Consider the following 124,470-nt stretch of genomic DNA (forward strand, 5'->3'; position numbering starts at 1 on the left):
AAGGTGCAGTTAATATGAAGTATCATCGAACTGTTAAACTTCTTAAATTTGGTCAATCGACCCATCAACACCATGCCCCTCTCCCCCTGACAATTGGTATGCTTGTTGATATGTTTAAAAAATTGTTTAAACTATGTAGCCTATGCATTAGTGCTGGCTGGCTGGTGTGTGTGTGTGTGTGTGTGCCTATATATAGATAGGTGAGGTGGTTACTACAAAAGAGTTAAGGGAACCAAAATGGCCGCAGCAGCTCTGATGTGACGTACTCTACATACTTACATACAGACATTACATACAGCTCTGTTTCATGGAATTAAACAAATAACTAGTGCATTTGAAATTAAAGGTTATTAAGGAAACTTGTTTTATTTGACTTATATTTTAATTTACAGTTCTTCACACAACTTCCAGTGCTTAGCAGTTTATGGAATAAATGGAAAAGTGGTAGAAACCTGTAGTGCGCAGAAACTTTTGACTGTTAGTGTACTTTTCAGAAATGATCTTAGACCAAATGAAGGATGGTTTCTCAGCAACTTTTATAAACTTTGAGTTCATGGGCAGCATGATGGCTCAGTGCGTCACATGGTAGTCCTACACCTCCAGGCTTGTGTCCAAAGACACAAGGTTTGGTAAACTGGGGTCTCTAAATAAGTGTGATTTTATGTGTGCTTGTGCGAATGAAACTGATGGATTAGTCTCTAATCCAGAGGATCTTGTTTTAAATTAGTCTTGCAGGTGTATGTGGTCTTTCTTTGAAACTACGTAATCAATCATGGCATTATAAGTCATAAGTGCATTGGTTTGCAATGTAAATTCATGCAAAAATTGCTCTTCCTTCATATTATTGGCATAGTCACAGGTGATTGTGTGATTTCCATACAGTAGCTTTTACAAGACTGCAGTAGTGTAATCCTTTATTGAAATGGGTGTTGACTGAGTTGAACTACACTATTATTAAAATCATGTATCTGGAGTACTTTGAATATTTTTTTTAGCAAAAGCTAAATAATGATAATACTTAGTGCTATTGAAACTATTGCTATTCATTGATTTTCAATAAAAATGGAACTAAAATTGCCCTTTCCTAATATCTTTCAAGCACTTTTCATAGCTGCTTGGTAGAGTTGGGCTTACTAGGGTTCCCTTAGAATTCCAGTTAAAGAGATTCTGAAGATCAAAAATGACCACAAATTGAATGGATTGCAAGCTGAAATCTAATTTTCATAAATGAATCATGCAAAAATAAACTTTTTAGTCATAGGGTGCAGTGTTATTGTGGTTTTGTTTGTTAAGTCTGTATTTTTGTGTTGTTTTCATTTTTTATTCAAGTTTAACTTTAGTTAGTTTTCATTGTGGTTGTATTAGTTTTATTTCAAAGATATACACAGACAAGCTAAAACATTAATACCACCTCTGCATGAAGCAAATAATGCATAAAGACAGAACATGTAAGGGTCAGCATGTAAAGCACTCAGTATCCATACTGTAGTTGATGAGTTCAAGACTGAATGACTTTGATAAGGGCCAGATTGTTATTGCCAGATAACTGGGTCAGAGCATCTCCAAACCTGCAAGGCTTTTGGGTCATTGTCAGTCGTAATGAGCCAAGTGTGGTCTGAACCACGATTCACAGGTGTTGAGTGGCTAAGGTTTTTTAATGTAAAATGTAAACATAGGCTTTCCTTTCTTCTACAAACCAACAGAAAGGCTACTGTGACACAGATTGCAGGTGGTCACGGGATATGCACTCTTTTTACGATATGCAGTGGCAATCAAAACTGACAATTTTTTTAAAGTTATTCTAACATCAATAGATGTATGTTAATTATATTTCAATCAATTTTATTTTGTACAGTGCATTTTCACATTACATTGTCTCAAAACGCTTTACATTATCCCTGCCAGTGGCGGAACAACTGTACACTGGACCGTGGGACAAAAATGAACCATGCCCCCCCCCCCCCCCCCCCCCATTTAAATTCACACCTACACTGTGTGCAGAATTATTAGGCAAGTGTGTAATTTTCTTGTAACTTCTCATCTGACCAATACTTTCAGTCCAGATGAATCTCTAATTAAGAATCAACTGTTTAAAAACAGCAAGATGTTCAGTATTTGGTCGGAGTACTTTCTGTTCAGATAAAAACAGGAAAACGTACAAAATTTCCTGTGCAGAATTATTAAGCAAATTATTATTAAAATGGGCCAAAGAGGACCTTACAGAGAGTAGGAAAAAAAATAGTAAAGTGCCAGTCAGAAGGATGCAAAACGATCTGACCTGCCAGAAATATGATTAATGTACAATCAAGTGTTTTGTTGCCAACAGCCACAGAAGACTGAAGAAATATGTAGAGAGAAGATGAAACAAATAAACTGCCGAAGTTCTGTGTCAAATTAAAGGGGAGACTTCCAGAAACTCTTGAGCATCAAATGCCATCATTTTTCCAAACTACAATCAGAACAGAATCTCTGGAAGTACTAGGTTCAGTGTGCTACGTGACATTCCTAAGGCCATAAACACTGAAACATAATCTCCACCCAATAAGGCATGCAAGGTACAACCCCAAATCAGAAAAAGTTGGGACGGTATGTAAAATGAAAATCAAACTGAAAACAGCACTTTGTTAAGTTATCTTTGACCTGTATTACACTGAAAACAATACAACAGCACATTATTTAATGTGTTACTCGTGAATTTTATTGTTTTTCTCAAAATAAACACGTATTTCAATTTTGGTTCTTGCAACACATTTCAAAAAAAGTTGGGACAGTAAAGCATTTACCACTTTGTAATGTTGCCATTCCTTTTCACAACACTTAAAAGACATTTAGGGACTGAAGACACCAAGTGATGAAGTGATTCAGGTGTAATTTTGTCCCATTCTTCCTGCAAACAAGTCTTAAGGTGGACAACAGTACCGGGTCTTCGTTGTCGCATTTTACATTCTCTATTGGAGACAGGTCGGGACCGCAGCCAGGACTTTGTAATGTGTGCAGAATGTGGTTTTGCATTGTCTCGTTGAAATATGTATGGGTGTCCCTGGAAAAGATGTCTTCTTCAAGGCAACATTTTGTTATCAAAATCTCTATGTGCTTTTCAGCATTAATGGTGCCATCACAGTTCTCCAAGGGCACTGACACAACCCCATACCATGACAGACCCTGGCTTTTGGACTTGTTGCTGGTAACAGTCTGGATGATCCTTTTCTTCTTTGGTCCAGAGCACACGGCATCCATTTCTCCCAAAAAATGCCTGAAATACTGATTCATCTGACCACAGAACACGTTTCCACTGTGTGATGGACCAACCCAGATGCCTCCGAGCCCAGAGAAGTTGATGGTGCTTCTGGACACTGTTAACATAGGGCTTCCTTTTGACACAGTACAGTTTTAACTGGCATTTGTGGATGTAACTACGTATTGTGGTACTTGACAAAGGTTTGCCAAAGTAGTCCTGAGCCCATGTGGTCATATAGCTTATAGATGAATGACGATTCTTGATGCAGTGCCGCCTGAGGGATCGGAGATCACGGTTGTTCAGCTTAGGCGTGCGCCCTTGTCCTTTACGCACTGAAATTCATCCAGATTCCTTGAATATTTTAATGATGTTATGCGCTGTTGAAGGTGAAATATCCAAATCTCTTCCTATCTTTCTTTGAGGAACATTGTTTTAAAACATTTCAATAACTTTTTCACGTATTTGTTGGCAAACTGGCGATCTTTGGCCCATCTTTGCTCCTAAAGGACTAGACCTTTCTTGGATGTTGCTTTTGTACCAACTCATACTTACAATCACCATAACTACACAAAAATAATCTTAAGGTTAAAACTACATGTGCATATGATGACAGAACTATGTATTTAAAGTGCAAGGGACATAAATATAAATATATATATATATATATATATATATAAGCAGCAAAGGTGGGTGGAAATGTAGTTACAGATTGTTTTAATAGCAGGTTGCTGACAGGAAGAGTTTACATGAGTTGTGTATATTTATGAAGTAGTGGTGGCATGTCCTGATTAAGAAGTCTTATGGCGTGAGGATAGAAGCTCCTCCTGAGTCTCTCTGTTTTTGCCGTAATGCTCCTAAAGCACCTACCTGATGTCAGCAGCTTAAACAGACAGTTGCTGAGATGAGATGAGTCTCTGATGATCCTGGTTGCTCTGCTCCAGCATCTCCTGGTATAAATGTCCCATAGAGACAGTAGAGAAGAGCGCTCTGCTGCCCGAATCACTCTCTGTAGTTCCTTAATGTCCTGCATACAGCTGTTTCCGTACCAGGATGTTTTGTTCTGGCTCAGGACATTTTCCACAGCGCCGGAGTAAAAACTCCTAAGAATCGCTGAAGAAACCCAGAACTTCTTCAGCTCTCTTAGGTGGTAAAGATGCTGCCTCGGCCTTGCTGGACTTGGCTTGGGTATGTTGTGTCCATGTCATGTCCTCAGTGATGCGTACGCCTAATTATTTGAAGCTGCTCACTCTCGCCACTGCAGTCCCGTTGATGTAGAGGGGGGAGTAGGCGTGCTCCTTACTCCTCCTGAAGTCCACCACCAGCTCCTAGGTCTTGCTGACGTTGAGTTGGAGGCAGTTCTCCTGGCACCATGATGTCAGGTTATCCACCTCCTCCTTGTAGGCTGTCTCATCATCATTGGAGATGAGACCCAGCACTACTGTGTCATCAGCAAACTTGATGATGGAGTTGGAGCCACACAGTCTCTAGTGTAGAGCGTGTAGAGAAGAGGGCTGAGCACGCATCCTTCAGGAGTCCCTGTGTTGAGTGTGATGGTGTTGGAGACACAGCTACCTACTCTAACCGCATGTGGTCTGTCTGTGAGGGAGTTGAAGACAGAGGCAGTTGTTCAGTCCTAGCTCCCTCAGCTTGGTGTACAGTCTGTGGGGAACTACTGTGCTAAATGCATAACTGTAGTCGATGAACAACAGTCTCACCTAGTTCTTGTTTCTTGTCCACGTGGCTGAGGGTGGTGTGCAGAACATGGGAGATGGCGTCCTCTGTAAATCTGTTGGGGTGGTAGGCGAACTAGATTGGGTCTGTAGAGCTCGGGATGTAGGATATCATGAAGTCTTTAATGAGTCTCTTGAAAACTTTCATGACCACTGACGTTAGTGCTACTGGCCGGTAGTCATTCAGGCATGAGGGCTTACTGTTCTTAGGTAATGCGGCTATTTAGAATGCAAATAGCGATCTTCAAGGTGAGGGCGGTACTACATGCCCCCGATGCAGGTTAAACAAAGAAAGGTGACATGGTTTACTTTCTTGGCGATTTAACCTAATTTTAAAAACTTTAATACTTCCGACAATGGACATGGTGAAAAGAAGACAGATTATGGATTTAGTCAGCATTTTTTTCATGATTGTACATAAAGATTTAAGCGAGATCATTCTGAAATAGTGTTTTCTGCCATTTTTCCACCAGATCTGTGTTCTTAGTTCTCAAGTAGTGTTTATTGCATCCTTTAATTTGTTCCCAGTTTTTGTTTCCCCTGTTTGCTTTTTGATCCCTTGTGGTCCTTTTGTTTTAGTGCTTTTCCTGCTGTGTTCTTTTTTGTTAATAAATCCCTTTGCCTTTGAGCTGCAAAGATTCCATGTACAATACAGGTATCCTTAATCATGTACAATTTTATTTTTCTATTCAAAACACCGGGGCGGCATGGTGGTGCAGTGGTTAGCACTGTTGCCTCACACCTCTGGGACCCGGGTTCGAATCTCCGCCTGGGTCACATATGTGTGGAGTTTGCATGTTCTCCCCATGTCGTCGTGGGGTTTCCTCCGGGTACTCCGGTTTCCCCCCACAGTCTAAAAACATGCTGAGTCTAATTGGACTTGCTAAATTGCCCGTAGGAATGCATGTGAGAGTGCATGGTGTGTGAGTGTGCCCTGCGATGGGCTGGCCCCCCATCCTGGGTTGTTCCCAGCCTCATGCCCATTGCTTCTGGGATAGGCTCCGGACCTCCCGCGACCTAGTAGGATAAGCGGTTTGGAAAATGGATGGATGGATATTCAAAATGCCACTTTTAATATTTTATTAACATTATTCACCATCTACAACTGCTTAATTTTTAGAGTACCTATAGTACTGGCTGTTGAACTTCAAGGACCCCAAAAGCCAGGTGGCAAGACGTTTGCAAAAGCTGCAGTTGTTAAAGTTCAGCACTGTGAGAGACAGCTGCACAGCAACAAGGATGCCCATTCCTATTACCCCTGAGAGGGGAACTGCATGCGCTGCCTGCACCTGGAGGCAAGGTAGCCCTTGGAACGAGTAGAGGAAATTAAGCAACATTCTGAACGTTGGTATTTTTTATGACAAACTAAATGAAATGAAAAGTAACACATTACTTAATACTGTGCATTGAATACCATCCACCATAACTGCTTAATCCCAACCGGGGTCGCGGGGAGGACCCGAGCCTATCAAATGCCAGGAACAATGGGCAGAGGCAGGAACCAACCGGGGGCAGGACCCAACACACAGCAGTGCACAGACGCACAGTACTATGGGGCCAACTTAGAGCCAATTAACCTAGCGCACACACTTTTCGACCATGGGAGGAAACCAGAGCCCCTGGCGGAAACCCAAGGAGAGCCTGCGAACTCCACCCTGACCCAAGGACCGAACCCAGTACCTTCATGCTGCGCTAACCACTGCACCACCACGCCACCCATGCATTGAATATTTTGAATACATTAAATAAAATTTCAGTTTTTGTGTATTTTCATATTGTCATGACCACCAAGGGAGTGAAAAGGTGAAACACCCCAAAAGGCAGCTTAGGATCAGGGTAAGGACTGAAGGGCACTTTATTAGACATGAAAAGGAGTCAGCAAGGTCCCTACACTGGCCTTGCTGGAGGTGGTGCAACAACAAGTAACAATGATAGAACTAGGGAGCTCAAGGCTGGGGAGCACATATACACAGAATTAATAAAGTGTTAACACAAGACAGGTGTGGGCGGTTACCACATTAGGGGTGGGGGTAACGAGCAGGACACAACTGGGGAGAATTAAGAGAACTGTGGAGGACCCGCAGCGACCTCTGATGGTGAAACCGTGGGGGGTAAACTGGACACGTCATATGGGATTATCAAGTCTACTTAATGGTTTACTTTAAATTTACCTTTGTTACAATTTCAAAATATGTTTTTAAGACATTGTTAGAGTAGGTGTTTTAATAATAAATTATAATAAGTGTATTAATAATTAACATCACTACAATGCTATATTACTGTTTTCTTCCAAAGTAAATTATAAACAGTTACAAATTAGTGAGCAATAGTCCCTTATTTTAAAGTATGCAATTTAAAAAGATACATAGAACAGAAGCTAATTTCTTCAAATTACCTTTTCTGTTTAACACTGCATTTTTCCAGAGAGATGCTACAGTACTGTATATATATATATCTGGTTTCCTCCTACGGTACTATATATAACAATGACTTTGTTAGTTCAGACATTGAAGTTGAACCTTCTCTTGCATGTGGCCTCTGTTGTTCCAGTCGTCCTGATTTGGTCCCTCATGAGCCAGTTTATTTCCAGTCTTTGTTCTGTTGACTCAGGAAAAAAAACCATGCAGCAATGACATCAGCCCCAGCTTCCAGACTTCCTTATACCCCGAGGATCAGATTCCCTGTGCTCCCTGTTATCCAAAGACCAGCAAGGTCTCAAGAGCCAGGTGATCTGCTAGAGCCACTGTGCCTGCATGCCGAAGACTTTTTTGCCCTGCTGGACCAACATCTGGAGTGGAGGTGCAACCCCGTGGTACAGGGGTTGCCCAAGGCTAGTGAGAGAGTATAGGAATGCTGCTATTCTAGTGGGGAAACTCTGCGTTTTGGGTACTAACGTCTACAGCTACTATTCTGCCTATCCTAAACTTAATATTGAAATGTCTTGTGCTCATAGCTTCCGGGATAGGCTCCGGACCCCCCGCGACCCAGTAGGATAAGCAGTTTGGAAAATGGATGTGTGGATGGATGTCACAGTGGGCCTACGTTCATAGTGGGGTATAGCAGGGTTCAATTTTAGGACCACTATTACTTGGGTTAGGTGGATGCACGAGACCTTGGGAAAGTCCATGATTTTGAGTGGCGCCACTGTATATTGTATGACGGGGCACAAGATGGCAGGGATGCTGTCAGACAGCAGGGAAGCTGTCACCAGCGGGGGGGCCAGACACGACAGTGAAGGCATCAGGGGCAGGGTGGTGTGTGCACTATGTGGTGTGGTGCGGCATTGTATGGTGGAGACAGATTCTGGTAAATTGGGCAAGATGGGTGGATTTTACCTTGCTACCAAGGTGAACTAACAGAGCAAGAGAATTGTGTTTGTTGTACGTTTGAGCTCGGTTTGTTGGTGTTTTGTGACCAATCAGGACTTAGAAGTCCTTATTGGGAATTGGGAGTTATGGTTTATCAACTGGTTGCTCTGTGTGCTCTGGGTGACTTGATACCAAGTGCCATAGTGTGATGGGAGCACTTTGCTGGAATTGCTGGAATAAACGAGATTTCCTTTACTCACCAAACTGAGAGGTCCAGACTTTTATTCTAAGTGACTCTCTGTGTTATAAGAGAGGTTGATTTAAAAATTTTCTACCACAGTTGCTTCTGGATCCGGTTCATGCATAGTGTACATGTACACCTGTGTGCGTCGCCAGCGTTTTGGACAGGAAGCCCAAATTACGGTAGGCTCCCCATCTTTGATAATGCATGCGTGAGAATGCATCTACGCTAAAAGTATTGTCTAGTTACTGATGATTCACCTTTTGATCCCTGTGGAACTAATAAGAACATAAGAACTTTACAAACAAGAGGAGGCCATTCGGCCCATCAAACTCGCTTTGGGAGAACTTAACTAATAGCTCAGAGTTGTTAAAATCTTATCTAGCTCTGATTTAAAGGAACCCAAGGATTCAGCTTGCACTACGTTATCAGGAAGACTATTCCATACTCTGACTACGCGCTGTGTAAAGAAGTGCTTCCTTAAATCCAGTTTGAAATGTTCTCCCGCTAATTTCCACCTATGGCCACAAGTTCGTGTATTTGAACTAATGCTGAAGTAACTATTTGGTTGAACAGCATCCAAACCTGTTAGAATCTTATATACCTGGATCATGTCCCCCCTCAGTCTCCTTTGCTTGAAACTGAACAGATTTAGCTCAAGTAACCTTTCCTCGAATGACATTCCTCTAAGACCAGGAATCATTTCTGTGGCCCTACGCTGCACATTTTCTAAGGCCACAATGTCCTTTTTAAGATATGGTGACCAAACCTGCACACAATATTCTAGGTGAGGTCTCACCAAGGAATTGTATAATCTTAGCATTACCTCCCTTGACTTATACTCCACACACCTGGAGATATACCCCAACATCCTATTGGCCTTTTTTATTGCTTCCCCACACTGGCGAGAATGGGACATGGAAGCATCAACATACACATGAAGGTCTTTTTCATGATCAGCTACCTTTATTTCAGTGGGACCCATAAAATACCTGTACTTTATATTTCTGCTCCCTACATGGAGTACCTTACATTTGTCTACGTTAAATTTCATCTGCCAGGTATCGGCCCAGTCACTAATTAAATCAAGATCCCGCTATAGCTGCTGAGCCGCTAATTCAGTATCTGCTACACCACCCACCTTGGTGTCATCTGCAAATTTCACCAGTTTACTGTATATATTGGTATCTATATCATTTATGTAAATTAGAAACAATAGTGGTCCTAAAATCGAAGCCTGCGGTACCCCACTATGGACGCAGGCCCACTGTGACATTGTGCCTCTTATAACTACTCGCTGTTTCCTATCTGTTAACCAGTTATCAATCCAGGTCGCTACGGTACCTAAAATACCTGTCGCTTTGAGTTTAAGTAGGAGCCTCTTGTGGGGGACAACATCAAAAGCCTTTTGGAAATCTAAGTAGATGACATCATAGGTCTTCTTATCATCAACTTCCTGAGTAGCTTCCTCAAAAAACTCCAACAGATTCGTTAAACAGGATCTACCTCTCCTAAATCCATGCTGGCTATCCCGCAAAATGTTATTGGAGTCCAGGTAATCTACCATTTTCTCTTTGATTATAGCCTCCATAACTTTACCAGTTATACAGGTTAGACTGATTGGCCTATAGTTTGACAAATTACTTCTATCCCCTTTTTTGAAAATGGGCGTTATGTTGGCATGCTTCCAATCAGAAGGTACCACACCGTCAGATAAGGATTTTTGAAACAGTAAAGTTAACGGTCGGCAAATAATATCCCTCATCTCTTTTAATACTATAGGTAAGATGCCATCAGGGCCCTGTGATTTATTTATTTTGAGCTTAGCTAGGCTTTGCAAAACATCAGCTTCAGTTATATATATATTAGTTATAGATGATGCTGGATCAGTAATAAGAACTGGTAAGTTACTAATGTCCTCAACAGTGAATACCCGTGCAAAACTATCATTGAACTCATTTACTATATCAATGTCGTTTACTATTGTAAGACCCTTACTATCCTGCAGATTAGTAATTTCAGGTTTTAGAGCTCTTTTAGAGTTAAAATACTGGAAGAAACTTTTAACGTCATCCTTAGCTTCCAATGCAATCATCCTTTCGACATTTCTTTTAGCTCGTCTAATATCATTTTTTAACTCATCCTGTAGACTTAGATATTCCTGCTTTATTCTGTCATCATCAGTTATTTTCCATTGCTGGAACAAAGCCCTTTTCCTCCTTACTTTATACTTTATTTCCCTAGTAAACCACCTAGGTTGCAATTTCCTAGATTTATTCTTGCTGGAAACAGGTATGAAGTCCTCTTGCACTTGCAATAATGTGCTTTTAAAAAATTCTCAGGCCTCTTCAACAGTTTTGTTATTTAACTCCATCCAGTTCACAGTTTCTAGTTTTAGTCTCATACACTTAAAGTCAGCCTTCCTAACATTATATATTTTTGATTTGGACTTAGCTCTTCGAACACTAAACTTAACCTCAAATTTGATCATGTTATGATCGCTACTGTCAAGTGGTTCTAAAACGTCTAATTTACCAATCCTGTCCTGGTTATGAGAGAGAACAAGATCAAGAATGGCATCTCCCCTGGTAGGGGTGTTAACAAACTGAGTAAAAAAACAATCCTGTACTAATTCCACCATCTCCAGTTCATTTTCAGAAGAGCCAGTGACAATGTCCCACTGCATCCCTGGTAGATTAAAATCTCCCATAATTACCACATCATTTTTATTGCTCATAATCCTAATATCACTGTATAATAATCTGCTTTCCTCAGCAGCTACATTAGATGTTCTGTAACAAACACCGACAATTAGGCTATTTGAGTTTTTAGCATCTAATTTTACCCATATTGCTTCCGTAGTTTTATTTATATCAGTAAGTTCCCTTGCCGGCAAGTTTTCCTTTACATATACTGCAACACCACCTCCCTTTTTACCTATACGATCTTTACGGAACAACGTGTAACCATCCATATTATATTCTTGTCCATCCTTTTCTCTCAACCACGTTTCAGTTATTCCTATAATATCATAAGAGTCCGATGAGATAATAGCCTCTAAATCATGAATTTTATTCCTAATACTCCTAGCGTTTAAATACAGACAACAAAGGGTAGGCCTATTACGGTACCCACTTATAATATGATAATTTGGGGCTTTCCGTTTCCCCCCAATTACATACTTAACTAACCTCCCTGTCCCCCCAGTCCCTAGTTTAAACATTCCTCAACTACTCTGCACATTCGCCTCCCCAATACACTGGTCCCCCTCTGGTTCAGGTGCAACCCATCCGGCTTGAACAGGTCCCACCTGTTCCAGAAGGTCCTCCAATGCCCCATAAACCTAAACCCCTCTTTCCTACACCATCCTTTTAGCCACGCATTTAATCTCCTTATCTCAGCTAACTTAGCCTGACTTGCACGGGCAGTATTTCAGAGAATACCACCGTGGACGTTCTGCTTCTAAGCTTATTGGCGACTTATATAAATTTATCCTGCAGAACAGCCCTTCTACCCTTGCCTATGTCGTTGGTGCCAACATGCACCACGACAACTGGATCCACCCCAGCTGGGGTCAAAAGCTTGTCCACACAATCTGGAAGGTCTCCTACCTGGGCACCAGGCAGGCAAGACACCGTACGGGACCCTCTATCACGCGTGCACACATAACTGTCTACTCCCCTAATAATGGAATCCCCCACTACCACAACCTCCCTCTTCCTGGGGGGAGGGGGCTCCTCAGTGCCCAAGGGCCCACCTGCCTCCCCAGTCCGTTCCGGCTCTAAAGCTGGAAGAACCTGAAACCTGTTCGACACAGTCACCTTAGGTGATGCCGCCTCTGCAACGTGTGTACGCCCAGGGGCGGACTGGCCATCGGGAGCACCGGGACGGCTGCAGCTGTGCAGACGATCAGCCTGGCATGTGATAGGCTGGTGTGCAACTACGAATTAATTGACGGATCTCTCAATCTACGAATCAGGCAATGGCGGAGGGAAAATTACACTCCCACATGACCCAACGTCAGCGACGCACTGCCTAATATCTGGCTATATCCAGAGACAGGGTAAATCTGACTAAATCGTTCAAAAAATGTAGCGTAAACGCAGAGGAGGAGCAGAGAGGGAGCGTATAAAAAGGAAAAAAGCCCTGACCGCAGACGCCGCAAGCTGCTGCAAAATCCCAGCCATGTTCGCCAGTAAGGGAACAGGTTGGTCAAGATTACATTTACATTATATTTATAATAATTTGGCAGACGAACACTTTCATCCACATCACTTAGATAATCACAATAGATCAAATTAAACCAACAAACGAGCAACAATATGTAAGTGCTGCTGTGCTGTGTCAAGTTTCGTTTCGTCTACATGTAGCATATTTTTTATATAATAAATAAAAATGAATAAAAAGTAGACAGAATAGTGTTAGTGGGTCAAATTGTTTTTAATAATAAATAAATCAAGTAGATGGTATGGAAAAGAATACAGTATTAGTTATTTTGATTTTTCATTTCTAGTCTACAATATATAGCCTACAATGTTTGTTTATTTATTTATTTTGAAAAGGTGACGAAGGAAGCGTCAGTAGCACTAGTGCTGCAAATGCTCCTGCTGTTGAGCTAGAGGTGGTGGACAGTTCGGCGTTTGAGTCAGAGCAGGAACCTTCAGGTAAACTTTAAGATAAGCAAAACTAAACATGCAGGCAGCAGGATATACTTTTTAAACAACATGTGCTTTTTATGATTTATAAGATCAGTAGTAGGACTGTGATTTTGGGGACATACAACTGATGGCTGCACAATTATAAATACAGATTATTGAACCCGCTTATTTCATATTGCAGAGCAACTAGATGTGCAGAGTGAGAGAGAGAATGATTCAGGGAAAGGTGAAGGAGACAGTGAAAGCCTTGATATCTCTTTTGATTATTTTGCCCGTCCACAGTCTAAGGATTTAGATTTTTTTTAAGTATCACCCAATTCAAACATCTGAAAGAGCCATTCCTGATGTATTACATTCAAAAGATGGCACAAACAGAAAATGGCTGACATACAATGAAAGTAATCACTCCCTATTCTGCTCAGTATGTCTTGCATTTGCAAAACCTTTAGGCAGTGACAGTGCATTTGTCAAAGGAGGTATGCAGGCCTGGAAACATACCCATCAGAGAGTACAGGAACATGAGAGAAGCAGTATCCGTAGAGAAAGTGCTGAAACCTTTCTTCTTAGAGTCAACAAAGCAGATATCCATACCCTTCTGACTGATAAGCAAATGACCGTCCATCGAGACCAGGTTAGAAAGAGAAGGCAGGTCTTGGAACATGTGATTGATGTAGTGAAAGTTATTGGTAAATGTGACTGCAGCAGCAGAGGTGGCCTGGGAGTGGAGTCAAATTCCCGGCCTGAATTATTGTCCCAGTCCGCCACTGTGTACGCCCTTTCCTGCGTCTATGACCTACGGTCACCCAGCTCTCTCGACCTCTCTGCTCTTCATTCTCCCTCCTCCCCGCTAGTGGCGTACACACCTTCTCCCTAAAAGGCGTATTAACTTGCTCCTCTAACTCACTGTTGTATTGGATGAGAGCCAGTTGCTCCTCAAGGCCGCGAACCTTGACCATGAGCGAGTCCACTAGCTCACATCGCTCGCAGATGAAGTCCGACTGGACACTAACGTCCAGAAGGGCAAACATGTTGCAAACGCAACACTGAGCTGGCCCCATAATTAACTAACTCACTATGACCCCGTACTCCCAGCCCAGTAAATTTATATAGTGTATTTAACTTTAAAGATTAATTAGCATAACGTTAAATGCAATAAAGTGCCGAGTACACTAAAATAAGTTACTTGTGTTGAACCGGAACTTAATTATTATTTTTATTTAACATTTTAAATCTGATAAATTTACTACTACTTACCAAAAGAACTTCTGCCTGAACCAAGTATGAACTAAAAACAAAGCGAAATCGAAGTTGCTCTTGGGAGGTCGAAAAACCACAAAAACCCCCTCACAGCAGGCTACTGCCGGAGCGGGGAAAAAAGTGGGAAACGTGTTTCTCAGTTAGTCACAACAATATGTTTTCAGTATATATTCATTTGTTGGTGCTGTTCTTTTTTGTAGGTTCTCAGAAATATTGAGAGAGCACAGTGCAGGCAGCAAAAGACCTTTGGGGACCGAAAGCATAAATATGTACATGTATGTTCAGTTCAGACTGGTGATGATGTCCTTCTTTCACATGACCCCAAAAAATGCTGGACTGAAGGCACACTAAAAAGTCATCACCAAGGACCTTATACTGTTGCCAATATAACTTGTAAAGGTGTGGCCACTGTGGTGAAGGGCAGTTCAACAGTCCAGAAGATCAATGTTGCAAGACTAAGGCTAAGATCAAAATGTAAGGGTTTTAAATATGCTTTGAGGATATAAATTGCTGATTGAATGCAGCGTCCAAAAATAATGCATCTATGATCGAAATTCACTCTATGTCTTATGAGACACATCAACTGGGAGGATGGCATGGAATGATCATTGCTATTCTACCCTTAAATGGCAAAAGGATCATCCATATACAGCCTCAGGTCCCAAATGGGAAAAAGAGATGGACCCTCTTCAAGATGAGTTAATAAGTCAAGTCAAGTCAAGTCACGTTTATTTATTAAGCACTTTAAAAACAACAATAACAGCTGACCGAAGTGCTGGACAAACAAGGAAAATATGACCTGATAGACAAACAGAAAGGACAACATACAGGACAGAAGAAAAAATGGTTTCTAAATAAAACATTCACGCTGAATTGAATGCTAAGGAATAAAAATGAGTTTTAAGACGAGATTTAAAAACAGCCAACGAAGGAACCAGGCGTATGTGCAGTGGCCAGGCGTATGTGCAGTGGCAGCGCGTTCCACATATTAGGTGCAATCACTGCAAAGGCCCGATCTCCTCTGCTTTTAGTCTAGAGGGAGGAATGACTAGGCGGAGTTGGTCAGCTGACCTAAGAGCCCTGAACGGTGTATGAACTTTCAATAGACCCAGTAAGCATTGTTTCCATCCAGTGATGCATGACATGCAGCGGACACTGGGTGTATTTTATACTCTCCCCCTTCAGAGCAATAAAAATTATGAGTCACATTGATTGTCATTTTTGTATTGACTTCACCACAGGAATTGCTTCTTATTTTTAGATCAAGTACGTGTTGGACAAAAAACGGCCATCAGGAGAGCTGATCGTGAAGAATGGCCAGACTTGCTACACGAGAAGATTTTTGGAGCCTGGGTTTAAGTCAGCGTCTGGAGTCAGATGTGAGTGTGTTTAAATACATTTGGTCTATTTATTGCATTACAAAGAGAATCCTGTGATGGTGTTACACAAAACGTATTTAACTGTAATCAATTGCTTTTTGCAATCACTTCCAGACTGGAAATGCCTATCTCAGGATAGTGAAAGAGGCCGCACAGAGTCATGTAATTGATTATCCTTTTTCTAATTATGGTATCTGCTAGAGTAGATATCCTTTCTCATGTATGTGTATCATCATGTGGGTATTTCTAATATTCATACCATTAGGGAAAAGACGTTCACATTGTTGGACCTATACAACGTTCCCACATGGAATGAGGAAAGCGTGGACCCAGTGCATTATTTGCCTGTGAGTACTTTGTATGAGGATATAGGCACTACACACATACTGCATTAGGAAGAGATGTGCTGGTGGTGTATCTGTATACTCCAATGTATATAATTTTTCCCAATATTACCAGGAAAACTTGGGCTCAAAAGATGCCATTCTGCTTCCTGCTTGGAGTAGACAACAGGATGAACCAGACCACTATCTCGTCTGTGTTGAGTGTCATTTTTAAACAGTTCTATATTTTTATGTAAATTTTAAAATGAAGGAGATTGCATGCTCTGTGTTCATGTACGTATTTAAATATAGCTTGCAGGTTATATTGGTAACAAAGAGGGAGACTTTTTCTTGGTTCTCTTCGCCCTACGGGCTTTGGAGATGAGGTGCACAGAATCACATTTAGGTCTCAATTAAGGAAAATTATTTATTGGCCTTGTTCCATGGCTGAGCTTGTTCTCTGGCTACAGGTTCCATGAGTAGCCTTGTTCTCTGGCTACAGGTTCCACGAGTAGCCTTGTTCTCTGGCTACAGGTTCCACGAGTAGCCTTGTTCTCTGGCTACAGGTTCCATGAGTAGCCTTGTTCCCTGGCTACAGGTTCCACGAGTAGCCTTGTTCTCTGGCTACAGGTTCCGTGAGTAGCCATATTCTCTGGCTACAGGTTCCACGAGTAGCCTTGTTCTCTGGCTACAGGTTCCGTGAGTAGCCTTGTTCCCTGGCTACAGGTTCCACGAGCAGCCTTGTCTTCTGGCTACAGGTTACGTGAGTAGCCTTGTTCCCTGGCTACAATACTGATCATGCAGATGAAATGGTGATTTTGTACTTTGTACTTTGTTTGGATTGCCTGGAGAATTGCAAGCCTCATTGATCCTGGACCCTGGACTAAAAAAACAGGAAGAGACCTTGAAGTAAGTGTGAACTGATGGACCATAGCATAGTAGCTGAGCAACGGCATTACTTTATCACACTTGGCATTGCTAATAAATATGTATACATGTATGTTCCTAATTCTTTTGCTTGAAAATGTGATGCATTTTTATTTCTCAACAGATTCAACTGACAACAGACTTCAGGGAGTTCCTGTGGTGTCTTTATGTTGATGGTAAACATGTTTTATTCCTCAGAACGTTTACATGTTTAAAGTCACAGTGTGTTTCAGTTTTCCCTGTACTTCACAGTACGCCCTTTGCCTCTGCACCTCAGCCCCATTTGCATTTACAGAGGTAAGTCTTTGGTCCTGTTCTGAAGATATACTGTCAAGGATCTGTTACATTGCCTAACATGTTGTATTATGTGGTTTAGAGTGATGTGCCGTTAATTCACCAGTGGTGGTGCCTGCAACTGATGGAGAGGTTCCACATAGAAGGGAATGAATTACACTATAAATATGTCAGTATCTTGGCCATGTTACGTCGCTGTAGCCTAAGTGACGTAATGATATTATTCAAAGGCATGGACAGAGGTTTGCTCATTGGACAGAGGATGGTTTGCTTGTACTCCAGGACACCCTTAAGCCTCTCTTTAGGGTATCCAGATCCACACCAGCTGCTACACAAGCTGACACTGAGGGGGTTGAAGAGAATAGTAATGTGGTGAGTAATTTTGGTGTTTATGTATTTATTTATAGTTTCATTCAATTTTTTCCTGAAATAGTTATTCTGAAATGTTTGTGTTGTTCTGGCTGCCTGTATGAATAATTCACATTCTGACTCATTCTAACTGTGGTCTTTACTTCTGACCTTGTACAGGAGCCACACATCATGAGGGACCTCCGTATGGCTTTGTGCTGGATGCACAGTAATGGTGACCTGTTCTGTGGGGAAGTGAGAGAGCCTACTGTGCTCCAGTTGAGCACTGAAGATCAGGAGAAGGCCCTCTGCAAGCTCCTGGAGGGAGAATTTAATGAGGCAAAGGACGTCTTTACTTCTGTTTTCAACATCGGGAGGACATGGAGACATTCCTCAGCGGTTGCAGAGATGAACAAGGCCTTAAAGTTAACACCATTTTTTAAAATCCCTAAACTAAACTAAATTTTCTGTTCTTATTGTTATTATTTTTATGTTTTCTTTTTTATGTGCAAAAGTACTTGCGGGGCATATTTAGAAATGTATGCACCTGTTGTTCGGGGAACAGAGCACAATACGCATGAGAGGACTAAGTGTCTGTTCCCCCAAAGCTTTGAGGTAAATAAAGTTTGCCAGACTCTTAAACAATCGACTGAGTGAAATTTATATGACAAATATACCAACTCCACACATGGAGCCAGGGTGGAGACTTAAACCCGAGTCCCAGAGGTGTGAGGCAGCGGTACTAACCACTGCAAGATAAATATATTTAATACCTTTGTAATAATCTCATCATACAGTAGTTGCCAAATTTCATATTCATAAGTGTAGGTTTCTGGAAATTACTCCAAATTGTATTGCTTTTGAAAATTAGTTAAAAATATTCTTGAAAAAAAATTAATAGTGGTAATGCCCAGAGATTGTGTGCGAAATAAAAAGTTTTTTTCCCCAAACGAATAACCTCCTTGTCTTTGGATGTTTATACACATATATATATATTTTTTTATTTATGATTGCCGCTTGGTTGCTATAAAACTGTATTATGTGTATAATGTTAAATTACTATCTTTAATAAGTATTAATAAAAAATAACATTCATTCAGTTACTTTTATTGAATACAAACCACAAAATGCAACCGGAGGCACAAGAGGAAGAAAAGTGAGAGGGGAAAAGGCCAAGGAGCACCGCAGACCCAAGCTAACAGTCTACGATAAAGGATTCACTAAGACACAATAATTTAATAGACGTTGTATTTTTTGAAAACTGAATACTTTTCAAATTCTAATAGGTCATTTTTGAAAACTGGATAAGGGGTCCACATTAAACAGATGTACATTCATGAATGTAAAATTTAGCAAAAATAAATAAGAATACTATAATTTATTATAAAATAAATGTCCTCTTCTGCATTCTTGTAATCATAAACCACTACGTGAATGTATTTCAGGGAGTAATAAAACTAATTATAGAACGTCCGCAAAGGACAAGAACATCTGATCAGACACGTCCAAATCAAATGCACAGTTGTTTCAGAAAGCTTGTGTCAAAGTCCTTTTTATATCTAGTAGAAAGGAAATTTTTGCCCAGGTAGTATTTATGCAACAATTTAATACTTCACTCTGCTTATTACTCAAAAGTAGAAAATGACTAACAACAATACCAGTCCATTATGAAACCACATGAGGTACAGATACATTATCTTGTAGAAAAAGATTATTTTGTTTTTGTGACTTACTGAAAAACACGTTTCCTACATTAGTTCCACAGGGACTAAAAGGTAAAACAACAGTAACTAGACAATACTTTTAGTGTAGATGCATTCTCACGCATGCATTATCAAAGATGGGGAGGCTACCGTAAATAGGGCTTCCAGTCCAAAATGCTGACGACGCACGCAGGCGCACATGTACACTATGCATGAACCGGATCCGTTAGGGACAGGGTGCACACACACGCTACAATGGGGAACACAAGATTTAACCATAAGTACTACAACGACGATACAAGGCCTATTTACACTGATGGGGCTATATACACACGCTCGCGAAACATGGCAGAATACGCAGATCTCACCGGCACTACAATACTTAGTCGTATATGCATAATCGTAATCGTACAAGACCACAAAAATGTCATAAATGATGAATAATATTATTATTAGGATAATTATTTATTACTAGAATTAGCAACGATTAAAATGTAAATGTAAATGCAAAACAAATCTCACTGACAAATGACCTTAAAAGTAGGAGACAGGATGGGAGGCTTCGTCTGTGCTCGGTAAATTAACGTACCATTAAGTTGTGAGGTCATACCAAGGATAATGTATTGTACGGTGTGCACGAGGCTGAAGTTGGCTCCTTATTCGCAGCTCCTTCTTCAGATTTTCCGGTCTACCTTAAATACTACGCGACTGGGTACGTAGGGGGATCATTTTAATGAAACCTCTTTGAACCAGGCAAATATTAACTTCTCAGTACATGTCAGGTATCCCACTATATAGAAAAGGTGACATTGTCCTGGCTCAGGCTGATTTAATGCTTTAAAAATCAGATGGAAGCAAGGCATGTCATACTATAGTGCACAAAGGTATGAATGAGCTGCCTCGTGCCCATTGCTTCTGGGATAGGCTCCGACCCCTCCGCGACCCAGTAGGATAAGCGGTTTGGAAAATGGATGGATGGATGGATGGTATGAACGAGAAGTCAGGTTTCTCTGCCCAATTTAATACCTTAAACCTCTCTGGTCCAGGCAAATATGAACTTCTCAGTACACATCAGGTACACAACTATATATAAAAAGTGACATTGTCCTGGCCCAGACTGATTTAATGCTTTAAAAATCAGATAGAAACAAGGTCATACTTGAGCAAGGTACCGTCTCCAAACACTGCTCCCCAGGCACTGCCCATATCAGCTGTCCACTGCTCCTTCCCGGATAGGTCTAATACAGAGGTCACATTTCATTGTGGTGCACAGTGTACTGTGTTTTGGTGTGTTCACAATGACAAATAATTATTCACTTTCACTATAAAACCTGGAAACATGGCTTCTTATTCACAGCATTTTGTGCACAATAGTATGACAATGATTCCATCTGATTTATTGTCTATAAATGGATACCTGCCGTGTAATGAGAAGTTGATATTTGCCTGGACCAGAGAGATTTAAGGTATTAATATGGGCATGGAAACCTGGCTTCTCATTCCCGCCATTGTGCGCTATAGTATGACATGCCTTGTTTCCATCTGATTTTTGTGACAATGTCACCTTTTCTATATAGTTGGATACCTGACATGTACTAAGAAGTTCATATTTGCCTGATTGGGCATATTTCCGGGCCTGATTGGGAGTGGAAAGATGTTTGCATTTGTTTCCTTTTCTGATAAAATGCACACATACTGTTACTGAAACTGCCCAAATTTGTACTTTCCTCAAAGTTGTAACAAGTTAGTAGAATCGTGTTCAATTAATACGAATCGAAAGCCAAATGAAGTTCTGAAGGTAAGCCTCACTAAATTAGCCCCCCTACAGGCGCAATCATGTCATTGCATTCAGATGCGCAGCATTTAAGGTGGACCAGAATATCCGAATAAGTAGCTGCGAACAAGGAGCCAACTTCAGCCTCATACAGTGCGCTACATGCGCATAAAAAATACACGCATATAAAGGCCTGATGCTAGTAGCGTAAATTGCTTTTCATTATAGCATAAGCAGTAAACCTTGGAATTATTTTACACAGAAAATTCCAAAAGGATCTGGCTGCAGAACATGCACTCTCAGCCATCTGCACGCTCAACCACTGATGTCAGGTGCATGCTCAGCCACAACAGGAAGTGCAACCAGGGAATCGTTTAGTTAGTGCTAAAAAAAGTGTAAAAATTATACGTTTTCCATTTACAATCTTGCCAGTTATGAACGATATATAATATTCTTAATCATGTTAACATGTGGGGGGCGGCATGGTGGTGCAGTGGTTAGCACTGTTGCCTCACACTCTGGGACCCGGGTTGGAGTCTCCGCCTGGGTTAAATGTGTACAGAGTTGGCATGTTTTCCCCATGTCGTCATGGGGTTTCCTCTGGGTACTCCGGTTTCCCCCCACAGTCCAAAAACATGCTGAGGCATGAGTAATCGGGGTTACTAAAACTAAAACATGCTGAGGCTAATTGGAGTAAATTGCCCGTAGGTGTGCATGTGTGAGTGTATGATGTGTGAGTGTGCCCTGTGATGGGCTGGCCCCCCATCCTGGGTTGTTCCCTGCCTTGTGCCCATTGCTTCTGGGATGGGCTCCGGTCCCCCCACAACCCCTGTTGGGATTAAGCAGTTATGGTAATGGATGGATTTTGTTTGATGTTATAAACATTATGTGTGTAATCAATCTGCTGATGCTTCTGGACACATAACCAGTAATGTTCCTGGAATCATTGGGTGTTTTGGGTCTTTCAACATCATACACCCTCATCCAGGTGACCCAGCCGGGGCTGATCAGACCCTAGCTTGTGTCCAGATGGCTATCTAGCTACCACGACTCCATGGTTCTCCTCTCTTGAGCCACAGTCATCTAGAGGCCCTCTCTGCCGCTTCGGTGGTACTGCAGATGGCTCTCCTCTTATACTCTCCAACGATGCCTAGACTGCTCAAGGAACGGGCAGCAAAACCTCTGCAGTCCCCTCCACTGGGAGGCACCTCACACTCCATCCAGCCAGCTGACAGTCGCTTACTAGTCCTGCATACTTGGAGAGCTTCCTCTCAAAGGCTTCTTCAAAGCAATCTTCCCATGGGACTGTCAGCTCCATCAGTATGGCTTGATTGGTAGCCTCAGACAAAAGGACAATGTGTGGATGAAGGGTGGTGACAGCAATATGTCTGGGGAACTTCAGCTGCCGTTCAAGGTCCACCAACAGCTGCCAGTCTCTAGCAGAGGTCAAGATGCCTACTGGTGCTCTTTTGGCAGGGGCTGCCTGCTCCCCATACCTGACAAAGGTGATGGTTTTCTTCGAGGAATGAAACTGCTTTGCTGACACAAGTCCTGTGCTAATAGTTTCAGTGATGGTCTTATGGACTTGGTAATGCCTCCACCAGTATCGACCTTCTCCAAGTGCTGTGGTGCAGCAGCTGAAGATGTGCTCTAGGGTGCATCTCTTGGAACACAATGGGCAAGCTGGTGATTCTGCTATGTCCCATGTGTGCAGGTTCGATGGGCTTGGAAGCACATCATACACCTCCTGGATGAGGAATTTAATGCGGTGCGGCTCGGCTTTCCAGATCTCAGTCCAGGTCGGCTTTCCAGATCTCAGTCCAAGTCACTTTCCTCTCAATTGCATTTTCCCAGCAAGTCCAAGCCCCCTGCAGCCTCATTCCCATTGCCTTGCAGGATCTTATCTCCTCCACAGCTGCACTCACCTCCTCTTGGACAAGTCATCGCCTCTACTTCCCTCTGATGTTCATTTGGGGAGTTGGGAAGGAACCCAACCTGGCTCGGCCTCGTGTGACCACTCCCTCAAAGTTCCCATGACGCAGCCTTGCCTCAGCATACTGGCCCGCCTCCTCCGCCCTCCACTTCCTGCCCGTCCTCACTTGGATTCCTGCTTTGGCCACCATTGGGTCACTAGAGTCCTTGTACTGCACCACTTCCCTAGCTCTGGTTACCTTGAATTCCTCTTCCTTCTTCTTGAGGGGAAGCTGCAGTTTGTTGTTGCGCCTATAGAGAATGATGCTGCTCAGGCTCTTTGGTAACCCAAGCCATCTCCGGAGGTGGTTGCTGACCTTCCTCTCTAGGGTCTCAACTGTAGAGATTGGGACAGCATATATAAGAAGGGGGCACAGGATACTTGGTAGGATGCCATGCTGGCAGATCCAGGCTTTGAACTTTCCAGGAAGACCGGACTTGTCCACGGATTTCAGACAGCCATCCAACTCAGTGCAAGTTGACTGAATAGATGCTGAGTCTCTCAGAGAGCTGTCAAAAACCTTGCCAAACTCTTGACTGGCTTCTCTCTGATTGTTGGAATGGCTGTGCCTGCGATGCAAAACCGGAACTTTCCCTCCACCTTTACTTTCCTTAGCACCATGGATCTTGATTTAGCAGGAAACACATCCAGGCCTGTGCCATCGGCTTCTCGAGTCCCTTCAGAATCCACCAGCAGCCTGGGACTGATTCTGTTGTGAATGTGAAGTCATCCATGAATGCGCTGATGGGTGGCTGCCGTTGTCCGGAATTCATTCGGGGCCTCTGCACTCTGGCTCAGCTGACTTAGTGAGCATGTTCCTGGCCAGGGAGAATAGTGTCACAGAGACAGTGCACCATGTAATGATTCCAATCTCCACTTCGTGCCAATTATATGTAATTGCTCCATGAGAGACCCTCATACTGAAATTGTTGTAGTAATCAGCAATAAGGTCTCTACATCTGCTGGGCACATGATGTTTTACCAGAGTGAGCTGGACAACCTTGTGTGGAGTGGAGCTGAATGCATTTTCCAGGTCAAGCCATAACACTGACAGGTTGGCTTTGTACTGTCTGGCCTCCCGAATTAGCTGTGTCACCACACCAATATGCTCTGCACAGCCCGGCATTCCTAAAATGCCGCCCTTCTGGACTGATGTGTCAATATACAGAAGGTGCTTTTTGTCAGGTATAGGTGCACAACCTCCTGGAAATGTAGCTGAAGAAGATCTTGGCTTCAACATACAGCAAGGAGATGATGCAGAACTGGTCTAGCTGGTTTTCCTCCTTCGAGATCCGCAGCTCTTTAGCTTCTCGCCATTGCTCTGGGATCTTCCCCTTTCTCCAGAAGACTTGCATGATTTTCCATAGATGCAGTAGGATGTTCGAACAGTTCTTGTACACTTTGTATGAAATGCCACTTGGAGCAGAACTCGCGCTTGCTTTGTGAACGACCTCTCTGATTTCCTTTAGCTGCAGCTCCGACATGTCAAACTGCTCTTTTGGTTCAAGGGGATCGATGAGGATGCTGCATTCTCCCAGATCCTGCTTTCCACTGGAGTCGCTGTACATCTGCCTGAGGTGTTGGTCAATTTCTTCCTGTGAGAAGGCAAGTTTTCCACTGCGCTTCTGCCCCAGCAGATCTTTCGTGAACTGGAAGGGGTTAGCGATAAAGGTGCGAAAGGGCGTTTATGCGCCCTCTCATGTTGCCGCCTCCAATGCCACTTTGCCAGGCGGAGAACCCTGATCTTCTTCTGTAGAATGTACATTTACTGGGCTAGGCTAATGTGTTCCTCTTCTCCTGCCACCTTGTGCTGGGCCTTCAGTGCTTTCATCTCCTTCCTGATGTTGTGGATCTTTGCAGCTCTATGGTTCTTTGCATAAGAAGTTCCAGAGCCTTTCTTCTCCTCCTTACTAAACCGTTCAGCTGTGATGCTGACAATGATCGTGGTCATGGCTTGAAGTTTCCAGTCAGCCTCTCCCTTCACCATCGCTTCCAGAATTTGGTTGCTTCCACAGTGAAGTCATGTTAGCTGCAGACCGTTTAATCCGCCTCCGGTCCGACTTGATGCTTGGGGGAGTAGTCATCAGCACATGGAGGTTCCGTGCACTGTGGGGTGACTCTGAGCCAGGCTCCTGCGTCTCTCCAAGTTGAACAACAACAACAACAACAAACTTATTTTTGTATAGAGCATTATCACAACATTACACTGTCTTAAAGCGCTTTACAGCATCCACACCCAAAGCCCCCAGTGAGCAAGCCAAAGGCGACAGTGGCAAGGAAAAACTCCCAAGAAGGAAGAAACCTTGGGAGGGACCAGACTCAAAGGGGGAGCCCATCCTCCAGGGGCCGGCAGGGATAGTCAAATAAGAGTCAAGTCACATTGTCCCAATCATAAGATTTGGGAAATAACTGGAAAGCAGGGAAGATGACAAGCCAATGCCGAGTCTTCTTCCAATCGCCAGGCAACTAAAGGTAAGGCAGTGGTGTCAGACATGAAAGATGACACATGCAGAAGGGCGAGCTGCATGCAGGGACATCACTGGTGGTGGTGACATCACATGTAGTAGGGTATGCTGGACATCTTGATAGATTGAGGTCTCCAGGCATCACCCCCCAGGAGGAGTAGGGGAAATAAAATGTACAATTAGTCAAAGTAGAGGAGGCTATCGGCAGTGCTAAAAGCTAGATGAGTGCAATATAAAGTCCAATGTACAAGCTCCGGCAGATATGGCTATGGCAGCATCAGTAGGAGGGAGTGGCAAGTGGGAATGCAGGCATGGAGAGTCCCTGAAATGTCAGCACTCCAGAACACCTGTGCGTTGTGATGCTCCTTCTCCCAACGAACACTTCATCTTTGCTTGGTGGATTTTCAAGCCATATATGTTCTTGCGGACTTTACCACATGTACACTGCTTGCTCATAGTTGTTTGTCCGATGCCTGGGTCTGTTGCCATAGTATCTGTCAGACTGGGGTGCTCATCCTCCCCCCCTCTCAGGCACCCCTGGGAGTATCTTTCCATTGAGTACATCGTAGCTTGGTTGGGCGTCCTCCTCTTGGTGGACACAGATTGGGTTGCCAGTCCGTTCTGCCCTGGTTGCCATCTCTCCATGTACTCACTCTCTCTCCAGTAGTCACCACACTATTTGTGTTGGCATCCAGTCTTTCCTGGCTGTCACTGATCTCTCAGCGTGCTCGGTGTGTAAATACATCTGCTGATGCTTCTGGACACATCATCAGTGATGTTCCTGGAATCATTTGGTGTAAACTGACTGGCACATTTGGTGTTCTGATCTATTCCTCTGCAGTGAGCCATTTTCACACCCCAGAGAAACAAGTGATGTTCTGCTTAACCACAGTGAATTATCAATGAATTTGATAGCCTAGTTTTTCTGCTAGCAAATGTGAACTTTCAAAACTAGTGACAGACCTTAGGTATAACATTTTGGGTTTGTTTTTTATTTGAAACTAATTTGGTGCAAAAATCAATGGGAGTAAACGTGATTCTTGTGTTGAGAATGATTTATTTTATTATCTTGTGAATAACAGAGGCACTGTTTATAAGATATATGTATAAAATGTATGTATTTATTGTTGTCTGTTTCCAGTTCTCTTTATGTCACACACAATATAATCTGAAGCTCTTGGCTTTCAATAGGACTCAGAAGCTCCTTTAGATAAACAAAGAACAGTTTGGATGTCTGCAGTCATAGTGTCTGTCGGTGGTTGTGACTTATTTGAATTCTACTTTAGCCAAAGGTCTTTTCCTGAGGCTTAGTAATCTCGTACTGTCAAAGCAGAAAGTCACACTGTATATGTTAGCAGCTACTGCTGAAACAGCAGTTTATGTGCATGGAAGTATATTACAGTGTATGTTTTACATTTCCTTCCATTATTTTTGCTTCTGGTTTGCTTTTATTATGAATACACACAAGATGATGGAATAGAGAAATTGATAACACAGATGACAAGGACCTGTGGTCTGTACTATGAAGCGGGGTTACTGGCTTATCGGGGTAACTTGTCGGGTTTAAATGGACTTCATATTCGTTCACTTACATTTTGCTCAGACTACCTTAAATCCGAGAAGTTACCCTGATAAGCCGGTAACCCCACTTCGTAGTACAGGCCCCAGGTCAAATATTCTCCTGTGTTTTGGTGGGATATTGATGTTCATCAGAACTGAACCTTTGAATTCTTAGTAATTACAGGCTGCAGGGTGGGAAATTTAGGTAAATGACAGGGAGGCATGAAATCCTTCTGGGAGAATATCAATCCTCCAAATTACAGGGAAAAAACTTGGGGCTTGGTGGCAGGACTAACACTCCAGTCACTCGCACTGGTCCATTCGGACTAGTGTGGTGCTGAGGTGTCACCCACCACATGGCTGCACTCAGGTTCCCATCCCTGAGGTGGTTTGTCATGTGGTGGGTGGGGCAATGCACTGTAATCATTACATGCTTCTTACCCCTCTCTTTGAGGTCACTTACTGCATCTTCAGCTCAAATGGCATGCAGTACCATGTGACACAAGATTAAGCAGGGAATTACAGATTGTCGGGTAACACTTTACTTGAGGGGGCACAAATAATGTAGTAGCAGTCTCTTACTTAATGTATTAATTAATCAGAAATTAAGTGTTAGCTATGTACTTATCCCATGTTCGTTCATCATTAATCAATCATAACAGTTCATGTATTTCATGCAGTTACTATATTTGCTCATGATTTGTACTTGAGTAGTAACTGAAATACTACGTTCCTTGTGCTCCCTGAAGTAAAGTGTTACTGATTATTGTATGTGAAGTGTCTTCTATTTAGAATTTAGAAGTCAATTTGACAGATGGATAAAAATACAAATGAAAAGCAAAAACTTGGGTGGGTGGTACTCTGGTACAGATGCCTCAAATGGAGTGATATTGCAAGATAGTAATACATACCACACCACCGTGTAATCCTTTCATAAATGAGGGACAAGTGGAACTATGTGACATGAAAACTTTAAAAATGATTAATTTACTTAAATACGAAAATTACCCGATTTCCCAGTAGTATCTGTGCTTCAGGATCTTGAGGGTAAGTAGACACCTTTCTCACTTCTCCATGCCTACATCTCTCATCTATTTTTAACCTAGTAGCTGGTGTCCAAGTAACTCACTTTAAAGAATTAAGATGCCATTTTTATACATTTTTTTGCACATAAAAATTACTGAATAAGCTACAGGCAGATATACATAGATAAGTCCTTCACATCATAAAGCCTGTCCATTTTCACATTCAGAGTAGGATTTTCTGTCTATATACTACATTGCTTGAATGAGAAGAAGTGTTCCTTCTTTCGATAAGCCAGAACTTTCTCTGCCTGACACTCAGAAACTGGTACTGTACATATTCGCACGTCTGCAGCAGCTGCCCTGTTCGGTGCCTGAGTGTCAGGTGGCCCTTGTGCCATCTTGATTTCACAGTGTTATTGTTACTGAACTAAAAGGCTTCAGTCATTCATCTAAAACTCTATGTGCATAAGAATTGAATTCAACTAATGAATGTGTGTTGCAAGCAATCAGACTTACTTCAATGTTCTTCTTACTCCGATTTGGGCAACTACACAAAGAAAAAGTAATTATGGAAGTAGGTGGAAGTGTGGAGGCTCAGAACAAAATTCCCTTCTGAATTACTGAATGAGCGGCCATGCAGTAGATGTTACCATATGTTCACCACAAAAGAGCAGTAAGGTCTTGAATATGAGTATGATTCTCAGAATCAAATGAGGCATTTTCCACTGCTGAGCCTATTTCCCTGTGCCTGATGTGTAGCCCATTAGCTGGAAGGGCAGTGCTAATAAGCACAAGCACATGGAAAATAAATGCCTTGTGTTTCCCTAGATTGATGAAGGTAGCCCAACATTTAGCGGAGAGTGACAAACACCTTGGAAAGCCTAATAATGACTATATAATCAATGAATGTAACAAAGACACTTGTATTCCCTGAAATAAAAAATACACAATATATACTATTAAGGTGAATTAAACATTTTTTTAAATTTTATTTTTGTTAATAGGTTAAACTTTCCGCACACCTAAGAGTAAGATGGTTATTTTGGTCATTTTATTTCTCACAGCTTCAGACAGTAGATTATCAGCGTACAGGTGTGCTCTGATAGAAGTTTCTGGAATCTAATAAAGTCTGCTGTCAAGTTTAGCTTAGCTTAGCTAAATAGCTGTGACTGAGAGAGGTAGAAGGAGATGATGAATGGATCGGAGAAGAGCAAAAGAAAGAAGAACAATGACAATCATGACTTGTTGCAGGTAAATCTTGGCAAATAAGGCGAATGAAGAATCTAGAAACCTCTACTTTTCACTAATACTTCAGTGCCTCTAAATAAGTACATTTCTTTGTGTCTCCAGTATTCTGATAGAATCCTCTATCCAATTATTAGGGATTCAACCAGACAGGGTCACAAGTATGCTATACTATCTAGATATGTCTCTGGACCTGTCTTCACACACCCTTGGACATAGAAGGACCTAGAAGATGCCAGCTGATCCAAGTGGAATGTGGAGTGTAGATAAGATTTCTATACCAGAGTTTATTTAATGGACATAAGTGTTGAGGTCCTAATGCTTGTGTTCATATATGTGTACACTGGGGCTGACTGAACAATTCCCAGTACTACAATGGAGTTCCTGGTTCCTGTACCTCAGGAACCTGAACCACCACTCCCACAGTCCCGTGTTCCCTTCAGATGGGAAACAGCAGCATTGACAGAGAAGGCAGCGGGAAGATGGAGGGATGGCAAAATAGGACATATTTTAAAATTGTCAAGAAAGACACAAGGAATGATCGCAAAGGGGGGGGGGGGTGTAACTGGCTACTACAACCTACTTCACCCTACAAACAAACACATGCAAATTTCAAAGTCAAGGACAAAGCGCCCATATCCAAGTTCCAACTAGCCATGATTTCCCCCCAGTTTTCCTATCAATCTACACAAACACTTCCTATAACAATAGCTTGTTCTCCACAAAGACCCTTAACTCAACCCAAATCTCCACTGTTACTTAACACTGTTGTTAAGGCAGGGCAGTAAAAACCAGCTTCACATCTGAGCTTCACATCTGTCTGCTACACCATCTTTACTCAAGCTAGCATATGCAAGTAACAGGAGGGAAAGTCCATTTACTGTATATTTAATACAAACACTCAACACAACCACAGACCTTGGCTGGCATTTATGTCTGGATGAGAATATGTTTGTGCCTCTGTGTGTGTATTATGGTTGAGGGGGGTCCTGTTGATGAGCATGAGTGATATTAGACTGGGAATGAGAGGAGGAGATGGGGATGGAACGGGGGGGGGGGGGGGGGGGCAAGTCACAGCAGCCTAGTGTTACATTGCGAAGGTTGAGCGCAGACATCAATAGACGATTAGGGCATGTCCTTCCTCTCGGCCATGGATTCTTTAATGATCTGAAACACAAAAGACATGAGAGTGCTGATGGACCCAGTTTGTGGGTGAGAGCTGTGAGCATGTGCATGTACATATCTGCGCATGTGTGTCTGTGTATTGAGCATATGCATATCTGCGCATGTGTGTCTGTGTATTGAGCATGTGCATATCTGTGCATGTGTGTCTGTGTATCGAGCATGTGCATATCTGCGCATGTGTGTCTGTATATTGAGCATGTGCATATCTGTGCATATGTGTCTGAATTTTGAGCATGTGCATATATGTGCATGTGTGTCTGTATATTGAGCATGTGCATATCTGCGCATGTGTGTCTGTGTATCGAGCATATGCATATCTGCGCATATGTGTCTGTATATTCAGCATGTGCATATCTGCGCATGTGTGTCTGTATATTGAGCATGTGCATATCTGCGCATGTGTGTCTGTATATTGAGCATGTGCATATATGTGCATGTGTGTCTATGTATTGACCACAGCAACAGGACATTGTGTGCCCAGAGGTGTTGCTTTTGGATAGCAAGAAAGGCATTTTCCTGGGCCCCTGAGATGGGAAGGCGCCCCAAAGGGTGGCCGATTACACAGTATACTGCAGTGAAAATAAAGTCTGTGAATTTCTACGTATGTTGTAAAAATAACAATACTATACATAATAATAAGAAGAATTATAATACAATATTAATAAAAGTGATTACACACGGTACTGTACTGTATCTCAAACTGACAAACTGCTGAAGCTGTGCAATATTTTCATGAACGTCAAAGTAGTATGCGCGTTCATTATTACAAACCATTGTATTTAACACAATTTTAAAATATAATAACCTTTATGACAGATTGTTCGTAAGTACGAGTTGTCCGTAAATTATTAAGCCAGGGACTGACAGTACAAAATTGCTGATTATTTATTTGGACTAATATAATGCTACTAATTTTTACCATGGGGCCTTCTAAATTATCCTCTGTGTGAACCTCAAAATGTTTAATTTAACTTTAAAGCATTTTATAAGTGAATAAGTTACATTTTCCTGTTTTGTTTCCTGGTGAATCTCAGCAGGTTCTTGTTCATATAATCAATGCATGTAAGGACAGTGGGGAAAAGTTCAGTCAGTTGTAATGCCCTTTGGGCTACAAATACAAAAAACTAAAAAGAACACTAAAGAGGCAATAAACTAAGATGGGTTTTGTAAAATACAGTCTCCAGAGCAGCACATGTGGCTGCACCGTAAATACTGCACTTTGTGTTCGTTGCTTGCGCAGAGGTTCGTGTGGAGGTGGAGCCGGCTGCACTGTGGACATTACCTCCCCATCTCTTGTTTCGACAGTCCTCACTAGGATGCTCCTCTTCACGTGGGCCTCAGGGGAGAGTTTGGTGTCCAGGCTGGACTCTGGAAGAGAGGTTTTAAGAGAGATTTAACATGTGAAGGACTGTTTACACATCTGCCATTAAATACTTATGTACACACAGATGGGTAAAATTATATTTAATAGTTTTTATTATTAATAGTAATTGCTAGTTAGTAAACCTATTGAACCTGAGGCAATTATGTACTATTAGTTGTAGATTTTGATTTTGGCAACGGAAAGACAATTTGACAGTATATAAGACAGTTTAACTTCTAGCGACAATGCTTTTCTGTTTACACAGGGACATGTTTGAAGATTGAGTGCAGTAAGTGATTTGCTGGTTTTCCTCCTTACAATAGGGTGCTTGTTTTGAGAAATAAACAACTTCCCTTTATAGCACCATTTTTCAAAACCATTATAAATGGAGGTACTAGGCCAGCATTACAGGAACAGTTTAACAGAGAGATATTTTAAAAATATATGTTTTAAAAACAAAATTGGAGGTGTGGTATATTTTTATGTTGTAAAATTAAACATTTGCAAATTGGGAAAAGACAAGAATATTTGAAAAATAATGCATTCATTCACTTAGCATTAACTTTTTGTTACATGGGCTCACGTACTATAATTTGGCAAATATGACATGGTGTGTTTTCTGTAAATATGACAGATCATGCAAAAAAGTGAAGGACCACAAATATTACCAGTTTGAGTAGAGCTTTCCTTCAGCATGTAAAAAAGCGTGAAATAGCATTATTTGGCTAACCTGTGGGAATAACATTGTTCTGAAATATGTCTAAAACAGCTTTTAATTGCTATGACCTCTTTCGCTGTATACACAGTTACAGGATTTGGACAAATTAACAGAAATACCACATAACAGAGTCTTTTAACATTGAAGTGGTTAAATCATAATTACAAATGCAGCTATTGAGTCTTCTTATGTTAACTGCCAATTAGCAGTATGTGTCAGCTATAAATGTGGTTTTACAATCAGCACTTTAATGTGAATTTTTCAAGGAAGTCAAGGCAACTAAACCGGGTTCCAAAGAGTCTGTGCCAGAGCTGCAGGTGCATCAGTCATAAAAATGGCAAAATTATTTAGTGGAGTCAGGGGGAATAGTCATGGCGGCATGGCCATACAGAGAACTGCACTGGAACAGTGGAACAGTGGTAACAGCTCACTGGCATGTATAGATGGACACTTAAGATCGTTGCTAAACACAGACACTCAAAAATGACCAAAGAATTGAATCGTCACCTCTGTGACCTCATCTCAAAAAAACCATACATTGCAAGCATCACAGAGTTGGGATTTATGGCAGGGTTGCCATTCCGAAACTGCTTGTACCCAAGGCCAGCACATAAAATAGCATAACCTGTACCCCTGAGCAATGTAAAAAAAAAAGTAATATAATCTGATGAGTCATGCTTCTTACATCTGGATGGGTTTACACCACAAGATGCACGCGACCTGCTGTGTTTCTTAGTACGGGCAGCATCCTCATGGGAGTCATTCAATCTGATGCTTGCACTGCATGGTCGTGCAACGGTCAAGAAATATGAGGCCGTTTTACAGGGCCAGGTGCACCCTAAACAAATACTGCTCCCTCATGATGCACGTAACTTCTCAAAAAAGAAATTCATAGTTTGGAAAGTTGAAGGTTCCCATTGTGAGTCTGATCCTTCTGTGCAGAGTGGGCCGTGTGCTTCTGCGGCCATCGATGTCTTACCTCTGATTTGAAGGTTGGAGAAGCTTTGTATTGGGACAGTGATCCTGGAAAGGAGACACAACCTGGACTGAGTTAAGGAATCTCCCCATGTCATTCACTCTAACACTAAGCGTGTTCTGTTGCATCATTCTTCATAAACTGAGTGCTACAACTGGCCTGCCCTTTTTCCTTGTTTGAATAACTTTCTAAAAAAGCCTTTGCTTCTCTGCTTTATCTTACATCGTCCCTAGTCTCTGTTATCATCTGGTGTGATTTTCGTCTGTTCGTCCTGGTCTCTGTCTCTTTTGTTATATAAGCACCTTCGATCTTTTCAAACCAGTTTGCTTTCTATCCATCTCACTTATGTCTCTCAAGATTCACCCTCTCATCAGTCCTACATTCTCCCATCTGTTCATTTTTCTCCTCCCCCTTTCAACTAGCACTGCTGCTGCACTTAACTGTTGTTGCTGTTGCGCATGAGTGAAAACTCCTTTACGTGATCAGATTCTTCCTTTCCATTCACTCTGAACTCCTCCTCTCTTCCCTCTAATTTTTCCCCTCTCACCGGTTCTCTTCTCCCTCCAGGAGCTTGCGGTAGGTGGCAATTTCGATGTCCAGAGCCAGCTTGACGTTGAGAAGGTCTTGGTACTCCTGCAGGTGGCGGGCCATCTCCTCCTTCAGTGTCTGGATCTCATCTTCCAGGCGACTCACGTTCTCATGGTAATTGGCTGTCTCCACGGCAAAGCGGTCTTCCATGTCACGCAGCTGCCGCTCCAGAGAATCATTCTACAGGGCTCAGAGAGACTCCATCTTACACTCTCAGTTATAGTTTGCAACTTTTGTACCCTGAAGAGTACAGATTCCAGGGCCATTGGCTTTGTGCCACTTTGAGCTTGAACAGATCTAATATACACTGCTCAAAAAAATTGAAGGAACACTTTTTAATCAGAGTACAGCATCAAGTCTATTAAACATCTGGGATATTGATCTGGTCAGTTAAGTAGCGGAGGGGGTTGTTAATCAGTTTCAGCTGCTTTGGTGTTAATGAAATTAACAACAGGTGCACTAGAGATGCAACAATGAGACGACCCCCAAAACAGGAATGGTTTAATAGGTGGAGGCCTCTGCCATTTTTCCCTCCTCATCTTTTCTGGCGGTTTTTTTCACTAGCTTTGCATTTGCTGACGGTCAGTGTCACTACTGGTAGCATGAGGCGACACCTGGACCCTACAGAAAATGCACAGTCAGTCCAATTCCTTCAGGATGGCACATGAATACGTTCGATTGCCAGAAGGTTCACAGCACAAGCTCAATGGCATGGAGGAGATTCCATGAGACAGGTAGTAACACTAGGAGAGCTGGATAGCTGGAGCTGGTCCTTAAGCCATCAGCAGGACCAGTATGTGCTCCTTTTTGCAAGGAGGAACAGGATCAGCACTGCCAGAGCCCTACAAAATGACCTCCAGCAGGCCACTGATGTGAATGTCTCTGACCATACAATCAGAAACAGACTTCATGAGGGTGGCCTGAGGCCCCGACGTTCTCTAGTGGGCCCTGTGCTTACTGCCTGGCACCTTGGAGCTCAATTGGCATTTTCCATAGAATACCAGAATTGGCAAGTCCGCCACTGGTGCCCTGTGCTTTTCACAGATGAGAGTAGGTTCATCTTGATCATATGTGACAGACATGAAAGGTTCTGGAGAAGCTGTGGAGAAAGTTATGCTGTCTGTAACATTGTTCAGCATGACCAATTTGGTGGTGGGTCAGTGATGGAGGGATGCCCAGACCTCTACAGGCTAGACAATGGCACCTTGACTGTCATTAGATATTGGGATGAAATCCTTGGGCCCACTGTCAGACCCTACGTTGGTGCAATAGGTCCTGGGTTCCTCCTGGTGCATGACAATGCCCAGTCTCATGTGGTGAGAGTATGCAGGCAGTTCCTGGAGGATGAAGGAATTGATACTATTGACTGGCCCCCACGCTCGCCTGACCTAAATCCAGTGGAACACCTCTGGGACATTATGTTACGGTCCATCCAACGGCGCCAGGTTGCACCTCAGACTATCTAGGAGGTCAGTGATGCCCTGGTCCAAATCTGAGAGGAGATGCAGGACACCATCCCTTGTCTCATTAGGACCATGCCCCGATGTCGTCAAGCATGCATACAAGCACGTGGGGTCCAAACAAACTACTGAGTACAATTTTGAGTTGCTGCAATGAAATTTTGGAAAAATGGACTAGCCTGCCACATAATTTTTTTCACTATGATTTTGGAGTGTCTTTGCCCTCTGTAGGTTTGTAATTTTCATTTCCATCAAACAATGTGGCTTCCTTTCATTCGTACTGTAACACATTACCCAGTCTACATCAGTATAGATATCCAGAATGATTGTTTCCCATTGATATCTGATGTGTTTTCAAAGTGTTCCTTTAATTTTTTGAGCAGCGTATATTTACATTAATGGGGAAAGCAAGCATATAACAATAATAATGTATGCTAAAATTAACAATTGTTGAAATTACCAAATAATTTAAGAAACAATATAATGTTCTTCTCTATACTGCAGTGTCATTTAAAGGCTTATTCACTGAACTAGAACAAGAATATGTCCTACATGGAGCTGCTTGGCGGACACTCACAGTTCCACGAAGGGCTTCCAGGTCACAGGTCAGAGCCTGGATCTGCCGGCGGTATTCATTGGCCTCCTGCTTGGCCAGTCTCAGTGCTTCTCCATTACGGTTGGCTGCATCAGTCAAATCGGCAAACTGAACAAGTTGAAAGCAAACTGTTAAACTGGGCTCTGCTAAGTGCTAAAAAACAGACCAAGCTGGTGCTGAGGATATGCTGAAAACTGGTGAACAAAACAGATTTAATTGTCACACATATAATTTTTCTGCCCACAGAGTTGTGGTTTACTGTAATTTCCCAGTTGTACCATTAGGGCAGCACTGACGTTTTACACAGAGTACTTCACGCTAATCCATCCAGCTTCTGACCAGTCTTTCTATGACCGGATCATTGAAAGGTTGGAACCTGTTCCAGGAAACAAGGGTAGACCCTGAACAGCAGGCCACACAGGCACTGACAAACTATGGGCAGTTTAGAGATGTTAATTCACCTAACCATGCATTCTGGATGGCAGGAGGAAACTCAACATGCAAAGATGGGCTGCGAAGCCCAAGCACTATAGGTGTGAAATGACGACTCTACCCACTGGAGCCACCTTCATAAGAACCAGGTTCCTCTGAATGAAGACCCCACCCTGAAGGAGACTTATGGAAAGAGAGAGCAAAGAGGGAACATCGGTGGGGAACCTAATGCAGACCTTGGAGCGGTACAGCTCCTCCGTCTCCTGCATGTTGGAGGCTGCCATGGCTTCATACTGGAGCCGGATGTCCTTCAGAGCGGCAGTCAGGTCAGGCTTGGACATGTCGATGTCCACATGAACCTGCTGGGCCATCAGCTGCTCCTGCAGCTCACGCAGCTCCTAGGGGAAGCCCAGCACAGCACATATGAAAGGCAAGGTGGACTGCAGTGGACTGTAGGGACCGTGCTCCCGTACTGTGTGCTGTCAGACAGGAAATGCCAGAGTGGAAACAACCACTTTGCAAAAAATTACTTCTTTTGCTGAGAAATGTCACAACAAAGCAAACCATGTAGCTACTTCTAATTTGTTAGCAGTTTCTGATAAATATTTATATGGGAGTTGAATATTATTATCTCCTGTATAAGCTGACTCTGTAGTGGTTTAAAAATAATGTTTCTGTTTCCAAAGTAGGTACTCCACAGAGGTATGGCAATGCATTTTACAACAAGAGCAAGAGGGGATAGAAATGTTTAACACTATTCCTCAAAACAACATGAAAGGCTCAAAACGTTATAAACCCAAACTAATTCTCAACAGGTAAAAGAGATACTCATGATTAGGGATGTAACGGTACACAAAAATCACAGTTCTGTATGTACCTTGGTTTTGAAGTCACAGTTCGGTGTGTTTTTTAGTACAGTGGGGGTAAACATAAGTGTACTCTATTCACATTAGCAGCTTTCAGCTTCGTATTAGAACAGTGCAACATATTGTCTCAAAAAATACAAAGTATAACAAAATAAATATCCATTATGGTGCAGCAGTTGAAGATCTTCAAGTACTAGTTTGTCTGTGTTCTCAATAACTATGCATGCATGCGTAGCAGCATGGCTTCATCCGCCCCTTTCCGAATGTGATTTGGGGGAAACACACAAACACACAAAGATAGAAAGGTTCTCCACTTACTGCGTTCGTTCAGTACATATGTGTACCAAACCGAAATACCCTTACCAAAATTATTGGTACGAATACGAGTACTGAACCCCGACACCCGAAAAATATTTAAACATTTTAATTTAATATCTAAATATTAAATTACAAAAACTTTATTAATGTAAAAACAAATTTTCCCAAGTTCAAACTCTATTTCAGAATCAGAATCTTTCTTATTACTTGGTAAGTATCTATTCTGACTCTGAGTCATAGTCACATGTTTCTGACAACAATGATGGATTTTTTGCCTTCTACAAGTTCCCAGATACCGGTGTAGGAGCTGCAATTGTGTTGCCGTGTTGTGATCGCTGTGAGCTTAGTGTGCCCGGTTGAGCGGGGGCGGCAAGGGTCCCTCACCTCCTCGTGAATCTTCTTCAGAAAGTTTATCTCATCCTGCAAGGCATCGATCTTCCTCTCCAGCTGAACGCGGTTCAAGGCCGCCTCGTCCACATCCTTCAGAAAGGCCCCGAGCATGTGAGAGAGGGGGAGGGATAAAAACATAAGAACCTTACAAACGTGAAGAGGCCATTCAGCCCATGGAGCTCATTTGGGAAAAACTTAACTAATAGCTCAGAGTTGTTAAAATCTTATCTAGCTCTGATTTAAAGGAATCCAAGGTTTTGTCTTGCACTACACTAACAATAAGACTATTCCATTCTATATACATCTAAATAAGTCAACTCAAATTCTATTTAAAATATTCTCCTGCTAATTTCCATCTATGGCCACGAGTTCTAGTATTTAAACTAATACTGAAGTAGCCATTTGGCTGAACAGCATCCAGACCTGTTAGACTCTTATATACTTGGATCATGTCCCCCCTTAGTCTCCTTTGCTCAAGGCTGAACAGATTCAGCTCAGCTAACCTCTCCTCATAAAACATTCCTCTAAGACCAGGAATCATTCTTGTAGCCTAATGTTGCACCTTTTCCAAGGCAGCAATGTCCTTTTTAAGGTATGTTGACCAAACCTGCACACAATATTCTAGGTGGGGTCTTACCAAGGAATTATATAATCATAGCATCACCTCCCTTGACTTAAACTCCACACACCTAGATATGTAACCCAACATCCTATTGGCCTTTTTTATTGCTTCCCGACACTGGCGAAAGTGGAACATGGAAGCATCAACATACACAATGGGGTCTTTCTCACAATCAGCTATCTTTATTTCAGTGGAAATCATAAAAATTTCTGCTCCCTGCATGGATTACCATACATTTATCTACATTAAATTTCATCTGCCAGGTATCAGCCCAGTTGCTAGCCTCTCCGCTGCTAGATCAGTATTTGCTACACCACCCACCTTGGTGTCATCTGCAAATTTAACCAGTTTACTGTATGCATTGGTGTCAATATCATTAATGTAAATTAGGAACAATAGTGGTCCTAAAATTGAACCCTGCGGTACCCCACTATGAACGCAGGCTCACTGTGACATTGTGCCTCTAATAACTACTCGCTGCTTCCTATCTGTTATCCACTTTTCGATCCAAGCTGCTACAGTTCCTAAAATCCCTGCAGCTTTGAGCTTAAGCAAGAGCCGTTTGTGGGGGTGAAGCATCAGCCAGTCAAACAGTGCAGTTTTAGAGCGAAGGAAGTGGGGGGCAGTGGGCATGCTCACATGTCTGAAGGCATTGATGTTGTTTTCTGCCTCTGCCCGCTGGTTCATTTCATCCTGCAACCTGATAGGAGGAAAAGAAAAAAGCTCAGTTTAGATGTGACATTACCTTATTAGTGGGTCATACTTAGAGCGGATATTATATTTCTCTCAGACCTAATAAATAATTATCCAGAATATGTGTAATTGCTCTGGAAATCACCCCAGTTGTACATGTAGTTAAAATTTCATTACTGGTCTACACTCCTTATTAACAATACACACACACAAACACACACACACATAGATTAGATATCTAAATCTTTATGGGGACCGTCCACTCATTTCTACGTGCATAACCCTAATCCCAACAATGACAACCTTAATACTTACTCATCCCTAACCTTAGCTATAAGTAACCAAACTAAATACAAGAATTTTGACATCTTTACTTTTTTGATTGCATTCACAGATTTTTATAAAATTGAATTTCCCCTTGTGGTGAAAATCACAGGTGGTTTTTATCAGCCAGACACACATCAATGTCTGAGAGATGCCTCTAAGGCCCTGTAGCTGTTGGCTGTGTAGGGGCTCCAGTGTCTGTCTCCATCCTTACATTACCCAGAATCCCAACAAATACATGGTCATTGTCTGTTCTCTTACAAGGGACCCATCTGTAGGCTCAAATGGGGGAGGTTAAATACACATAGAATATACACGAGACTAGCCTGGGGTGTATGGTCAATACTTAGTTCAAAAGATGCTTGATTTTCATATTGAAAATGTATATTTATAAACTGCCACTAAAGGGAAAGTACACATATGTGGATCTTTAGAGGAGAGGTGATGGAAGGTGACAATCAGTCCCATTGCTTATAAAATCCCCCTGCTTCCTCTTGTTGGGAGAAGGGGCAATTTTTTTATTCAGTCCCATGAACCCAGATTCTTAAGCCCAAAGTAAGTTAATCCATTTTCTGCCATGCGTTACAGGTCTCCTTTCTTCTTCCAGGCTCCATGGTACAAGAATTTTTGCTGTCTCTTTTGGAGAGAATCTTTCAACAACTTAAAAAAAAACTCTGTAGGGATGACAGTGCAGTGTACAGGGTCGATGGGTGGATGTGTTTCACTATTCATCAGTATCCTCTTACAAACTAAAATCATATGCTGTATGCAGCATTGGGTATTTCAGGGTCAGAGAGTACAAATCCAGACCAAATATTTGTTTCTACTAACCAGCTGAGTTCTCTGTGAATGTGACTCTTTATGCTCGACTGGTTGGTAGAAACAAAATCTATAGTTTATAGTTTATAGCTATGGAGAGCATAGCACCACACACAGGGCTGGTACTAGAGCCACACTAGGCTGTAGGATTCTGTAGGAACCTTTGCATGGTAAATCCTCTTGGAACAAATCAAAGAACAGGATACAGGACACACATTTTGTGGTATTATCACATTACATTATCATACAAAAGACCAGGCTGAGACATTGGATGTGAAGGATGTCCGGAAAGGCTGCTGTGACCACCCAGTGCGATGTAATCCCCCACATTGGGGGTCATACTGGATGCAAACTCCACTCTGAATAGCAACGCCAGCATCTGGGTTTGAGAGCTCTTCTAATGTCTGCCTTTGTTTCCCTTCCATTAGGCTAATGTATTTACTCACTTTACCTCATACTGCCCAAAAGTTTGAAGACTTTTCTGGTGGCTGGAGCATTTAGGAGAATTTTTCTCAGTACTGGGGAAATCAGCCAGAAGGGATCAGCCAGCAGGGATCAGCCAAAAAGGATCAGCCAGCAGGCCAGAGTTATAGAGAGTGCTGCTTTCCATTTCAGCAGAGCTCTTAATTAGCTTATTTGCTTTAAGTGAGAACTTAAGCAGATTACCTCAAGAAATATGACAGTCCTTTTTGATTTTTAAAAATTCTCTTGCATAGTTGCTGGAACATCAAAATGAACAGCATCAACCTTAAATAAGGCAAATGACTAATCTTTCACCTACAGTTTAAATTATATTAATGGATTCAAAAGGCACATTTGAAGAGCACATATAGATTTGTTATAGATACTCTGCAATTTCACATAAATTTAGCACTAAAAGTTTGCACAAATAAAATTTAGATAACATGACGTTCTCTGAATGATTCATAGAGAAGCTAAGCAATCTAAGAGCGCCTGAGGAGAACGTTAAGTCAGTATAAAATCAGTAAACTCCCCTGAAACTGGGAGTTTGATTCCTCTATTTTTGGAGCCAAAATGAAGTCTACTCTGAGCGTGTACTGTCATCTCTGAGGAAAGCTAGTAGGTGTAAAATAAATAAAAACTGAATGTGATTAAGTGGGTGTGTATTCAGAACTCTTGACTTTAAAAAGCATATAAAAACTCACATATAATGATCATCAGTAAATTTAACTACAGGCCTGTTGGGGAGACATAATCAACATTCTTATCCCCTTTGACAACAGAGTGTGCCCGTGTGAAAATGCAGACCATAATATGAAAAAAGGAGACGGCGTATCCCACAACTGCCAGCATACAAAGACCAGGCCACCCCATTGTGTGGTGAAAAGAACGCACAGCATCTGTCTGAATAACTTAGCATTCAGAGCAGAAGGGGAGGGGGCTTCCCGTAATAAATAAGGAGGGCAGGAATCTGGGGTCATTTGCGCTCATAGTACCTCAGTTTTTCGCTGAACAGTTCAAACAAGCAAGTTGCTTATTTCGCCAAACTTGCTGAATAAGTGGTTCTGGAAAACACCAAACTCAGATAATGACTCAATGACTCTGAATACGGTGCCATATTTATGATACAAAAGATAACTGGCAACAATTAATACAGGACTGGCATCTGTTCTATATGCATTCTAAACGTTTTCATTCATTCTTTCATATTCTAACCACTTACCCAGGTCAGGGTCACCAAGAGAGGCCTGGAGTCTATCCCAGGCACCGCAGGGCACAAGGCAGTGTTATACCCTGAGCAGGATGCCAGTCACCGCAGGGCACACACACAATGGGCAATTTTATGGGCAGCAATTAGTCTAACTACCTATCTTAAGGCTGTGAGAGGGAAACCCACAGAACACGAGAAGCCGCAAACTCCACAGATACACATAGAGAGTAGAGGTGTGAGGAAACAGTGCCACTCACCCTAAAATTTGTTTTGACTTTTATTCATATCTTTACTGTTTATTCATATCAACTCATTTTGCAATGAATGAAACATCAACATGAACCTCAACTCAGCCAGACAGTATGCAGCTCTGCTGGAGAACAAGATACTCTAACTGCAGCCTAATATGTCATTTTTTGTGGGGTCCCTTGTGATCCCATATAATGTGTGTGATAACATCCCATTCAGGCGTTACTTTAGCTATGAGCGTGAAAGTACAGAAGAGGGCAAACCGCACTTCAAAGGACTATTTTTATCAGCTTAAAATGGCACATGGGACTGGCCACTACCTTGTACATGTACCACTCCTTTGTAAAACGTACAATATTTACAGTATATGTTTACATTACTCTGTGTTTATGTATTCATTGTTATAATTCTCCTCTTATGCTTTGTCTTATGGAGTTAGGGTTTATCTGTACTCTGCCTTTACCACCTTAATTTGTATTCCTAACCTGTGTGCACATTCATTGGTGCTCAGAAGGATGTGCAGAGTATGATTTTCACTATATAGCATAACGGACTGTTTACTGTGCATAAGACAATAAATTCTTGGATCTTTTAGGGTGATACATTCGCCGGTGGAACTGACTTTCCTGTAGTTGATATATGTAAATCTACATCCTGCCCGCCACACACACGTGCAGTTCTCACTCCCTCCTTACTTCTGCTTGAGCGCAGCCAGATCTGCCGCCAGGTTGTCCCTCTCGATCTCCAGGCGCGCCTTGCCTGCATTCAGGCCGTCCACCTGCTTGCGCAGCTCCCGCAACTCCTCCTGGTAGATGTCCCCAAGGCGGCTTGGCTCCTTGCCCCGCAGCTGGTTCAGCTCGGCCACCAGCACCTTGTTCTGCTGCTCCAGGAAGCGCACTTTCTCGATGTAGCTGGCGAAGCGGTCATTCAGGCCCATCAACTCCACCTTCTCGTTGGTGCGCGTCTCGCGGTACTGCGCCTTCAGCAGCGAGTCCGCTGAGAAATCCAGCCGGTCGGAGGTGCCGGCACCCAGCAGCAGGGTCCCCCCCGAAAGACGAACTGACCGGGGGCTGCTAAGCTGGGAGTACCGGCTGGACGACAGGCTGGTGCGGCCCCCAGCGCTGCCCTGACCCCCAAAGCGCTTCCTGTAGGACGACGCCACTCTCTGACTCTCCATCGCTAGTAAGTAAGTCCGGACAGTTTCTAAGGGCTTTTATAGGGACAGACCCCCCCTCCCCAGAATTGGGCCTGGTCATGGGGGGAGTGGTGGATTAGAGTGTGTGGATAGGGGGTGCCGAGGGTGGGGATGGGGGGTCGCATCCTCTGAGCCAGAGATTTCTTTGTGCTCTTCCAATCAGCGCCAAACGTTTCCCAGCCCTGTCTGCCACACATGAATAGAATTTAGTCTGATGGCGATTCAACGGTCGCTCACGCAAGCGCAGGAGAAGAAAGGAGCAGAAAAAAAACACAGCAAGAGGGAACTGTGGCCAGAGCGCTCTCTGTTATAATCGAGAGGTGAGTCACATGGAGGTCAATGCCTTCATGCTTTGCAGACTGAAATGTTACTGCAAGTTGTGGGATTACCATGAAATCACACATTAGGACTCTGTGGGTGACGGGGCTAACATGTAGCAATGCTAATCAGACTGCGTACATGCATCTATTAAGACGGGTGTAGAATGTATCATTTTCAGAATGTTACCTTAAGCAACTTCATGAACTAAAGTAAAAATGTGACTAAACACCAAAATTAAATATTGAACTCTTACTACAAGCACAAATATAAGCACATGACCATATGGAGGGTGGCATGGTGGTTAGCACTTTCGCCTCACACCTCTGGGATGGGGCTTCTCTGCCATGGCTTCATGTGTAGAGTTCTCACCATGTCATCATGGGGTTTCCTCGAGGGGCTCTGCTTTCCCCCCACAGTCCAAAAACACACTGAGGTTAATTGGAGTTGCCAAATTGCCTGTAGATGTGCATGTGTGAGTGTGCTCTGCAATGGGTTTGGTGCTCCATTCTGGGTGGTTCCTGCCTTGTGCCTATAGGCTTCCACAACCCTGAGTATGACAAGCAGTTTCAGAACATGGATGGATGGATGAATATATAGTTCAAATAGTTACGATTATAAGCAAAAAAAATACCAAAACAAAAACTTTTTAACTGTCCTTGTTAATTGTTTGATAGATGGCTGGCTAATAGCAAGTCAAGGATTTTTTTCATTTCATGGCTGAGCACATTGTAAACATCGTAATCAGCGTACAACTGCTTGCAGTTTTGCACACACCAAACTGCTAACAACTGCCTTAAGTAACTTACGGTCTGACTTCAAAAGTTCTTGGCAACACTGTCCAACACTGTGATGGGGCAGGGCCTAGCAGCTGATTTACAGGAAAGCCGGCCATTTACATGCCGCTGCTGACGTCCAAATAGCTGCCAGACACACTCATTGGGGCTGGAGACCTGAGTTCATGCCAAGACTTTTTAAGCCTGTCATTGGCACAAAGGAAAAAGAAAATAAAGCAAAGTGTGAAGACTAATGAATAAGGGGGAAGAGCCTTTACATGGAGAGAACACTGGCAGAAATATTTTTATCATCTGAGATCTTTCATTTGATCATTTTGAAAGCAGTAATGAGCCATGGTCCCTGTTACATCACATGCCACTGATGTTTTTAAATCTCTTTGTTTCCAAGGTAATATTCATTCAAAGTGTTTGAACTGAGATCTGGGACCCCCATAAGAGAGAAAATACACACCTGGGGAGGAGGTCTTGGATCTCAATTCAAACACTGATTAAAAATGATTGTACCACCCCCCCAATAATCTTGAGAAGAAGCTATTATCTTGGTGAATATAGTTAGAGGCCTCGTCTTCCATTTGTTACACTTTCACCACCGCACCCCCCCCCCCCCCCAGTGACCACTGACACAATTCCAACTAATTAATTATGCCTCAGCATCATAAATGAATTGATTAAATTACTTAACTAAAGTTAAATATTATATGATCTCACAAATTCCCTCAAACCTGAAACTACATGGCAACAAGCACGGGCTGCTCGGAAAGGCGTGGGAGGTATGTTTTTGTGTGTATGGTGATGTGTTGATGCCTTTGAGACTCACATGAACTAAACAACCTCTTAAAAGACTAACAGAGAACAGTTTCAATAGCTTTTCACCAGTTTCCATGGTAAGCCAAGACAAAGGACTTCAAAAGAGTCAGAGGCAATTCAGTTGACTTACTTTTTGAAGATGTCTGGTGAGTCTTTTATCTCAGATGCAACTGACTTTTCTCACCAAAATGTACAAAATGTCCCGGTTTCACCAGGTGTCATTTCTGAACTGAAACTTACGTAATAAAGTATTAAAAGTAGTGAGAGTATGGAAGTCAATACGGAAAATATCCATATATTTTCTGACCAATTATCCTAGTCAGGATCACAGGGAGGGCTGGAGCAGATCCCAGCCAGCACGGGGCACAGTGCTGGGGTACACCCTGGGTGGGATGCCAGTTACAAAAAATATGTGCAATAAAAAAGGGACAGATCGCAGGCACTCTGGGGTCACTGCAGGGGCAGATAAACTTATCTGGGGGCCCTAGGCTGACATCAGCATAGACATTAAGGTGTTGCCGATTTAACTAAGGGATCTCAAAATTTAAGTGGGAAAGCTTACTGTTGGGGTGGAAGATGCTGGAAGTAAAGTTTGCTGAGTGGGCCTGATATTTTCAAACAGGGGGGCCCCTTGGCTTATTAGCCTAGAATAGCCTATATACTGATCCACCCCTGGGGTCACTGCAACAGCTGAGCTGTGGATAAGAATCAATATAAACTAAAAAAACTGAACCTGAATCCTATCCCAGGAAACATAAAGAAGGGAAAGAACTTGACAGGAATCCCAGTCGGTTAGAGGGCACACGGTCACACACTATGGACAATTTAAAACATGCAAATTTTGTAAACACAGAGCTGAAAAGTAGAAATCAAGCCTATTATGCTGGAGGTATGAGGGTACAGTGCCTAGTAATTGCACAGCAAATAGATATTCTCAAATAAATCCATTCAGAATACATTCCTATATTACATTAACATTCATTATTACAACATCAGTTGTTGAGTCCAGCCCTGGAAAAAGTTGAGACTGTATTGAGATTGTGGCAGATAGTATGAGTCAATCTCTCAGTGGATTCCTGAGTGCAGCTGAAAGGGAGAGAGAGGCAGCCATTTGTCTAGCATGTACGAGGGTATCAGTCAACAAAACAAAATACAAGCCTGCTCCCCAGATCTAAGTCCACCACTGAAAGTTCAGGTGTTTCCAAATCGATGTCTGTTGTACCTAGGAATTTGTCAAAACCATATGTCTGTTTCAGGTTATATGAAGGTAACTAAATCTTGGATGCACACTCCATAATTAGGTAGAGATTTATATCGGTTGATTTTTTAACTAATCCAGGTGATGCTAAAACGCATGGCTCACACTATTCAATGCTCTTCGTTCAGGGCCCATTCTCTGGTCTAGACAGCACAATATATCCTCTCCTAATTGTCCATCCATTGCTTCCCATGTCCACCCATAAAGGAAAAATATCTACACTACTGTCTGACCAATGAGGGGCCTTCGTGCATGTAGCCAGAACCTCCCCACTCAAAATGCGCCTGAGTTTGAACCTGGCTTTGTGCTTTAAATGGGATGGGTAATGGTGGTGGGGGGAGGTCATCCCTCATTGTTGTTTATGGAAGTGAAATCAGTTGCTATCCACAGTCATCGATGTTTTAAAGCCTGGGGATTAACGGTGTGGTCTCATCATTATTGGTGCACAAATTTAGCCGCCCTTTTGAATATTTGCGTCCCCGGTACAAGTTGCCTCAGATTCGGTCTCTGAGGCAATCCCTCCTGGCAGGGAAGCATCTAGAAGTGGGAGAGTTTGATTGAGGTGGAGCCGGACGATCAGGCCTGGAATCTTTCCATTGCAGTAGTGCAGGAGAATGTATGCCTTTGCTGGGTTTTGGTTGGGAGCCAAAGTGCCTCTCCGTGCCCTTTAAGTTTCTGCAGGGTCGAGTGAAGCCACTGATTCATGGCTCCGACATGAACGGCTCACACAGGAGCAGATAAACATGGAGGGGAATTGAAATTCCACTTGGGCTGCTTGTTGGCTCCAGCCAGTCGGCTGACATAGCTGCTGAAGGTGAAGGAGAGGTTAGGTCCTCAGTGCAAACCCTCCACAGTGAATGGCTGCCTGACGGCCCACTTCTCCACAGTATCTCGAAACAGAGTCTTCTGTGGAATCCTGAAACATTTTAGAGAAGAGTACTATTGTGCCTGCAATGAGAAGTTTTCCCGGAAAAAAATGGACATGCAGGTACATCCGCACCCACCGTGAAAATCCCAAAATCAGCGTATCCCTGGATTCTAATAAAAACCACATTGTGGTGCCAGGTACCAAGGTCTTACAGGCAGCTGGCATGTCCAGTAAACCATGCCCATTATGGATGGGCTGTGTGTCTGCTGATTTTGTCTGTGCACCAGGAGAGTACCACTCAAAGGATTAACTGAAACAGACTGACTGGATTGTACAATGAAGTCTGGTGCAAAACAATGGGAGCCTGCAGGCTCGCGGGAGTCCAGGGATATGCTGGTCAGCACTAAAGGCTGGGCGCTGGCAGGTCAGGCTCTGCACAAAAGCCAAGCCACTAAGAGATCTTTACAGAGAACTCGTTAGTCACGCTAACAGGCAAAGAAAACTCCTGTATGGGTTGCAAAGAACATCATGTGGGGAGAAATCCCGATGACATTGAGTGACAAAGGCAAACAGAGAGACACCTCTGTAGCTCACTGATGCAACAGAAAAAGTAGAAAGAATTCACTGTTCAAAGCGCATAATAGCCATCTGAGGAAGACAAGAGTCCGGTGAAAGAGAGCAATGGCGACCCGGGGACAAACACGGCCCATCTTCCCAGAAACAAGACAGCTGAGCTGCTTGGGTGATGATTTATCTTAATGGGGGTTTAAGTACGGAGATGGAGGTGATGTCACAATCAGCAGAGACCAGGCAGATCTTGATCTCAGATAGAAATATATAACCAAATAGGGTTTTGACATTTATCCCGACCTGTGCAGAGACATTCATGTATGTGTAGGATTGTGCCTTCATCACTGCAATGTGAGTAAATTAACAAACAACAAGAACTGGAACGAACTCTAAGGACATTGTCTTATTTTTGTTCTCAGAGTCCAACCCAAAGCAACTATGGGAATGAAAGTGTGAAAATGGGCCAGTGGGAGAGGCTTCCACATGGAGAATTTGCATATACCTCGGTACCGTGTCGTAGGTCATATAGCACAATCATGATCTCCATTAGCAGATGAATGGCATCTACAAAGCTTCAGTCTTACTACAGCCGAGGCAGCATGGAGCCCATGATTTAAGCGGTTCTGGGCTGTTTCTCGGTCTTCTCACCACATCCTCTTCTGTGCCTTCCATGCAGAATGACCCCTTACAGTGTGTGTGTAAATTTAGTAGTTTTGGTGCTAGGCTACCACAACGTTGATCTCAAAGTTGCATCCAAGTTCTAGGCTCACCTCTAAGTACTTGCCAGCTCCAGTGCTTTATGGGTCACTGAACTTCAACTTCATCCACGTCAGCATATAAGAAGTGTTTTATATCTGGAGGGTCCATGACTGTCCAGGCCAGACGCTATATTCAATGTTTTCAGCAGGTGGCAGCAGAGCACTCCTTAACCTTTGTCTTACGTGTTACATCCCCATCCCTGTCTTCTAGACACACTGAAGTTTGAACAAAATCTACCACCTCTTTCATTTTATTAGATTATATGAGCAAAGCTAAGTGCATAATGTAAACTGGTACTCAATGACTTATGAGTGAGCTTGATAAGAAGTTTGAGGAAGCCAAATTAAATATTAGGTGGGACATATCAGCCTCGCCTACTCCTGTCCCCAAGTCCCTGCACCCCCGCTGCTACTGTCATTTAGGGAAAAACAGAGAAATAGCCTTGTCCTGAAATCTCATTGTCTATATGACTGTGTATTTATATCCATCATCTGAGGATTTATGAGGATTTCCTTGGTTTGAATACTGAACATATAATGATAATAGCCTACTGTATGTGTAATGTGGTTTATAGTAAGGGAAGCAGGTGACAGACTGATTATAGTAAGAGGTGGCCAGATCTTCACGTGGTTTCTGCACCATCTTAACCTGTCACAGAGCTCTATACTGACTCATCGGGGATCCTGCTGGGTCTGGGAAGAAGCAGACATAAGATAGAGCATTGAAATTCAAAAGCCAGCACTGATGCAAAGATATTGGACATATAATCACCAAATGATGTAAGTGGCCTGTTACGTTTAGTTGGGGTAAGTATTCCATACTACATCACACTCTAGAAAATGTTTTTTATGACTCACTGACTTGAGGGGAAATAATGTTTTATTTGTGGTTTTTGTTTCAGAATTTAGTTAAGGTTTGTGAGGGTTCTGAGCTAAGAACTAACTGTCAACCACACACAAGAGTACATTTCCCCGACTCACAATGCCATAAATCCATCACAGTGTAACACAAAATTCCCATCAGTCAGGTAAGGCCGCTAACTTGATGCATTATTTATAGCTTGTTTTGTGAACGGAAACATTACGGTTTCCACAGCACCTGAAATCAAAACATCAGTAACAAACATGGGTCTTAAGGCTAAAAGCAATCTTCCGACTTGACCTGAGCAACCTAACAGGAGATGCAGGCCTTCCTCCTGGCAATACTGCTGTTCAGCATGTAGTCATGAAAGACAGGAGGCCAATGGCCTTTGCTGGACTTACAAGGTATCAGACGGGCAGGTCTCGTAGAGAGAATTTACTCACCTCCTATATTCTTGTTAAAATGTTCATAGTGCTTTCCTGTGAAAAGCCAGCCACCTCAACAATTTAGTTTGGCTTGCCGTCAGTTTTTCATTTCAGAAAGGCATTAGCATACAAAAAAGACCAGAGATTAAAAATGAGACACCATGGCATAAATACAGTAAAAAAGTTTCACTTGAAATGATACAAAACAAACAAAAAATTACATTCATTCCCTAAACAGTGCATTTTAGAAATTAAACCTAAACAGAACAAACCAGTGGTTTAAGAAGAGGCACCGCTGAGCAGCCCAGCTCCCAAAACCTAGACTATGGCACAAGCGTAACGCTCAAGTGGCTCTCAAGCTGTCATTACGGCACTTCCTTAAAAACACAAGTTAAATAAACTATTTCAGCTGCTGAAAGGCTTCCCTTTCACGGCGTCCTGTTTGTTTAAAGCTGCATTTGGCCATTGACTGAGGGAGACTATTTCAGCCACAAACTTCGTCAGTGGAGCTCCGCAGAGATTGGTGGGAGGTTAAACGAGGGAGGAAAAATCCACACTCCCCCCCCCACCCCCTGTATGTGGTATTCAGTGAACGAGAGGCCAGAATACTGCTGTGCAGAGGAGGAAAACCGAGTCTAGCTTCCTGCTGGATACCCGCGAGGTGCCATTTGTGAAATGTTAGACAGAGGCCCGTCTGTCATTTCTGGGTGATGGAGATCCACTGGACTTGAGCAACTGAGCCCTGAGCACTGAGCTCTTGTGGACATCACACTATGGCTGCTGTTACTACCTCCGGAAAAGTTTTATGAGTAAATCATATTCTGTGGCCACCTGCAACTTGTGAGAGATCACAGTGCCCCCCAGTGTTCAGGGGCAAAGTTGTGCACTGCGCAGTCACTTTCTTGCAGCAGGTCTGCAGTCAGTGGGGCCGTGAGAGCCCCCTCAGTACAGCAGCTGAGCGAAAGGGTGCCGGAGCAGCTCCTCGGTGCTGGGCCGAAGCCGGGCATCCACGAAGATGCGACGCAGGAAGTCACGCGTGAGCTCCGAGGTGTGGGCCGGCAGTGCCGGCACTGTGGGCTGAGTGGCAATCTTGAAGATGGCCGCCATAGCCTCAAACTCGGCCCAGGGCGGCTTCTCCGTCAGCATCTCCACCACGGTACAGCCCAGACTCCTGGGGGGCACAGATACAAAGGGATGGACAGGATTAGCAGGAGAGAGTGGTTAAATTCTAACATTATACGACTAAGGGACTCTGATAGCCCAGCTGACCTTGAACCAAAGGAACCCAATTCAGCCCCAATAGTCAGGACGAGAAAGTTTTCAGTATCAGGCTACTGTACATACACTACAAAACTATGATCCTCTCAAGACTTGTTACTGAGTTCCTGGAATTAGCACCTCCAAGTGTGACTGGAATGTGGACCCCAGAGAGTATGGGTGGGTCTGACATTCTCAACATAGTCATGACCCCATGGGGGGCAGCGTGCTGGACTCTCGCTGTGCTCCCCGCTCATGCATGACTGCAGGGCTAAGCACACCTCCAACTCCATCCTCAGACACCTCAGGGACAGAGATGCACAGCATATCAGTTAACCTATCAATATCAGCTGACACTTGTTAAAAAAATAGACACATTGGGCTGATTGGGCAATATTGACGGCCAATACTACTTATAAAATGGACAAGATTTCACTGGATGATCTGACTTTTTCCATAGTTGGCAACCAGGGACATCATCCGCTCATTTACCACTTATGTGAAAGGGGACCCTGATGATGCCAAGAAGGGGGGGGAGTAGCGGAATCAATAATGTGGCCCGAAAATACAGGAAGCTATGTCCTGCATTGGTTCAGAACAGGACACAGAATTTAGTTCTATAATATGAGATGCTCCAGGAAAATATTCGCTCCCCCCACTTGCCAAGTGGCTCCGAGGTTAGCCAATGTGTTATCAAACAAATATACGTCGGTTATCAGAATCGATCAAAATTTGTGTATCAGTGCGCCACCACTGAAGAAGTTGCAGATATCACCAGTCGCTCGTCCGGCCACATGCCCCAGCCAGCACTAGGACATATTTGCCGCTACACACTGCCTCAGAAAGGCACACAGCCTCATCGAGGGTCCCAGTCAGCCTCTACAGCTACGTCTTTCCCTCCTGTCTTCAGGCAGATGACACAGAATCATCAACTCTTGAACCACATTCACTACTTGCACAAGGCTACTCCTGAGCTGCCAAATAAGCATTACAGAGTAAACAGCCGGTGATTTACAGAGCCTACTTTTACAAGGTGTTATTCATTACCTCTATAATATAATATTCCTGTTGTCATTATTGTATGGTTGAGCTATGTACTGTCATTCTTTCTATTCTATGTGCCATTAACTGATAGCCTGCAGGGGGCAGCATAGAGGGTTTCTGCTCATTGGCAGTGGGAGCACATGCGTGTGGGAATAGAGTGCAGCTCAGGGGTTTAGAATGCTGTATCTGATTGGGAGATTGTTGGTTCGAATCCCATGGTCCATAAAGTGACTTCACTGTTGGACGCTTGATCTCCAGTTGGTGCAGGGACTGTCTGACTCTGCGTTCTGAAAAATGTATGTCTGCTAAACAAGTAAAATAAAAGTGCTTAGCCCACTTGCATGGCATCCGGCCAGCAGAAGCCCATGGCTGCCGCTCATCCAAAAAGAAGGAGCTCTCAGGCCTCTACAGAAGAGACTCAATTCAATTTTACTTGTATAGAGTATTTTCACAACATTACATTGTCTCAAAGCATGTTACATTGTTCCTGCCAAATTGTTCCTGCCCCAGAGCATAAGTCAGAGGCGAAGGGGGCAAAGTAAAAACTCCCTGGTAGGAAGAAACCTTGGGAGGAAACAGCCTGAAAGGTGACACAAAGCTGGGAGCACGGTGCTCTTCACACCTGTGGGTGACACCTCCTAGACTCGAACGACCATCTATGCAACAGGACTAACATGGCACTTCAGGCTGTCAGTGGAGCAGGGCAGCAAAACTTTGCCAATTTTATTTTAACACCCAGGCAAAAGCTAGAAACATTTTGCGCCGTGTGCTCCCGACACTGGTGGTGTGTTTATGCTGGCAGCGACATCACTGAGAAAGGCCCTTCTCCAGCCATTTCCCCTTGGCTGCCGCTGGGGAAAGAAAGCATCCTGGAAAAAATGGCGGGCTGCAGGGGCTTGATGGCTCTAAGCCAATCACATCCCTCTCCTGATGAGGCACCGTCCAATCAGATCACAGAAAAAAGCCACGGACAGCACATGTATCTTAAAAGTAAAAAATAAAAAAAGAAGGCTCCGCTCCATGCTGATGAGCATTCGCTGGCTGCTTTATTAGGCACCCCAATGTGGTAACAGGTAGGACTGCCTTTCTGTCTCCGGAGCTGCTTCAAGGGTGTTTAGAGATACTTATCTGCACACCAGTGTTCCTTCATGCTGTTAGCTGTGATGGGTCTGGCCATTCTCCTTTGACCCCTCTTGTCAACAAAGTGGGTTCGGCAACAGAACTCCTGCTGATCGGACGTATTTTGTTTATTGCACAATTGTCTGCAAATTGTAGACACCGCAACGCATGAAAAGCCCTCAAAGGTAGCTGTTACTGAGATGCTGGAACTGTCTGGCACCAACAGCAGCAGCATGTTTAAAACTGTTCAGGTCAGGCATCCTGGCTGTTATTATGCTTAGTCACAAAGTCACTGGGTAAAGTGGCCTGACAGTATAAGTATATTTAGCCCTTGAGCAAATAAGTGTTTTGATCAGCATCGGCGACTTTTTCTCACTACCGTAGAGAAATGTACAGAAATGCAAGCTGAAATTCGTACTAATAGTGAAAAAATTCTTATACCAGGGCACCACTGGATTCTCGAATCTGATTGATCAGAAGAGTGTTGATTAATTTTACTGCCTAGCCAGGTAAATCATAGCAGTAATCTTTAGTTGTAAATAATGTTACTTAAAATTCGATAAGTAGAACTTTAAAATGAACAGAAACTAAATGCAAACGTTAAGTCAGTGGCGGAAGAAAGTGGCTTGTCAACATACATGTACACATACATGTTATATGTGTACAACTGTGTACATGACAAACCTCTTGACTCTTGACTGAAAAGAATGCTGTCAGGTACAAACGTGCAAGCCAAACGCGTGGTAACTATGATATCAGCGGGTTAATGCACTCCAATCCGTGCATTACACACTTTCAGAGTATGCGGACTCTGCAGCATGTCAGGCAGTTTTTCACCTCTGTGTATTTAAAATGTACAATGCACAGCTTCTCATGCATTACCCCTTACATACTGAACAAACTATACAGTAAATACAGCCTTCAGCATAGCCTGTCTCACTGCATGAGGGGACAGACAGCTTGGGGACCGACTAAATGCATGACAGGAAGACCATCAGAAACACAGTGAGATCCATGCCCATGTGTGATTATGCTGAAACATCAACATCCCCATTCGGATAATGCAACAACCTAATTACCACACGTCAGCCTTGCGTCCATAACCCTCCCCGCTGATCACTTCAGGGCTCATCCAGTAGGGGGTGCCAGTGACAGAGCGAATGCCCGTCCCCGACATGCAGATGGTCTGGAGTCTCTTGCTGGCACCGAAGTCTCCCAGTTTCACGTTGCCGGCAGAGTCTCGCAGGATGTTGGCACCTGGGGTAATGGTACCGAATAATATTCCATTAAGTAATTCTGCCCCCTCCCCCAAAAAAGAAAGACTGCTGGTTTTGTCTCTGTTCTATAGGTCTCCAGGTCACGTTCAGGTGGATACCTTTGATGTCACGATGCACGATCATATTGCTGTGAAGGTAGGACATGCCGTCGAGGATCTGCTTGGTGTACTTCCGGGTCACGTTCTCCGTTAGGGCCCCATAAGCCTTCAGTTGGTCCTTAACTGAGCCCTACGGACACACTGCATACTGAGTACACACACTGCCCATCATTTGGGTCTGTTACAGTGGTAATGAAGGAGATGGCTTCTTTTGAGCACCAAAACGGTGTCTCATCCCAGACAGACACAAGTGAAGAATGCAGGAGCTCACCCCGGGCATGTACTCCATGAAGATGGTGAGGGTCTTCTCGCCGTGGTCCCGCAGGCAGCCGTAATACTGCACGATGCGCTCGTGGTGCAGGCTCTTTAGGAGCTGTATCTCACACTCCAGGGTGCTCACCTCCTACAGGGGCAGAAGTTGTTAACGTACCATCTGCCGCATTTGGAGGAATGCCGCCAGGCCAGCTGGACAGCCACGAATCGAAACGAACATCCAGGGAAATGCTGGTTAGCATCCAAAACTTTGGCTTCTGTTGGACTTAGGACCAGAAAATGCAAAAGAAAATTTACAATAAATATACAGTATAATCCATTTATTCATTGTCCATAAACCTCACAGTTGGATGTTCGGAACTACAGCAGGAACCCCACGTCAAATGGGTAAGAAGCCCACGCAGCAGGTAATACATCTCTATGCTCAGTAGAGTGATTTCACCATTAGGCCCAATGTCTGTTACCAACAACCACAGCATGTTTAAAACCATTAAAATGGTTATAATGCTTAGCCACAAAGCCACAGAGTCTATAAGTGTTTGTGTATTTTTCAGAATCATGCGCCCAGGGGAGGGCTGCAGCAGCAGCACTCACCACTGCAGAGGGCTGACCCTGCGTTCTCAGTTTAATGTTGCTTTAGATACAAGCATCTACCAAACAAGCAAATGTAGAAATGCTATACTGGAGTGGATAGCAATGACGGAGCGAATACCTTAATGCACTCTTCATTCTGAAGGTGCTTCAAGCCAAATATTCCTTTCAGAGATTTAAACAGTTATACAACCAAGAATGAAACAACACAGACGAAGTGTGAATGTGTCTGAAAGTCAGTACTGAAGCCGATCGAGCGAGACCGGTGCAGCCATGTCTGACTCTGGAGACGGACACCTCCTGGGTGTCGGCATGCAGTGAGTCTTATCTGGGTGTTGGGCCTCGCGTCTGCTGATGATGCCAGAGTTCCCAACTTTGGTTTGCTGGCTGTAGTGAGAATTTCAATTTCAAGACAAGTCTGCAAACATATTTACATGTATGTAAGAGTTTTATTACCTTATAAACAGTCTGTAGGGTTTGTAAACTACCACAACGCTTTTGATGTAGTCAATTTTAGGTTTATAATGGAATAATATATGTTCGCTGTAAGATTTCTTGCATGAGTGTGAGAGTCTGAAAGTGTGAGTGTCACGGAAGATGCATGCGAGGCGGCCACCCTGCTGAGCAGCGTGCGAGCTGAGATGCTGCTGCAGAGAGCAGACCTGAGGAGGCGCTTGCTGCTGATTCAGGGTAGATGCACACACATCCTGTGGAGAGCTAATTACTAAACGAGAGCTCAGCTTGGCGTGTTCATGGACGTGAGCCGAATCCCAACCACCGGTGCAGATATCAACACGGAGCATGCAGCGAGATTAAACAGATGACAGATCAAAGCGTGATGAATTGTTCGTTTTGTTTTTCCTATCTATTCAGGCACGTGAAGCTTGTGTACACCCATGACACTTTCCTCCCTTCAGCCCAACACAGGAAGTGACAATGCTTGTTTTCCCAATAGTAGACAGGAAACGGCTTTGAAGAAAAAAACAGGGGGGGGGGGGTTCATCTTCTCTCAACCCTCAGCCAAAGAATAAACATCCTCTTTTCTGGCATAGATCTGCTTAGTCAAGGCTGGTTTCATTTTCTTTATCCGTTTTTCTTTCAGTACAGGCCCAGCACTAATTAGTAGCAGTATTTCCCCTCAAGCTTACAAACATGAAGAAGGTAAATCCTAACCTGTGCAGGTACAAAAAACAAGCGTCACACGCTGAACACACATGACATCCAAGCAGCATCCACAGAACCAGTCGTGCTGTCCGCTTCAGCCTCACCTTGCTGGTCTCCGGGCTCTCGGGGTCAAACCGAACCTGCTTGGCGGCAAGTTCCCGGCCAGTGTCGACGTCGTAGCACAGGTAAACCTGCCCAAAGGCACCCTGTCCCAACATCTTGCCACGGCGCCACGTCAGAGGGGCACTGGGAGCTGTGGGGAGAGAGAGAGTAGAGGAAGACAATCTTGATCAGAGGTTTTGAGAGTATCCTAATGCACAGCATGCATGCAACTACACAGTCATTGCTGCAGAAGCTGCATCTGGCTATTAAGGCCAAGAGTTCCTGCAGACTAGAAACTTATTTTCATGCTGCACTAAAAAGTAGCAGTAAACATTGGATCAGAACCCCACGGGTGGGGCAGGGGGCACAGCAGGAAGTGACACCTCCCCAGTGCGATGTGAGCCCAGCGCGGGGCTGCGGGCTGCACTCACACTTGCAGGGGAGGGTGCGCTCCTTGGGACGCAGCTGTCCCTGAGCCTCCAGCATCTGCCAGGCGGAACCCAGGCTCTCCTCGCTGTTGTTCAGCGAGCGACTCGACGGCACCAGCGTGAAGAGGTTCCCCTGAGCCCGGCGGATACGCGGGAAGGTGCGCCGGCCTGGGGAGGTGAAGAGCCGGCTCATGTCAGGAAGGCAGCACAGACTCCCCCAGAAGATAACCACAACCAGTGTCCAGCTGTGATCAGCATGGCAGACACACGTTTAAAAATAGTATTAACTGAAAGTGCTGATGACTATCACTCGCTTATGTTATTAAATATAATTTAAAGGGGAATTTGTAATATCATGTTTAATATTATTGCCTGTAAAAATCGTGTTAACTTAGTTTTATTTTGCTTTTAGCCCGTGAACAATTAATTGAAGGATTAATTTAGGACTGATATACTAAAATAATTTAAGGTACTCTGACACAGTCAAAAACAGAATCACTGCAGGTTAACTCAGCTCAGAGCAAAGACTATCACTTGTTCTCTGAACCCCGGTGAAGTGAGGAACAGGCGTGGAGTGAGACCTTCATTGTGGTCTTTGTGCTGGGGGGAGAGGTGGTACCGCCTGGGGTAGGTGCCTCCTTTTGCAGTCCTGTCATGGACGTGCTTCTCGCGGTCTATGCCAGAGCAAAGAAACGAGACACGGTCACTGCAGCTGCCAGGCAGGAGTGGGCCAGGCTACTAGCCAGTCTACTAGCACCTACCGGAAAATTCCTGACGGTTGTCTGGGAAACTTTTGGCCCTGTACATCCGTGACTTCCTGAGGGCTGGACTGCAGGGTCAAACAGTGCTGGTGAACATACGCGAAAGGCAGCGGTCCAGCCTACCTGTCCGCTTATCATCAGGCGCACGGCAACTTCAGAAAAGCCATCCATCCTTTAGTCTAGCTGTTTACCTGCTTCTTACACTCTTCCCTACCTTATAAACTCTTTATAATCTGCCCACCTCTAGCCGACAGTCTGTCTCAGAAATGCAATGCAAATTAAACAAGTTTACGAGGTATTTCCTGACAATCCAATGAAACGCTCCTCAGATACGCTGGCTGCAGCTGATTCGTATGTTGAATCAGTGCATCGTGGAAGAGAATCAGCGATTTTACTTGGTAGAAAAGGACTAGGGTATGTTTGCCATACATTAGGGTGTCCAGATAATCAATGTCAGAGAGGTCACATTGAGAAACTTCCCTTTTTACAACATACTTTATAACTGAACGGTTCCTGTGCTTGGCTGGATAGTTCAGTTCTTCTTGTGCTTTAGTTTGTTTCCTTGATTGAAAGATTTATTCAGCTGTTTAACATTCAAATCAGTGGCACATGCATGATTATAGGAGACTGACCAATTAGCACAAAGCAAGAACTTGATGCTTAAGTGAAATCCAGGTCCTTTTCATTTTAAATTTCGGTTAGAAATTCTACCCTTACACCAAGTGTCCTCAATGACATGGATTATTTGGTTACCTTATCATGTGTTCAAACCAGAACACCAGGATATTCCTGCATAGCAGAACTGGGCCACATATCATAAGGGATTTCCCAGTGACCTCAAACGGTTGCCCTGACGCGTCACATCTGGCCAGTTAGAACCCAGGTTCTGTGTGGAGCCACCGGTCGACCTCACCTGTCCGAGCTGCTGTCCAGGGACAGGCAGCTGCCTGACACAGAGTTCTCCGCACTGCTCCAGGGGTCCGGCATCTAGGGGCACGGGACAATCAAACCATCAGGTATCCGAAAGTCAGTCGAGCGTGGGGTCGCATTAGATGGGCAGGAGGACATAAGTACTGTGACTCTGACACTTATTAATGGCTTTCTGGACATTAGAACCATTCCTATGGGAATTCCTGCAAATTAACCCACACTTGCTTGCCATGCCCTCCAGGACAGACGCTAAATATATAAGAGAAGCTGATGTGATGGGAAGTGTTTAAGAGAGTGAGTGTGCATGTGTGTGTGTGTGTGTGTGTGTGTGTGTGGGGGGGGGGCTCTGTCTCCAAACAGATCTCCCTGTCGTGCATTTTCTTCCAGCCAGATGCAGATAACATCTGTAGCCTTGCATCAGGAAATGCAGGAAAAGGCTGAGTGACCGTCTGCAGGAGAACAGGATTAAAAAAGAGAGAAAGAGAGAATGAGTGTGTGTGTGACAGAGAGACAGAGAGAGAGAGATGATGAATGCCAGTGGCTCCAATTTTCTCTGCAGGGCCAAGCTGCTGCTGGATGGTGAGTGATGACTTCACTCACTTGTTTGTGACGAAACACTCAGGCAGAAACTGGGAGTCTGTCACTTATGAAATAACGGATCTAATGGTCTGAAAATGGTCATTTCTTTGCGACAGTGGCGTTGTGGCCATGGACACGCGGCATCATTCCCTCCCACCTACACTACGTAAATCGGAAGACAAACACTAAGGGAATGTGAATTTCCAGATAATTATCACACAATTATCACATTATGATGCCTAATATATTCTAAACGTTAAAACATTTCAAAATGGTTACATTTTATAGAGCCCAGTGTTAGTACAGTGCATTGTAAGAGGATGAAATCTCAGTATCGTTTCCTGTTCTTGGTAAACAGATAGGTGTCTACGCTGGGTGAGCACAGCACTCCCACGGTGTCACATCCACGATGTTACTCCAACTCCATCACTTACACAGCATCACTCCCAGATGGTCACACACACTGTCATACATATACATTACTCACACGCTATCACTCGCACACATTTACTCACATGCCGTCACTCCCATGTCGTCATTCCCATGCTGTCATTAGCATGCCGACACTCACATAGCATCATTCCCACTCTCTAACAGTCACTCACGTGACACAAAACTCACGTGCTGTCACTAACATACCATCACTCCCACACAATCAGTCACGTGCTGTCACTAACACGCTGTCACCCACAAGCCATCACCCACACACCGTCACTCATACGTTGTCACAAACACCCTCACCCAGGGATTTATAGATCCGAAAATGCTCTGCTGATCTCAGTGAACTGACAGGTGTCTGCCCCCGCCTGGGGGTGATGGCTGAGCCCGGCTCTGTGACTCACACACGGGTCCAGGTTCTCAGGGATGAACTCGCCCTCGCTGTTGATGCTGGTGTAGGAGCCCTGGCGTGCAATGTGCTGCTGCCGCTCTGGCACATATCCGGGAGGGGGGGAGCGGCGACCCGTGTTCTGGGAGCCTGGAGCAGGGGTGGGGGGCAATTCTAGTCAAGGTTATCATAGAAATTTAGTGTGCAGACCAGCTTGAGAGCCCTTAAACACACTGAAGCTCAGGGTCACTCCTTACTACCAAGCTTCAGCTTCCTGCAGCTGATGTCTGGGCAATCTGCCGCACTCCTGTCCAACAGCAGCAGGTTAACCGTGATTTGTTCACTTCAGCGCAAGCATCTTGCTCTTACTGGCACTCTGCAGGCCTGGCCCTCACCCTACTCCTGAAGCACTGCTAAGGCACGCTAAGCTAACAGCATGCCGCAATCTGATTGGCTGGCCTCCAGCGGCCCATTGTCGGGTAGTAAAGTAATGGTGGACAGGAAAAGGAAGAAGACCCACAACTTAGAGGAAGCCAGGCATACAAAAAAAAGTAGTAAGATGGGGGACTGTGGGGAGACTGACAGGGGAACAGCGCCTGTAATGTAAGCAATATGTGTTTTCCCATCTCTCCGGTATTTGAAGCTTTGATTCGTCAATCCGGAGCAAGCTACAGTAATCCTGATTGGATGCAATTATTACAGAGAGTCACTGTAAAAATATTCAAGATCAGGATGAAGTCTACATGACCTACATGACTTGAGATGAGAACCACAGTGAAAAAACAGCAGAAGCTATAATTATTTTCCCAGAGTCTACAGACATGCAACTGGCCCCCCATGTGTGAGTGTGTACGGTGTGGGCCCTGCCATGTGCTGCCACTCCATCCTGGATGTCAAAAGCCTTTGTGCCTTGTGCCTCCTGGGCCTATTTTTAGCAAAGCTCCAGTCAGAGGTCTGGCTTCCAGAACCTTCTGCCCATCCAAGCTTTGCAGGCGAACCCGAGGCCACTGTGAGATGCTGTGCACACTCACCGGTGGAGTGGTGCTGCCCCCGGGGCTCGGGGGGGTGGAAGGCAGCGGTGACATCACTCGAGGACAGGGAGGTCTTGATACGCACCTGCTTACAGGCAGAGACATGGGAGGGGGGTGGAGCCTACAGGCAGAGCAAGACAGTCATGTTATTAATTTTATCATGCCTGACGTGATCTTTAATTCTAATAAGTCATTAACAATGAGTTCTACAAATTAGTCCTGTAAATATCGAAAATTGAAAAGTAACTGTCTATGAGCAAGGGGCATATACATTGATGGGGCCAAAAAAAGTTGATTGGCCGCCAGTGTGTAGCCTTCCCTGTTAGTCACTAATTCAAAACATGTCATTGGCTAAAGATAAGGTGATATCCTCTGTATCAATTATAGCCCCTTTTATGCCCCCACCTTCTTAAATGCTAGAATCACCCCTGCTATGACCTGTACTTTGACTACTTCCTCCCGGCAGTAATCGCAGCTTCAAACTCATCATTGTCCCCTCGAGTCCATTTTACATTTTGTGAAACCTCTTTTCCAAGACCCAACAGTGATTAAAAAAAATAAAAACATGATCCATGATGCACTGGGACAAGCTACTGTGCTGGACAATATTCTTGAGATGCTGAAAAACTAAAATTTAAGAAGCATTTGATGTTGAGTGACTTTGACCCCTGAGGGCAACCACAGACTTGAAGGTGGTTCATACAGTAGTTACTGTGGATGTGCCACCACACGTGACTGTGATGATATAATTTTCGTCGTCAAGGTCAGGCATGGGGACTGTTTGGGGGGGCGTATATGAGAGCGTACACTACTTGAAAATTGAAAAAAATGCAGACAGTGTTTTCAGTGACAGAAACGCGCCTTGATTGTTTATTAGCCAATGGTAAAGTAGCCTTAAGTCAGAAAGGAGATCAGACCAAAGACTGTATACACACACCTTTTCAATCCACTATGATCAGAATGATAACAAAGAATGGCTAATCGATTCAAAGTAAAGTCGCCTGAAAGTCTGGAAATATTGGCATTTACAATATATATTCTGTCTCTGGGATTATAAAGACTCCCAAATGGCTGCAAACTAAAACAACTATGCTTATAACAGCAATACCACATACCTGTCCTAGTATCAATCTTATTACAGTTTTGATATTTCATTTAGTTTTTATGTTTATTTTCAATGTTCAATCGAAATCCAGTTTTGTTTTAATTATTTATCAGTGCGGTTTTGTTACTTTTTAGTTTACATATGTATCTTTTTTAGTTTCTTTTATATTTTAGTTTCAATTTAAGTAATTTTATTTCTAAGCAGAAAGTTGTAGGACTTTGCTAGGTACTACAAGATGTTGTCATGTAGTGCTGTTGTCCATTTCTATGGTTCAAGTGTTTTGCAGGTAAGAAGCCCAATGATAAACAGATCAGTACTTTAGCTAAATAGTATTAAAAATTGTTTTAAAAAAAAAAATAATTTGACAATTGTTCACTTCAGTTAGTTTCAGAAATGTATATTTATAGTTTTAATTTAGTTTATTTTTCGTTTATTTTATTTGTTTACCAAAATGTTTGTTAATGCTAACCCCCTGCCTTATGTGCTGTAAGTACATAACGTGAGATTTGTTTTAGTAAATTCTGATTCTTAATATAACATCCATACCACCTTCTTAAACATGGCGTGGCCACGTCCACAAGAGGTACGAAGTGGACTTAGGTGCCACATAGAGGGGCCACCAGACCTGACACCAGCGTAAAGACGTGGACAGGAATGTCAGCAGAATATCGGAGTTAAAGCATGCGGAACTGACTTCCTTATGCTCAGAATGTAGAAGCAGGATCCTGATGCTCTTCATACTGGAGCTACGGTCCAGGAGGTCGATGGCAGTGTCTAGGTTCTCCTGACTGTTCAAGGGTATGGATAGCTGCAGAGCAAGAGAGAGAGAGTAATGGGGAGTAATAGAGAGAATGATGAGCCGATCCCAGGTGATCGACAGTGCACTCAGTACCTCGTTGTTCATGTAGTACAGGTTCAGCCGCTGGCCAAACATGGTTGCCACCTTCTGTTTGAGGTCCTCAAACTGGACTGGCCGTCCAAACATAAGGACCCTATAACAGACAAACAGGTCGGCTTTTAAGGAACCGGAAGCACACACATCCACACATGTATGGCGGCCCTGGGAAAGAGAGTGAGGCCTTGACTTTTACTGCGAGCTGAGGGGGGTGGGGGGGGGCATATTACCTAAAATTATTATTATGGTATTTTTCACTTTGTGGACAGTGATGGTATTAAATCAGAATATTACTTTTTTCCAAGTTTTGGGAGGAGTAGCATGTCCTGTCCCTTCATATAAATTAAAATAAATATTTTGTAATATATTAAGTACACTTTCATTGCTATTACAATTGGGAATGGGTGGTTTTATTTTGAAAAGATAAGTGAGGTTTTCTTATTTTTGTTTCTGCAATTGTCGGAGTAACAAGGCAAAGGGAATGGCAAGCCGTTTCAGCCGAAAACAGTGCATTTTATTTTTCATTTCAAATAAAATGCAGGGTTGCCAGCTTTGATCAGCTGGCTGGAGTGAGATTTTTAATTTGAGACAAGTCTGCACACGCATTTACATGTATGTAACAGTTTTATTACCTTGTAAATAGTTTTGGGGTTTTGCAAAGTGTCACGCCAGATGCATGAGAGTTACCAACCCTGAATACATACATTTTTATAATTGTTTCAGTCGAGTTGATCTGTGTAAAAAATAACTTTATACAGTTCTTAAATAATGTAAACTTTGACGAACATGAAGTCACCAGTAAAATACTACTAAATCTCTTTATCCAGCATTATATAATATACTGTGTTTGAAAACTTTTAAGCTTTACGATTTCAGAGCAGCTACTCTATTAGGAACATTATGGCTTTTTGGTTGAGGGCGTTAGATTCTCTGCTGTTATTAACACCAATGGCGCATTAACAGAAACAAAAGGGCCGCATAAGCTGAAGTACGTCTTGCTTGGTCGTTAAAGGAGTTTGATGCTCATTGTTGTGGGAAACGGGTGGTTCTAGTGTTAACTGGACAGTTGTGCCTTTTACCACGCACCTTGCATGAAGGCAGCATCGCATATATATGCTGATTTAGCCAATATGTTTTACTTTTTAATTTGGTACTATATATATGCAACCAGGTTATTTTGTTGAATGTGTACAATTACACAAAATCTATTTATTTTGAATTTGTTCATTTGTTATTGCAACACCCTGTCAGAGTGTGCAATAGAAAAATCACACAATGCAGATCAACTAGTTACTATATAAGGACAAGTATTCAGATTACAACTGAAGCTTTGAAGAAAATAAAATGCTTTATTTTTATAAATATGCTGTTGAATAATTAGACTGTGGTCTTCTCGCGGTATTACTGCAATAATTAAAATCCATATCGTCGCCCACAATCACATGACTGTGACACTGGTGTACTGCCCAACCCTACTGTGAGCCAATGGAAAAGTACCCAACCATAAACTGCATTTCCCTCATAAATTTTTGTAGCCAGGGAACTTTAACAGTCTTGCACGGTTACTTACATGCACAGTTGATAAAAGTCCAGGAAGAGCACCTTACCTTATTTCTCCACTGAACTCGAACTTGACTCTCACATCGTTCTATGAGAAGAGGGGGGAGAGGTCATGTGACATTGGCAAGACCAATCAGAAACACACGGTGGAGGCGTCAAAGCTCACCTTATTGTGAGCCCTGTGCTCCAGGTTTAAATAAGTCAGAATTGTTACTGCTGCCAGCTATCAGCGATTTGGACCAAATCAGTGACCTAATTCTAGACTATGAGTAATTCAACAATGTTTAAGACACATTTATTAATGATCTTAAATGCAATTACAAAAATTTGGAAAACATGACATAAAGCTCACTGACAATACCATCTTCACTTAATGTGATATACAGCTCTGTGAGAGGGTAGAAAACACAAAAATGCTATAATAAAATATTCCACAAACAGTAGCCGCTTTCTAAAAGTCACCTTCCGGCTTGTGGAATTGACTGCCTTGGGTCTCCCTGAGCCACAACCTGGCAGAGGCTGGCGACGAGACGTCTGAAGGGCCACCAGGTCCTTCATAATGGACTGGAGAGCCTGATGCTCATCTAAGGATCATAGCAGGTACATACAGAAATGAGGAGGAGGGAATTGTGAATGAGGGGAGGAAAAGGGGATATTGTGAATGAGGGGAGAAGGGGGAGATTGGAAATGAGAATAGGACAAGGGAGAATTGGGAATAAGAGAAGTAGGGAATTGGGAACGAGAGGAAGAGAAGGAGAGAATTATGAATGAGAAGAGAAGAAGGGGGGAATGGGAATAAAAGGAGGAGATGGGGCAATTGGGAATGTGAGGAGGAGAAGGGAATTGGGAATGAGATGAGAAGGAGGAGTGAATTGGGGATGGGAGGGTGATGGGGAATTGGGAATAAGTGGAGGCAATGAGGGAAATCAGGAATGAAAGGAGGAGAAGGGGAGAATTGGGAATGAGGAGGAGGAGAAGGAGGGAATTGGGAATGAGAGGAAGAGAATCAGGGAATTGGGAATGAGAGGAAGAGAATGAGGGAATTGGGAATGAAAGGAGGAGATGGAAGGAATTAAGAGTGAGAGCAGGAGAAGGAGGGAATTTGGAATGAGAGAAGAATGAGGAGGAGGGATACATTGAACAAAGAAGAGAAAACAATAAAGAAACAGCGTGAGTTTAAGTGAAACAAAAACACTACAACAACATGCAAGAATAATGTGATGCAAAGAGATAAATATATGATTATTCCAACATAAACAAGAATACTAGCTAGATTTTTTTCTCCACTCAGCACATATAACCATTTTCTAGGTAGTAGCTAACTGAAACCTGCTGGCAGTGAACTTGATTTAACTTGGAAGGAGATGTTAACTTTTGGTTCTGGAGCTTAAGGCTTCTGTTTTTTGGAATACCTTCTCACAAAAGCAGTGACATGACTTGCTATAACATTTACACAACATTAAAAGCATATTGACACTGGTCCCAGGAAAAGGAGAGCAGGGATTCCACACATTCCTTATAAGGTTTCCCTCTACTGCATGATACTATAATACTAGAATATGGTCCTTTGCATAACTTTATGCATTCCTAATTTCCCTCGGGTGATCAATGAAGACTACCATCTCTCTCTCTCTCTCTCTCTCTCTCTCTCTCTCTCTCTCTCAAAGGGTAAACTGGGACACTTACATGTTTGATACTCTATATCTTTATGCTTCTGTGGTCTATTAACTTAAGCTCAGTTCTTAAGCTTTCAATAATAATTTTATGTTTTAATTTTCATAATTAGTATCATGTTTTTAAATTGAGAAGTAAAATTTCAGTTTAGTATCCACCCAGTAAGCAACTACTAAATAAACCAATTAAGAGACATGCTTAAGGGGAAAGGATTTTTTTTCCTCTGTGCTGAATTATATTTCAGTTTTTAATCATTAGTTAGACATCAGCTTCCCCATCTTCAAAAATATTATAAATCTATTTTTTTATTCAGTTTTATTCTATTTTTTTATTCAGCCCATTTGTAATTTAAAAGAACTTAAAAAAATGCTGTGCAAACCAATCATCAGTGATGGTGAGAGAGTCTAGAGTAATGAACTGACTACCCACGTTGAATCTAATTGCCCAAACGGGCGAGGAGACAGCACACGAAAGGTGAAGATTCAGATCTTAAAGAATGAGATAAAATGGAGATCCGATTGAACAACTTCAAACAGACTAAATACAGCCAAATTGGCTTCTGCCAAAATCCACAAAAAGGATTCAAGGAAAAGATTCAAGTGCTTGATCGTCTAGTTCATATATAACCATCACCTTATCTATCTTGGACCGCAATGATTTTTTGATACAGAGTCTGAAAAGATAATGTACAGGGGCTGGGAATCAAAGGCAGCCCAGGAAGTGTGCGGTGATATTCTATGTAGTATATACTGAAATTTTATGAACTGACTCTTTAAATGGTATTTTGACAGCAGGTCTGAAGAACTTTGACCACAATGAAATCTCCCATAATGCCCTAGTTCCTTTTAATCTTTAATATTATTATAAGGTGGAATTATAACACAGATGAAGGAGGGCTCGTTGCTGTAGGTGTTGAAGAGGTGAAAACATAAGAAGGGATAATGTGTGTGAAGAGTCAAGTTTTTACAGAATCACATTAAATTAAAGTTTTAGACTCCACACATAAGACAAACCAAAGTAATTTGCATGATCTACCTTAAAATGCATTGAATCATTTAATCAGATACAGCAGTCTGTCAGCAAAATGAGGAAAGATGGCCCTGTGTCACTGATAAGAACCAGAAGATACCCGGCAAGAATTAATCTTTGCCAATCACCTAAGATGAGAACCACAGCCCAAACTCACCCATTCTGGCAGTTCCCAAACTGTGTCAGGTATCTGCAAGAAATCTGGAACTTGTTCTTGATCTTCTCGACCAACCATCAACAAGCTGCAGAGCACCTACCCATCAGAATGGAAAATTAACTCTCGATCAGTGACATCATCACATCTGTTATTTACCCCTCATGGTCTCTATATTTTGTAGTACCAAAAGTAATTGGACAATTCACTTAAAAGCTATTTTGTGGACAGGTGTGGTTAGAGCTGGGCGGTATAACCAAAAATTTATATCACGGTATTTTTCAACTAAATGCATGTGTGAGTGACTGATGTGTGAGTGTGCCCTGCGATGGGCTGGCCCCCCATTCTGGGTTGTTCCCTGCCTCGCGAATGAAGCGAAAACTGCACTGTTGGTATCAATAATGGTGCAAATGAGTATCTAATCAGATACTAATTTTTAATATCGATTAGTATCTGAGAATCGATTTCGACAACCCCAGTATCTCCTTAGTTTCAACTCCAGCATCAGCTATATCTTCCGTTTCTGAACTTTCACTGTACATTTTTAGCGGTGCAGCAGTGAAAAAGGCCCCCCTTAAACAGTTTCCAGCTGTGCCAATTTCCGAATGTTGTATAGGCTATTTAAACCAGTATTGAGGTATTAGAAACATTCATATTATAAGAATAATTTAAAAAAAGTTTCCGGTATGAACCCGTATATCGCCCAACACTAGGTGTGGGCAATTCCTTCATTCTTTCATTATCAATTAAGTACATAAAAGGCCTGGAGTTGACTTGAGGTGTCTTGTTCGCATTTGGAGATGGTGTGAACATACAACATGGTACAGCACTGGTGAACTCAGCAACGCAAAAAGGCCTGGATGTCCATGGACGACAACAGTGGTGGATGATCACAGAATCATTTCCATGGTGAAGAGAAACCCCTTCGTAACAGCCAACCAAGTGGACAACACTCTCCAGGAGATAGGCGTATCAATATCCAAGTCTACTATAAAGAGAAGACTGCATGAAAGCAAATACAGAGGGTTCACTGCAAGATGCAAGCCACTCATAAGCCTTAAGAATAGAAAGGCTAGATTGGATTGGATGAAAGTCAGCACAGTTCTGGAACCGCATTCTTTGGACAGATGAAACCAAGATCAACCTGTATCAGAATAGAATATATAGAGAAGGGCTGGAACAGCTTATGATCCAAAGAACACTGCATCATCTGTAAAACATGGTGGAGGCAGTGTGATGGCTTGAGTGTGCATGGCTGCCAGTGGCACTGGGTCTTTAGTGTTTCTTGATGATGTCACACAGGATGGAAGCAGCCGAATGAATGCTGAGATGTTCAGAGACATCATGTCTGCTCAAATATAGCCAAATGCAGTCAAATTCATTGGGCGGCGTTTCATGATAGAGATGGACAATGACCCAAAACACACAGCAAAAGCAACCCAGGACTTTATTAAAGCAAAGAAGTGAAGTATTCTCGAATGGACAAGTCAGTCACCAGATCTCAACCCCACTGAACATGCATTTCACTTGCTAAAGACTAAATTACAGACAGAAAGACCCTCAAACAAACAGCAACTGAAAGCTGCTGCAGTAAAGGCCTGGCAGAGCATTAAAAAGGAGGAAACCCAGCGTTTGGTCATGTCCATGAGGTCAAGACTTCAGGCAGTCAATGCCGGCAAAGGGTTTTCAACTAAGTATTAGAACTGAACATTTTATTTGTAGTTATATTAAATTTGTCCAATTACTTCTGAGCCCCTGAAAGGAGGAGATTGTGTAGAAAAATTACTTTAGTTCCCAACATTTTTCTGCAATATTTTTGTTCTACCCACTGAATTAAAGCTGCACTTCCACTGCATCTGACTTGTTTCTTTTAAAATTTATTGTGGTGATGTACAGAACTTAAAAATGGAAAAACTTTGTCTCTGTCCAAATATTTATGGTCCTTTACTGTATTTTCCTGACCACCTGCACCACGCCGCACCGTAACACACATCATTCCATGCTCACGCTATTGTGAATACGTAGCTGGTTCTGCCCACCATGCACATGGCAGAAATACTACAATAGCAACTAAAAATACCACATCTTGTCCTTTGCAGAGTGCACAAGAACCCCATCTATGTCCATGCAAGGCCATCATGGCTCTGTATCATCTCTACCAACTGATAAGGAATGGAAATGCAGGTGGAATCCCCACATCTGCCCTTATGACACAAACAATTAGCCAGACATGATACACTATGTAATGCCCGGCTTGTCCGATCCTCGTGTGTGTCACGCCCCCTGATTATCCACGTGTGCTTCCCCGATCTCAACCAGCTGTGTCTTATTATTTTCACCCAGTCTTGTCTATTTGAGTCTACGTCTTGCCTTGCTGTTTGTCCATCATTGACGTTAGTTCTGATGTTTGCTGGTGTCAGTCGTCCATCCCGTAATAAATCCCCAGTTTCCCCACCTTTTGCCTGCTCGCCTCATCCTTCCCTGCATCCTTCCTGCCCGTCCGTAACCCACGAACCAGACACACTAGTGGTCCAAAAAACATACTGGTGTATTAGATGGGTGCTACAAATCCTGGGGTGACTTCAGGAGAGGTATTGAAATTGCTAAACTAATACATTTTGACAGACATAAGCATAATATAACAGTTTTACACTAACATGAAGATCATTTAAACATCATATGCTTTGACTGCTAAGACTTTTGCACATTACTGTATATAAAAACAATAAATAAATGAAGCAAGAACACATAGTCTACATGAAAACACAACATTAACAGAAATCCTTGAAATTCACAAAAATCCCATTCATTTCTGTTATGTGTATCAGCTGCTCAGGGATGCTGAAGCAACATCACTCTGCTAACTATAATAAGCAAAATTCAAGTTACAAGATAGTCTACACTTCATAACAGATCAAGCGTTGCTGCTGGAGGTTAACTAGTAAACTGTTAATCAGCTAGTATAGATCTTCATTCATTTATTCAGTTCTCATATACATGATGCTAATTATTTATACTGACACTGAGAATGTCTTTCCTGTCAACATAGCAATACCTGAACTGTAAGATATTTCAGTGTCTTGTCTGTCAGATAGTTCAGCTCACCCTTATTTGTTATGTCTAATTTGTTTGCATCTATGCAATTCTTCGTTTCTTTTATAGTAAATTGCTCTCTCGGGTCCCGGTCGCTGGGAAATAATACATAGACATTGTACTTTTAACAAATTAACTCTAATAAGAAAAATGTTTTCGTGCCAATACATTTGCGCATTTAAGATAAACGACCATTTGATCTAACTATATTTAACAAAAATACGAGTAATTTAGCGGGAGATCGCGGCTACAGCTTTAATGGACTTTCTTCGGGGGCGTAACTCTGTAACTCATAACACGTTGCTCAGCTACGTATTAAATTCCTGCAACATGTTATAATGCACTGAACGTCTTACCTGTTGCAGGAAGACCGATCTAGGTTTGACGCCCAACACTGCTGGCACTAAACATGAATTTTTATGGGATACATTCATTTTGATCAGGGAGTTTAGGGTTTCTGTGTGTTGGATTACCATCTGTACGCAAAAGCAATTTTATGACTTGCCCTAGCTTCTGAATCTTTACGTCTTTACATATCTAGACATTGTTTAACAGATTTTAGACTGAATGATCTTAATAAATCAATACATTCTAAAACAAAAAAGGCATATAATGCTTCTATGTCTCACCTGTTGCATGAAGGTCGGTCCAACTTCGATCCACTCGGTTGGTACTTAAGCAGCAGCACAATTAAATATGAGCAAACTCATATCAACTTCTTCAATTTGTCACAAGTGGAAATGCCGTTTTGTGGCCAAGAATTTTTAGTGACACAAAACTCGCATTTGTCAATGCGAAGGCACGAGAGGTTCCGTTTCACCATGCAACGCACAAATGCAGTATTCATCTCTGCATGCAGAGGTTAGGAAAGTAAAACATCTTGCCTTTTTAGGTATAGGTAAATTAAACGTTCAGTGATGCCTAATTGTGTCAAAACGAGTAAACAAAACATGACATTTAAACTGAAACACACCAGCCGGCAAGGTGTATATTACTACAACATCATAGTAATACGCAATATGGGAAGTGCAAAATACTATGATCTAATAAAGGATTGAGAGGTTTCTAATAACAAAATAAGTGATCGCTGTTTCTTTTTTTCCAGAAATTAGTTTACTTGAGGTTGCTGTCGTGGTTTCCGCGATTTCGATGGTGCATTTCTTGCAAGTCTGCAACTTTTCGCTCAGCCGCCGTTTTCGATATATATGCTGGTATACATTTGTTACTCCATTTAAGAATTAACGCATGCAATCATTCAAAAGTAATTACATGTTTTCGGTGCAATGTAAATGTACGTGTCAAAATGTTGAAGGATTTAGAAGGTTGTTCAACTTGCGTATCCCAAGTTTCACAAGCTGCTGCATCTCCACCTTATGCAATGAACGCAAAATTACAGGAGATCGCAAACTTCCGAAAACACTACAGTATAGTAGTATGTAACCATTAGCCTACGTGCATAACAAAAAATATCAAAACATCCACGCAACATAACTTAATATGGTAATTTTTTTCTGAGCCCTGAATTGGTCTTGATGATCTTGACATCAGAAGCGAAAATGCGATGATACTACGATCGCACACAGCAACAATGTAAAACATTAAATACCCGGACGAAACGCATCGTTATTCCAAAATCCCACTGCACAGTTGCGGAAAAAAATGCATTGTACTGCAGAGAATTTCTTCGAAAAAAGCGTTAACCGGAACCCTTTCGTTAGCCTTCACATATACGTCCAGAGGAAGTAAAAGTTGCGGGGTTTCCCCTGCTTTTTTAAAATCCTGTATACGGCCTGTCAAGTGAAAACAATGCGCGTTTTTTTTAACACATAGAAAAAAACTACACGATTAACGGAGGCGCTCGGACAATCGATGCACTTGGTGATACGTGTGCGAGCCCTAAAGCGGACACGCGCATTCGGCTTCTGCCAGCATAGACTTATATCGACTAGATCTGCTTCCAGATCCTTACAATTTGTTACACATGAAGGTACCCGAAATACTGCGAAGAGCCACCTGACTGATATTTCCATACAGGAATTTGCGATGAATTAATTACAGTATACTCCGCAAAAACCAATCAGTACAACAACTTTATGTTCTTTCTTCGTCCATATGCTGGGAATTTAAATGTAATACGCGATAAATCAAATTCACCAACACGAAAAAGCTAGTTAAGCAAAAAAACGTGAACAGCGTATTCTTTCACAATAATTATCTAATGGTACTGAGAAATGAATATGATTTTCCATTATAAATTATTGAAAGATGCATTCCTTCTGTATGACTGACAGATTTGTTCTTTCTATGTATTACAGACTAGTTGGATCAGCACACAATTTGCGACTGAACAATTTTAATAATTTCCAAGATTACAATGTCCTTTTAAAACCGTGACAAGAACTGAGTAACCACCTGAAGAATCAGGAACAGCAGAAAGTGTTGATTCCATAGGTAGATGGTTACTCCCACCATTACAGGGAGTCCTCCAATCATTCCCGGTCAAACAGCCCACTGCTTTGGGTTAGTCTGCCACTTGGATGTTGTCCCAGACCCGAACCACATCAGGGTAATCGTTCAGGGAGTCCAGCAGGCGAGAGGTAGCCTCCAGGTACTCCTGGAGCAGCAGAGTGTGGTTGCAGGCCACGTACTCCAGGGCAGCAGACTGTGTGACCAGCCCCAAAGCCTCCAGCGTGTGCCGCACATCCTGCAGCTGCGATGCTTCACAGATAAACTGGGATAGACGAGATGGTGGTGATGTCAGCGACAGCAGTCAAGAAACAACGGCATTCAGATTGAACTGCCGGCTCTGCATCACAAGTGCAACAGATTCCGCTTTTGGAGAGTAACTCTACCTGGAGCAGCGGCCTTTCCTCCTCGTCTTCGGACTCCTGCACGTCCTCGGCCCCCGCCTCGATGGCCAGCTCCAGCGCCCGCTCTGTGGACATGCCCTTCCTCGCTGCAACCACCACTCCTTTTCTCTCAAAACTGTGTCGCGCCCCATCACACAGCATCCCACTGTGGAAGGGGGGAATAAAAAGTGACATCATCATAGCATGCAGCAAATGTGCTAATTATCATGCTAATTAAACAAAAAGTGCAGTACTGTTTGGCAGCAAGGATGACTATAGTTTAAGGTCATACGCCTTCTCTTGGTATAACTTGCCCCAGCCCTTTTTGCTGTAGGTATGATGTTTTTAAAACACCATTCTGATGGACATTGACAGCTGACCCGTGTTTTTGGACCAGGTGCTTGATATGCTGGTGGGTCCGTGTGTTGTTATCTGTTAGAACTTCAATGAGTAACATGGAGCCACCAGGACCCCGGGCCTCATATGTGCACGACGATCCAGCCTTCACTTTCTCCTGCAAGGAAGAAAAGAAATACATGTTATACACAACACACACGCACACATATGTAAAAACTTTATTTAAGTCGACATTTCTGTCCAAAGCATTTAAATGAGCATCATAGAGAAGATGAAAGAGCCCCTGGAAGCAGTTGGGGTTGAGGGCCTTGCTCAAGACCCCAGTGAGGCATCACTCTGCCAGACCTGAGATTACAACCAGTGACCTTTCTATCCTACAGTGACCTTTCTGTCCTAACTCACAGAGGCACACAGAATTATAGACTTTCCCAACTGTATCTTTTGAATGATACAGACCTTACTATAAAATGATAGAACATTCTATTATCATTATATTGTATTTAAGTGACTGTGTCTCCATGTGAATTCCGTGCAGGACTCACCGCCCCTTTGATGGCAGCTTCGATGGTGGCCTTGGGCATGTTCTTACTCCTGCACTGCTCCACCAGGCTGGCTAGCTGTGGATTGAATTCTGGGTTTGACCCTCCCTCTGGTACACAGGAATAGAAAGCACCAAATCAGCTCACAGTCAGGACCCCTAAACTGGACAGAATCTGGCAAAACCTTTTCCCAAAAATTTGAAAAAAAACTTTTCTAAAAGTTTAAATATATTAATTTTCAAAAGCAGAAACAGATTTACCTTTGACTGCAACCCGAATCATCATAACTAATTTCATGAATATCTGACTTCGAATTGTGTCTTTGGGTCCTTTTACGTTTTTTACCTTGGACCATTTATTATGACCTGCACACAGCACTGAGCACTGGTGTACTGTGCGGAGAGACTGGAGGTCCATGTTAGGGCACCGGCCTGATACAGTTTGTTGATGGTGGCCTAGAGGTGGCTGCAAGCAGAAGAAACCCCTGAGCAGAGTAATCCTATGACAGTGCCAGGGTACAAGACCCCTCAACACCACCAAAGTGGCCATAAGTTGGCATCCACTTCTGCAAACAGGAAACGAATAAGAATAATTGGCATTTCAAATGTTACCCATAGGTTATTCTGAACAGAATTCAGTGCTCAGTTATAAACTTAACAATTCTCGATTTATGTATTTCAGAAACACTGACTCATCTTCATTCATCGCCACCGATTCACGATTCACGACATTAACTGTTGTCTTAATCATGCACTTATTAGGTACCTTTCAGATAAAGGACGTGTTATAACCGGGCTATTATTAAAATGAGAACAGAAACAGCTGACAGCGGCATATGCTATAAAGTGAAATCAAAGAAACTGGCATTTATTAATAAAAAAGACATTTTAAATTAGATTTAATTAAAATCCCATTTACGCTGTGATGCTTAATAGTAGCAGTTAGCCAACAACTCAGCAGCAGAGAAAATGACTAAATGTTTCTATTATATTAATGGACTGTTATTAATATAGGCAGCAGAAACAATAACCCGAAAAATGGAACACCTTTAGAATAAAATAAAAAACGATAAAGCTCAAGGACAAACGTAGTCATACTAACTTACATATTTAATGCCAATACCTTTAAGGACATACATGCATCCCCTGTCCGTCGTGTTAGCATTCCGGAAGATACAAATGCGACATTTAAACGGTTCCCCCTAACATTCCACAACGTTAACTTTTCATATGAAATTTGTATAGTAAAGTAAGATCAATGAAAACGACAATATATTTTTTAAAAATTCCAAAATATAAACTGCAATTGTTTTAAAAACTCGTTTATTTAGCACAAAAATCATGTTTAAAAAATTATCAGCAAGGATAGTACGCCACCCACTGGAAGAATATTTTTTCAGTCAGTGAATGGCTGATGAAACCAGTACCGACAGCAACCAGATATTTACAAATCGAAGTAATATTTAACACAATCAAGTTAGTTTGCACACTGGTTTTCGTTTAGTTATGCTATACTCAAAATTCCGTGCGAAGCTTCCTGAATTTTTCTACAGGGATTTTCCACACCTGCTTCACACCTTTTATCTCAGAAACTGCTCACGGTCCATTTAAAAAAAATACTTTTAAACGCTTAAGTACGCTCCGTAAACCCCAACTCAATAACCAAACAGTTAGGCTATAAGATCTTCCTGTTCCACCGTTAACATAGGTCATATGGCAGAAGTAAAATATGATCCGGGAGGACAAAAGGTTCCCTGTCAGGCGCATATGAACAGCAGTGAAATTCCAGGCGTCTTCCTGCTTATACAATACGTCAGGACAATGATATTATACAACAATTTTAATAAGCACGCTGTAACAGATTTAGTTTTATTAGCTTGTAGGCTATCGCAGAAATGTAAACTGTATTTTAAACATGATGCAGTAATGTCACAATTTTTTGGGTGTAAAAAAACCAGAAGACAAAAAACATATTGGAGCCTGTAGATCCTTATATTTATCTTTATTTAAAACACACTTTAGATTGATCATAGAATACAAAAAGCATCAAATAAAAAAGTGAAAATATTAAAATAACAAGGCCACAACATTCATTCACAACTCAAGTTTAAAGAATATTTTCTTGCAGAAAACAATGGCATTGCATTCACATCAGTTTGTCCAGCACAAACCATATATACTCATACAACGTTTTTATTGTTTCTGATACAATGTGGAAAATATGCGTACGTTTGCAGTACTTTCTGGAATAACAAAGTAATACCACTGGAGACTGGGAATTGTCGCAGTTTCAAAACAGATTATAAGGTTATATCTAACAGAAATCAAGTCTAAAATTGTTAAGAAATGAGAGTAATAAGTATGGTCAACGGATGCCTACAAGGTTGGTAAATCTATTTCCTGTGTGTTTTTATAGGACTTCATTATAACATCATAAAATAAAATCATTTGAAATTCATATGTTCTCATTTGCATTTTAAGTTTGATTTGCATCAAACTTAAATATAAGTAACTGCCTAGAGATTTAAGGTACTCTGTTACTTTTAGGAATGCATTCACAATTGAAATGAAATAGCATGTTAAACTGCATGTTAAGTTTGCAGACTTACATCAAACACTGAAACACATCAAAATTGCCAATTTTAAACATGTTAATGAAGCAGAGACTGTATGTTGTTAATAGTAGTTGTGAAATAGGTGAAAAGTTGCATGATCCGCATCACCGTTCTGGTTCAGAAAATGCTTCACGTATTGAAAATAAATTAACAGAAGTGACTATCCTAACATTGTATATCGAAAAGGTTAAGACCTGATTTTGAGGTTCTCCAGATACTCGGAAATTTCCACTTCCATCTATTGGAAATGACCTATGAACTAACAACCATAAACACAAAAACAATTCTGAAAACAGCTCTTAATGAAGACCAGAGTTATGGAATTTAACTGATCCCAGATTCCATTGGTTCAAAAAAAAGAATTACTGTGAATATGTTTCTGCTCATAGTTAATCGTTCTGGTAACTCTGGAAAGGCTGTTCAGTGTACTGGACCAAAAGCTGAACAGCAAGCTTTGCATAAAAATCTCAAGGTGTCAATGTTATTACATTCCTTACTTGCCAGGTCTTCTCTTTGGTATGTTGGGTGAACACAGTGATGAGCTCCTCTGTTACAGAACAGTTCATTGATATCGGCCTCCATGGCCCCATTTAGCTTTCCAGTCCCCTGAGTGAAGCTGTTACACGAGTCATTGATCACTCTCTCTTTTCTTTTGCTGGAGAGTATTGATAAGTCTTCCAGTATCTGGCTACATTTTATTCAGTGACAACACATAAATTGATGAAATAATGACAACACATGTTTTGGAGCTGCAGTACCAGAACAGGTCTTCCTGAGTTCTGCTGTGATCTCGGAGGTAGAAAGGAATCTTGTTTTTCCCCTGACGGCCATCACAATATGATGAGTGCTCTGTTTTCAGGTCTGCCTGGTTGCTGGATGCACCAGGATATTCTAATGCCAGTATTAATGGAGCAAAAGAGGACAGAATATGGTCTAAGAAAGTTTTAGGTGGAATAAAATTGGAGATTTACTGTTTAACTCACTGTATTAAGTCTGTATCAGTCAATACGCATCTAAGATTTGTGGGATTAAAAAAACTCTTCTATTTAACATAAAGAGCAGTGTGTCGACTACCTTCATAGCTAAGTAACATAGAAATATGCTAACATGAATATCAGCACAGACCACAGAAATGTGTTATACGTGTCTTGTAAGCATAAGCTACTGCAACACAAAAAGTCACGATTGCAATTTGTGTCCTCAACAAAAATAGCACTAGATTGTCCCAATAAACTCTTCCATTCATCAATCATGTGAATCCACCAAAGACCCCAAACTGACACTAGTCATAGGCATACTGTAAGTGAATCTTAAAATGTATGCAAATTCATGGCAGAAAAGAAAAATGAGGCTTTCCCATGTGACTAAATACGTACACACAAAAGCTGATGTAAAACACACATCAGACATTTCAGCTTCCCTCACACATGATGCTGTGAAATTAGCATTACATAGCATACAACAGAAGACAAGACTGTGTCCTGTAATTTTGGTGAGAAACATCAAAATGATTGTCTGCAAGGCTACATCGATTATCAATAATGAATATCAATAAGGCCTTGCTTATTGTTCAAGTATTTTAACAACATATGTAAGGGAAAAAGACAAAAAATAGGCAAAAATTAAATAAAAGTTGTATCATAATTGTGCTGAAATAAACATGAATGTAATTGTTCCCACACAAAAGCTGTAATTAATGAGCAAACAACATTGCTAATAATGCTAATAATTAAAATTACTTGCTCAACATAAAGTTGATCACACTTAAATCTATCATTTAAGCTAACAGCAAAATGAAGTAATTAGCTCATTCACATTGTATTTGGGAGCTAAGCAGAGTAAAAAATCAAAAATAAAATGCTTTGAAGAAATAAAACACCAGCATCTTTTACCAGATGCTTTAAGTGACGCTGCAGCTGTGGGAGAGTGTAAGTGGAGCAGGTCATAGCATAAGAAGTGTGCAATCTGTGTTGGAAGCCCAGGTGTGTGTGGGGGGTGGGGGGGTAGCATGGTCAGGCTTCCTTGGTGTCGGACTCCTTGGAAGCCCACTGCTCCTTGTACTGCCGGCGACCAAAGCCCTCGTCGTAATTCCCCTTGCTCTTGAAGAGCTGCTGGAAGTGCGGCTTGCAGTAAAACTCACCCGCCAAAGCCGCGTAGGAGCCAAGGCTGCAAGGGGAGAAGATGGAAAACCATCAGCGCTCCACCACAGCTACAGCACATGGTTAAATAACGTGTCTCAAGCTTTACTGCTATGGTATTCAAACTCACAGTGGTGACCCCAGAAACTAAGCTTATTCTTATTCCTGAATCCGAATGTTTGTTTGTTTTTTAATCCCTGTTTTGAGACCTCTAGGACCCCTTCTGTCAATAGTGTAGCTTTAACGGAGACAAACCCTTACAGAAGCAGGCACTGAACATGCTGACAACATGCTGTGTCGAGCAGGCACAGCACTTCTGCGCCATCAAGTGACACATCTTTTACCTGAGTTTGGTTTTGCAGTGTTTGCAGCAGAAACAAGCAGCATGAAAGACCCGCGTGTCCGCCATCAGCCTCTCCATGGGGTAGACCGTCTTCCCGCAGGATGAGCACAATTCCCTCTGCGTATTAAAACTGTAGGCCTACACCAAATAGGGGTACATGTCACTTTGGCGATGGACTGAAGTGAATTATGATCATCTGCCATTGTTATACCAATGACATAATAGCTGCTCAGATGACTTCTTCCAGATGTTTGTTGAGCACAGTGGGATAGTAGAGGGACAGGCAGAAACAGCAGAAAACCAAGGTCTAGTAGAGAAATAGCCTCACCTTGCTTCGCTGTACAGGTTTGTCATCTGGGGTGGTGCTGCTATCCTGCAATTAGCACAGAACAATCATTAGGATGCTGGGGAGTCATGAAGCTTGTTTTATATCTCTCACAATGCAAGAAAAACATTTTTGCCCAATAGATCGCTTTCTTTTTCGTTTGTCACATGAAAATTGGGCATGAAAAAACATTCCATTTCCTCAGCTTTTTACTGTTTGTTGAGTCTCTCGATCGCTTAGGTGGTCAGGTGACAAGCCCTTCATCGCCTCTGAAAGCCTCACCCCAGACCGTGTCCCTCACCTTGTGTTATTTCCTCTCCTCTGAATTGTTAAACCCCAAAAAGTCCCTACTCTATCCTCTCACCCCCATGTTGATCTGGTTGTCATCCTGAGTAGCGAAAGTATTACAATAAGCAATAACAAAACGAAAGAAAAAAGCTAAGTATTTCTATAACTGAAGTTATTTTGATAGCAGTGGATAATTTTCTTTCCTGAAAGAAGCTTTGGTGTCAGGTAGCTGTGAGTCGTCTTAGAGTTTTCACTTCTTTAATCCGCCTCTCCATGTATATTCTCCGATTACCCTGGTACATGGGGATTCTCCTTTAATATTCTTCTTAAAATTCTTATTTTTCGAAAATTAGTTGAAGTTGAAATATCAGTCATGTGCATCACATAAGATGACTTTCTATATTCATTACTGTTAACAGGCATCCAAGTCTCAAGCTGATTTCATTGCTCGGTGTCTAGCCAGTTACTAGAAGATGCCTGGCAATTCTCAAGCAGCATTGTGCTTCTCACCAAGGTTGTTTGGTGCACTGGGTGGCCGGTGCTGTGTGTGTCTGTGGATGTCTGACTCAGTTTTGGGTGTATCTAACAACTGTTCCACGTCTCGATGCTGTTCTATCCTGGTTTACATCAAAGCCTTTTCTCCATGAATTCTGTCATTGATAGTGAGCAGACAGTAATGCTGCCCAATTCCCATTGTTAAAGACTTTGCCTGGTATTGATTTACATTCTACTTATTTAGCAGAAGCTTTTATCCAAGGCAAGCAGGGTCAGCCGAACCCTGGAGCGGACGGGGTAAAGGGTCTTTGCTCAAGGGTCCAAATGTGCCATCAGTCTGCCAGAAGCATGATTAGAACCAGCAACCTTCTGAATCTGGGCATAGAGTCTTAACCTACTGAGCCACACACCAGCCAGGATTGGCTTTACTCTTAAGAAACCTCTACCTCACACAGGGACCCACTCCTCGTATAATAAATATGTACACTGTTACTGTGGCTGCATGTCCTTCTTAATACTCTTGCCTTACATAGGAGGGTTTATAATTTTTTAAAGAACCAAGCTGACCTTTTCCATTCCGTCTTTGGCTGTGCAGGAACACATCAGCAATGAAACGGTGGGCCAGGCACTGAGAGCATCAACCCTTAAGCTTTTTATGTAATACAGCAACTACTGTATATCAACATCAGGTATGTAACGGTACACAAAAGTCACGGTTCAGTATGTACCTCCGTTTTGAAGTCACGGATCGGTGTGTTTTCAGTACAGAGGGGGTAAAACTAACTGTATTGTATTCACATTAGCAGCTTTCAGCTTCATATTAGAACGCTGCAACACAAGTATTCTCTCATCAAAAATACAAAGTATAACAAAATAAATATCCATTATGGTGCAGCAGTTGAAGATCTTCAAGTACTAGTTTGTCTGTGTTCGCCGTAACTATGCACCCATGCGTAGCAGCACAGCTTCCTTCAACCCTTTCCGAATGTGACTTTGGGGAAACACACAAAGATGGAAAGGCTCCCCATTTACCACATTCGTTCAGTACATATGTGTACTGAACCGTAATACTGAGCACCGTTACACCCCTAATCAGCATTGAGGTATATTAATAAAATATAATTTTGCGATTCCTGAGTACTAATAACACACCTTTGGTTTTCTGCTGGTTCACACAGCTTGTCCCCATTAACAATGATGTGTTAAAGTAGTATTGGCAAGCTGCAGATGTGGGACTGATCTGTCAACTGATTGGCTGCTCCTCCAAGGGGACACAATAAGAGTGTGCAGGCATTAGAGGTGATTTTCATTCCTTCCAGTATATTAATCTTTCTATTAGTCCCCTAAGCCTTATGGCATTGTGGTTCAGTGGGCAGTGTTGTTGCCTAGACCTCAAAGGTTATGGATTAGGGCTGGTGTTCTTGACCCATCCATGCATGTGAGGAGGCTGCATGTTCTCTCCGTGTTTAATGGCTTTCTCAAGGTACTCTCCCTTCCTCCTTTTGGGTCAATTTGCATCCCAGTATTCAGAGTGTTCCCCTGCCATATACCCTTTGGCTACTGGGTACAGGACCCAAACATTCCCCATGACGCTAAAGTGAAGAAGCAGTTTAAACACAGTACTGATTATTCTTTTGACAGAAGTCCATTTCCTCGTCAATAATTAATTATGTTCAGTGCTTTCAGAAAGGCTCTACATTACAATACAATGCCACAATGTAAAATGGTAGATCAGCTGTTTGGCATGCTGTTGTTGTTTATTTCTTAAATTTGTTCTTGAGAAAGGTTCTAAGAAATGTCTGTTCTTAAACCACAGAACTGTTCGCAAATGTGTTCTTGTAATGATGAATCCCATTGTTCTCATAAACTGAAAGCGCATGCCAGTGTTTCCTATTTCGCATAAGTTAACACCCCGCCAGTCCCCATAAAAGGGCATGAGACTGTAGTGCCATGTGCAGACACAGAAATTAAGAAGAAAAGTTGAGAGAGAAGTTAAGAATGTCCAAACATAAGAAAAACTTCAATACTGTAGCTCTAAAGTGGAGGTGCTGCTGTAGCAGGTGAACAGCAAACAAGCCGTCATATTTAGCACCATCAGTGATGGATATAAAACAACAACAATAATAAAATAGTTAAATAATTACTGATCATTAAAATTGCAATAAATTATTCAAAATACTAAAAATTATTAAAACATTATTTTAATTTAAATCCTATAGTATGTACAATAGAACTGTACAACTGAAGAAATCACAATTATTTTCCACAAACTTATCAGCCCTCAAATACGTGTAAGTGTGCTATTGATTGTGTGTAGATTCTGTTCTTTCATAAAAAAACAAATCCCAAATAAGAAAACATTGATGAATATCAGAAAAACTGCGTAAAACTGCATAAGTGGGTTTTAAGAGGAAACATCTTCTTAAGAACGGCTACTAAATAATGCCCATTGTTAGTCGCTAAAATATGCAGCCTGAAAATATGAGTCAGTATAGCTTCATATGCACATGCAAAGTGCGGTTGCACAGGGCACTCTGAAGGTGGGGTTAGGGTTATTTAAGTACACGTGGTACACTTCTGCACTTAATGCATTAGCTTGAAAGTGAACAGAACATTTACATTATGAACTTTAAACCAATGAAAATGGTTAAAGTGGCTGAATTGTAACCAAGCACTGAAAGGAAGGGATGCTAGGGCTGGGTGATATGGCAAAATGTTTTATCATTATTTATTTCATATAAAATTATATTGATAATTGTCATGATACAATTCAAGTAAATTCAATATTCCATTTTTGCTTAAAACTGTTAGAATTGGCCTTAAACAGATTCAGAACATGAAAGTGGAGACAAATTGAATGGACTGCAAACTGAGCTCAAACTTTAATAAAACATCACAAAAATAAACTTTTTTTATCGTAAGACATAACACTAGAAAATGCCAACAGTACGTTTTGTTGCAAGGATTTTTCCTCTGACTGCTTTGCTGTTTAGTACAGGGGAGGAATTCACTAGGTCTGGGACATATACCCTCAAAATGGTATTACAATATTTACAGAGATTTTCACAATATCGATATTTACAGTATCACAATATTACAGATTTCAAATGTAGAAAAAAAGTAAAATATGAAAGGTGATTTTGAGTTTTTTCTGATAACGATGACCAAATTGTTTTACTAATAGTTATGAAGCGTGTTACGGGTATAATGATAAATAATGCCAACAACATCATACCTTGATGGAATTTGCATTAAAATAGTGTATTATAACTGTCAATGTTGCAAGAAGATGAGAGTGTAGGCAATAACAAATTAATTATAATATGAATGTTCGTGATTGCAGTACGATATTTTACCAATATATTGCCCAGCAATAAGGGACCCTTATCAAATTGCTCTGAAAAAGCGACACACATGACAAATCAGCTCCATCTTCGCCTGTCCTCAGCACAATGGTCTGATGGGCTGTGTCTGCAATTATAAAGCTGCATGGAGATTAGGACAGGGTGTGGGGCTAGGTGGAGTTTGTATATAGTGGCCTACTGGACCGAGTCAGGCAGGCAGGCCACAGTCTGTGGACAAACAGTAACACCAGAGAGAGAGAGGGAGAAACTACACTCAGTGATGTGTATCAGCATCACTCAGCCCAGTGTGACGCTTCAGCTAACGGAAGGCCTCCATATTACTGCAATTATTCCCCCAACTGTCCCCTTCTATGGCCCAATCACGCCTAAAGTACAGCTTCAGTCCTTTTTAAAAGCTTCTACCATTCTCTTTGGTCTTGTGTAAGCCAAACCATTCACCCCCACAACTTCAACCATACTCCCCCCACCTCCACCAGGGTCACTCCAGGGCGGTTTTGGTGAAATGATAATATGATATACAACAAATAAAATGCAAACAAGATACCCAGCCAGAAGGAAGCTCGCTTTCATTCATACGAGGAACCCTTTATTCACCCTTGTTATTCTTATAAGGTTCATAACTCTCATTCAAAGCCCAAAGACCCCAGAAAAAATCAACATAATGTATAAGTTCATTCAAGATATTAAGACTCAGGCTCAACACTGTATTTCCACAAAGCTATTGTTAGGTGTGCATTTACTTGTAAGAATGTCCATGTGTATTGGAATGAAACCATGAAAATCAACACCCTGTAAATGTAAAATGAGTGTAGCAAACACAGATCTACAGAAAGCAATTTTCTACATCTGTATCTCAGAAGTCTCCAGTTCTCATAATTAGTGGATATGTGCATTTTTTTTACCTCAGTAGCAAGACCTTGGAACTCAGCAACTTGAAAATACATCTTTTTTAATCAAAAGAACAGTAAGTGTTGACAAAACCGCAATTTCAGCAACGTGTACGTTATTTGCGAAACCGGACATGGATGCACATCAAAACATGAAATGAATAAGATCTGCTTTGACGTGACCCTGTCGTTGGCTCCTGAGAACGTGCTCGCTAAAAAATAGGGGTGTTCACCAGCATCTCCCCATTTTCTTTGCCTTATTTGTGCAGTGACACATATCACTCCTGTCACATGCCCATACTTAGAGGCAACTGGTGGCTCTGATAACACATCAGACTTCCTGTGAGGCTCCCTGGTGCCCTAACAGGAAGTGGGGAGCAGGCATGCACTTGCACAGTACAGACCATGAAAGAACCATAAACTGATTATCCTTCTGAACGAAAAATGGTTGCTTGTTCAGAAATGAGCACCAGGCAGAGGATAGTTAAAGACACAGACTGGTATAATCCTGGCACTTTCTAGTCCTCCATTTCAAAATTCTAGCATCTTAGGGGTCCATAAGTCTCACCCACTATCTTGCAGACATTACAGCACCACAATGAGAACATACTGTGTGGACAAGGTCTCCAAGCTTGTTCGGGTTGACCTCAGCAATGTTGAGGGGCAATGCTATACCTTTAAGTTAAACAATGAACTGAACAGTGCAACGACACTTAGCAGTGACACAATTTTACAGACTCTACTCATAATTCCTTGCAGGCTTTGTGTCCGCCTTCCTCATTGTCAGCCCTCTACATACCAAGCTGTATCATAAGCCCCCACAATACGAGCATATGAAATTACAGTACGGGCATCATCAACTAGCGGAAAATACTTTTCCAGCATTCAGTATTGATTATGTCTGCATAATGGCCAATGCTGCTGAATCCCACTTCTGCTGTATGTATGCATATGTGAGTTTTGTACTAGAGTCTAAAAATCTGCAGTTAGGCACACATGTGCCCTGCAATGGACTGGAATCCTGTGCAGGGTACACCTCAGCCTTGTGCTGCCTGGGATAGCGCCCACCCCCCCCCCCCCCCCCAGGGATTCCAGCAAACACAGTTCGAAGATCGATGGCTGAAGGGACTTAAGTCACAGCATGGCTTTAGAAGTGGGATCGACATTGACTGAAATTGGCTGAAATTCAATGAACCTTCACCACTCATCAAAGTCGGCCTTCAACCTTGGGTTTCCTGGTCCATTAAACTGCATGCTAAGAGCGCCATGTGAAAGAAAGCAAATTTCTAGACCACACTAGGAAGTCAGTGTCTTTCATTAGAAGCCTCTCTCTCATTTTCTCTTCCAGGAAAATGCATGTAAGCAGGGAAGAAATTCCTCCCAAAAAGGGAATTACGGACATGAACAAGAAGACATTGGCTTGTAGTATAAAGTCTCAATTTCAGCATGCAGCACCGTGGAGGCCTTGGTCCATCTCGGTGTAGTGCTACATGTAAGAAGACTGAGGCATCCTCATAGTGAGGACATCTGGCTTAAGAAAGATGATACCTTTAACTATATTACACTTTATCATGAAATTATATTCAATGCCACAAATTACAAGTTCCACAGTGCAAAAGATGGCACGTCTAGTACACTAAACAGTTTACCGTACAAACCAAGCCTGTCTCTTTGTCCCATCAGACCGTGTGCATCAGGTTGTATGATGCTTTTCTTTTTGTTTAATTTCTGCCCCTGTGTGAACTGGACAGCTGTGCACATACTTTTCATCTGAAGATACCAGAGGTCAGAGCAGCCAGGCCCCACCTGCAAATAGCCGGAGATGGAGAAGGAAGCTCACCCTGTAGCTCGACACCCCTATAGCCATGGCGACAGCTCACGTTTCCCTGTATCAATGATCTTTAATGTGACTCATCAGCCGATTTACATGTGCCAGAATGGAATGCAATGAGCAAATACAAACAGCTGCAGTGAAAGCACAATCACGGGCAAAGTCGCGCAGAACTGCAGCTCCCTGACAGGAGAACTGACAGTGTTTTGCATTTATTTAGACTCAATAGAAATATGACTTCTTACGCTACAAGAAGGTCAACTCTGCCAACTACAGAGCTATGGATGTGGCCCCCGAAAGCTTTCCCCGTGTTCATGTGGGGCTTCCCTAATTTAACAGGATGGTGTTTTGGTGAGCGGGTGACTGCAAGCTGTCCTTATTGCTTGGATATCGACTGGCGTCTTATATAGATTGTTCATCATCACGTGCAATTCTTTCCAGAACAGACTCCGTACCCGGTCCCAGGTGGGTAAACAGTCACTTAAAACTGGGTTGTTGGTCAAGCTGTTAGAATGTAAACACTGAACAAATAAGGACAATGATAATTATGTGACAGAAACCAGATTTCCAGAATTCTGAAAAAATCTATATGAAAGTCAAACCAGAACACAATAACAATATATTTTTCAGGTTTCAAGAGCCAGGCATTGTCTTTATACATAGTCACAAAAAACAACCACAGAATAAAGTGACTTCTCAACATGTATATCCAAACCGTATGCCAGTTATACTGTGACTAAGATCTGTATCTGAATGTCTACAGTTAAAGGATAATGGTTATCCCACGTCCTTAGAACCAGACAGATGGTAAACATATAAACTTCAATATACATCCATCTGTTCATCTATCGATTTTCGTATTGTGAGGTATATATAATTAGGGTGATAGATATTCATAAAATTATAAATTGAATAGTCTGATTAAATGGAATCGAGCAATTGAATAATGAACATACCATAAAAAATATCATCGAAAGGTTGCCTTAAGTCTAAGAATTACCAAGCTTATTTAAAAAAAATCTATTTAAGGAACATACGCTGGAACAAACAATCAGTTTAAGTATATTTACATTAAATAAAATAACGTTCCTGCGGCATCAACCGTCTTGTTTAAAACGTAAGTTGATTAATATTTCAGCGCCTTTTAAAACGAATTACTATAATCAGTAGAAAAAACAGGGATCCATCCAACAGTTATCGCTGCTTGGACCGCTAGTAAATTACCGGTACCCAACTAACACCATTATTACCATTAAGGCGGGGACGCACATTTGCTGGCTGTACAGAAATGAACTTACCATTTGCTTATTCTTGTTAGCTGATTGAAATGACTGGAGGAATCAGCTGCTGTGCTTCCGTATTCTGAAAACTCTTGAACCTCTGCAACGAGTTTTAATTCACTTCAAGGCAGTTGACTTCCGGGACTTGCCTTTTCTACTTAGGTTTTCGCTTTTTTTCTCCTTTTCACCAGGAGGATGTTGCATATGCCATTGCCCACTAAACCGCCGCTTTTTTCTCCTCCCTCGCTCTCACGGTGCCGATTCTCTACAGAAACGAAAACAGGTTTTTTTTCTTTAAAATTAAAGTGCAGTTCTTTGTGTAAAATGTAAATGTAAAATGTCTTGAATTGATAAATAGTTAACATAATCTGATTGAAACAATCATCATCCGATCACCTTGATACAATTTTACCCCTTTATTAAAAAAACAAACATAGCAAATACTGATAATAGCAAATATTCATGTTTAATTACATTTGTTTTACAAACTAAGGACACTGACAGATAAGTCTTATATATGACTATGGTAACGGGTATGCTGTTTGGCTTTCTGAGCTAGGATGTGACTGGAAGGCTGCAGGTTCAAATCCCATGGTCAGCAGATTGATTTCACCATTGGGCCCTTGAGCAAGGCCCTTAACCCCCAATTGCTCCAATCAGACTGCTTGTGGGAAGTTCACTTAGCATCTGTCTTCTAACTGCTTATTCTAATCAGGTGATTCTTTAAAAAATACAAATGAATACATCACAATTCAATAAAATCAATAAATGCATAGCTATTTACATAAAACTCAGTTGATGTGATTAATGGGATTCTCTGGAGAGAATAAGTACGGTTTGGGACTGGTCCACTGGCGCTGGTTCATTAATGTGATAACTCAAAAATTATATCATTGATCTTTTTCAAACTTTGGGAACATATTATCTGGATGATGCCCTGGAAGTAACCCCCCTGGTTAACCTTGCGTGGAATCCCTACGTTTACCAGGTGTTCTACGTTTCCTGCCATTAGTCTCGTGTATCAGTTCACGTTCAAACCTGTTTCCCCAGTCGTGTCATTAACGTTACGTGTTCCTGTGTCCTGCATTTGGATAGATTCTGAATAAACCCTGCAGTCCCTGATCTCTCGTCTCCCTGGTCCTGCTTCCGCATTTCCCGTCGTGACAGAATGACATGACTCTAAGAAAAGGTACCCCCCCCCCCGATCGAGGACCCCTGTCCCTGAGGAGGTCCCAGTCTATCAGACCACCGCTCCTTCCCCCTTGGGGGAGGAGGAGCTTGAATGGAACCCCTCAGGGATTTTCCTGATGGCCCCAATGGACCTCTCCAGTGAAGTACCCCAGTCACCACCCCAGCATGGTAGATTCCAGCCAGGTCCCCACCTTTCGGTCTCCCAGAAAGGGAGACGACACCTGTGCCGGGGTTGTGTCCCACCCGCCCTACCCCATGGCTCGCCCTCAGTCTCTTAGGCTGTGGCTCGAGGGGTGCCTGCAAGCCCTCCGGCTCCTGCTCGCCAGTCGCCTGTGGTTCCCCAGGCTTCTGCTCGGCGGTTGCGGGCAGGTCTCCCTCCGATGCCTCGTTGGTCACCTGCAGGTTCCCCCACTTCGACTCGTCGGTTGCCTGCAGCTCCCTCCTCTCTGACTCATCGGTCAGCTGCACCTTCGCCGGCTGTGGCTGTGCCGCTGCCTGCCGCGGCTTCGCCGGTGTCCCCTTTACCTTCTTCCTTGCCTCCCCAGGTGCCCCCGTCGACTTCCTCCTCACCTCCTCCACCTGTCCCTCCATTTGCCTCCTTGCCCCCTGCAAGGTCCCCTCCTGCTCCCGCCTCTCGTTCGCCGAGGGTCCCTCCGGCTCCGGCCTCATGGTCACCTGTGGCCCCTACAGCTGCCACCTCTCACCCATTGGGGTTCCCTCAGGCTCCCCGTTTCCCCCCATCCTCTGCTTTCCTGTCTTCTGTTTTTGTGCCCCCTGTGTCTGCTTCTCGTTCTTCTGTTGCACCTTTGTTCACTCCTGGCCCCTTCATTCCTCCCGTTGGTGTTCCCCCCCATGTCTCCTTTTTTTGATGCCCCTGTGCCTGTTTGCTTTCCTTGTCATTTGTCAGGTGTTGCCTTGGTTATTGCCTTTGTGTCTGTTCCTGTTCCCTGTGCCCCATTGATGTGTTGCTTTTGTTTTCTAGGTCCTGTGTCCCCGGTCTCATCCCTTCGCTCTCCTTTGGTATATGGGGTTCTGTCACACCCAACTCGTATGATTCTCCTGTGTGCCACGCCCCCTTGTTAACCTCGTGTGGAATCCCTACGTTTCCCAGCTGTTCTACATTTTAGTCTTGTGTATTTTAGTCCGCGTTCAAGTCTGTTTCCCCAGTTGTGTTATTAACGTTACGTGTTCCTGTGTCCTGCATTTGGATAAATAAACCCTGCATTTTCAGATCTCTTGTCTCCCTGGTCCTGTTTCCGCGTTGCCTGTCATGACATTCAGAAAAATTGCCCAAAAGATAAAGCAGCTTTGTGGTTGTCACGATGTGGGTGAAGCGCTGGGGAGCGCACAGGCAGGTAAGCCGGCAAGGAACAGACGAGCAGGAGAACTCGGGGAAAACAGGGATTTATTCAAAAGGGAACGGGACCACGGAAGGTACACAGGCACTGACATCTACTAACATCAATGACAGACACTGAACTCTGGTAAGACATGGACTCAAATAGATAGGACTGATTGAAAATAATTGGACACAGCTGGGTACGATCAGGGAAGCACACGTGGATAATCAGGGGGGCGTGGCACACACAAGGATCGTAGGAGCCGGGTATGACAGAACCCCCCCCCCCCCCCCAAAGGGGAGGCGACGGATGAGACGAGACTGGGGAACCAGGACCTGAAAAACAAGAAAAAAAAACCATTAACGAGGGACAGGGAACAGGACGGACAGACAGAACTGGCACAAGGGAAGAAACCAAGAAAGGACTTGACAAAGGATGGGGAAGGCAGATAGACAGATAAGGAATGGGGACAGAGAGGGAACAGGTGGAACAAAAGGGCCAGGAGTGCACAAATGGAATACAGGAGGATGAGGAGCCGGGACGGGAGGAACAAAGGGACGAGGAATGGAGACAGGAGGGACAAAGATGGGAGGAGCAAACAAAGGAGGGACATAGGCAGGAGAGTAGGGAAAAAAGGAGGGCGAATAAATGGGGAGCCGACCGAGGGGCCGAAGAGGGAGCAGGAGGGAGCACCAGGGAAGGGGACGAGGGAGCTGGAGGGGACCCTGGTGAGGGCAAGGAGAGGGGGGGAGCCACAGTAGGCGGCGACGTCCTCCGACGCACAGGAGCGGGAGGACCCGCAGGCAACAGAGGAGCCGCAGTTTGGGAGCCCGCAGGCGACCGACCGGGCACCGGAGTGGGGAGCGAGGCAGGGTGACGAGGCCGTGGAGGGGCACCCGCAGGCGACAGCCGACCTGGAGGGCCAGGACTCGCAGGCACCGACCGAGCCTTAGCGCAGGCGAGGGAGGGCGAGCCAGGGGGCAGGGTGTGAGGGACCCCAGCCCTGCGTCTGTGTCCTCTCCCCTTGTGGGACACAGACATATGGCCCTTTGGTAGGGGTCGAGCTCGTCGGGGTGAGGGCCGAGGAGTCAAGAGGGTCCCCGAGGGGTCCCATTCAAGCTCCTCCACCTCCGAGGAGGGAGGAGCGTCGGTGGTGTCCTCCGGGACCTCCTTGGGGACTGGGGCAGAAGGGACTGGAGTGGGGCCAGGAACAGGAGCCACAGGGGGCACAGTCACTGGAGGCGGAGGGAGCGCCTCGGGCGTGGGCGCGGGAGCTGCAGGCAGAGGGAGCGCCTGGAGCGTGGGTACGGGAGCTGCAGGCAGAGGGAGTGCCTCGGGCGTGGGCACCGGAGCTGCAGGCAGAGGGAGCGCCTGCTCGGGAGCTGCAGGCAGAGGGAGCGCCTGCTCGGGAGCTGCGGGATGCAGAGGCGGCTGCTCGGGATGCGCAGGCAGCTGCGGAGGCAGCTGCTCGCGATGCGCAGGCGGCTGCGGTGGCGGATACTCGGGATGTGCAGGCGGCTGCGGTAGCGGCTGCTCGGCCGTGGCGGCTGCTGTTGGGGAAGCCTGCTCCTTCCTCCAACGGACCAATCTCCTGAGAGTCTCCTCTGCCATGGCTAAGTGTTGGAGTGGAGACTCCGGGGTAATGACGGCAAACTCCCTCTACAGCTGTTCCAGGAGCTCAGCCGCCTCTGGGGAGTCTCTGAAGGCCGGTTCCCCCCTCACGTGCCAGAAAAGATCCTGGAGGGCAAAGAACCGTTTAGCCAGGATCATAGCCGTGGATGGAGCCAGGACAGGTGTCGCTGCGGCTGCAACAGGCAGAGGCGGAGGGAGCTCCTTGGGCCGGGCGGCTGCAGGTGGCGGGACCGGCAGGTCCCGTGCAGGCGAGACGGGCGTGGCCCCTTTAAGGATATAGGGCACGCGCGGGATAGCGTCCCGCACTGCACTGGCCCCCTTGTTGCTCAGTCGCTCTGGTCGGTAAAAATACCGCTCAAGAGGCGGCGGTAGCTCGTCGGCGAACTGCACAGGTTCTCAGAGCAGGAGGGGTTCCTCCTCCCAGTCGGGAGCCAAAGCCCGGCGAGAGAGCACGCTCCCAGGCGGAGCGTCAGCGCTTCGGGTTTCTTCTTCCTCCGCTTTCTTCTCTTTATGTGGTCTGTCATTCTGTCACGATGCGGGTGAAGCGCTGGGGAGCGCACAGGCAGGTAAGCCGGCAAGGAACAGGCGAGCAGGCGAACTCGGGGAAAACGGGGATTTATTCAAAAGGGAACGGGACAACAGAAGGTACACAGGCACTGACATCTACTAACATCAATGACAGACACTGAACTCTGGTAAGACATGGACTCAAATAGATAGGACTGATTGAAAATAATTGGACACAGCTGGGTACGATCAGGGAAGCACACGTGGATAATCAGGGGGGCGTGGCACACACGAGGATCATACGAGCCGGGTATGACAGTGGTAGCAACAGAAGAAGCAGCAGCTGTAGATGATACTTGGTCTTGTGAACATAACAACTCTAAAAGTATTTTACGGTTCTTTTTTAAACTTTACAGACACATCATATGGCGAAAGATCTGGACCTTTACAAAAGTTGCTTAATGGCAACAAAAGGAAGGCTGACTGCAGAAGATGATTGATCTTATGAATTTAATCTATTGATCTTGTTGGGTAGTTTTTCACCAGCTAACTGGAGGTTGTGTGCAGCAGTCTAAGCAGGGATGCCCAGACCTCCCTCTCCCCAGACACCTCCTCCAGCTCCTTCAGGGTCATACCAAGGCATTCCCAGGCCAGCTGAGCGATATAAACTGTTCAGCATGTCCTAGCTCTGCCCTGAGACCTCCTCCCAATTGGACATACCCAAAGCACTTCGCAAGGGAGGAGTCCAGAAGGCATCCTAGATAGATGCCAGATCTACTTCAGTAGGAAGTAGCTTCCTGAGAAGAAAACAAATTTTTGCTACTTGTATCCACGACGTCATTCTTTCAGTCACTATCCAAAGCTTATAGCCCTAGGTAAGGGTAGAAACATATAGTATATCAACCAGCAATTGAACACCCACAGGGAACAAGTCTAACTCAGTAATGACAGTGCAAACCAAACTCTTATACAGCCCCCCCCCCCCCCCCCCCCACACACACACACACACACACACACATACACGGCTCCCGAGGGACATGGTCATATGCATTTCCAAGCCTACAAAACATGCTACAAAACTCCCATGAACCTGCCAGTATCCTTATGAAGGTGAAGAGCTGGTGCAGCATTCCACGAGGAAGACAGAATCTGCATTGTTCCTCCTCTGAGGTTTAACCAACGGATATGCCCCAGCATAGACATTCCCAGGAGGCTGAGGTGTGTGATCCCTTAAAGCTGGAACACATCATTCAGTCCCCTTTCTTAAATATTGGAACCACTACCCCAGTCCGCGAATCCAAAGGCACTGTCCTCCCTCCATGCAATGTTGAAGAGATGTATCAGCTAAGACAACCCAACAACATCAAGACTTTCAAGAACTAAATCTCATTCAGCCCTGGAGCCCTACTACATCCAGCTGTACTTCCTCCAAGTACAGAGTATCAGTGGGATTCAGGAAATCCTCAAAGTACTCATTCGACCACCTGACTATATCAACATTTGATGAAACAGAGCCCCATCCGAGCTGTAAACAACATGGGTAAAGCCCTGAGTTGCTTGATAGTTTGCTAGAATTTTTTCAACGCTGAAAAGTCATTTTCCGTGCCCTGAACAAACCCTTCCCACACGTGAGTTTTTTCTTCAGCAACTGCTAAAGCCACTTTGTGCTTGAGCTGCCAGTATCTATCAGCTACTTCAAGAGTCGTAAAAAGCTTACCAATCTCATAACGCCTCCTTCAACCTGACAGCTCCCTTTGCCACTGGTGTCCACCACTGGGTTTGGGGATTGCCACCGTGACAGGCACAAATAAACCTTACGGTCACAGCTCCGCTCAGCTGCCTCGGCAATGGAGTCCCGTTATATGGCCCATTCAGTCTCAAAGTCCCTAGTCTACCTTGGGATGCAAGAGAAATCCTGCTGGAGGTGTGCGCTGAAGATCTCGTGTACAGGGACATCTGTCAGACACTCCCAGCTCACCCTCACTATGCTTTTGGGTCTATCAGGGCTATCGGGTATTCTCGCCCGCCATCTGATTTAACTCTCCACCAGTTGTTGATCAGCTGATGCTTAGCTCCAATCTTCACCTGAGTGCCCAAAACATGTGGATGCAGGTCCAACGATACGACTACAAAATCGATCATTAAACTTGGGCCTAGGGTGCTCTGGTGCCAGGTGGACTTGTGAACACCCAAATTTTCGAACATGGTGTTTGTTATGAACAAACTATGGTTAAATGAAGCACAGTTATGCAAATGGAGGAAGGTTTAACATATCAGTGTCAGATCATTGTTTAAGTACTGAATTCTCAAGCTTCCCCAAGTTCAGACCTGAAGCACCAGTCTGAAACGTATTTGGCAGATTTCCCTGAGACACACCTTCTAAACCTGCTACTTTGCTAATTAACATATGTTTGAGCAGGGAACTCTGCAAATTGTGTTGTATTCGGGCACTCTAGGACAGAATAGAAAAACTCTGTTCTATGGATTTTGCATTAGTTTTAATCAGACAAGTCATCTGTTTTGGGTAAAGTTCTCCATCTCTCATAGTGTCCAGTCTTTTCCAGTAAAAGTCAGTAAGCAGCATTTTTCGCATTCTGACCTTTTCATATTTGTTTTGTTGAACTTAGGTCACAGAAAGTAAATAGGAAAGTAAATAAAAGTAACTTGTGAACATTACTCATAAAAATGCTAATTATACACAAGCTGAAGCAATGTATGTTCCAGGTTTACTTCAAAGAAACTAAAAATTTAGATTCAGTCATACAAAGCTAGATAGTGGAACAGGTTTGTGGATATGGGCGTTAATCTAAATTTAGATTTTAATTACATTTTCAGCCAGAAACATTGGATTCTGACAAAAATCAGTTGTTGAGGAAGAGACAAAGGTAAGCGAAAAACTGCCAAGAAACCAAAAGAGAACAATTTAAATTTGTACTCCAGCACACTGTTGAAAATGTGGATAAAACCATGGTAGGATACGTCACGTAATAAAAAAATTAAATACATCTGTAATCTGTATTTGTTGTAGTTGAACCTCAGTTAATTGGAATCAGAAGAAAAAATAAAAGATGATGTTTTCAGGAAATGTATAATAGTCACAAAGACTTCTCTAGGCATTCAGCAGAATGAGCAATGGGATTCAGATAGACAGAAGTTCCACTACTGTCACAGTCCACTGGAGAACTGACCCTCACTACTGATTTTTCAATTCATTGGACTGATTTCCGAATAAATAGGATTTCTATATGTGCATTTTATGGTAGATTCCAAAATGTGAAAATCTCTGTGAGATTTATAGCAGTTGTCTTACACAGTAATGGAAGCTCAGATACAGCCATGAGCCTCCTTGTCCATTGTAACTTGTGTTTGGTGGGACAGACATTTCATTTGCGACATGGCAAGTTTCTGCGCATCTGCTGACTCATCATACAGACTTGTGCATACACCCCAGCAAACAAAATGGGTTCTTTTGCAGTCTGGGGAAAGTTCACACTGCTGGTTAAGTGTGACAGTATATTCAGACAGCTTTACCACAGTTTGATTTTGAATGCAGATAATCAATGTTTTTTTGCAGTGCAGCTGTGCAGTTTTTTGTGCACTGAGCATCCATTCATCCATTTTTCTGGCTCTTAGCCTGGTTTGGGTGATTAGGGACCACAAGACTATGCGAGGCAGCACAGAGTTGAAGGCATGGCTTCATCCTGGATGAGATCCCCAGTCCTTGATTGGGCACCCTAATAAAAACCAGGACACCAGTACATAGGCCAGTTATATTATGGTATACATTTCCTTTTAATTTGCATTGCATTTACCTTACAGCTGCTTGTTAAAGAACAGACATGGTTCATTACACTCCAAAATTATAAAAATTTTCTTAAACTGATACTAAATAAATTATATTATCATGTTCCCATACTGGACGAAACAGCCCATCTGCAGTTATCCTGTACAGGGTCACCATGAGACTAACCCAAGAGGTTTAGGACACAAAGTCTGTTGCAGGGGACAGACATAAAGTACCAGGCAAATGTTTGGCAAATGTTTGTCCTATAAAGGAGGGTGAAAGTGTTGCATCATCACGCCATCTGACCTAATCACCATAGAAATAGTTCAGGAGGAGTTTTACCAGAGAGTGAAGGAAAAGCAGCCAATGAGAGCTCAGCATGTATGTGGGACCTCCTTCAGGACAGCTGGAAAAGCAGCCCAGGAGGCCACCTCATGGAACTAGCATGTAGGAGAAAGTAGGGCCAGCCAGTCTCTGGAGTAATTGGGATTAAGGGCCTTGCTCAAGGGCCCAATGGTGGGACCATTCTGCCGACCTTGGGATTTGAACCAGCAACCTTCTGAGTCCCAACTCACAGAGCTGCCAATTTCCAACAAATACATTTTTTATGTTTAATAATTTTTTGGTCAGTACATAATTCCATATATGTTATTTTATAGTTAATTATTCAAAAATGTACAGAATTGTACAAATAAACTTTTCTGTGGGTAGGTGTGTCCAAACATTGGACTGGTATTGTACACAATGGGCAATTTAGAGATGCTGCAAGGGAAAACCCTCCCAGCACAAGGAGAAAATACAGACACCACATACACAGAGCTGGAGTGCTGGAAGGATGAGGCCACAGTATCACAATTATGTCATTATGGATATTCAGTAGATCAGTGTACTACATCTGACCACAACTCAGGGATCACTGTCCAAAGTCACAAATAAATGCATACTGCATGAAAACAAAGAGGACATCAAAAGCAAAAACCTGGTGTAAAGGAAAAATACAGTTCCAGAAAAGGAATACATTTTACTGTGAAATGCATCATTAAATCCAATAACAATTGAGTTGAACCCCTGAAGCCATAACAACACTGACGGGAAGCCACCCTCACTTTGGATCAGGGACGAGGCTGAACTCCACACTCCTCAGTTCTCTGCAGTTCCCAGAGACACAGGACAGAGAGCCAAAGCGTGCCTTCCCAGGAGAAAATGCAGATGTGAGGACACTCCCCGCTGAGAGGGTTTAAGCAGGCATAGCTGGATGTACTATTGGAGAGACTGACCAGAAGCAGAAGGACAGTGAGGAGGATCAGCTGCCTCTCCGAATGAACTGCTAGCTGCATGTTTGGGGGAATACACTGTCCAGAGCTAGGATGACAGCAGTCTCTGATGCTGGGCAAGTGTTTTTTTTCACCCACGTGATAGAATGAGGGAATATTTCCAACTAAGCGGGCTTTTAACATGGGGTTTCTCAAGCTGGTCTTTTACTCGTTTGTGCTATTGACTCATACTGCAGGAGTAATGGTTCATTCAACCAAGGACAGCGGCTGGAGTTTCTGGAAGTGGGATAATAATTCAGCACCATGAAGTCACGGCTTTGTGCGTCTCAGGGGTTTCGCAGACAGGGAATGGGAGAAGATCAAAGCATGTCCCTTCTGAGAAGAGTTGCCTTTCTTCTTCTTCTTGTCATGAGGAAAGTTGGTGCATTGGTAAGTCCTCCGCATGGATGTCTGTTCGCATGCCCGACTCAGTATATGGGGTGGAGGTGACATAAAAAGTTCTGAGCTCTGTTAAACCAGATGATCTATCCTGATTTTAATGTCAATTCCTATAGGAACAAATGCTTAGTATCCCCTAGCCTATCAGCTTTCAGAGCAGTTAATCTATAGTCCTACACCACCCTAACACAGCATCAGATCACTGTTAGAACTCACAGGTTTGTGTCATTCAGGATTCCTACATACTGTCTTCTTTCACTAGCTAGTACTTGACTTTATTTATGACTTAAAGGTGTATTGGCTAGAGATGTAAGTATTACATTGTGATATAAATACAGCTCTGGATGTTTGTCAATGGTTAAAACTACAAATTTCTTTTCAGGGTAAATATCCCACCTTTTGCATATAACTGGTCTGCCAACAAACAGGGTTGTGCTAGAACATTTGAGCATTTCAGTGTCTGCTCTGTTTCCTCACTCATACGGTTATGAATATTAGAAAACTAATGAAACACAAATAATTACTGCCAGAGCATGGTAGTATTTCTTTGCATTCTGTTACGCAACAAAACCCAGATGCTCTGCCCTGTCACATTTTGTTATTGAAGAAATACTTTCATAGCAATATGATTTTTTTTAATAATAAAGTGTCCTTTTACATTTCAAGCATAGAGGTCAGAGTTCAAAGCTTCATTTTTGGTGACTATGACCCGGGACAGAACCAGAGGTTTAGTCTCACTGTGAAATAACCTTTTAAAAATATTTGCAGATGTTCTATTACTTAGTTGAATTTAGGTTCTTTGGGATCTATCCAAGGAAGAAATGTCTGCTGGGGGTATTATGATTTAAAAATTATAAATCTAAGAAGAAGTGGTTTGCAACATGTCTCATGATATATAAATAAAGACCTGTCAGCTTAATTATGCATCACACCTGACGGAGAATGGTTACCTTAGATGTAGTTTTGTAATAATCAGCTTCAACCAAAATTTTCATGATGGGACTCGATGATGATATTAAAATGTGTGCAGAATCACAATAATCCATTTTAGTGGACTAATAATTGTTCTTACAATGATACATTATTAACACCTAATGAAAGGTATTACAGCTAGTATGAAAAATGTAAGAGGATTTCATTTGATGATTTATTCAAGATGGGGAAAAAGTATGGTTCATGGTTCAAGATGGGGAAAAAAAATAAACTTTTATGCCTCTGTATTACTGGTGGGTCTGACATTTCAAATAAATGAACTGTTCTTTGTCACTGGCAGGGGTGTCGCTGGATATTCTGGCCCCCTTCATAAATTGTCACCTCGGGGTCAGAGGGGCAGGTAGATTTTGCCAGGGGAGGTGGAGGTTGGTCTTAGATTTTGGGGTCCCTATAAAGTGCCAGGGTATCCCTGCCCCCTGGTCACTGGGTAGCTGTAATACAGTAATCCTGCACAGGGTTCTCAGAACAGTTGATGTACACTGTAACTCCAATGGAATAATCTTCATCTGTTGTATTGACAAATTAACAAGTTTATCTATATAATGTCACAGACACGATTCTTATTCATTCCCAGTTATAATATTAAATCTTATAGCATTTCCCGCCTTGAAATATCTATGTATGAAGAGGGACTGGTTGCCAAACCAATTCCCTTTACACATGAAAACCTAAGCACTTAACAGAAATTGATTATGCTGAGAATGATGGGAATTCCTGTCTAAAATCAATATGAGCCCCTTTGTTTAGGGCAGAAGACTGGGAGCAATTTCCTGCCAGTAAATCACATGGAGGACAACGTATGAAAACATTGAAGCTGACCTTTCCCTCAGGGTCATGGTCCAGTACTTTCCTTTGGCTGCACAGATCAGCTCCTTTTAATGCTGACTTTGGATCCTTGCAGTCAATTAGCCTACTGACTCCTGACTTACTCCTCCCACTCAGCAAACTGATATTGTGGTTTTTATAGAATGTTACCGATGGTGATTGGATGCTTAATAACAGTGATACACAAACCAATAACTGCCAGAGGGCAGGGCTGGATTAGTGCTTAGGCTATGCTAGGCTGCACCTTAGGGCCCTGGCAACATCAGGGTCTCCTGCCTCGGGAAAAATGCTAAATCACCAACAGCTAATCTGCCCCTACCAGCAATATTACTGTAGTATTAGCTGCAATAAATCTGGCAATAAAATGACCCGGACAAAATTAAACATGTGGGGTGAATTTTATAAGAGTGTGATTTTTGTTTTTAAGCTCGAGGTGCTGGAGGTGCATGCTGTTCTTGCGTGTACATGAAGGCTTGAAGGGCCCAAAAGCCAGGTGCTCAGCCCTGTTTCACGGCACAGGTGTCATGGGTGTGGGCCAGCAGCACATGACAGCTCTCTCACATCACATCAACATTTATAAACCGTACATTTATTGACCTGCCAGCTGCTGAAACCAAAAAGTCATTATTATTATTAATATTATTTATGTACTAAATTGAACTGAATATAATTGTTACTATATTTACCGGGGTAAAAAGGGCACCGCAGACAGCCGCAGTATGGCTGACATAGTGTGGAGATGCACCTTACTCTGTTATATCAATGACAGCATAATACACATTGCCTCTGAGTGCTGTTTGAAATTCCCTACTATCTTTCCGCTGAAAGCACTGGTATTAGTGTAGAGGAGCTGTTTCTCCATCCCCTCTTTATTTCTTTACTTTCCCTTCATTTCTGCCTTTTTTTGCCTGTCCCTGCACCAAAAAACAATGTTACAGGGCTGAGATCAATTTAAGGTTTTTATAAACTGATACATAAATTCAGCCATTAATATAAATGGCAAAACATTTTTGCACCAAGTCAGCAGGCCATGTGTTGTTAATCAATGAAAGGCAACATTGTTTGCTTGACAGGTGCGTCACTGAGTCAATAACAGGACTTATTACATGGCCACTCAACTTGATAACAGACCAGTCATCCGGGTACAAAGAGTTTTCGTTCATTTTCATTGATGTAACAGCTCTCTGTCACAGTACATCTCAGTATTCATAAAATGGAGAAACGTGCTCCTTAAATAAACATGGCTGTAGCCACAAGCCTTACAGCATCCTGCTAGGAGATGGCCAGCTCAGGTGGAGCATGTCCACTCATGGTGCTGTGGTCACGACATGCAGATCACGCTATGACGTGAGAGGCATGGGCTGGAGCCATATTGCGTACACGTTTCATACTAAAGCACCTACTCTGTTTCACCATCTGATTATGTAAAGGTCTGCCCTGAATGGCAGGCCAGGCCACCAGGAGATCTTCTGCTACTTCTGGTGGCCAGTCTGAGGCTGCTCCATCCCCTGCACCTACCCTCATTCTGCCATGCTCCCCTCTCTCTGTCCATCTCGGTTTGAGAGCTGTGCATGGACCACAGCTGTGAAATGTTTCGGGCCACAAAGAGGCCTATGTGCTCCGCGTCCTACTTGGGAGGCCGGCAAGTATGCCCCCCCCCCCACCTCTCACTTCCCCACCCCTTCCCAAGCAAGGGGATTGAAAGTGTTTGACAAATTCCACGCTCACGTACAACTATTTCACGACACTTCGGGGCAAGGGATTAAGAATTCACATGCCTGGTAATTTAAGTTTGGCACTGACTCAGATACATTTGGGGGGGAGCTGTAAGACAGGCCAAAGCAATCAATCTGTCCTGTGAATAATGGGTAAAATAGTGGAAAAGTGTTCCTGTACAGTACATTGTGTAGAGTGACTTGGCAAGTCACTGAATATGTCAGGTACAAAGTGGGGGTGGCGGGGGGCTGAATAAGCCACTCCATACATTAGTTTATTAGTTATCATATGATCATGATCTTAATGATGCACTATGTTCACTTGCAAGCATGTTGTATTACTACTTTAAAACAATAAAGAATAAACTAATTTAAAAGTTATTTTTATTTGATATGGGTGTTTTACATTTTACATGAATGAACCTGACAGTTGCATCAAGATGGCTTTTTACTACAAGTAATGTTCTTGCTTGCATTCGTATTGTCCTTGTGAAAATCCGTGACATATCAAGTTATTCATAGATTGCGCTTTATAAATTCTTATACAGGCCATACAGTCTAGCTTGTAAGTGAAGTTTTGGCAGCAGTACGGTAAGCAAAATAAGGCAAAATACAAAAACAGGGGGCAGAAATCAAGACATCATGTAGGATTGTTTTGTGCACTTGAGAGATGAATGTCGTCACATATTCATACTACTTTCATACTATTAAAAATTAACATTAAAGCTGATGGAAAAACATGAATTTTAGCGCAAATCTGACTTTTATTAAATCGTTCACTTTGAATCTTTTACTAAATTTTGGGATAATAAAAAAGGTTAATGCTGAAGGAGGCGGAGCTGTGCTCCAGCTAGGTGCAATTTGGACATAAGGAGGCGGAGCTGCGCTCCAGCTAGGTCTAATTTGGACATAAGGAGGCGGAGGTGAGCTCCAGCTAGGTGCAATTTGGATATAAGGAGGCGGAGCTGCGCTCCAGCTAGGTGCAATTTGAACATATGGAGGCGGAGCTGAGCGCCAGCTAGGTGCAATTTGAACATATGGAGGCGGAGCTGCGCTCCATCTAGGTGCAATTTGGACATAAGGAGGCGGAGCTGCGCTCCAGCTAGGTGCAATTTGAACATATGGAGGCGGAGCTGCGCTCCATCTAGGTGCAATTTGGACATAAGGAGGCGGAGCTGCGCTCCAGCTAGGTGCAATTTGAACATATGGAGGCGGAGCTGCGCTCCATCTAGGTGCAATTTGGACATAAGGAGGCAGAGATGCGCTCTGCTGGGATCTGTCTATATTTAAAACCTGGGCCTATTCTTGGGGAAAATGCTATATTCATGCTCAAAGAGCACTATTCTAATGTTAAGGAATTACCTCCACCCCATACAAAAAATCAAATCAAATAATTTCTCTTTCATTAATTATGAAAAATGACATGAAATATGTTATGTACAACATGTTATATATAGAGCAATGATAGGGAACTTCTAAAGCTATCTATTATGGTACTAAGGGTATAACTGCTCGGAAAACAAAATATGTTATAATACATCAAACTGGACAGTAATACAATAAACCTGTTGTCAAAAATTTTACTGATGTCTTCCTTGATGATTATATCACCCCTTCAGTTCCCAAACCTCTCCTTTGGAGCACCCCAGCCATTCCATGTATTCATTACATTCAACACCAGCTCACTAAATAACTTAATTAGTTAAAAAATAATGATGAGGTATGGATTTGCCAAAAAATGGTATGCTAGAGTCATGGGTATATTTAATGTTTACTTCAAATACTGGAGTGACTTTAGGAGAGGTTTTGAAATGGCTGACACACTTTGGCAAACATAATATCATAATAATATGGTTTATACCAACATGAAGGCCATTGAAAGATGTAATCTTTGCTGCTCCTTTCTATATGGCTTTCATAGTTTGTGTTGATGAAGGGACAGTACTGTTTTATGGCATAAAATCCACCTGGATCCATCATTTTAATACCCAAACCTCTGATGGCACGTACTTCAGCAGATGGCTATATGATCATTTGTTATGCAAAGTCAATAAGAAGTCAATATTTCCCATTCATTCAATTGATTTGTAAGTCAATAATATATTTTATTAAAAACAAAGAGAGAAACAACCTGTTTCATTTCCTTTTGATTAAAAAGAAGCATTCACCTCAGGTGGATTCAGATGATGTCATCACGAGGGATGAGCAGATCTACCTCCTCATTGGAGCCAAGGCTGCATGCGAGAGGGCCATTCGCTCCCAGATGAATGCAGTTCAAGGTGGGAGGCTGTCTTTCATATCAAATACAAGCCATGTTTCTGTATGCAAGGCTGTTCATCAGGCAAATGCTTTTTTACACTTCAGAGTTCTGAGTGGACTGCAAAGGTATGAATGAAAATGTGAAGTGCAATTTTTGGTTGGGCTATTTTTTTGTGTTTGCTTCCAAATATGTTGTATTAACATGAAGTGTCACTCACTGCTATTTGGAGAAGCCGTCTACACTGACAAAGACTCACAGCTTGTAATTGTTCATGACTGCATTTTGCAATCATGTTATATCAACTGCAAGATCCTTGGATCTTGGATTTGAATAGATCGACGTCAGAAATGCATTCTGAATATGCAGTAACCACGGCGACCATCAGATACAAAACGGATGTTAGAGGACCAGTGGACTCCTCAGTTAAATTACATTTATAGTGCTGTGCTGATGATCCACGATAAGGGGAATGGGGGTGACCTATTCACGGCACCTTTAGATGGTATCTTATGCTCCACCTGAGTTGGCCATCTCCTAGCAGGATGCTGTAAGGCTTGTAGCTACAGCCATGTTCATTTAAGGAGCACGTTTCTCCATTTTATGAATCCTGATATGTACTGTGACAGAGAGCTTTGGAAAAATCTAGGTTACAGTAAGTCTACTGAGGGTGAATCCTCTAGGTTGGAAAGATAGGGGCCTCGTGATTGGAACACAGCTTGTTTACTTGCAGAGACAGATTGCGTGCCGGAGTGGGATGGCATCATCTGCTGGCCGAAGGGGACGCCTGGCCAACTGGTTTCGGTGTTTTGTCCTGGCTACATCTATGACTTTAACCACAGAGGTGAGCTGGTAGCCTCGTCCTGCCTGATACCAACCCCAAAACGGGCCACGAGTCAACCAATGAGCTGAGATGTGCTGTATGTGTGAATACTGTCCAGAGGGGGTAACATGTCACTCAGTAGGTTCAGAGGCTATGTCCAGGTAGACGGTTGCTGGTTCCAATCCCAGGGGTAGCAGAGTGATTTCACTCTTGAACAAGGCCCTTAACCACAGTGGCTACAGGAACACCGTCTCAAAAATGTATGTCATTTTGTATAAGAGCAACTGCTAAATAATAAGGATATTTTCTTTGCATGCACTTGGCTTGAGCTACACAGGGAATCAGCTAAATCAAAGACATTCTTCATGTGAGCCACACTGGTGCTCTAAAGCTCTGTGGTCAAGCTTTCTACTTCCTGGTTACAATGCAATGCAATCTGCATTCTGTATAGCCCATCTTGAATCAAAGAAATCATACCCATCTAACCTTATGGGCCTCTTGTTCTTCTCCTCTTCTTTCTTCTTGGTTTTTCTGTTCAAAAAGTGTGTTATGTGTCAATCTGGGGCTAGCTAGGTTGGGAAGTGTGCTTTATAGAAATAAATGGAACTGATTTGGCTTATTTCTCTCTGACAGGTCAAGCCTACCGTCTTTGTGATCTTTCTGGAAAATGGGAGCAGGTGCCTAGCCTCAATAGAACCTGGGCCAACTATACTGAGTGTACCACCTACCTGATGTCCAGCCACAGGAGTCAAGAGAAGGTCAGACCAATTTGCACAGTAAAAGTTTGTCTGTTTATCAACATATTCAAGGTATAGTGGCTTGCAGAAATATGTAACTTTTCCACATTTTGTAGTGCTATTAGCAGCTATATCATCTGCAGTTCAGACTAGGTAATCTATCTGAAGTTAAGCATACTTGGGCCTGGCCAGTACTCTGATGGGAGACCAACTAGGAGAGCTGGGTTGCTGCTGGAAAAGGTGGTGGTGTGGACAACAGAGGAGTACATCCTGTGGTCTGTGTTGATCCCAAAGCAGTGATGGGGACATTATGCTATAAAACTGGTGTTGCCCTTCAGATGGAATGTAAAACAGAGATCCAGACTCTCTCAGGTTATAAAAGATCCCTGCGCATCTTTAAAAAGAGTAGGGGTGGTACCCTGATATCCTGGTGAAAACTGCCCACTGTGGCCTTTTCAAATATGGCCTACTAATCATCCCCTATATCTAAATAGTTAAATACCTACTGCTAGTTCACCACTTTAGCAACTGTGTAGTGAGCAGAATGGCTGCCGTTATATCATCCAGTTGGGTGCTACACAGTGATGATGGTTGAAGTGGATCCCCATTGGTTCTGTAAAATGCTTTGTAATATCTATTCATTTATGTTAAATGTAGCATTAGAGTAGTAGTAGTAGTATTAAGATGTAAATACTTAATACCTCCAGCTCCTTCAGAGTTGCTGTTGACATCTGCATTGCTTCCCTGACTAATGTCCTCCTTACCTTGTCACTCAGTTGTGGTGGACGGCCTTCTGTAGGCAGAGTCAAGGCTGTGCCATATTTTTCCAATTTCCTTAAATGGATTTACCAGTGCTCCAGGAGATTATTTTTGTTTCGGTTTATGTGAAAATGTAATTGCACATGGGTTGACTCCTTTCCTACTGAGAGCTGGGAAGGAGAAAAATGTGGTCTGGGGGTCCCTGAGGACCAGGTTGAGAAACACTGGTATAGATAATGAAACAGTAGCAGAACACACACCCAAACAAACATTCAGTACCTATATGAGAACACTGAGTGCAGCACAAACAATTCTCACAACACACTCTGCTTGTCTTTTGAGGATTCTCACAATATGCTCCACAGCTAAATAAAAAGAGCTCCATCTTGTTGCATTATAGGTCTCTAGCCCATTTGCGTTATGGGCATCCATGGTAGAAACCAAATTTAGCAAATAGCAAGTTCCCCGATGATGCTTCAGCAGTTAGTACTGAAGGTCATCATCTTCTGCCATAATGTTTTCAACATAGATGAACTCCACTTCCAGGCGGCATGGTGGTGCAGTGGTTAGCACTGTTGCCTCACACCTCTGGGACCCGGGTTCGAGTCTCTGCCTGGGTCACTTGTGTGCGGAGTTTGCATGTTCTCCCCGTGTCGTCGTGGGGTTTCCTCCGGATACTCCGGTTTCCCCCCACAGTCCAAAAACATGCTGAGGCTAATTGGAGTTGCTAAATTGCCTGCATGTGTGAGTGAATGGTGTGTGAGTGTGCCCTGCGATGGGCTGGCTCCCCATCCTGGGTTATTCCCTGCCTCGTGCTCATTGCTTCCGGGATAGGCTCTGGACCCCCCGCGACCCAATAGGATAAGTGGTTTGGAAAATGGATGGATGAACTCCACTTCCATCATCTCATTATCAGGCCTGTCAACATTAGTTTCTTCTTCCTCCAGCAGGAACGTCGTTTTCATCTTCTCCAAACTCACAGAATGCGGTTATGAAGTTTGAACCATTATCAGTTGTGGCTCTGACTGTTTTCTCATGGATTTCACATTATTGAGTCTTTGTCGTTCGTCACACGTGCCAAGGCATTATTGAGCACTCTTCAACTGCCTGCATTCAAGACCAACAGAATTTCTGCATTTGTAGGCACTGTTTTGTGTCTGTTAACACAACTTGCAGCACCACCACCAATTTATTAGTCACAATTTATTGCTAGGTAACAAAAAAGTTTGATTTAACAATGGTTTATGGGGTATCTCAGTGTGATATTGTACAGCCCTAGATATGACAGTGCAATCTGGCTGTAGATCTTGGATAAGGCTTTGGAATGATAGCTGTTCAACAACACAGTAGGGTTGGAGACCTTGAGCTATAAAGTGGAGTATTGCATTGTTAACACAATTCTGAGAGACTTGCATTGTTTCTTCAAGCTTCATCTGTTTGACATTTGAGGAAAATGTTATAGCCTCAGATTTTCTCTTGCAGGCAGTTGTAGTCAGTTCATTACATTTGTTCAGCTGACATCCATGCTCCCTTTATAAAAGACAGATTAGCATCAAAAGGACAAACATGTCATTGTCATGTCCTGTTCTCTATATCTGCTTGACCCTTCTGTCTTCTCCCAGGCGTGGCCCAAACTAACCACACCTGATGCTCGTTTGTCTTACCTATTGTTCCTGCCCTCATGTTAATCTCTCCCAGCTGCCTCCTGTTTGCTCCTCTGTTAGTCCAGTATATAAATGCTTCCTAATCCTGTGTATCCCAGATCTGTCATTGTTCCTTCGAGCTACCTGTACCCTGCCTCTCTCCGACTGCATCCCTAGTAATCCTGGTTTGTTTCTAGTCATTGTTTATTCACTTCCAATAAACCGCTTTTTTTTGCCTTTATGGTCGGTCCCATGTCCTTCACCCCTCCTACATGACAGAATGATGGATCTGCCCAACAACACCAGCAGTCTGCACTCTTATTCTGGTTTACATACCTCCATGTATCCAGTAAATTACATATCCTAAGTGCCTCGGCTTCAGTGGTCGATGGGGTCACCAGTCCCACAGGAACTGCCTCCTCTTCAGGCAGAGGACTTCTTTGCCCTCTTGGACCTCACCCTGCAGTTGAGGGCTAATCCTGTAGCCTCAAGGATCCCCAAGGCCCTGGCTCTCTTCAAGATGGCAGATAAGGTGCTTCCTAAAATCACCCCTGGCATGGATTCCCAAGGGGGTTTAAAGATCTGGCGCCTACTGGTTGATGTGAGGGGAATTGTCGAGCAGGAGGCCACTTGGATAAACACCGATCTGCCCACTGGCTTACTTCAACCAGCTGCTGATCCACCCACTGGCTCCCCACAGCCAGCTGCCAATCCACCTGCTGGCTTCTCGCAACCAGCTGCTGATTTGCCTGCTAGCTCCCTGTGAACAGCCGCTGATCCACCTGCTAGCTCCTTACAGCTCTCCACTGCTCTGCACTCTGGCTCCAGCCACAGAAAGAGGAGGTGGAGGAGGTTAGTAGTTCTTATGACTACTTCCTCATCTGACCCAATGCCTCCTGTGCCCGACACAAGTGAAACCGCCATAGTGTTTCGCAAGTATGGCTCAAAAGAGGCCGTACCCACTCTTCTCATACTTATAGAGCCCGACCCCAGTGACCACAGCAGCAGTCTTCCACTGTGTCTTTGGAGCCTGTCATGGCCTCTGCTGGGTCTCCAAAGCCCATCTTCACCTCTGCCATGCTCAGTTCAGGAGAGGCCTCTGCCACACCCGGCCCTGGAGAAGCCACTACCACATCCGGTCCAGAAGGGGCCATTTTGCCTAGTTCCAGGCTTCCAGTCTAGGTAAGGTCTCCGTCACTCTACCCATGCCTTCAAACTCTGGTCTCTGATCCTTGCCCAGACCTAGAGAAGGCTGCTCATGCTCCAGGTGATCTAGCCACACCCGGCTCGTCTTCAGGTGTCTTGGCTTCGCCATTTGTCTTGGACAACTCAAGGTGTCCCTGCTTCGCCCCGCTCGCTTCAAGTTGTCCTGACTTCGCCCGCCTCACCTCAAGGTGTCCCAGCTTCGTCCAGCTCACCTCCAGCCATCTTGTTGGCTCTAGCCTCATCTCTTGCCATCTCACTGGCTCCTTCTTCACAGTAGCCAGCCATCACATTTGCTCCCGCCTCATCTCCTAGCTCCCTGTCGGTCACCCTCATCGGCCCCAGAGGCATCTGGGAGGTGGCCATCGGGGGAGGGGTACTGTCAGGTCCCACAAAGTGGATCCAGCTGTATCTCCTGCCATCATCCAGGTGTCCGCCTCATCCCGTGCCAATCACTGACGCCTAACTCCCCGGTCACCATCCAGCCAATTCCCTACATCCCAGCCACTGCCAGGGAGGAGGGGATAGACTGGGAGGATGCCGCTCAAGAGGACGTAGAGTGGGACCCTTTGGATCCCCACTTCTTTTCAATGGTCACACCAACCTGGTCATAAGCCTATGTGCGTTTGGTGGTACAGGCTGGGACTCAGAAGAGGGGCAGGCTGGATTTCTATGTCAAAGAGAGGGAGATGGAGACATGCGTGTCAGGCCTGCCGCCCAGACCCAAGTCCCTCATCCTCCTGCTCCAATCCGGCAGTCCATTCATCACCCTCATGTCGTGCTGGTCCCTCAGCACTCTCAGGCCCCCCCAGCCCCTCGGCACCCTCTGGCCTTGGCGGGCACTTGGCACCCTCCAGTCCTGCTGACACCACAGTGCCATCCGATCCAACTGGTCCTCCAAAGCCCAGGAGGATCCACATTTCTAGGTCAGCACCCTGCTCTCCAGAGTCAAGAAGACTCCCAGGATGCCTGCCTTTATACCTCTCCACACCTCAGTTCTGATCTGTTTGCCCTATCCCATATTTATCTTATCTTCACTCGTTTCCCCTGTGGTCCTTTCCTATGTTTTTGTCCCTGTCTTTGTCGCTTGACCTATCCACTCTGGCAGATATTGTGTTGGTCGTCCTCTGCGTGCTACCTAGTCTTGCCCAGACCTGTTCCATGCCCCTAGTTGTGTCCTATGTCTTGCTTAGTGTCCTGGAATTGTACCCGTCTGGTGTTTTGTCTTGCCCAGGTTTGTCTTATCCTGTCCTGTACTGCTCCCCTATTGTACCATGTCCTGTCCAGTAGTGCCCCGTCCTGTCTGGTTTCCTGGTCTCGCCTGCCCACCCTGTTGCTTGGCCCTGGTCCCCTCCCTGGCTTATCCTTCATTTCCGGAGGGCCTGCTTTGGGGATATTGTCATGTCATGCCCACCATGTCTGCCTGTCATAATGTTATAGGCTAAATTTCACTTTCATTACACGGCATTGCCTGGAATGTGAAACAGCTGGATGACCCTCATTACTGCTTCATCTCCCCCTTTTGTCTTATTGGGAAAATGTCCTGTGTGATTCCACTGCCTTCGCGTGTCGTTACTAATAGTACTAACGTTTAACTGATAAGATTAAAACATATATTTCTGAAAGCACTTTAGTCAGTAACATGAATTTGGGATTTTTGATAGCCAACTATTTGTATACCGTTGTGATCTGGTAGCTTGTTAGAGTATACAGAAGTAGCTCTCATTGTAAATAAGGTTGGGCACATTTGCTTCAAAGAAATGAGTGTCAAGATCTTTCATAGAAATCTAGTCAAAGTACAATATTTGTCTTAGAAATGTAGTGGAGTAAAATTCACAAGTTTCCAAAAAAAAAAATTATACTCAAATACGATACTCAAATGTACTTTACTCCACCCCTGCTGCAAATTAATCAAATTAATCAGATAGTGTTTTTCTAGCAGTTACACTTTCCCTGATATAGGTATGCCGGAACTTCTGTCATGTATGTAAGTGTATTTATGCTCTCAAATTTAACATCCAGAAAGCGTTGCATGATTCCACCAGAAAAAGCTCAACCCTTCATACACATGGACATATGTAGAACTACTGTATTACCTTTGGCAGAAGAGTAATTGCTGAGGAACACCATGAATACACAGTTTCACTTCCTGTGTGTCTGACTGCTAACTTCTCTCTTCAGGAGGTGTTTGAGCGCCTACATCTGATGTATACTATTGGTTACTCCGTCTCACTGGTGTCCTTGCTGGTTGCCATCTCCATTCTCCGCTTCTTCAAGTAAGATGCTCAGGAGCTTTCCTGCATTTACTTCTGAAGTTTATTGAATGACTGGGAAGCCTTTGCATGAAAAACCTAGCAACCCATCTAATGCATAATAATGAATGATGTGTACTTTCTGAAAGCACTGAGGCATAAGCAGAGCATTCCAGTGTTTTTCAGAGCAGACTTGCAGCAGAAGAGGAATACTGCATGTTGTCTCTTTTTGCAGAAGGCTCCACTGTACTCGTAACTACATCCACATCCACCTCTTCATCTCCTTTGTCTGCCGTGCCATCAGCATCTTTGTGAAGGATGCAGTGCTGTACACTGCGTTAGATGAAAGCGAGGCTCAAGACGAAAGCATAGGACAAAGACCACACATGGTCGGTCATTCACATCTGCCTTTTTGTGTGCAATACTATTCCACACCCTTGTCTGTTTCTGTAACGCCTTGTTGGTTCCTGAAGTGTAGGGTGTCGTTTAGTGTACATTTAGTCTTGTTCTCTTGCAAGTTTTATCTTTTCCTTTGCTACGTCTTTAGTGGAATGATTCCCATTAGTGGGCTCCATGTCTAAGCATCATTATTTCTCTTATTCCTGCAGGTGGGCTGCAAGATAGCTGTGATTTTTTTCCTCTACTTTCTAGCTACTAATCACTACTGGATTTTGGTGGAGGGCCTTTATCTGCACAGCCTCATATTCATGGCCTTTTTGCCAGACAAGAACTACTTGTGGGCACTGACCATCATTGGGTGGGGTATGTAAAAGACCCTGCATCGCTCCCCTTTCTGACACATAACACAAACCAAAGCCTAATGGTAGAGGAACAGGAAATATAAGGAGGGTGATAATGTCAAAGACATAATGCAGTTAAAACCTACACACAAGGCACTACATCTTATGTAATGAAGTGAAAGCAAGCCACCCATTCAATTGCTCTCACTGGTCCAAAATGTGATTTTCTGGTATGAGATCCATAATATCTGTAATACAATTACACAACATAATATTGTGTATCTGAAAATTCAGGCAGTTCACTGAGTGCACAAGCTAAGCCAACTGCATGTAGCATTGCCCCATTTGAAGGGCATTGTAAAGTGTGACTTCCTTGAGCTTAATTCTCAGCTGCTGCATCAGTTCTGCTTTAACTTTGTGCAGAGTCACCATTACTTTCTGTCCAGGGTGTTATATATTGAGTGTCCTCTAGATGTCCCCATGGTCGAGGTTAAGATAGATGATGGAACTCTGGAAATGAGGTTGTAAGAGGTGGGGTCGAGAGAGAGAAAGAATAAAGTAAGAAAAGAGAAGATGGGACTGTGTGTTCACGTTTGACTTCTTAAACATTACACAGGGGTGCATTATTATTACACAGGGGTGGTAATCGTTAAAATTATCCACTAGGGTAGCAACCATGGGGAGGCCCATTGAGGCCCCTTTGTAGTGAGGACCCCTAGGTAAGCCCATGCATTTAAGAGCCCCTGCTTTTGTGCCAAATGTAGTGCCTGTTATGGGCTTTTCTATTTTTCATAACTATGGAAAAGCTCCTTTCTCCCTGTGTGAGTGTAAAAGGTCTAAATAATAGGACAGATTGTGAAACTCCATCAACTGCCTTTTTGTGAATGGACACTCCAGTGCTCCCAATGTCGTGTTATCTGAGGTTAATTCGGCTCTTCTGAGAAACAAGACCTTGTTCCCACGTGACAGTGTCTCATTTTGCTGAGCTTGTTGCCATCAATGTTGAAGGTTTAGTTGCACTGCAGAAATGTTGCAGTAGAAATCAAGAATAGTGTGAACTTCTATGTACCTGTGTGTTTCAGGTGTCCCTGCAGTGTTTGTGTCCATTTGGGTTAGCGTTCGAGCGTCTCTGGCTGATACACAGTGAGTAATATCAGGCTGTTCCGCAGTAATCGCTCTCAGCCTTTCCTACACTGTTCAACCCTTTCAAAGAATCGTTGTAGCCTCCACTCCAAGGCTGTCTTTGAGTCCTGGGTGGAGTTTGCATGTTTTCTCAATATTTTTATGGGTTTCCTCTGGGAACACAAGTTCCTACAGTTAGTCGAAATAGCTTGTGCCCTTTCATTGACTCACATCCCATCCAAGGTGTCCTCTGCCTTATTGCATAAACTTCCTGGAATAGGTTTGCAGTTACTGCACCAGTTAAACAGAAGATGAGTGGATTACACAGAACCATTATTTCCTCCAGATGCTGGGACATCAGTGCTGGGAACCTGAAGTGGATTTATCAAGTCCCTATACTGGCTGCCATTGTTGTAAGAGAACCATCTCTGTCTTTTCATCTTCAACTTTTTCAGTCTCCTGTAATTTCCCTTCAGGGATTAATTCAATGAATGAATGGATGAATGGATGGATGAATGAATGGATGAATGAATGAATGAATGGATGAATGAATGAAAGTCTGTCTGGTTTGTGCACTCTAGCTGTTCATAATGGTTTGTCTCTCTGGGTTCCACATTATCCACTGAGTCACATTATTCTGTTAAAATATTTTAAAGCTAATGAAACTGGGCAGTTTCACTTTCTCTCTTTTATAATGCAAAGATGAACACAAAAGATGTCTTTTTCTCTTCAACTATCAACTTGTATGTTTTAGGAATATATGTGTGGTGATAAAATGGATATGGTAAGCACACTGATTGCTGCTCCCATAAGGTGGGATGGTGACTAGCCACCTGCAGGGCTGCTGTTTGGAATCCCATTTTTGCTCTGGGTGTGGGGATTTTGTGTGCACTTCCTGTCTTATATGGGGATAATTTAGGTTCTCTGGTTCTCTCCTGTACTCCTAAAACATGAAAATGTTTCTAAATTAGTGTGAGATTGTGTGCCTTGTGAAGGACTGACATCCTACACAGAGTTCCCCCTGCCTTATACCTCCCCATGACCCTGTATGGAATAAGTGGTTAGAAGATGCATTCACTATTTTCATATTTAATATGAATAAATTGCTCATTATTTGTGTATACTGAAAAATATATTTTTATCTCTTATGTCTAACACATAGAGATACAGATTAAGTGTAATGAGATCTGTAAAAACACTGTATTTATAGTACTGATTAAAAAAATGAACATTGGTAATCCATTTTTTGGTTAAGTCCATCACCTACTGGTTAACTCATAACCTTGGTTAAGCCAGGTTATTATGGACAGTACAGGGTTCAGGAATTGTAACTTTCTACTTTTTTTCTCACATCATTATGTTCATCAGTTATGCGATTCCTTCTTGTACTCCTCAGAGTTGAGAACAATACCTTTTAAGTGTTACGAGTCACAATTGATATTCCACAATACAGCTCTCAGGACAAAGGGGACACCAAACATTCAAAATGAAAGAGTCTACATGGGGTCTAAACACAGGCTGGTAAACAACACTGAACCTAACTAGGACTGAGACTGAAAAGAAGGAAACAGAGCAATCTAACAGACCTGGACCAGGATTTACAGCAGGGGCATCCAACAAAGAACTCAGGCAAACACAGAGAGTAGCTATAGACAAGGACCACCCCCCTCAAAAATCGCATTTTCACTTTACAGCATGAGATGAAAGCGTAACAGAACTGAATGTGTCCAGTTTCATTTATTCAATGCAACTGATAATATTCAAGTGAAAGAAAAAAATTACAACAGTCCTGAAAAGCAATGGAAAATAAAAACCGAGAATAACTGAGATTGATAAAGGATCACGTCCCCCAAGAACAGCACAACTCAATCAAGTGTACAGACACCTTCTGGATCAGACACCAAGGTAATTTGCTCCCACCTGGAATCAGCGGTAATGATTCTGAGTGGTTAAAAAAGAGCAGCTATGCTGGGGGCATTGCAGTGTTTGGTAGTGCAACTGAAAGCAAACAAGTTACAGTGGGTGACAAGGCATTTTCAATAGCTGTCTGGGAGAAAGCTGTGGACAAGTCGGGAGATGGGTACAAAAAGGTTTCAAAGACCTTATCTATTCATAGGAACATGGCGAAGTCCATAACTAAGAAGTAGAAGGTATTTGGTACTACCCAGACCCTGTCCAGATCAGACTGTCTTTCCAAACTGGAAGGCAGTCAAAGAGGTTGGCAAGAGGCCTTTAGAGTTTCATAACATTATGGCAGTGTGGTCATTGTGTTCAAGTGACAACAAGATCACAAGTGCTCCACAAATCTGGCTTCTATGGGAGGGTTGCAATGAAAAAGACACTCTTCTAAAAAGACCACATTAAGTCTCGTTTAAGCTGTACCAAGACACGCCTTGAAGATTCTGAAGCCAAGTGGAAAAAGGTGCTACGGTCAGATCAAATCAAATCAAACTCTTTGGCCTCGATGCCAAGTGCTACATCTGGTGGAAACCTGATGTAGTTCACCATCCAAAGAGCACCATGCCTTGGTAAAGCATGGTGGTGGTAGCATCCTGTTGTGTAGATGTTTCTCTGTAGCAAAGACTATAGTACTTACAGTATCAGGTTATAAGGAAAAATGTATAGGGCAAAATACCATCTCATTCTTGAATGTCCTTGCATGACCTAGTCAGTGGAATGACTTTAAGATTGTAAATTGGTAGCAAAGTATCAAAACAGACTGTAATTAAAGCAAACAGGGGTTCCATAAAGCATTGATGCGGGGGAAGGTGATCATTTATCAATCACAGTTATTCTTGTTTTATATTTGTAATTATTTTTCAGAGCTGTTGCTGTTTTTTCACTAGATATTGTTAGTTGCATTGAAGAAATAAAGCTGATCAAATGTTTTTATTTTGGGCTGTAATGTGACAAAATGTGATTCTTTTCTATGGGGGCGGCATGGTGGTGCAGTGGTTAGCACTGTTGCCTCACACCTCTGGGACCCGGGTTCGAGTCTCCGCCTGGGTCACATGTGTGTGGAGTTTGCATGTTCTCCCCATGTCGTCGTGGGGTTTCCTCCGGGTACTCCGGTTTCCCCCCACAGTCCAAAAACATGCTGAGGCTAATTGGAGTTGCTGCATTGCCCGTAGGTGTACATGTGTGAGTGAATGGTGTGTGAGTGTGCCCTGCGATGGGCTGGCACCCCATCCGGGGTTGTTCCCTGCCTCGTGCCCATTGCTTCTGGGATAGGCTCCGGACCCCCTGCGACCAAGTAGGATAAGCGGTTTGGACAATGGATGGATGGATGGATTCTTTTCTATACTCACTGTACAAGGAACACTGACAGAGGAACAGGGCATGGGAAGATTCTATACATAATATACGCAGACACACACACATACTCTCTCACACACAGACAATAAGATGGACACAAGAGACAGGTGTGGGCCATTAGCAATTGTTAAGCACTATAGACTCAAACACCAGAAGAATACAGACAAAACAAGGAAAACAGAACATAAATACAAAATGGGCACAGGTAAAGCAAACTGGGAACAAAATCACTAATGGAAATGGTAGAACCAAGTGGTGTACACAAACACAAGGAACATGATTTAATGTGGGGTTTATGAAAACAGAGTTCCGGGACACACATACTCAAAATGTCCAAGGTGTCAAACTCATGACGGTATGAAATGCGTTGTTCGCAGCCACAGGCTCAGCCCATTCAGCCTTGTGGCTGCCATTGGAACAAGAAAATCTGTGAGGACTATAACCGTGGGAAAGCCTAAGGAAACACAGGGAACAGAACAGGATGACCAATGACACCTGCTGGCCAGACAAGATAAATGACAGACAGGCACAGATCAATCCTGACATTAAGATTGTTTATTCTGCTTTTCCCTGCCATTGATAGGTGAATTTCTTCTTGTTCCTTAACATCGTAAGGGTGCTGGTTTCAAAGCTGTGGGGGACAAACACAGGGAAAGTAGATCCACGGCAGCAGTACAGGTCAGTAGCTCTACCCTAGGAAGGGACCTTCTGTACCAGACACACAGTATAACTGCACTATAAGATGCACTGGAGTGGGACCCCAGAAATATCCATGCTGTCATTCCTGCAGGAAGCTTCTAAAGTCTACACTGGTGCTGATGCCGTTGTTCGGAGTGCACTACATGGCGTTCATGGCTCTGCCCTACACGGAGGTGACTGGGGTGCTGTGGCAGGTGCAGATGCATTATGAGATGCTCTTCAACTCCTCTCAGGTAAGACACCCCCTTCCCCCCCAATGGTAATTGTGCTGTGTCCAGGCTAAACTAAAATCAGGCCTGCTTGGATAGTGACAGAAGGTAGCACTGAACACACTACTTTCCATTCTATTTAATGTTAGCATACCCACGGGGCCTTGAGCAGCTCTTTGACCTTGAAGTCACTGGAAGTTTTCTTTTCCCCTCTGAAACTATAGAGTTTTGTTTGCACTGCCTCTCTTCTTCTGGGTTTATTCACTATCCATGTTTCCCTCCAGTGGGACGTCAGTAAGTGCCACTGTTGTTGATTCTCTGCATGATTGCAGTCTAGGCTGATCTTCCAGAAAATGACCAAGTACAAGTGTAAGCAGTATTTGAGCAAGAATTTGAGCAACATCTTCCCAAAAAAACCTAATAAGACAACTATTCAAACAGCAAACAGAATGCAACATTAAGAACATTCAGGGAGCATGGAATGGTAATAAAGTTGTATTCCTGGAAGAGTCTTCAGAAGCTATATAAAATTGAATTAAACACATTTTGTACCATTAAAATGTGAAATTTATAAGTGATGTTTTTATTGATGTACTTGTTATTTTCAGGGGTTCTTTGTAGCATTAATCTACTGCTTCTGCAATGGCGAGGTGAGCAACTCCACGTTCCATGTTCCTCCATTGAGTTTTCTCACGTCTATACAGGTGCATGTTTAGACATGCATACAGTCATACTTGCTTACCTAAGGTAATTGCATAATATTGTAGTATTACCTGAAAATCCTACAGATTTTATAGACCCCCTTAGAGTGGTTTCAGGGTGCCCTGTATTGCTAATCTATACTTGTAAATCAAATTATATTGTCGCTCCATTGAAACCCATTATAAGTTGAACATCTCCATCTGAAAGATGAGGGTCCTGATAGAACACTCATGTACACATGCTGTGCTGCCGCATTTGCAGGTGCAGGCAGAGGTGAAGAAGGCCTGGCTGCGTAGGAGCATAGCTCTGGACCTCAAGCAGAAGGCCCGTGTAACCAGCAGCGGTGGAAGCTGTTACTATGGTGGCATGACCTCCCACGCGACCAACAGCGTCAGCCTCAGTGCTGTTGGCACCAAAGGCCTTCCCCTCTGTGGGGCAAGACAACGCCCACCCCCTCTGCCCACGACCACTAGTCCACATGCTACCACAGAGGCCTTCTTGCCCTCAACCATGCAGCAGGATCAGTTTAAAGTCACGGATGGAACAAAAGGTGAACCTGAGACAAGGGATCACTGTTTGTCCATTAAGGAGCATGAGACCACCCTGTGATCTTCCGGATCCACATAACACAATAAGTACTTTCCCAGGCAAAATTTTGATTGGTCCTAGATGGTTTCTGCTTCCACTTATTACCTCGTTATCTGAAAATTAAAATCCAGAAGTGGAACCATCTCAGTGTGACACTCAAGACTGCTTCAATTCAAAAGAAGGTCACGCTGATGTCAAGTGATCTGTACCTTCCAAGGAACATATCACAGATCCTAAAATAGCACAGAGTATATAATAAGCATATGGGCTGTTCCTTTAGCAAGAATTAGACAAACAAGTGTCATACCTATAAGATGGCAATTAATGTTGATGTTTGTAGACATTCTACGTGTCCGTTGGTGGATGGTCTTCACAGTAAGAAAAATATGAAGCAAAATGTCCTCTGTGTGTAAAACAGCACAGTTATTTTCAGATATACAGTACCGTTCCAAAGTCTAGACACACCTGCTTTTAATGCATTTGTCATTTTACGTATATCATTCACTGTAGTAAATGGCCTTGAGGTTATTAAGTAATACATAGGGTCATTCCATATCAAATCACCCAGAGGGTCCCAGGACATGCTCTCTGATTCCCCTGAAAAAAAATCCAGGATGCTCCTATACCTTATGGAGATTTTGTAGTTTGTACCTCTAACAGTTTTGGAACTACAGCCTTTTAAAATGTTAATTATATGAATTTTGCCAACTCAGCATTTCAGTCCAACTTCCTCTTTTGACATGGCATGTACAGCATTGAAGCTTTATAACTATGGCTAACATCAGATTCACTGTCTTATGTACTTTTGCTTGTATTCACTCATGTTATGCTAGATAAAGCACTCAGTTTTGTTTTTTGCGTCAATTATGAAACGTGAGGTCATGTGTTGGAATAAGATTTGTCAAATGTGCCTGATTTTCAAAATTGCCTATGTTCATGCTTCATATCACCATGTAGTGAGTTAACCATCATTTTCACATATTTACCATGTAGTCCTATGTATCTGAATATGATCTGAGAAAAATGTGTTGTTGCTGAGCTTCCTTCTTTCTGGAGTTAGTGTTTTTTTTTTCTTTTTTAAGAATGAGCTGTCATGCTCTTGTTACCGTACAAATTCAACCAGAACACAAATATTATATATTTCAGTTTCAGAATTTCCATAAAGACATCTAAATATGAGGAACATGCTATTAAGTATAAAAAAAACTCTGATGAGCACTCTGATGTACTTCTTTCCTTCATGTGAAGATCTAAAAACAATGTGCTCAGTTTCCCTGCAAGGTAAAAAAAGATAAATGCTGGGTACCATTACACCATTTCATGTGTGTCATCAGTGAACCTAGTGCTCAAGGTAGTGGTGCCCAGGTCAGGTCAGGTTGTGGAGTATGCACGGGTGCCGCACCGTGCTGTACCAAACACATGATAAAGCACCTCGGGATCTTGGTTGGCAAACTCCCAAACTGACGTGTGGTCAAGTCCCATCCTCCAGAAACGACTGTCTATCTGCTTCAGCCAGGTGTTACGTGGGCATCCCCTTGGCCTGGTCCAGCAATGAGGATCCTGTGAGTTGTATCACCCTTGGGAAATCACACCACAAAGCTGTAGTACCGTAACTGATGTTACTCACAATGCGAGTAATGTGCCTCATTCAGGACTCCCTGAGCAGCTGCTCGTTCTACACAAAGTCACACCAGCAGTACGCAAGGATTCTTCAAAGAGACACAGTACCGAAGAAGTCCAGCCTTTGTTTCAGGTAACTGGACATGTCTCACAGCCATACACCAAGACAAGGAGCACCAGGACTCAAAAGCCTCTTGCAAAGACATTAGGAGCACCATACACCCCTGTCCAGTGACCTCATGACCTCCCATGCTCTCCCAATTCATCAATTGACTTCATAGAAAGAGTCACCAGAGACATGAATGTCTTTGCTGAGGTAAGTGAACCTTTCGACATTCTCTCCCTAGACAGACACAATGCTGATGGCTGTGTCCAAGAGGTCATTAAAGACTTGGATGTTGGTTTTTATCCAGACCACTCATAAGCTGAGACACTCAGACACCTTGCTCCGTTTCTTGAGATCATCTATCAGAGCCTGCATTGACTCAAAGAAGATCACAGCATTGTGAGAAAATTCAAGATCAGTAAATCAACCACAGTGAACCACAGAATCAACTGGGAAGAAGGCAGAGGTCTTGCCTCCTCTCTGCATAGCACTCACAGTACCCGTGTATAAGCTGGATATGGCGTCTAGCAACTTTGGATGGATCTTGCAAAATCTCAAGACATCCCACAGGGCAGCTAGACTGAGTGAAATGCTTTAGGAATATTGATGAAGGCTGTGCTCGATGAGAATCCTCTGTGTCAGGATGAGGTTCATGGTACACTTCTCAAGTGTAAAACCAGACTGCTCCTGGTGGGCGGGCAAGTGATCATGGATCCTGTTAAGGATGACCCTAGCAAAAAACTTACTTGACACTGAGAGCAGTACTATCCCTCTATAGTTTGCGCATTTGATGCGATCATGCTTCCCTTCTCAGATAGGGACAAAAAGCCACATTTTCCAGTCAGCTGGGATGACGTCTATCATTCAAATGGAAGCAAAGATTGCTTGAAATGCCAGGAGGACAGCCTTACCACCAGCCTGGAGTTGTTCACCCCAAATACCACAGATCCCTGTGGCCTATGCTATCCTCAGCTGATTTACCACCTGTGCAATCTCAGTGAGATTGGGTAGTTCACAACTGATCAGAGGATCAGCCTCGAAAACTGTGGACGCAGAGATGTCCAGCATCCTTACCAGAGGGTCAACTTTAAACAGCTGCTCAAAGTAGCTAGCCTAGAGCATCACAACTGCAATGTCATCCGTAAGGATTGTCCCATCATCTGCCCTAACTACAACTCTCTGAGGAATAGATCTGCATGTGCGTAATTCCTCTGTAAGCAGGACACTAGTTCATAGATGGAGTGTTACTTGATCACAGGTTCCTCTAACAAAGTCTCCTTATGTGCCCTCAGAACCCTCATAGCTGTCCTCATTTTCCAGTGCAGATTGAAGCTGCCATAGAGTCGTGTGCTGCAACTCCTCTCAAAAACATCCAGGGTACCGTGTGAGATGAAGTACCTCCTTCTGGAAACACCAACACAACCCTCAGCAACCTTCAGGGTTTTATCACATAAGTCCTCCGACATTACATCATAGCCAGCAGTTTCATCCAAGTTTGCAAGTTCTTCACACAAACTACATGCAAACTTATTAGAAACTGCCTGATCTTGGAGTCTGGCCAGGTCCAGCCTCATTCTCCAAGTAGATGGTAGCTTACTGGGCCTAAGCTGAATCTTCAAAGTAGCAACTAGAAGTCTGTGGTCAGAATTCACAAACTGGGCAGTTCTGTGAGAGCCTCCAGCATTGATGTGAGTGATCATCTTCACTGCACCACCAATATTAAAGTACCAAGTCCACCAATGTGACTTGGAGTGCTGGAACCAGAATCCAGTGACCCGCAGACCTTGACATTTTGCAAAGTCAAGGAATATGCAGCCACTTTCACCATGGACACTAGACCCATGGAGACTGAGTCCTCCTAGTGAGCCTTGTCAGTGCCAGTGGTCGCACTGAAGTCACCCATGACCAGAGCTATGTAACCTTGTGGGCACCCATCAACCACCAAGTGAAATTATGAATAAAATTGCCTCCCTCACTGCGATATTACTCACTGTAATAGGAGCATGCACTAAGACGACAATCAAGACACCCAGAGTGCCTTAGTCGGAGTCTCGTAGTTAGCTCTTGATAGGAGTGACATTGGACACCTATGGGAGAAGCTGATCCACCACTGCAACAGCTACTCCTTGAGTGTGTGAGCCATCAGAGCGACATGACCAATAACAGGTGTACCCACCTACAGAGATCTGGCCATTCCCCATCTGCATACCTCAGAGAGTGCCGCCACTGAAATGCAGTGGAATGCAGGGGAAGATGGTCATCATGCTCAAGACACAAGTTGTTTACACGCGTACCCGAATGTGGCGCCTCAAATTAGGACGCACGTGCTGCCGGGCAGCAGGCGATGCCTTAGCACCACACCAGCTCTAATCCTAAACAGGCCTGACCCCACTTGTTCCCTGGGAATGGGGGTCCCAAGGTCTTTCCCCCATCCCCTTCATGATGCATGCAGCAGAAGAGTCCTGTCTGCTATTTTGCAGATGGGTGAAGTTTTAATGGAAGACACTGCGCTGGCAACAAAAACACCGTGGTGGGAGCCTGCTAAAGTATCTGTCTGCTATGTGGCCAAGGTGTACCAGGTGTTAGCAAACAGAGGCAGTGCAGGCACAGCACTGGGTGCATGAATGAGCCCCTTCACATGGCCATGCTTGGCCTCAGCCTTAAGAATGTCACCCACTGTCAGCCAACTTGGGAAAGTTCACTCCAGTGGCTGGAGGGATTGCTAACGGAGATGCACCTCAGCACCAAAGCATATCCGTCCACCAATGAAGAGTCCCACAAAACAAAACAATACATCCATGACCAGCCACACTCGGTGACCAAATTCTGATGACTCATTTAAGGTTTAAATAGATTAAACTGATATTTGTTGCTCCTTTAACAAGCTTTATTTGAGACACATTATACCAAGTTCTAGTCCTTTGATGCATAAAATGCCTCTCAAGATGTTGCGGTGTGGAGGGATGCACCAGGAAATTTGCAATACAACCCCCAATCCTACAATTTTGCATGAGGGGAACATTTACCTTACATTCATTTGTGTGGCAGCAACATACAAGGGTCAGAAAGCAGGGTTACACAGCCCTTACCACCACACTCACCCTCCACCTGTCCTCCTTT

General features: G+C 43.2%; 5 protein-coding genes and 1 pseudogene across 7 annotated transcripts; 1 reads left to right on the forward strand and 5 right to left on the reverse strand.

The window, feature by feature from the left end:
• Positions 1-22,217: 22,217 nt before the first annotated feature.
• LOC125743169 (uncharacterized) lies at positions 22,218-25,145 on the reverse strand (annotated as a pseudogene).
• A 4,022-nt stretch (positions 25,146-29,167) lies between these two features.
• LOC125742256 (glial fibrillary acidic protein) lies at positions 29,168-43,894 on the reverse strand. Its single transcript, XM_049014101.1, has 9 exons — positions 43,413-43,894; positions 39,600-39,660; positions 38,333-38,428; positions 37,001-37,162; positions 36,315-36,440; positions 34,237-34,457; positions 33,693-33,736; positions 31,915-32,000; positions 29,168-30,614 (listed from the first exon to the last, which is right to left on the reverse strand). Exons 1-9 carry the CDS (start codon positions 43,892-43,894, stop codon positions 30,573-30,575), a joined length of 1,320 nt encoding a protein of 439 aa, XP_048870058.1. The 3' UTR covers positions 29,168-30,572.
• A 6,256-nt stretch (positions 43,895-50,150) lies between these two features.
• On the reverse strand, positions 50,151-73,779 carry LOC125742255 (mitogen-activated protein kinase kinase kinase 3-like). The gene is made up of 17 exons (XM_049014100.1): positions 72,195-73,779; positions 68,476-68,571; positions 66,078-66,199; positions 65,663-65,703; positions 64,053-64,152; positions 63,855-63,968; positions 62,056-62,176; positions 61,041-61,174; positions 59,603-59,676; positions 58,690-58,757; positions 58,510-58,602; positions 57,932-58,096; positions 57,503-57,651; positions 55,642-55,773; positions 55,371-55,500; positions 55,075-55,252; positions 50,151-51,746 (listed from the first exon to the last, which is right to left on the reverse strand). The coding sequence occupies exons 2-17, from the start codon at positions 68,477-68,479 to the stop codon at positions 51,518-51,520; spliced, it is 1,854 nt and encodes a 617-aa protein (XP_048870057.1). The 5' UTR covers positions 68,480-68,571; positions 72,195-73,779; the 3' UTR covers positions 50,151-51,517.
• Positions 73,780-73,901: 122 nt separating this feature from the next.
• Positions 73,902-76,530, reverse strand: LOC125742257 (translational activator of cytochrome c oxidase 1). Of its 3 annotated transcripts, none has more exons than XM_049014103.1 (6): positions 76,433-76,530; positions 75,571-75,875; positions 75,314-75,420; positions 74,795-74,928; positions 74,418-74,580; positions 73,902-74,296 (listed from the first exon to the last, which is right to left on the reverse strand). In XM_049014103.1, exons 2-6 carry the CDS (start codon positions 75,857-75,859, stop codon positions 74,087-74,089), a joined length of 903 nt encoding a protein of 300 aa, XP_048870060.1. In that variant the 5' UTR covers positions 75,860-75,875; positions 76,433-76,530; the 3' UTR covers positions 73,902-74,086. The 3 variants fall into 3 exon arrangements, with proteins under 3 accessions (XP_048870060.1, XP_048870061.1, XP_048870059.1); XM_049014104.1 differs by having other exon boundaries at positions 75,656-75,875; positions 76,416-76,502; XM_049014102.1 differs by having other exon boundaries at positions 76,416-76,502.
• A 766-nt stretch (positions 76,531-77,296) lies between these two features.
• Positions 77,297-89,046, reverse strand: LOC125742860 (LIM domain-containing protein 2-like). The gene is made up of 4 exons (XM_049015267.1): positions 88,895-89,046; positions 80,734-80,778; positions 80,407-80,543; positions 77,297-80,090 (listed from the first exon to the last, which is right to left on the reverse strand). Exons 1-4 carry the CDS (start codon positions 88,895-88,897, stop codon positions 79,937-79,939), a joined length of 339 nt encoding a protein of 112 aa, XP_048871224.1. The 5' UTR covers positions 88,898-89,046; the 3' UTR covers positions 77,297-79,936.
• A 9,807-nt stretch (positions 89,047-98,853) lies between these two features.
• On the forward strand, positions 98,854-120,620 carry pth3r (parathyroid hormone 3 receptor). The gene is made up of 13 exons (XM_049014240.1): positions 98,854-99,033; positions 104,749-104,854; positions 105,566-105,676; positions 106,289-106,413; positions 112,179-112,273; positions 112,485-112,638; positions 112,858-113,011; positions 114,072-114,132; positions 114,458-114,524; positions 118,010-118,104; positions 118,217-118,358; positions 118,943-118,984; positions 119,298-120,620. The coding sequence occupies exons 1-13, from the start codon at positions 98,908-98,910 to the stop codon at positions 119,643-119,645; spliced, it is 1,626 nt and encodes a 541-aa protein (XP_048870197.1). The 5' UTR covers positions 98,854-98,907; the 3' UTR covers positions 119,646-120,620.
• Positions 120,621-124,470: the final 3,850 nt, after the last annotated feature.

Source organism: Brienomyrus brachyistius, chromosome 5, assembly GCF_023856365.1.
Source record: "Brienomyrus brachyistius isolate T26 chromosome 5, BBRACH_0.4, whole genome shotgun sequence".
In the NCBI taxonomy this organism is placed as follows: domain Eukaryota; kingdom Metazoa; phylum Chordata; class Actinopteri; order Osteoglossiformes; family Mormyridae; genus Brienomyrus; species Brienomyrus brachyistius.

Excerpts from the sequence above, each read along its gene's own strand:
- LOC125742255 (XM_049014100.1), bottom strand. Across the intron at positions 65,704-66,077 it reads TCAATTCCACAAGCCGGAAG|AACGATGTGAGAGTCAAGTT; the intron begins GTGACTTTTAGA and ends CTCTTCTCATAG. Across the intron at positions 58,603-58,689 it reads CAACCGTCAGGAATTTTCCG|ACCGCGAGAAGCACGTCCAT; the intron begins GTAGGTGCTAGT and ends GCTCTGGCATAG.
- pth3r (XM_049014240.1), top strand. The coding sequence starts at position 98,908 with ATGAAGTCACGGCTTTGTGCGTCTCAGGGGTTTCGCAGACAGGGAATG. Across the intron at positions 106,414-112,178 it reads GCCACAGGAGTCAAGAGAAG|GAGGTGTTTGAGCGCCTACA; the intron begins GTCAGACCAATT and ends TTCTCTCTTCAG. Across the intron at positions 114,133-114,457 it reads GCGTCTCTGGCTGATACACA|ATGCTGGGACATCAGTGCTG; the intron begins GTGAGTAATATC and ends TATTTCCTCCAG.
- LOC125742860 (XM_049015267.1), bottom strand. Across the intron at positions 80,544-80,733 it reads AACCTGTACAGCGAAGCAAG|GCCTACAGTTTTAATACGCA; the intron begins GTGAGGCTATTT and ends TATTTGGTGTAG. Across the intron at positions 80,091-80,406 it reads CACTGCAAAACCAAACTCAG|CCTTGGCTCCTACGCGGCTT; the intron begins GTAAAAGATGTG and ends CTCCCCTTGCAG.
- LOC125742256 (XM_049014101.1), bottom strand. The coding sequence starts at position 43,894 with ATGGAGAGTCAGAGAGTGGCGTCGTCCTACAGGAAGCGCTTTGGGGGT. Across the intron at positions 32,001-33,692 it reads CTCCAACCTTCAAATCAGAG|AGTCCAGCCTGGACACCAAA; the intron begins GTAAGACATCGA and ends CCTCTCTTCCAG. Across the intron at positions 30,615-31,914 it reads TCGAAACAAGAGATGGGGAG|ATCATTAAAGAATCCATGGC; the intron begins GTAATGTCCACA and ends TTTGTGTTTCAG.
- LOC125742257 (XM_049014102.1), bottom strand. The coding sequence starts at position 76,474 with ATGCTAACACGACGGACAGGGGATGCATGTATGTCCTTAAAGGTATTG. Across the intron at positions 75,421-75,570 it reads GATTCGGGTTGCAGTCAAAG|AGGGAGGGTCAAACCCAGAA; the intron begins GTAAATCTGTTT and ends CCTGTGTACCAG. Across the intron at positions 74,581-74,794 it reads CACCTGGTCCAAAAACACGG|TGGGATGCTGTGTGATGGGG; the intron begins GTCAGCTGTCAA and ends CCCCTTCCACAG.